This window comes from Haliotis rubra, unplaced genomic scaffold (genome assembly GCF_003918875.1).
Source record: "Haliotis rubra isolate DU_JTF1 unplaced genomic scaffold, ASM391887v1 Scf113, whole genome shotgun sequence".
NCBI classification, from domain to species: Eukaryota; Metazoa; Mollusca; class Gastropoda; order Lepetellida; family Haliotidae; genus Haliotis; species Haliotis rubra.
In genome coordinates this window covers 1801053-1927251 of record NW_025765037.1, presented here as the reverse complement: position 1 = coordinate 1927251, position 126199 = coordinate 1801053, and the positions used below count along the sequence as shown (strand labels likewise).

General features: G+C 39.2%; 3 protein-coding genes across 3 annotated transcripts; 1 reads left to right on the top strand and 2 right to left on the bottom strand.

Moving 5' to 3' along the window:
- The first annotated feature begins 5025 nt into the window (after positions 1–5025).
- LOC124291690 (sporozoite surface protein 2-like) lies at positions 5026–41944 on the top strand. The gene is made up of 11 exons (XM_046728745.1): positions 5026–5035; positions 20621–20829; positions 24879–24914; positions 29859–29888; positions 31518–31553; positions 32518–32550; positions 33229–33261; positions 34646–34681; positions 35005–35043; positions 38689–38751; positions 39970–41944. Exons 1-11 carry the CDS (start codon positions 5026–5028, stop codon positions 40612–40614), a joined length of 1170 nt encoding a protein of 389 aa, XP_046584701.1. The 3' UTR covers positions 40615–41944.
- Positions 41945–54072: 12128 nt separating this feature from the next.
- LOC124291680 lies at positions 54073–67898 on the bottom strand. The gene is made up of 4 exons (XM_046728734.1): positions 67863–67898; positions 63127–63163; positions 56692–56838; positions 54073–54963 (listed from the first exon to the last, which is right to left on the bottom strand). The coding sequence occupies exons 1-4, from the start codon at positions 67896–67898 to the stop codon at positions 54710–54712; spliced, it is 474 nt and encodes a 157-aa protein (XP_046584690.1). The 3' UTR covers positions 54073–54709.
- On the bottom strand, positions 67234–71656 carry LOC124291671. The gene is made up of 3 exons (XM_046728723.1): positions 71623–71656; positions 71014–71151; positions 67234–68218 (listed from the first exon to the last, which is right to left on the bottom strand). Exons 1-3 carry the CDS (start codon positions 71654–71656, stop codon positions 67962–67964), a joined length of 429 nt encoding a protein of 142 aa, XP_046584679.1. The 3' UTR covers positions 67234–67961.
- Positions 71657–126199: the final 54543 nt, after the last annotated feature.

Here is a 126199-nt window from a genome sequence, read left to right as displayed (position 1 = left end):
CTGATCTCAAATGCAGCATTAATGCCAGTGTAGGGAGCTAACAAGATACTGTTCATATTCAACAACATAAATTGCTCAGAGCAATTTGGTGACCTTTCTCCGAAATGTCAAATTCAAGATTGATTCCCTTCCCACGAGCATCGAAGCAATATATGGTACTGGTCCAGTGTTCTGGGTGTGTCTTGGGGGTTAAGTTTTAATGTTTTGGAAAACCGTTTATCGCAAGCATTCATGTTTGTCAAATTCATTCTTTTCTGATAACCAATCATAACGTGTAAGGATTCCCTTCTCTGAGAGTATTATTGACCATCTTTGGTATACCGTGGATATAACATTACTGACAAGGAATGTATCATGTATGAAACATTACTGATTGACAAGGGAAAAACAACGGAGATTTCAGTAAAGACTACAAGTGCATCATACGGATACCCGTGAAGATCCGGGTAAGAATTGATCTTCAGTAACCCATGCTTGTCGTAAAAGGCGACTAACGGAATCGGGTGGTCAGGCTCGCAGACTTGGTTGACACATGTCATCGTATCCCAATTGCGTAGATCGATGCTCATGCTGTTGATCACAAGGATTGTCTGGTACAAACTCGATTATTTACAGACCCCGCCGTATCGCTGGAATATTACCGAGTGCAGCGTTAAAGTACAAACCAACCAAACCAACCAACCATTATACGGATACCCCACCACTGACGTTAATGTATAATTACTACAAATATATCACTACAAACTAGCATTTCATTATGATGCAGTATCACAGTTACATCTCATCTGAATATCACTGGAAAACCTACAGTATGCGTGATAGAATATTCTGTGCCAAAGAAAATGGCATACTTTTATGTAGTTTATGATTTATTACGTCATTCTTAGAATGAATCATGTCAAGGCACATTAATCTTATTTATGAGCTCAAATTAAGACAGAAAGTGGACATTCTTCATGACCCTAGCTTTAATTATGTTATCGTAAAGCACGAAAGACCAAGAATGTTTTAAAACAATAGAGTAATTTCGAACACAATGTAAGGACCTGTTTGAATCCTTTGCATATCTGCCATGGTGTATTCTCGGAACAGGCTGTCCCGCTCCGACATCTCAAGTCACAATAAACAGGACAACGTGCCACTTCCGGCGTACGAAATGTCCCCACATTTACACGAGAGGTCGCTGATAATAAAGAAAATGATTGATCAATTCGCACACAGATCGAAAATAACCATCGATTTTAGATTACACTGCGAATACCCCCCTCCTACCCTTTCAAATCCCCACCACATGAATGACACGACTCCATAAATTGCTTTTCGACACAAGTCCACAATTGTTATGGTGCATGTTACTCATGATGGAAGGCACAAGAGCACACCCAGTCATGTGTATATGGTTGTGATGGTCACACAAACTTCTCATCAACATGTCACCAGGAATGAGATTTTGTTGCTAAAATAGATCGATTTCCATGCTTGATTTTTTTACGCATTATCCACAGTTAATGGACGTCAACAAGCACGGAACATCAAACACTGGCCAGATGTGTCTGGCTGTAGATCGGGTTAACAAGTAGCAATGGGAGGAGGTTGTTTTTGACTGCTGTGCGGTAATGGTCCGTAGATCAAGGTAGGCCTTTTTTATCTGAATATTTCTAATTTCAGTTATTTTTGTTTGAACCACGAAAAAATTAAACATAAGTTTCAAAATGTATTTCCTCAATCAACAGAATTTCCTGTTTAACTATATCCGACTGTATAATTTGTATATGTCTGTAAATCAGAACTGCACAGCGAGAACACCCGAAAAGGTGGGCGTGTAATGCCTCGCCGTAGCCATCGGTCACAAACACTTGCAAAGGCTAGTCAATTGTGCATCTGAAACACAGGGGAACATACGGAATAACCAGGGAATATTGGACTTTTGTTTTTCACCTATGCTTCAAATTTGGAACCAAGTCCTTCACGTGTCTATCAAAACATTTTCAGGGATATCGCCGAGGAGAGACCATGCTTGATTTTCATTGTTAAATGTAGCAATTGTTGGAATATTGCTGGACATAAACGGGGAGTTTACAACTGGGTAGATGAAATCGAAGTCGTCCTTCTTGTCATCCAGTCTTGTAGACAGCTGTTTTGTCACTCGAAAATGATGGATAGATCTGATCATGACATGGGTAACAGCCTATTTGGACTTTATTGAACAATATCAGATTATGTACGTTCCTCAAGCCTATGTTAAACGCCTGTACAAAGTGTAATATTTGTCAATTTGTCAATTACCTAAACTGTTAGCAGTGTACAATCTGAAAAAACATGTAATTTCAATTCCAAATGAAAAGCAATATTGTAAGCAGTTAAATAATGTATAATGTATAAACTTACTGAATTAGAAATACAAAGCTATCTGTCTAACTAAACAAATGTGGTCATTGTGTCGCAATATTTTACACGTACACAAATACACTTTACAATGAAGTACTTTGTTAATAGCACATCTGTTAAATCTTTACTGTCAGTGATACGCATCCCTGTCTCAAACACAATGTGTCATCATGCCAGTACACTCTGTGAGTCCTGTGTTTTTTAAACCAAAGTTCCAATTATGAATGTTCCGGGCTGGTTCTTTGAACATTTAATTTATGTGTTGATCCAGAAAACACAGAAAAACAAATTCCATGACACCCGAGAGATTGAATCTTTGACTGAGATGCTAGGCCGATTGCGACACAAAGGCAGACCTCTGTGAAAGTTATTTGCTCGACATAACAAAACGGTTTTGCTTGTATGTTGGTTAACGACGCACAGACTTATTCCATCGGTCTGTAAATAATTGACTCTGGACCAGACAATCTGGTGATGGACATCTTGAGCATCCAACTACGCAAGTGGGAAATGATGACATGCTTCAAGCAAGTCATCATCAGGGAATCTGACCACCCGATCCCATTAGTCGCCTTTTTCAACAAGCATGGGTTGGTGAAGACCAATAATAACCGGCATGATAACAAAATGATAATAAAATGAACTTAGCATAGGTCGCTCTCATAATGTATAGTGATAAGTATTTCAGCTGTAGATAGTTAATACATTTCATGCTTGGCAGTAAACGCTATTTGCGAAATTCGGCAACTTTTTAATCTGCACAGTTTGTGATATTTAGAGAATAACCACAAGCTTCGGTGAATCAAGGAATCTTTGTATCCAGTGGTTGTGTGCTGTTAATCCCTAGACTTTGGCTTCGAGTATGTTTTTCCATAAAATACTCGTTGATATTTTAAGACAGAACACTAACAAAAGACGTGTGAAATATCGACCCAACAGAGGCACTTAAATGAAGGCAGTATCATTTTCAGATAACGTAATATAAATCAATTTACTGGGAATGAACAATGCATGACGTATTTGTCTCCACCGTGACGGCTGACGACTTCAAATGATCCCATCATTACTGTGAAAATCGCTAAAATGCACATGTGCAGGTATCGCAAAGTAATTACATGTATGCACAATCATTTTACCCTTTTGGATAACATACGTTGTTAAAAGGACTCGAGTCAATTGGTTATTCCTTTGTTCAAAATTGAAAACTGCATGGTCGTTAGCCGTCTCATATTGCGCTCCTTATCGTCTCAAAACCAAGCGTGTTTTTTGTGTCAAATTGTGTATTGCTGTAGTTTCCTAGAGGTGTAACATTTGAAAACAACTATTTATGTATGCTTCATAATGCATTTAAGTCTCTACATATAAGTAACCAATAGTAATCAAACAATCAACCAAAGACGTCATTTCTTTACATTGTGTACACTCATCTTGTAATATTTTCTCGTCACGATATGGTGAGTTAGTGAGTGAGTTTAGTTTTACGCCACACTCAGTAATATTCCATCGGCTCACTGTATGGAAATGACATGAACCAGTAGATATAATTGCAATTTAATTGTCACAGCTGAAATGGTTAATGAGCGATATCAAATTGAGCTATTTTACATATGACTCCTCAGTGGACTATATACTCGACAATGTACAATCCTCAAAACCTATATGTCCCCACCACAATATAGGACGGTTTGATGACGATGGCATACACTAAGAAATTGAACATTTTTCGGAAGCTTTATTACTACGAGCAACGCTGACACTGACGTCAGCATATGTCTGGTCATTGCATAACATTCAATGCGATCAATCATCAATGGCCGTCAGGAACTGTTTCAGTTTTTATGAATAATAATACACAGAACGCATCATTGTAATAAACATCCTTTGAAATTAATTTCTCCCCATACACCTTAACCTATATGGAAATGAAAACCGCAATGTCGTTTGTGAAAAAAATCATTATCTTTGTGCGATTATTGTATCCTGTATCCTGTTGAAATGTGTTGTTAACACAATTTACGTCCTTGCGTGATTATTATGATGAGTGCTTTTTTTGAGTCTTGCATTAAACATCAACATTGCATATTACTGATTGGAATATATAATGTTCAATTAAGCAGTGCTTGTCTGTTTGTGAAATGCAAGAGAATAATAGGCTAAAACCATTTGTTGTAAATACAATTACAACCATTTCTAATGCTTTTCGAGATATTTCATAATTCTACGGAATCAAAATGATCTTATGAATATTTTATCGTGTGTATCAATCCTTCGACGTCAACTTCAAAAATCGACATTCTTCATCCGATTTACCCGGCGTCAACTAATCCCCTACAGCCTCCTTGATATCTGATCCGTTAAGAATCTTTACAGGTATCAATGTCAGATCTATCCATTGTACAGTTCAACCTATCCGTGATGGCAGATATCAACGGTTATTACGGCTTTGCTTCAGAGCTCAACCCCGAGACGCCGTTTGATGCTTAGATTGGTGGAACTGTACGGCTTCTTCATAGTGCAGGATGTTTGGGGTTTTTTTCAGAGAGACGTCTGCGAGCCATGGGGTGACAGACTTGATGCAGTAGGGTGCCAATGGAACCGAAATTTGAACCTTCCAAAAACAAATCTTCTCATAGTCCCATGGCCGGAGGTAAGTTACAATAGTTTATTAAGCATTCGCATGTTGATGTAGAAATGTTCTTAAGCATACAATGCACTGACGTATTTCAACAGTTAAACAAACGCCGAGTTGTAGTAGACAATGGGACAATTTCCTCACAATGAGTTCGGTAACTCATGCAAATTTACGGGCAACTTTTAACATGTTGATTCATTCTGTGTTTCTTTATTAGAAGCTTAATTACATTGTTTTTGCAAACACTTCTGGATTTGAATATATTTCTTTGAACTACATGTAGGGTGTTTTGTATCAGAGGTAGATTCGGTTTTTGTATTTCGTAAGGGAAATTACTTGTCCAAAGTATGGTCAAAAGACTATTCTGCATGTTGTTTTCCAACACATTTCTACATGTGACATATGTAAGTCCGTTCTGTGCTGAAGTACTCCAGTATAAGGATCTATACCGAAACGTCGCATCATAATATAATAAAGAAGTTGTTATCCATAAAGTATCATTGCTTTTTTATTACTCACCAACTTCTTAAATCCCAATCAAACATTAATAAATAAATATCAGGTGTTCTACTAGTATATAAGTCGGTTCTGTGCTGTTTTACCTCAGTCTTGCTTGACAACAGTATAAGGATCTATACCGAAAAGTATCATTACTTTCTTATTACTCACCACCTCTAAAATGCCAGTCAAACAGATTATACCTTTGTGATTCAGTTTTACAAGAACATTGCATGACTGGGAACCCACCAGACGTGTGTCATCTTCACAATTATGGGACGGTTTGATGACGATGGCATAAACTAAGAAATTGGACATTTTTGGAAGCTTTATTACTACGAGTAACGCTGACACTGACGTCACTACATAACATTCAATGCGATCAATCATCACATGACCGTCAGGAATGTTTCAGTTTTTATGATTAGATAATACACAGAACGCATCATTGTAATAAACATCCTTTGAAATTAATAAATAAATAAATTTCAGGTGTTGTACTAGTATATAAGTCCGTTCCATGCTGTAGTACCTCAGTCTTGCTTGACAACAGTATAAGGATCTATACCGAGAATTATTCGAGAATGATATCAGTTACAAAGAATCCCGTTGATACCTTGAGAGTTTGCTCGTTTGATATAATGATCTATTGTGGACCGTTTGTGTACTTATAATTGATTTTGTTCAGACTTCTATTTCATGTCAGAATAGCAATCAGCAGTTGCGAATACTTCCGACAGAACTTGATCAAACATTACAGAAGCTGATTGCCAGGACACCAACATATTCTATTGTGTTATAACATAAATATGTGTGGTCTTGAAAATATGGACATTGTTAGAGTGGTGATGGTGAAATTGGGTTTAACGTCGTGCTTGAGAATATTTCGCTCATATGACGACGTGCATGCGTGTGTATGTGTATGTGCGGCTGCTTGTACTAGCCCAGACTTAAGCTGGTTTTATAGTGCTAGCCCACTGAGATACCATGCCGCAGTGAAGCATGAATACCCCACTCAGACACATTATACTGACTCCGAGCCGACCAGTCCTTGTTGTACCCATTAATGCCGAGCGCCAGGCAGGGACCAACAAGTACCATATTTTGACGTCTTTTGGTATGACGCGGTCGGGGATCGAACCCGCGACCTTCCGCACTCCGGGCGGACGCTCTAACCACTACACCACGGGGGCCGTCACACTGTTAGAGGACAATATATGAGGGTCCATTGTGGCAACTGTAAATTTAGAATTTTACATTTTGAAAACAGATTCGCTACAACATTAACAGATTCGCTACAACTCTATGTGCTCTACTCTAACCGACAAGCTAAGCAATACTGGAACGTTTCAAAGTCAAGTAAAGACCAACCTACAATAAAGTTTTGGTGGTCGGGGTGGGGTGGGGTTGGGGGAGGGTGAATATGTAACACTGATGATAAGAAAGGGAGTATATACAGGAAATTGAATATTTCCATGTAGAGAGGAAATTGTACATTTATAGAAAAGGAAAGACCAAACACCAATCAAAATGGACCACAAATAAAATTCATGTTTTGTAACCCACGTGGTGCCCTTTTGTTGAAAGTGATGACATGAGGTTCTAGCTACTGAAACTAGCCAAAGTGATCATATTAGTACGTCCATTTAAATTTCATTTTCCCTACGGCTGTTGTCATCGTCAGAACATCGAAGTTGAAGAGAATTGTAACATTTTGGAATAGTGACGTTCTTACATGACGTTACCTTCAACTGTGACATTTTACCAACGTCACTATTTCTTGTATCGGAAGTCCATGTAAAACTATGAATGTATACTATCCAAAAAAAGAAACGCATAGGCCAGAAATCTTTTGCGAAAATGTATTTTCAAACATGTATAACTCTTCCACAAATAGACTTTAGTACATGAATATTCGCATCAGTTTAGAAGAAGGAAATATCTATACAACCAAGTGGATATTTTTAGATAACGGAGACGTTGAGCGCGATGGTGACGACGTAGCACGGTCCCGACGTCGGGTCTCTTGGCTCTCTGACCAATCTCTCTCAACCTGTTCCGCACAGTTTGACCGGATATCCTCCGAAGTCCAGGCACCCTGGATGCTGTGCTCTCACCCGTGGAAATACGATCACGCAAATGTAGTACCCGGATGTACCGATCTTGGGTTACAGTTGGGACTCGAGGTGTGCCTGTACGGGGACGGTCATTTGTTATACCTGTTTGGTTGAAATGAGCTGCAAGCCGTGATATCGTGCTCAGACTAACGTTCAGACGCTAGACTGGAAATCTCCAGCGTGCATTCTTTCAATGGCGATGTTCCGTGTCGCATCGTCAAGACGTGGCGTAGTGATTTGACCTTGAAACTCCTTCAAAACGAATGCCGATTTCCGAAAGTAATCTGGATGTTTATAGCCAGACAGTGCATGCTCTCTGCTGCACAATTTCAACTGGATGATTTCTGTTACGTTGTGACGATGCCTTTTTAATCCTTGTAAGAAATCTCAGGAAAATCAACATTTTCAGGTAAAGTCGATTTTTCACTTGTGCAATTGTGTAAAATCATGTTATCAACACTTTTGTTACATATTTTTACGATTGTGTGAACACAATAGGTAATTAATATATTTTTAAAAAACCAAAACGCCTATGCGTTTCTTTTTCTTTTTCTTGATAGTATATTAGGTTGTGTACAAAAGAAAGTCATTTGTCTGACTGAGTGTTTCAAGACAGCACGTGTACAAATATGGACAACGTTTTTAAAATACACGTCTCAGCCCAGTAGAAGATGAATATATCGACCTGTTCAGGCTATGTTGTAGTTGCAATTTCAAGATGATATGGCTTCCAAATTTGATCATTTATGTCAAATCAATGACAATAATAGTTAAGATTCGACTTTTTTTAGTTAACTTAAAATTTCAGTATTTCTTGGGATGCTGTCTGGTGGGTTTGAACCCAAATCCAGGATTAAATGCCTCAGATTGAGACGTTTCGAATCCAATTAGGAGTTCATCTTCAAATTCAGACAATACTGTACACTGACATTGACTATGAAATGTCAAGCATCAGTGACACTTAAATTACTGTCGACTCATTGGACATTGGGAAACTGGCGAGTCCTAATGCTGCCAGTCACAGCATCACGATAAGGACAACTTGACCCTGGAGAGTCCAAGTATCTTGTTGCACGTCATTACAACATACACCTGAGCATCGTATCTCTGTAATGGGAAAAGTATACCCGTCTCAGTTCAACCCAAGATCGTCCGAAAGATTACAGCGTGTCTACTGATGTCGAAATGAAGATTTTGCAGCGACGGGTTCTGCAACGGAAGTGTTAAGGGGTGAGCTATATTATACACGTGGATATCGGACTTGGTGGTGGTTCAATGGAATCTCACAGCAATTGGGTACATCGACCAAACTCGTCAATGTCACCGCCACCGATTACAAACCGACAGAAGGGTTTGTTTCAACACTGCTCGTGTCACTGTTGACAGCCTTCCTAATTCAAACGTCAATATTTTGGCATGGCCTGTCATAGTTCCTGATTTGAATCTGATACAGAAACGGTTGGATGAACTCGACAGACGAGTACGTCAACGTCAGCTTCAACGTCAACATACAACAGGTAATGATCGCTGGTGACACCTGCATCACACCAGGTCCTGATAGGAACATGATGGACGTACGTGTCTTGTGATAGGACAATCAGCATCACCATGTGTCAGTACACAACCCTGTGCACTTAAAAGAACCCACGAATCCGTTGGTATATGACCAGATGGTGGCCACATGAATACGTGCAAACACCTAGTTGCGGGTACAGCAACGTGCAGTAAACTTGGACAAAGTACTGTGATTATGTATCCCAGTCCACTCAGCTGTGAATGGGTACCTCGTAAGGATGCAAAAGCCGCAATAACTCGGTGCGCCTTGTGGCAGCAAGAGTTGTATGATCCCCAGGGAGTTGAGATTGATAATAAGATGTGCCGTTGAGATTGACATCCAATGATCGAGGGGGAAAATACCAGCGCCTTGAGCATGCACTCAATATCCAATGATAATCATAAAAATCTGTCTCGCTTGCATCCCAAGTACACTGTCCAAGTACACTATTGTTCTCGGTGCCCTTGGTTTGGTACCTCCTGATCTCTTGGCGCAGATCAGGAGAGTGCCCGGGTTCTCCACCGGGAGCACAGCCCTTCTGACACTCTGGGTAATGCAGAAGGCTGCAGTGTTGGGGAGCCTTCATATTCTCCGGACAGTTCTTGGTGGGTTCGACTAGGCAGTGTTTCCTGGGAGAAGTCCCATTCGCTGTCATTTGCTGCGTGTAGAGGGGGCGAGGACCCTGAGCTGATGAGCCTGACTGTGCCAGGATCACCCGAACCCTCTCTGCTGCATTTTCATCTTTAATCTGTAAAACATAATAATAATAATAACCATCATGTCTACAGAAGAATGGACTGTCACCATCCTTGTATCAAACAAATTCAAAGCAATACGTCCATTCAATTGAACACAGTACTCTTCTGATAGTTAGTCTTGGCGTTTCATCTCTTTTAAGAGTGTATGATCGTTTTCCAAATTCGTTTGACAGTGTTTCTAGGTGTGTAAGCACTGGGCCCGTACTCGCGTCTTTCGCCGAAGGGTTAAGATTGCAACAGATCCCCATGAAGCAGAGATCGATTACATATTGATCCATGGTCCGGGCATGAATTAATATAGTTTCATGAGTGTATACCTAAGTGAAGTGAGACACCTTATGGATGCAGCAGCCGTTGTGTAACGCCACACTCAGCAATATTCCAGCTAAATGGCGGCGGTCTGAAAATAATCGAGTCTGGGTCAGACATTCCAGTGAGCAACAGCATGTGCATCGATCTGCGCAGTTTCGGATACGATTGCCGTCAATGAAGTCCGACCATCCGATCCCCTTAGTCGCCTCTTATGACAAGCAAGACTAATTTAAACCCCGATCTTCACGGGTGGTAGTAGTAATAGTAGTAGTAGCATCTCAGTTGTAGTAGTAGTAGTAGTAGCAGCAGCAGTAGTAGCAGCAGTAGTAGTAGCAGCAGTAGTAGTAGTAGCAATAGTAGTAGTAGTAGTAGCATCTCAGTAGAAGTAGCAGTAGTAGTAGTAGTAGTGGCAGTAGTAGTAGTAGTAGTAGTAGTAGCAGCAGCAGTAGTAGTAGAACAGTAGTAGTAGTAGTAGAAGCAGTAGTAGTAGCAGCAGTAGTAGTAGCAATAGTAGTAGTAGTAGTAGCATCTCAGTAGCAGTAGCAGTAGCAGTAGCAGTAGTAGTAGTAGTAGTAGCATCTCAGTAGTAGTAGTGGCAGTAGCAGTAGTAGCAGCAGCAGCAGCAGTAGTAGTAGTAGTAGTAGCAGCAGTTGTAGTAGTAGCAGCATCTCAGTAGTAGTAGTAGTAGTAGTAGCATCAGTAGTACAGTAGTAGTAGCAGCAGCAGCAGCAGTAGCAGTAGTAGTAGTAGCAGCAGCAGCAGCAGCAGTAGTAGTAGCAGCAGCAGTAGTAGTAGTAGTAGTAGCAGCAGCAGCAGCAGTAGTAGTAGTAGTAGTAGCAACACCTACTATGTACTGATTTAATCGATGCTCCGGTAATCCGTTTAAAGTTAAATTATGTTTTAGAGGTGAACGAGAACCAACAATTGCAATCACTGTTTGTAGGTGTGAGTAAATTTGATTTTACGCCGCTTCCAAAAATACGCCAGCCATATCATGCCAGAGACGACTTATATGCATGCATATCCATTTTGTGATGGGAAACAAGAAAACCATGAAAAATTACGAGGATTCGCAATCTTAATTTCACTTTATTTAATTTACTTTTTTGTTTAAAGTGAAATTCGGTACGTTTTCACTGCAAACAGACTATAAAGCATCAGTGCGTAAGGTAAAATGTCGCATTGAACAGTATTTAAGATGCATATCATTCAGTGTTCTTGGATTGCCAAGAACCATAATCAGCGGAATCGTTAAACCATTTTACTATCAAACCTCGCTCCAGCTGTGCGTTAGGCTTTCCTACAACTTGTCAATAAGACAATTAATTAAATAAAGCTAGTTCAAAGTTTAAGCAAAGATATTAACATCCAAGGGTTTGTTTCGCCGACATTACAAACAGTGGCCCGACTGAGCCCCGGCTCTTTTGAGTCATCCATAAACCTTTCCTCAATGGCCCGGTCGTGACGGTATTCCCCTAACAACTAGCTATAATTTCCAATAAATAATCGCTTAATCGTTTCACCTAACACTCACTTCCCATCTTCTATGCAAAGGGAAATAATTTGTATAACGCGCTGGGGATTTGTCGATAATTTCATTAATTCTTCTGTGTGGTCTTGTATCTGCGGGGCAACGGGAGATATTGGTGATGTCGAAGATTGGGAATAACGTCCACGTTGGATGGTTCAGGCTAAAACTACAGTTAACGAGGGAGTTAATTGTTAATTGTCACAATCTGTTGCACCGAGAGATGTCAGATCAGTGTCGGGTGAAAGATATCTTGGTACGTAAGAGTGAGGTTTAGTTTTACGCCGCTTTTAGCAATATTCCAGCAATATCATTGCGGGGGATACCAGAAATGGGCTTCACACATTGTCCCTTTATGGGAAATCGAACCCGGATCTTCGGTGTGACGAGCGAACGTTGTAACCACTAGGCTACCCCACCGTTGACATTGTCTATGGTATATAATCACACGTGTTCAGACCATTGTTATCAGATTTCCACTGGCAATCTCCAAACAGTGTTGCCAACGCACTTGTACTTGTGTCAACAACCTCTTAACTGTGTCGGTCTTTGAACTTTTTTCCCAATAACAACGCATACCTGTGTTGAGCGCACCCAACAAACTAGTAACCAGGTAGGCAATTGTTTCAGAAGAGAGGACCATGTGAGACATAGAATTCTTCAACGGGACTGTATTTTCTTATTAGTGAAAGGGCCGGATCAATCGATGGGAAGTCTGGTTTGATGGTTAGGTATGGATTCGGAAACTATGTTGTTGATCGACCTGCCCTAGCAGCCTATCGATTGGTCACTTATGTCATGGAAGCTTATTGATTGGCTGATGGGGATGGCATCTCATTCATCAGCTTTAAAGATGCACTTTGCTGTAAGTCCTTGTTCTGGGTTCACGGTGAGGCGTGCACTGCATTGTTGTAGAGAGAAACATAGTGTCCATGGTATAAATATTAATAAGTTCAGCGTATTGAATAAGATGTATAATTGAAACGGGAAGCAGAGCGGAGAAACTGATTATAAGGAGAAAGAGACAGAGAATAAGGGAAGAGATATAAAGGCCAACAGTGAGACAGTCAGAGTCACTGAGTCTGAGAGACAGAAACACAGAGAGAAAGCAAGAGACACAGAGAGAGGAAGAGAGAGAGAGAATTATCACCAGTTCTTCATAAAACTAATTACGTTATACTTTCTTTTGTCCCTTTTTGATGTAGTAATGGGAAGCGTTTTAACTGAATTGAATGTATTGTCGATGTTATCAATATTAATAATTTTAACGTACTTAAGATGTATGTGTGAGAGAGATAAGGACAGAAAGGGTGTAGTATATGTTTGGGGGAACTCTTCAGTTACAACGAATGCAGCCACGTGTAGCCAATAGCCTATATACATAAGAGAATGCTTGGAGCCCGGAGAGTAATTGTTGAGCTTCCCAACCAACGGATGATAATTCTAGCAGAGGAGACACTGACACAAAATTGACAGTGACACTAACACTGGTATCAGTTCTTATTCTGACAATGTTCCAGCAGCTGAAGTCTATAGTCTCTCAATTTTTCCTTCCATTTTTAGAGGGGCGGTGGGGTAGCCTAGTGGTTAAAGCGTTGGCTCGTCACGCCGAAGACCCTGGTTCGAATCCCCACATGGGTACAATGTGTGAAGCCCATTTTGGTGTCCCCCGCCGTGATGTTGCTGGAATATTGCTCAAAGCGGCGTAAACCCAAACTCAGTCAGTCAGTCCATTTTTAGATACAACCATACATGCTCTAAAAGATGGTCATACGACACCAGCATAGAAGTCAACGCTGCAGCAGAGCTTTAAATATCTTTTGTTGTGGATACATGGGGGCCTTTTCCAAGTGTGACCAATAAGTTACCCAAATGAAGTCTGATGCATTTCCTATTGTGATTTGTACACCAAATATCTTCCCATATTCCCATCTCTTTTTGCAAACCCCCAATATTATCACTGGTTGACAATCGTTCACAGAGTGAGTGGGTAAGTGGGGTTAGTTTAGTTTTACATCGCTTTCAGCAATATTCCAGCAATATCACAGCGGGGGACACCAGAAATGGGGCTGAACATATTGTACACATGTGGGGAATCGAACCTGTGTCATAGGCAGTCATTCACTGAAAAATGCTTACGATAAATCCAAAACGTACAATAAAGATTTCATGTAAATCGTTATGTAAATGTTTTGTTGCTTTTATTCAAACTCACACTCACACACACCTATTAGACAGCAATTCTCACAATTGCTAACATTTGCATTTGCGTGCGCACTAACACTAAACCAAGAATCCAAGAACCGAACTAATTGCTTTGACCCCCGCACTGACACATTCAATTTGACACAAACACGTACACTGAGACGTACAAGGAGACTCCTGCCTGTTCACGGTCACCGTACCCCGAGCCCGTGAATGCACCAAGCCTAATAACCCTGGGTAAATTACCTACGATCTTTATGAGATAAGCAAACTGTGTTAATTTCCGGAGTTTCGTTTCTGTCTTGGCAATATCTTTCATGACGTAATGGAAATGATAATCAATTATTCCGAACTGCGTAAAACGAACGATTTCCTGTTATTATTGTGTACCCACATCAATCACAATATCAGAACAAATGTTTACCAATAATCGATTATGCCCCATGAGCAGCCCATGAAATTATGTCATATCTCAACAGTATAGGTCGCGTAAATCTGACGACTGTGGAAAGGCTTAATAATTATGTGTCATACTAGTCATACCGTATTGTTCAGAGTTTGAAAAATGCGCTAATAAAATATTTTAATTTCGATGCAGGTAGAACCAAATTGAATGCATTTGTGGGCTTGATCAGTAATGAGTCAAGAACTGATGACAAGGTCGGAGCCATAGCAAATTGCATAGGCAATCCTCTGGATAATATTTCGGCATTTTATATTATCATGTGTCATTAGCCCTTGAAGATCTGGGTCAGAAACTGATCCTAAGCAACACATGCTAGTCTCAAGTGGAAGCGAATGTGGATTGGGTGGTCAGACTTGCATGTCATAGTACCCAAGTTCGTTGATCATTACTCATAGTGTCAATCACTAGCATGGGTTGTCTGGTTCAGGTGCCATTATTTAAAGACTTCCATCATGTAGCTGGAATATTTCTGTGTTGATCAAAATATATAACCAATTTTTCACCCTTCACTACATAATCTAACATCTATTTGATGTAGGGGTTACCGTCACAGAAAACGTTACGAAGTTGGAAGCCCTATTGTGTGTACCATCACTCAGGTTGACCGATCCTTTAAAATGTTGAGCGCTCAGAGGGGTAACAAAAGGGACCGTTAGATGAAGTTTCTTTGGTTACATGGGGCCGGGGTTCAAACCTCTGACCAATCCCCGTTCAGAGGCACTGTCCAGTAAAACATGATGGATGAGTGTTCCTTTGTAATATATTCATGTGTATAGAGGTTCCCACTTTTTGTTAGATAAACCGTTTAAGAGTCAAACACCGTTATGTCGATCTGTAATGTTTATCTTAGCATCTGTCTCAATCAATGTTTTACTGATGTATTTACTTTTCAATGAACCTTTGACGCATATCAAATAAATAAAGTCAGAATGCATACCAATTGCACGCAATGGTTTGGTTATATTCAAGAGTACACATAGTTCCTGTAATTACCGAAGCCATGTAACATCAATATTCCTGCATATATCATCGTCAGGTAGCTGGTTGGTACAGAATCAGTAATGTAAATGACCGCATGTTTCGATAGGCTTAGAAGGCATCGTCATGACACGAGAACAAGACTCTCTCACTTAGTCTGTCTCACAGTCCCTGAACCATATTATTTTACCTACAGCCTAGCCCTCCCTGCAGTGCTAAAGCCCTTAATGAAGTAAGTCCAGATTTCCCCAGGTTCAGGATTTCCCCAGGAATCTCCCAACTCACTGGGGCTCCTTTTAAATTTAAATGGATTTATTTGTTACCGTCAAAATTATATATTCAGAGACTAAGTCTATCTCTTTAGTCTATCTCTCACTCTCTCCTCACACAATAATGTATGATATTTGCGTTTTGGATCACAGTCAATACTTAGGATAGGTTTGCAGATAACCAATATGTTTCAAGTATTCATACACAAAATCAAGTACCACGTTCAACCAATAGGATCGCAGCATACATTCCATCAGAAATGGACGTGCTTAAAATGAAGTCTCAGGTACTGTAGCCAAGGCGACTCGACCATTCAATAATAGTATTCCTATCGCGTGGAGATTATTCATTAGGCTACAGTTACTGGGAATTTACGATAACACAACCTGAACGAGTAGGCCATCAACAGAGATTTATCAGCACTGCGTCCATTTTCAACAGTTCACAAAGAACAGACTTGTAATTACAATGTCGTGTAATGGCGATGAGGTGGAACGTCAACAGGTCGATATGCTATACAGGAAGACACACTATGTTGTTTATGTAGACCCGCGGCCGCTTCAGAGTGGAGTGGATAGAGCGTCTGTCCCGAGACCATGTGGTCGATCCCGTGGCCGCGTCATACCAACAGACGCTAATGGGGGTGCCTAGTTCGGTTCGGAGTCATTTACTCTATCTGAGTGGGGTTTCATCTCAGAAGTCCAGGCAGGCACATTCAGTATACTTGGGGCAGAGATTTGAATATTATGATTTCTGTTGCCGTTGTATCTTAAGTGGTATCTTTTTTGATTGTCTACATAGCGACTAAATGTTTGTGTGATTATGACTGAGGGGCCAGATATAAAAACAACAAAGGTGTCCTTATTTGATTATGGCTGAGGGACAAGATATGAATAACCCAAGGTGTAGTAAGTCTTATCATGTTTGACTGACTCGATGGTCAATGTAGCTAATTACGTTAGTACTAATGTTATCACGTTCAAATTGTCAGATGGTGGATAAATCCAATGTGTCGTTAGTGTTATCACGTTTAAATTGTCAGATGGTTAATATAGCCAATGCGACATTAGTGTTATCACGGTTAAAAATATCAGATAGTGGATAAATCCAATGTGTCGTTAGTGTTATCACGTTTAAATTGTCAGATGGTTAATATAGCCAATACGACATTAGTGTTATCACGGTTAAAAATATCAGATGGTGGATAAATCCAATGTGTCGTTAGTGTTATCACGTTTAAATGGTCAGATGGTTAATATAGCCAATACGACATTAGTGTTATCACGGTTAAAAATATCAGATGGTGGATAAATCCAATGTGTCGTTATTGTTATAACGTTTAAACTATCAAGACAAGACAAGACAAGAATATTATTGTATTCAAGGCCTCCGGCCCACATACAGTTTACAGAGTTATGCATTAAGTATTTTCACAAGTCAATTGTAACTAATTTTTCAGCAATTCATCTCTTAACCTACTGAAGTGTTTTATAAAGAATGAATGATTTCTGATATTTTGTTCATTGCAAGAACATAATAGTGATTTAAAAGCTACGTCGGGTTTTTTTGACAGATAATACTCTGGTATATATTTATTTCTAATGACAGCAAATGATTTACAGATGAAAGTGAGGTGAATTTCGTTTTCTACTACTTCTTTGCATAATGGACAGATTCTTTGATTCCTTTCAATGGACATTTTTTCCCTTCAACAGATGGTGGATAAAGCCCATGTATCGGTAGTGTTATCACGTTTAAACTATCAGATGGTGAATATAGCCAATCAGTCCTTAGTGTTATCACGATTAAATTACCACATGGTGAATACCGTCAAGATGTCGTTGGTGTAATCGTGTCTACATGTAATACATGCCCTACCCGTTGTTCTGAATGAGAAAAAACTGCATTATAACCTGCAAAATATCATATTTTTAGAATAGCTAAACCTTGTATTGTTCAGCGCGTCTTTTGAAGATTCGATGCGGGGCCAGAATCTTCATCAATAAAAGGATCTTGCATCAAACTCTTTTGAGTGTAAATAAAAGAGCTATCGTCAACACCGTAAACCCACAATTGTGTCACAGAACACAAGACATATAGATGCGTCTGTTTCCGTTACCAACAGAAGACAAAGGCCCACCGATCGAGAGTTACCGCCTCACTTTACACGTTGCTGAGTGGACGTTCCCAAGATCGGAGCAGCATGACAACCTGTAAATAAATACAACAAAGCAATCGATTGTCGATTTTCTGAATATCTCGCGGCTCACAGGCTTCTCCAACATGCCACTAAATTTATTTTTTTAATAATAAATGGGTTTCAGATCAGTAACTTTACATAGTGATGTGAGGGGTGTCAACATGATGGTGTGATGTACCTCGTGGAACAGGATGACGTTCTTTGGGAGTGTATGTCATTCGTTCTTGCTGACTCAGGGCAATAAATCGCCGGCTCCTCTTTATGGCGTCTACATCCTTCAATTGCATATTTAATAGGTAATGCACAGCATGCACATGCTTTTATCAAATATCACAGAAAGACACGAATCTCTTTCGAATACGAGTTTGAGGGAATGTTCCATCAGTAAAGCAATGGTCACGTCATTTAAGAAACTACATGGTGATTATTCAGAAGTATTTAAAGATTATGACACGTTACATGTCAACGTCAGCGATGCTACCGATGTTATGACGTTTGCATGAGTTTTCACGCCACGTAACTCACACTCACTCTGTTAAAATTGTGTTGATGGTGTGTGCTTCCGGTAGAACAGGACTCGTGCCCTGGCAGATTCTCAGTGATCCGTTGATTTCATTTACATTAATATTTTACACTTTTCGCCCCATGGAATTTGTTTCGGTCGTGATTAGCGATTGATTATGACATTCCGAATTATCTGTAGGGAAATATGGAAATATATACAATTTGTATAACTATACATATACCCGTTCCTTAGGTGAATCACTTTATATCAATATCATTCTTTAGTCCTTACATTTTGAGGGGGTTGGGTAGCCAATTGGGTAATGCGTTCGCTCATCACGCCGAAGACGCGGGTGCGATTCCCTACATAGGTGCATTGTCTGAAGCCAATTTTTGGTGTCCCTCGCCGTGATATTGATGGAATATTGCTAAATGCGGCGTAAAATCAAACTCACTCACTCACATTTATAGGTTATTGGTTCTGCAAGTGTGCAGGAAACACCTCATGAGCATACTGGGTGGAATGAGTGAGTGTAGTTTTACACCGTTGTTCTAGGAATGTCACTGCTGGGAACCTAGAGACACGGGCTTCTCTGTACCTATACTGGAAATCGAACACGGGTTCGACGTGACGAGCAAACACTACCCGTCACCCCTACGAGGTTGGATAATGAGAAATTTGTGTCTATATGTAAACCATCGTGGAGTAATAGTGAGGGAGTGAGTGAGTTTCAATCGGTCTGTGTCTGAGATTAATCTTTCCGACTGTTTTGAATGATTGCCGTACTCTCCATGTTCAATTACTGATGAGGTGTAATCCAATTATTTTCTCGAATACATTCCTACTTCCGTCATATGATCTGACATATTGCTAAGGGTGGCGTTAAGCAACAAAAACATTAATACACTCTATATCAGATCCACCTGCAAATTCATGAATACTCAGGATCAGATAACCAAACAATGAATACCCGTGAAGATCCGGGTTAGAATTGATCTTCAGTAACCCATGCTTGTCGTAAGAGGTGACTAACGGGATCGGGTGGTCAGGCTCATACTGTTGATCACTGGATTGTCTGGATTGTCTGGCCCAGGATTGATTATTTACAGACCGCCGCCATATAGCTGGAATATTTCTGAGTGCGGCGTAAAACAAAAAACAAACCAAATACCAAACCACGAAATATCTCACCTCTTAACACAGGGTACTTGTTTTGTTCCCACGTACAATTACTACAGATACAGTCTGCTTGAATCCCGAGAGGACCATGGTACTTATTATTGTTGAGCAATTTCCATTAATTACTCGTGATAACATCTCCAGATGTTCACACGAGATTAAATTCCCACTTAAGCAGGATGCCATTGTGAAAGTAGTTGCAGGGGAGGCGAAAGAGTGTCGAATGCATAAGTATCAACATCGTCAAATATGAACGATCATATTGATTTCTTGATTGATCATGATCCTTATGACAGATAACCCTACATGTATATTTGATGAATTGCTACCTGAACTGATGCATGGCATTAGGAGTCATGCATAGAATACATATGCTGTAGGAATTAATAATTTATCCCGTTCTGTGTGGTCATTTATCATATCGATTTATCTTGGATGATGTTTCTTACATTAGACAACCCTGAATACAACTATATTTGTTCATACTTTGTGCTCACTGAAATGCACGAAATTACTGCTAGTGAATATTTGTGTTATTCATGTATTTGATAATGACCTTCATAATGGACACTTTATAAGCTGAAGAAAATGTTTCTCGGTCACCGGACAGAAACTTCAAAGCCAGGAGTGAGTGAGTGAGTTAATTTTACGCCGCTTTTAGCAAAATTCCAACAATATTGCGGCTGGGAACACCAAACATGGGCATTACACATTGTACCCATGTGGGGAATCGAACCCGTGTCTTCGGCGTGACGAGCGAACGTCTACTTGGCTACCCGACCGAACCAGAAAGTAAATATTAATGCCAATATAAAAAAAACAATTCTAAAAAAGTCCAACATCTCTCCACAAATTTGCGAAATATGTGCCAGACGTTTTCATTTTCATATAGGCTTAGTAAAGGTCTTTTCAATCAATATTCCAGTGATCTATCCTACAGTCATTATTCATATAATCCACAAAGATTTGCAAACTGCTAACATACCGTTTCTAAAAGAATAATACCAGCATCATTCTCTTCTCCAATAGAAAGCAGCGGTGGTGACAGCAGTCAACACAACGCTATCGACCGTCTGTCTGTGGTGTTCGACAGAATCTACGGCCCGGACTATCGAGCTGCCAGGCGTCTCATCCACAAGCGACTTCGCCAAAAGAACATGGGTTCGCCAGGAAAGAAGCCCCCTGCACAACGAGACGATAGTCTGTATCAACGAATTATGGCGTTTAGAGATAAAGGGGTAAGTCAGGGTTGTTGTCTGGGTCCTTTAGGTTTTATGTATTCCGTTTAAGAAGACATTATGTGTGGGACCTCAGCCTGATGATGATATATGCGCCTTAATGGATTGATGGCTGGGTGAATGTGAAATATAAGTTTGCTGCTCGGGTGTAAAGAGCTGCAACCATCCTGTATATAAGATTAAAATATCTGGTTTGTAAAGAATGCCAATAAGAAATTTCTGTTAGTATTCTTATGAGATGCAATTGCTATAAGTCGCAGTTGAAACAGTAATAAAGATATACGTGTATTTGTATTAACTGATTTCATAGGTTTACATTGTGGTCCTGTCACTTGATCTGTCAATGAATTCAACGATATTACCTCAATGTCGCCTTCTAGAGTCAGTTACAATGCTTGCTAATAAAGAACTTTTATATGTAAAACATATGTCCTGTGTATATAACCATGTACTAAGCGACCAAGTGGATCACTTTGTCTGAAATTAAAAACTTGCTCTACATATTTCCCCATCAGCGTGATATGTATGAACCTTGCATTATCATTCCTAATATTTTAAAGACCTACTTGAATGACCATAACTTTAGGTCTTTGTACACCTTATCGCTTACATCTACTACGAGCATTTACATCTGTATATCAAATTAGACTCGGATTGTGAAACGTAGGTTTCTGATTGAAAAGAGCACATGTCGACAATGTACATCTACAATGTTTATGTCGCTGTCACAGTCAGACATACCTATTATACACATAACAAATGTATATAGATTGCTTATGTTCCCTTTCCAAATCTAGATCTTATTGTTACAAGAAGTGCCAAATGTAGACTGATACACTTACTAAGAAATCTGCTGATGGTGATTGTGAACGACGTATATCAAACTTTCAAAGACTGACTGACTGACTGAGTTTGGTTTCACGCCGCTTTTAGCAATGTTCCAGCAATATCACGGCGGGGGACACCAGAAATGGGCTTCACAGATTGTACCCTAGTCTGTCTCACAGTCCTGAACCACACATTGTACCCTAAATGTGGGGATTCAGGAGGACCCTAGGGTATTCGGCGTGACTCAGAGCTAAACGCTTTAACCACTAGGCGAATGCTTTATCCCACCGCCCCAAACTTTCAAAGAACTAGCTGGGATCAAACACACTTAGAATTGCATACTATACAGATGGACGTCAGTATCTGAAAATACTAATATAGTTAAATATTTTTATCATCGGGTTTCGAAGCTTCATAACCAGACACATTTTAAAAGTAGGCAGAGCAAATACGTATAAAACACCAACGGCTGGAAAAATGATCAATCTCAAACATTTTTCAAAATAGATACCAGTTTGCTTAAAACGCAAAATAGTGATGAAAATTGTCTGAAAGTATCACTGAAAATCAATGATGACACCGGGTGTTCTTTAAAAAGGTAAGCATGTCGTGCATTAAAATATAAATGGATAGCTATAATCTAAACAAAAGATCTCGTTACAGCATTGTTCTCAGTTACTTGCGTTATGAAGGCCCAAAAATCCTATAACAATTTCTGTCACGTTTCATGTTATTGTAATATGACCCGGTTAGATGTTATGGTGTTAACTGTATGCTCGATCCAGATATCAATGTCATGCCAATAATGAAATCATATTTCTATTTAGCCTTGGGACCAGCAGCAACATAGAACTCTATTCAGAAACCTGCATTATAGAATACCTTTACAAATAATCGCTTTTATGTTAACCGAACACTGCTTTGTAACGTTCGACTATAATCACTGTAAATCACTGAGGCGTGTTAGTTCTTGAAACCGAGTATGCAAACAATGATTGAAAACTCTATATGGCTATTTTGTCCATACACGTTTTGCTGGGGGCAGTCGGTCTGTTTCACTGGAAATCCATGAACTATGGACCACCGTGGCTAAAAGGTATCTGTGTTTTTACTTCATAACATATACAGAATACAATGCTATACACAATACCATTGTACATCGATATCTCATTGGTCAACGAATGTCTAATATACCTATACATGAGTTAGTGAATGAACGCTGTTATACACCATACTGTACGTAGGTAGGTCAATACCGAACTTGGTTTCATTTGTACAGTCATAGATGAGATCTCAACCCACTTTCGAACAAAACGTCCTCATCTTACAGTCATACCGTGTCATACCGTGTCATACCGGATCATTGTTATGTGATTGATTCAGGTTCAGTCCCAGTTGCAGATGCCTCAAGAGTATAAGTGCGTTGATTAATATTCCATAGAGGCATATCATTTGCCCCAGGTTAACGAGTACGAGAGTGTGTAACCATTGTACCTTGAATTGTCTAGTTTAATGCAGAACCCCTTTGTTCATAACTGAACTAGTTATATCAATAGGGTAATGCAGTTCATGACAATAGTTTAAATACAGCACACCGTGAGATGGCATATTTCTATAACATTCAACTTTTAATAAGATGGCTTGATATAGTACTATTTATGGATAAAGTTACACGCTTTAAATAATTAGTATAAAACTTGGTCTAGTTAAATTTTGTTTGCTGTTCACACTCAGCAATATTCTAGCTATGCAATGGGGTAAATAATATGTTCCCATCAAACGTTGAGTGAGTGAGTATGGTTTTACGACGCTTTTTAGCAATATTCCAGCAATATCACGGCCGGGGACACCAGGAATGGGCTTCACACATTGTACCCATGTGGGGAATCGAACCCGGGTCTTCGGCGTGACGAGCGAACGCTTTAACCACTAGGCTAACCCACCGCCCCTCAAACGTTGAGAATGAACACAGTGTAATAGTATGAGATGCTTAAAGGAACGTCAGTTCTGATGCTAATGTATGATAACAGAAAACAAACATTAAGCCATATTGCTTTACTCTCGCGAATCGAGATTATCAACACCTTATCGTACATATTCGTGTTGCAGTCTCTATGCACGATGATATGGATTGAGTTCCTTTTCTACAGCACACCTGACACAATGATCCATATTGCCACATGACATGACATGAGCATTTAATTACTACCTTCAGATAGATCACACGAAAGGAAAATCAATTATCGTGCATTTTGCTTCGAAAACAAGTGTTTACCTTAAACTGATTAAACACAAATATAGGTACCGTTGTCTTAGGATCTACATACAGTTCTTCGCACCTATTCCACTCAGGTAATATGTCAATAAGATGATCGTTTCATCCCAAATTTACAATATCAAAATATTTTCCAATAACTATGGCAATATCGACAGTTCCACAGGGCCTTTTATCCAACTATCGACTGGATCCTGCCTCCGCCATCACAGGTTTTCATCGAGCTACCGGAATCTGTCAATATGTTTCTATTTTCCACTGTTAGGACGTAAATACAAGATGCAAGGTAGACAAACGTCTCAAACCATTAAGCTTTTCACGTTCAGAAAGAAACTTGCTATTTGCCATTCTACCTTTGTTTGATGTTTTTCCCATGGACAGATGTTATTCTCCATCTTTGTCTCAAAAATAGATTCATGAATACTATAACAAACAATTTCATGAGTGTTTGGACATGCTCTGTCATGTACTCATCCTTTTATTCTTGTGATGGATACTACGATACCTGTCGATATGGTATATGCACTCATTGCATTATAAGGTATAATAACAACATGGAGATAATGTTGAAATTCATTTAACGAGTTCATATAGCTGAGTGAACATGATCTTCAATCTTTTCTTCAGCTTCTCATAAATTCAAGAACATTTCTAATCAATAATTACCCTGTCAGTCATGTCGATCATCAGCTGATACTTTTCAGAATAAATTGTTATACACCAGGGACCTGTTTCACAAAGTCCCCTTAGGTCCATGTCACATCTGAGTTATGATCATCATAGCGCTGGCATCTCATTGACACCCGACCCATTAAGCCACTTCGAGCATACTGGTTGTGCGGGATTAGTTTCAATCCGGAAAAAAGCACTGGCGTATATTACAATAACTTGCATGAGATAAAACAGCTGTGTCATACATTATAAAATGTTATATTTTCTATTTCAGACTCCCGAAACATCTCCTCAGCCATCAGGGGGCGAGGTAATGTATTTCATTCGATATTCCTGCTCTGAAGTCCCAGTGTTTCGCATTCAATCAAACATATTGATCTCGATACATATTGCATTTCTTTTTGATTGGATTTATTGGAACTGTTGTGATCCTCTGTGTATTCATCTTATGAAATGTCTTGGTTATATTTGTTTCATACAAATCGGAAATTTTACCCTCGACTAATATCTAGGTTCTGGGATGAACATTTTTCACAGAAAAAAACCCGGTAATAAATTAAATTCAAAATCAATACAATACAAAGGAGCCTGGACATGACACATATTCTGGATTTGGGTGGACTGTATTGGGTATATTTATAGGTCTGTATGACAGACTAATTGTACCCCCGATTCATCGGTTTCGAGGATGTTCACTTAAAGATACCTATCACCATAACCTTGTTCATAGACCGTATCAAATATACTTATACGACGTTGAACCGAAAACGATTAATAGTACGAGATCGATTATTAAACCCTATATTTAAATTTGTCTGCTCACAAGGGCACAATGTGGTGTGGGGCAGCCCAGTAGTTCGATCTTCACACCTGTTGCTCACTCACTCACTCTTCACATAATTTTAACTGTTTCTGTGGATTAGGAGTAAACTATGTTTATTCTGTATATGTTATTTGAACATGATTAATTATCACCGTAACACTTTAATTGCTTGCATTTGTTGAGTTGTATTATAATACAACTATGTATCATATCAACATGTTACTCGACTATATCTTATGTCAACAAATTTGATATAATACTTGAATTGGAAGAGTTTACATCATCAAGAATCCTTTGTACAATCCTCAGCTAAAGGCTGAACAAAGGCAGATTTAGTACCATAATCATGTCATTAATATTCCTGAAATTAAACACTGAAGGCAATTTACAGGAGTAATGTGTGAACACATGTTGCACCCAAGAACGACAGAAGAGAAAATAGTTCTATAACGTTAACGTGCCTGGACAAAGTTTTGCATGCACTTGAGACTGATTTGCAATATATAGGAATGTAAGTATCACCTTCAGCTGAGAATTGACGAAATGTTCACATGACACCCTACGTAATATACAACAAAAACCATTCCCATTATCATGAGAAACCACTGCTCAATGCATCATGTCGTCATTCCGTTGAATTCCGCCGCCATATGGCTGGAATATTGCTGAGTGCGGCGTAAAACTAAACTCACTCACTCACTCCGTTGGATTCCGACTGGATCATAAGCATGGGTTCATGAATCCGTATCAATTAGCAATGACCCTGGGTGTTCATAATAAGGTTTCGCGTATCATGATGAGCCAGTGTCATCGTCACGTACACATGCAAATAGATATAGAACGTCCACGTGACAGAAACAGTTTCCATTGAGCTTAAAGACAAACCAGTGAAAATTGGATGACTGGAACTATCTGATGACAACAGTTGACTAGAAGGGACGAGGCAAGGGTAGGCAAGGGTAGGCATGTGAAGACAAAACTAGATGACTGGAACTATCTGATGACAACAGTTGACTAGAAGGGACGGGGCAAGGGTAGGAAAGGGTAGGCATGTGAAAACAAAACTAGATGACTGGAACTATCCGATGACAACAGTTGACTAGAAGGGACGAGGCAAGGGTAGGCGTGTGAAAACAAAACTAGATGACTGGAACTATCTGATGACAACAGTTGACTAGAAGGGACGGGGCAAGGGTAGGCAAGGGTAGGCATGTGAAAACAAAACTAGATGACTGGAACTATCTGATGACAACAGTTGACTAGAAGGGACGAGGCAAGGGTAGGAAAGGGTAGGCATGTGAAAACAAAACTAGATGACTGGAACTATCTGATGACAACAGTTGACTAGAAGGGACGGGGCAAGGGTAGGAAAGGGTAGGCATGTGAAAACAAAACTAGATGACTGGAACTATCTGATGACAACAGTTGACTAGAAGGGACGAGGCAAGGGTAGGCAAGGGTAGGCATGTGAAAACAAAACTAGATGACTGGAACCATCTGATGACAACAGTTGACTAGAAGGGACGAGGCAAGGGTAGGCAAGGGTAGGCATGTGAAAACAAAACTAGATGACTGGAACTATCTGATGACAACAGTTGACTAGAAGGGACGAGGCAAGGGTAGGCAAAAGGGTAGGCATGTGAAAACAAAACTAGATGACTGGAACTATCTGATGACAACAGTTGACTAGAAGGGACGGGGCAAGGGTAGGCAAGGGTAGGCATGTGAAAACAAAACTAGATGACTGGAACTATCTGATGACAACAGTTGACTAGAAGGGACGAGGCAAGGGTAGGCAAGGGTAAGCATGTGAAAACAAAACTAGATGACTGGAACCATCTGATGACAACAGTTGACTAGAAGGGACGAGGCAAGGGTAGGCGTGTGAAAACAAAACTAGATGACTGGAACTATCTGATGACAACAGTTGACTAGAAGGGACGAAGCAAGGGTAGGAAAGGGTAGGCATGTCAAAATAAAACTGGATGACTGGAGATATGTGATGACAACAGCTGGAGGCAAGGGTAGGCAAGTGAATACAAAAGTCGAGAAAAAAACATGATGCATGTACAGTAGTTTCATAGAACACAAATTACTGGAAAAAGACATTTTAACTTAATCTCACTATATTAACATCCATTTATTGACCTGCTTGTTCCGTTGACTGAGTGAATGAGTATGGTTTTCGCCGCTTTTAGCAATATTCCAGAAATATCATTCCGATGGTCACCAGAAATGGGCTTCACACATTATACCCATGTGAGGAATCGAACCCGGGTCTTCAGCGGCTTTAACCACTGGGCTACCGCACCACCCCTAGTTACGTTGAGTGAATGAGTTGGATTGATTGCGACTGATATACATTCATGTTTTCATATAGTAAGTGAGTTATGTATGACGCCGATTTGAACAAATCGTCTGCTTGATGTCAGATGTGAGATGTGAGGAAAGACCGAATTGATGAAGGTCTTAGATGTCTGATCTATTATTGAAACCCAGGAATGGTACCGACAGTAACATAAATAAACGGACGAACCGGGATTCGAGCCTACAACCACAGGTTGTTTCTCGTGCTCAAGGGACGCAACTCTTCACATCGAATTGGTCGATTTGGGTTGCGTGCGTCCGAACTGATCTAGTTTAAATGTTCATTTATATCCCTATCAATTCAGTGTTAAAACAATTATGTGAGTATTTGTCAGAAAAAGAACAATTAGTTTCAGTCGATGGCCTTGACAAAGCACAACCCACACCGTCGCCAACCAACAGTTAGAAGAAGTATAGGAGAGTGAGCCATTGTTTTGATTTCAAAGGGGAATCTGAATATTTGATGAAAGAGTATTCCCATGATTAAAATATACCTATTCACTATGAATAACAACACATGCATGATTTGTTTGAAACAACATTTTATAAGCAGGAGGTCACGTAGATGATTTCAGCTTTTCTATAAAAGGTGACAACAGCGTTTTTGTCAGCATACCTTTGCCATCAGTTGGACGTGTCCAGTACAGTACACATTTCCCTAAGGGTACCCTTACTATCGTTATTGGTTTGTAATTGAATTTCAGCTTTACCAAATTTTGACTGAAAATTATTATAGATTATATTACGAATGGATATTTTTATTTATATAGACGCGACAAAGCCCTTTTATCATCCATAAGAAACCTCTGCTTAAAGCAGTGCTGACTATAGCATGCTTGTCTATAGTTTCAGCAGTAGTACAGCTGTACAGTGTGGTTAGTAAACAATTTAGACAATCAAGTGATTGACACCATGCGATAGGATGACAGAGCATGTTTTATGAATCATTATCATATAGTCACCAATTAAAATAATGTTGATAACAACAGTGATAATAAATGAAAATGAATGAATGAATGAATGAATGAATGAATGAATAAAAGAGTGTTAGCACCAATACAGTAACGAGAACAGTAGTCTTTGGTGTGTGCATGCACTGCATTAAACATTGGCCCACATGTCTTAAAAAAGCGACAAAAGAGAATTCCATACTTTTAAGGAAGGCCATATTTGGTGTGCGACTATTTCATGAGCGTGAGTGTATGAGTTGTCAACAAATAGTGATGATGGTTGACCCGAAAAGGTGAGGGTATGTTGCCCACCCGTTGCAGCCATCACAGATTATATATTCCTGTGAAACACATAGGGTATATTTCACATTATTACTCATCCGTTGAAGATATCACTGTTTCATAAATCTACAAATGCGTGCTGCCGGAACTATTTGCACTCGGTCACATGCCAAATTAACGTGATCAAAACAAAGTCGCGATAATCAACTTTTCTTTGCTCGGTTGGGTGTAACAGCGTTTATGTTAAAAAAATAATATGTTGGTTGAAGTCGTTTGGTCCCTTTTTCATACCCTCTTGTTTATTTTTAAAAAAATCAAATTAAATAGACTAATGTTAACAATCATATATGAAATGTATTCATACGCGTGACCCCTGTTATGACGGAGTAATGCACCTGTTCGGTAAGCTGAATTCTGGGATATTATTTTGCTAATGTTGGGTTCGCTCGTTAGATACCAAACCATTCACTCGTTTCATAAATATGGTATCACACGGGACATCGTTTAGTATTTTCTATTTTCAAAATGGGGAATTGTATCGAACATCATTATTGTCACGGATAAATCATTGTGCAAAGTTTCGGAAAAGAAATTTATAATCATTCGTTCAAATCCAACATTCACCGTCAGAATAAGAACTGGTTTCCGAATATTCATCCAAGGTGGGAAATATATCTTTGGGAGTCATAAATCATCAGGCTTACATTCAGTGAGATAAATAGTGTCTAAAGTGGTATAGAACCTTCCTTGATTCCTAAACACAGTCAGTACGTTGGTTTTGAAGGTCGTGCTTATTTCAAAGTGATGATTTTGTTGGTTTGTTTCATTGCAGACACCCCAAAGGTCACAACAGGCCAGAAGGGTATGTATTCCGTTTCGTTTAGTCTAGGGGCTCATGGAATGACCTGTCGCTTAGGTTGTTGGTTGTTGTTTTGCTGTTTAATGCAAATATTCCAGCTATATGGCGACGGTCTGTAAATAATCAAGTCTGGACCAGATAATCCAAAGATCAACAGCATGAGCATCGGTCTATGCAACTGGGATACGATGACATGTGTCAATCAAGTCAACAGCCTGACCACTCGATCCCGTTACAAGCATGGGTTACTGTAGAACATTTCTAACCCGGATCTTCATGGGTCATGTTGTTGAAGAGTTGCGTAACTTTTGATTGCAGGTTCGAACCTCGGTTACACTAATGCTAGGTTTGTTCACAAAAATGGTAAACGTCCAAAATCCGCATCGCTTGGACTATGTATGGCATGCCGCTCTTTATTACCCACGTGGTCAACGTATGGGTAGTTGCATACTAATCTCGTACGTCACACGAGTGTCGTATCGCGTTGACCTGTGTCGTAACGACTAGACCTGAGATTCTAACGATTTGATTGGATAACCGATGACCTCTCAGGTAGGTCACATTCTGACGTAACTATTTTTTCATTCACAACAAAAACGTGAATCCATTCATTCTACAACTTAAATGCATTGTGGGAATGTAAACATTGCGAAAGTTGCCGTGTCGCTGTTTAATTGTGAGCCGAACTGAGACATTATATCCGTCGAAAAACGTAAACGCAATGTTTCCACCAGTGATGTTAGCCGAATGGAGCAACTGCAAACCAAGAAACGGGGTGCTACGGAGTAGTTTACTGTAGGAGGCTGTATGAGGCGATGACAACTGACATGCATCGTGACGTCGGTTACCAAGGCAGTGACGTCATTACAGTGACGTCATGCAAATATTGTACTGCAGTGCAAAACCCTTCCACAACCTCTTCATGAAACCGGTTTCGGTTTGAAACCAAAATATTAACAAAAATACGCTATTTTGTCAATTTAATGCATGTAAGACGTGGAGTAATAAATAAAATACCACGATTATATACTCGGTCTCTATTACATACGAATTATACGAAACTCGTGACCTTCCTATGTTATCTGACCTCGCTTTCGCTCGGTCAGATACCATAGGAAGGACACTCGTTTCGTATAATTCGTATGTAATGAGACCTCGTGTAGTATTCTCTATATATAACTGGAATAGAACGCTCACTCACTCACTCACTCACTCACTCAATCACTCAATCACTCAATCCATCAACACCCACCCACTCACTCAATCAATCCATCAATCAATCACTTCAACACGGACACAGACATCCACGCACTCACACACACAAACAAAAGCAAACATAAACACGCACAGTAGTATAGGCACGTCGCTATAAAAGTCTCATCTCATCTCGCAGTATTCGTCTTGTAAACATATCCTGAATTGGCTCTTGATCGTTGATAACTTGTCACGGATACACGCGGAAGTACATCTGTTGTGCATGTACATGTATACTTCCACAAAGTAAGTTCATACATATGTGTACATATTTCATTACGGTTGCTCTAACAACTGCAAGGTTGCTAGGGACGCTGTAAACACATGTAGTTAATTATTAATGAACATCATGTAAACTAAATATATTTTCAATTACAGCCATCGAATGCCAGGAGGCCGAGCAACTCCAACAATGTAAGTTTTAACGAATTTATACTTTTTTCTTCTTCCAGCCATTGAAATGAATATGTTCATAAAGTGTTAAAATTCAGTGTGATTGGTAGTGTCGTTAAAATGTTAAAATTATATCTGATGCTGATGAATGATTAATCTTCAGCAACCCATACTTGTCGTAAGAGGCTACTAACGGGATCTGGTGGTCAGGCTCGCTGATTTGGTTGACACATGTCACCGTATCCCAGTTGCGTAGATCGATGTTCATACTGTTGATCACTGGATTGTTTGGTCCAGACTTGAATATTTACAGACCGTCGCCATATAATTAATATTGCTGAATACTGCGTTAAACAACAAACCAAAAACAATGCCACAGTTAAACATGGATACCAAATTGAAACTCATTACATATACTGACTTCGAATCAAACAGTCCCGATGTTTTCCCCGCAACACATAACGCATTTAAGGAGAAGGGGTTTTCTAACAGGTGCCTCAGTCATGGTCGAGGGTTCGAACTGTTATGCAACATTTATACTCATGCTGGCCTTAACGTCTCTTTGATATTCCACAATATGTTGACATACTTATGCAAATACATGTAAATGACTTGGATTTTACGTCGGTTTTCAACATGAAGTCAATTAAGGGCCTGGAGGAAAGGACAAGATAAGATAGGACCCCTTAGCCTTTTGTTGAAAGGGAAACATTATGAAACTTAGCCCTGTTCATACAGATATGATGTGAACTTGTTTTACTTAAATTATTGTTTGTTTGGACCCAAACATGTAACGAAATATGATATAATCTGTAAGTCAGCCTCATCCAATTAATTTGTATAACAATGATAAATGCTAGCTCTCACTCATTTCACCTTGCTTGTTCATTTTCATACCGATCACTTCTACTTGACCAAATACAGCCTTTATCCGTCTTGTTCATATCATAATTGTACGGTTACAGTGACATTTGCTTTGTTGCAGACACCAGAACGACGATCTCCACAAGCCAACAAAGTGAGTGGATATTTTCTGGACTTTCAAGAACCAGTCAAATATATTCTTCACTGACATTTCTAAGTAAACGTAACCTATTTATACATGGTATAATTGGTGGGGCAATATATAACAATAAAGAGTTATTGTTCATAGTATTTAACTTTCGATTTGATGGTTGGAAAAGTTAGTTTCTTCATGTTATTCGGGGTGGGATTCACCATAATCCTAACAATTTTGCGTATACTGTTCCTATGTCAGTAGTGGGTCGGGTGCAACGAGAACAGCCTTATAATTTTCATGAACACCTGGTGTCATCAATGATTTGCAGTGACCCATTCATATAACTGTCATTGCTAATTTGCACCCGTGAAGGTCCGGGTTAGAATTTTGATCTTCAGTAACCCATGCTGGTAGTAAGAGGCGACTAACGGGATCGGGTGGTCAAGCTCGCTGACTTGGTTGATACTTGTCATCGTATCCCAATTGCGCAGATCGATGCTCATGCTGTTGATCACTGGATTGTCTGGTCGAGACTCGATTTTTTACAGACAGCCGCCATATAGCTGGAATATTGCTGAGTGCGGCGTAAAAATAAATTCACTCACTCACTCATTACTAATTTGTCTTTTACACCCAATGGAATCTGTTAGATCATCGAGACGGTTATATATATTGACAACTCGGTTGTTATTTCAGACACCACAAAGAACCCCACCTCAATCTAATAGGGTAAGTATGAATGTACCACTTCTCTCCAATGGTTTCTATAAGCATTACAGCACACAGCATATTTCAGTTAACTGTGTTCCGTGGAATGTAGTGTGCACTAGCCAATAAATGTGTATACGCTTGTAAAGGGTGAAGGGCTCGAAAACGTAACTTGTTCATCCCTTAAACCAAACGGATAGGCTTTTTATTCATTTTATCAGAATAAAATCTACTTGAAATCACATTTTACGAAATTAGGACAAATAACATTTCTCAGAAAATGATCCATGTGTATACGTGTAATATCATTTTGATAGAAGACTATTTGTATATTTTTCATATTTCTTTGGTTTTTGTTTTGTTTTTAGTACTTATTTTATTACAGTAGTTTTAACAGCACGATGCGTATCATGGTGTAGTTGATATTAACCAAAATATTTACAAATACATTGTTTGCATGCCGTCTTACCTGCCTATAACGATATATAACATGTGTTGGTAGTTTTATCATCCATGAATATTTATTGTTTCTGTATAATTTTATCATTTATCGATCTGAGTCAAATTAAAATAACCATGGGCATAAAATTGAACCCAATGCAAGCGGACCCTCTTGTATGTGTTCATACATATTTCGTATGCAAGTCACAGTCATATATTTTTCTGGTAATTATAAGTTAGACTCGGAAAACCGTAAAAACATATTGATTTCATTTTAAATACAATTTAAATGTAAATTCGTTTTGACAGATTCTTCTATAAATAGCAAGGGTTTCATAACTTTTTCTTTATAAGTTCATTTTCAAAATGTTTGTCTTCAATCATGTGTATAAGTGATAATGTATGTAACAATTCTTGTTTTGATATTACAGTGTGATACATGCGTGAACGCCCGCGAGAGCATTTATTATCATATGGAATATGCATTCTTGCCATCATATCCACATTTCACTTCATATCATCACATACACCTATGCCAATCAACGGTTTCACTATCATTTACATCAAGTTCATTTTGTAACACTGTCATGCACCATTCATCCACCTCATGCATATGTCACTATTAAGGACACTATTTACCATATATACATACGTCAGATTCTCATGTCGTCAGAGAGACTGCAAACATACATTTCCCCATGTCTTTGCAAATTTGTATTATGCTTATATGTTTGTTAATGGACCCTTTAAAAAATTATTAATTAAATGATCATACCATTTGAAATATGTCAGTTGTTTATAATCACCTGAATACGACTGTATTTCAAATTCATTTTGGATTGCTGATTAGCCCAGTAGGTAAAGTGTTTGCTCATGTTCGTTATATTCATTGTGTTTGGCTAAGTGATATTGCTGGAATAGTGTTCAATTCCTCAAATTATGTACTGAATACTTGTTGTTCCAGCCTCGTCCTCAATCTAGAAAGGCTAAAAAATACCAGGTATGACATGCAATTTGCTATGGCACCAAGACCTCTGGTACAAAATGTGACTCTCTAATCCTTAAATCCTCTTTAATCATCACTCACAAACGCATATCTGTTCGAGTTTTAACATACTATTTTGAATGCAAAGTGCTGTAAATATGTATATTCTCCTTGTCGACCACCAATGAACTAAATAGTTTACATCTTTTCATCTTATTGCAAGTTAATGAAGTGTACATATTATACAGTTCAATGTAATATTATGGTTACGATTCAGTTGATGTGTTTATGTTCTTCTGGGGACAACGTATTGATTTCTATTGTATATTGAATTACAGCCAAGCAGTGAACCACCTGCTTCTCGTTATAATGATAAGGTATGACATATACCACATACCTATGCATACCTCTCTGTATGCTATAGCACCCTGTGTACAGCTCTATCTCACTGGTATACTGGGCTCCTGTGCTATATCTTCCTCTGATTATGCAAAATGGTAAAAGTTGTTATCGTAAAATTTACGTGAATAATATTAAATAAATTAAAAGCATGTTAATCTTATGTCTTTTACTGAATGAAAATTAATTATTATGAAGAAACGTTTTCGGTCAATTTTTCAGTATTTGATTCTTCTTCAATTTAATAAAATATCTATGTGGACATCCAACCTTTCTAAAGTCAATTTTGGGCAAATACATGTTTGAGTCTTTATCAATATCTGCAAAGCTTTACAGTTACTCTTTTTATCTGCAGAGTTTAATTGATTAAATTGAACGTTTTGTTCTGACTGCACACTTATCTCCCTTTGGCTTTTAAGTGTCAGTATTATGTTGTGTCTTTGATCGTCAACATGCAACCCAGAGTTGAACATGATGTAATCATCAATGATATAGATTGCAAATGTATCTGTTTATTGCTTTCTGTGGATTGCTATACACACTGGTGCTGGGTGATAGTAACAAATACACAGATACTTCAGATCCCTTTTACTGCCATGACAGTATATAGCGTATTTCCCATGGGGATACGACAACAAAATATGATTACAACTCGTTATCAGAGCAAAAGAAGCAGTTCATGCGTAAACATTAGAAACAATGGCGCCAGGTTAACAAGTGTGTTCCGGTCCCTGAGTCCTTCTCCAAAACATATTCCCATGGGAAAACGAAACTGTAATTAACTGTCAGTGTAACTAGAGTCGTTAGGATAGGTTAACCATACCACAGTTGTTTGCGTTTCCACGGTGAAAGTTACAAACGTGAGGACGACTTTATACACGTTGCCGTCATCTATTTGCTCGTCAGTATAATATCATAGTGACATCTTTGAAGTGTTGAGAGGTGTAAGTTACGTTACAGTCAGCATTCTTTCTCCAATCAGACACACACACACACAGAGGGAGAGAGAAAACACACAACAAACACACACACAACAAACATACAAAACACGTACGTGCGCAATAAGTAATATATATTCGATGGAAATAGAATTAAATGTGTGTGTGCATATATATCGACGATATGTGTGTATGTATGTATATATGTGTATATATACACATACATACATACACATACATGCATACATATACATACATACATACATACACATACACATACACACACACATACATACATACATACATACATACACACATACACACACATACATACATACATCATACATACATACATACATACATACATACATACATACATACATACATACATACATACATACATACATACATACATACATACATACATACATACATACATACATACATACATACATACATACATACATACAAAAACGGTACAGAAGTATCCTCAGTTGTTCTTTCGTATGGCGTAATGGTATGTCCCAAAACCGTCCACAGTCATGAAATATGATGTCAAACACACAGAACGAAATTCCACCGAGTGTTTATTTCAAGGCATTCATTATAAACTCAAAAAACACTAATCAGAATTGCAAAAATGCATAATCTACCGTGCGATATTTTGCTCTCGCGGGCGGCTGAACAGGAGTTATCTTCTCTTGTTTGGAACTATCTGGTATCGGGTAGATTGCATATTGTTCACAGAACAAAACCCCGTACGATCGTGGCGGGAGCAAGTCGTCCTTTGAAAGCGTTGACCTGCCGCCATTCGAGGACGATGACGAGGAGACTAAGAACCCAACTCCTAAGCCGACTAAGACTGAACACGCTTACGTTTCAAGACCAGGAAGTTCCCAGAACAGAAATTATCGCAAAAGAGCAGAGCCAGCCAAGGTACGCCAGCGGTCGCAGAGCGTATCATCAATTAGTGGCCAAAAGCATGAATTTACAGGATCATATGTATCTAAACTTGAACCTGGCTATACTAACATCCCTGAAATTGTGTCCACAAACTCACAGCATGGGAATTACGTCTACCTCAGTAGGTCTAAGTCTGACCCTGACCTTTGGCTCAATAAGTCTGACACGGAGTCCGAGGAGTCACGGGGTCACATGGACAAATCCGGTGACCTCCGGAAACGAATAAGGAAGAAACGAAATCGGAGGTCAGCAAACGACCTTGACCTAGCTCAGAAGGTGTTCCTGAGGCGTCGCGTGATGGCATTTGTCGATAAGGTGACTAAAAGATGGCGTCATTGGCGCGTGACAGACGTAGGAAAGCGTTCAGACATCCGTTTGAGATCCTTCTCATTCTCATTTACGTTTTTCAAACCATTTTCTTCTTCAGCTATAAACACTGAAGCGTCGTGTACTTTCCCCTCGGGACAATGAACAATTTGAGCATTCATTTAACTAATTAAGTATGCATCATATATTTTAAACCCACAATTGGTTTTTTGTAGTTCCGTGTCACTGCCCCATGTTAATGCAGACAGCTTGGCAAGGACTGTTGAACGCAAGCAGCACAACAAGTATATCGATTATCCTCACAGCATTTGTCGAGTTCTAATTCAGCGTATCATGACAATTTGCTGTATCTAATCCATCAGCTATACATCTCCGAGTGATCACGTGTCAGACTTGTTGCCATAGAAACATGACATCATCTGCTGTGTGTCTTTCCTGCGTCTGTTTGTGCCGTCAATATCATGGAGGTCTGTTGCTTGGTTTGATGACTAAATTCTTCTTCTCTATACACATTGCTTGATTAATTTACTTCGCACAGATATTTAAGAACAGGTCTTAGACTGCAGATAGGTGTATAGCTATCTCCATTACATGACAATACTTATTTATAATTAGTCAAGGTGTGGCTGTCCATAAATTGTGTTTGTCAGAGCAAATAGGCATTACGAGCAATGGCAGTGTAGATTTTGATCCTACGAATTAGGCCTGTACCATCTGAGTTGTTATGTTGCCCCCAAGGGCTAAGCCGACATGAAGATCAATAAATCTATAAAGTTGTCCTCTTTGTCACCTGAGATTGCAAACACATCAACAATCACATGGGATTGCTCTGTTGCTTTGGTGACCGACAATGGAAGTCTATTGGAATGGTGAATTGGCAAATTGTCATTGACCAACGACATGTGCAGATGATTCCTGTTTCAGTTAATCCCTTTAGTGAAATATCAATAGCATGATGTACATACTTTTCGTTCGTTAATATTAACTACTAATCTACATATCCATATAACCTAAAGTGGGTCCTTATTAGCATGTACATTGTACGATTATACTCACAGTGTATATCTCCGTGTGTCCTGTGTACGTATTCTCCACAGAACCATAATTCTGTGTATAATCACACACTAATAACATCTTTCATCAGCACTTTCAAGGCATTTCCTATTGTTATTGTGGGTTTTTTAAATTTTGAAACGAGTTTCTGAAAATGTTTATAATACCTATATAAGTACGTTTGATAAGACTAATATAACATGTCTTATATGTTTATACTATTTGCGCTTGGTAGACCCACACATATGTTAATGTAACAAATACTAAGTTCTGACTTTGTTTGTCATCCATGAAGAAGATTTATCATGTCTTGAATCGAATAACAGATTCTCTTGGTTTCAGTCTGAGGAACCCACAACAGCTCGAGATGTGTATGTAGAGATGGGAGATGAAGGGCAGGACAGTGTAAGTTACATCACAAACTGGTATAATCGTTTTGTCTGTTCATTTTGTTTGTTGTTATTGTTTGTTTTAAATTGTTTTGATTGTTAGTATTGTTTGTATTTTGGGGTCAATATTTATAATTTATGTCTGCATTCATCCATACATCGATCCGTCCATGCCATACATTCATTCATTAATCATTTATTTTTTTTTATTCTCTTTTTTTTTATGGAGGGCGAGGGGCAAACGCATCATATATTTTTTCGGTTGTACCTCAAACATACCCTGACAACAACAGCCCCAATGGTAATGTTTCTACAGTACGGCATTTCGATACCCTTTAAGTGTTATATCAAAAGAAGGCTCTTGTTCTTATTCTACCTGGTGCCATGGAGAAACAAACAGTAACTCCTGTCAGTATGCCGTGTCTGAATGGCTTATTCATGTTAAATTCCGGCATAGTACCAAGTACCCAGACTACTGTGTACAAGCAGCGACACAAATGCCTGCCATTGGCTAATACGTTCGTAATCTTGAACGTGATTGTACTTTATTTCACATCACTTGGTATTTCTTTACATCCCTATTTCATTAGTATAGTATGGAGGCGGTGGGGTAGCCGCATGGTTAAAACGTCCGCTCGTCACGCTGAAGAACCCGCACATGGGTACAATGTGTGAAGCCCGTTTCTGGCGTCCGCCGCCGTGATATTGCTGGAATAATGCTAAAAGCGGCGTAAAACCATACTCACTCATTCACTCACTCACTTCATCAGTATGCGTTACACGATTTCACTGTATGTGTTAACAGCCGAAGTGGGTGTCTAGGAATCTGCACCCTGTAGTAAATAGTTATTTAACACCATGTTGCAAACATGTGCAACTATAAACTCATAGGTATCAGATAGGGGATTGTGTTAGCAAATATCATAGGAAATATAACCAACTACCCACTATGGAGAGCTTTGTCATTATCATTTTGTAAAATGAAATATAACCTTCGTCGTCGATGTCATGATAACCGTCTCAGCTTGATATGTGGTTAAAGCGTTCACTAGTCATGATCAGGCCGAAGACATGGGTTCGATTCCCCACAATCATGGGTACACTGTGTAAAGCCCATTTCTGGTGTCCGCCGCCGTGATATTGCTGGAATAATGCTAAAAACGGCGTTAAATCATTCCCACTCACTCACTTCATCAGTTTGCTTTACGCGATTTCTCTGTATATATGTTTACAGCCGAAGAGGATGTCTAGGAATCAGTCACGGCAGGATGACCTGCCTCCTGTAAGGGAGGCAACTCCACGCAGAGGAGATCGACCCTTGTCACGTGCAGCCTCAGATCTCAACAAACATACAGTTGTACCCCCCATCACCAAAGAGGATGGCAGCAAAAACAGCAGAAATAACACCCCAGACCAGAGACAGTCTAGTAGACCCCCGAGTAATCAAAACAGGACACCTAGTCGAAATAATACACCTTCATCTGATGATGCTCGAGCAACGATTGTTTCTCCAAGAAATCCGCCCGAACCAAATACACCTTCCAGCAAGGCTGATGACCAACCCATTGAGCGGGCTGGCCCAAGCAATGCACATTCTTCAAGACCAGATCCGAATCAAGATGATAATCCAGTGGACGATCAGGACGATGATGAAGACTCTCCTGTGCCAGTCATTCCTGTGCCTGACATTCCTGCGAGAACACCAAAGGTTAGGAAAGAAGATGGACGTATAGCTGCTTTGGAAAAACTTGCGGACTATAACTTGAAGACTTTAGCTGGGCAGGATGCGGGTGAGGCACCTGAGATTGACGATAAGATCATGAATGAAGTGTTTAGTCCAGAGTTCCAAAAGGATCTTGATAACTTCTTGAAGTCATGATCTTGATACTGATTTTGATGACCAAGGGTTCTTGTTGTGAAAGGTTTCAGAAGGAGCGTCGTCACTTCTTTAGGTCAGGATCATGGTTTGATATCTGGATGCCCAGCACATGGGGCACATGTGGCGCAAATCTGCTTGAACATATTTGGAAGTTTCACTTTGTTGCACACGATATGTCCTCTGTGCCACAACAACATTTACATCGTAGAACGTGTATCAGCGTGTACGTTTTTGAAGCAAGCGTTCCTAAAGCTTACCCTAAGAGCTAGATCATCAACATCTTAATCAACATGGTTTTGTCTAACCCCTCTAGTGATCACTGACGATTTGTACCATCCGGAACAGATACAATATTTAAAATGTATTCCAAAGGTCACCTGTATTTTTATAAAACGAAATGCTTAAGTACATGTTTGTACGTAGTATTGTTTACACGTCGTTTTCAAAAGTATGCACCCTCTACAGATCATTTATAATTGTTGTTTATCAGATATATTGCTGATATACTATATCTACTAACCTATAAGTGTACAATCACAACCTGCATAAAGATGAGCAGCTTGGTTCTTAACAGACAATGTCCATGGTTACGTATTTAACAACATATGATAGCAATATGCCTTAGCCTTACGGGAAAGGACTTCATGACAAGCTTCTCGGAAACTTATTTTCTCAAAAGTGATGAGGACAGTAGGCCTTTTTCAGGTTTGTACTAAAAACAGGAGTGATATGCAACATTGATATATTTGTGATTACACTTTCTCAGTAAAGTACACATTCTAGGATTTTTTAGTGTTGAGTCCCGCAAAGTACTTGAATCTGAAGTTTACTGAGAGCATATATAATACACATACATTTCATTTGAAAACTTGGCACTTGGCATTGTGTATTCAAAGAGTGATGTGATAGGAACACCTTCTAGTTTTTCCCACCAAGAACACCATCACACACAAGTGGATAGCCATTAAACTCGGACCTGTGACACAATGTCAGATTCAAGCATCTTGTTATGGATACCTGAGAAAACTTCATGTGAAATTTGATTTTGGGGGGATGTATGGAGTGATACTTGAAACATATTTCTGTTAATGACATTATCTGCCTCACAATATACTTTATTGCAGAGGAATATTCTTTATAGAACAATATTTAGGTTCGTCATTTTAATTAACGCAAATTTCTGGAGTGTTTTCAGCTGCGAAAATATCTAGTCTCCGTCCGTACACCGTCGACGCACATACCCAAACCACCCCACTCTAGCAAGTGTCGCTATCCATACAAAAGCATGTTTTTTTATCAAGACTAAACTTTATACATAGAGCATTTTGGTTTTGGCGTGACTCTGTTAATATTTTTGTAGTGTTCAATAATTGACTAAAGTCACATTTAGGCACAATAATATGTATGAGAAATATTTCTCAGAATGTATTTTTGCAGTAAGCTCACTTTCACTTAACATTTAGATCACTCCTCCACATCCCCATAATTCGCAAATTGTAAATTTGAAGGATTTTTAAAAATAACTTTTACTAGTGTTTTCTTAGTGTTTAGACTTATTGGCAACAACTTTCCCTTCAAACATGTACCGAGTACCACATGTAACCCTTCCAATGCATTATATATTGCCTCGTTCCTTGTCCCTGACTACGTAAACACTCCGTGTGTGTTCTTTAGACACTGACCTATCCAACACCGTTTGTCCGTGTGTTTACAAGTACACAAAACGTGATCCCATTGTCTGTGATATTGAAATTTATGTATGCATATTTTTGGAAAATAAATTTCAAAAAATATTTTGTTCGCATTTGTCTTGATAAAAGGTTTTAATACGATGGAACTGAAGGGTCTTAAAACAGATCCTTGCCTTCCCACATCTGTCAGACACGTGAGGATCCGGGTTAGAATTGGTCTTAAGTAACCCATGCTTGTCGTAAAAGGCGACTAGCGGGATCGGGTGATCAGGCTCTCTGACTTGGTTGACGCATGTCATCGTATCCCAGTTGCATAGATCGATGCTCATGCTGTTGATCACTGTATTGTCTGGTCCAGGCTCGATTATTTACAGCCGTCAAATAGCTGGAATATTGCAGCATTAAAAAACAAACAAACAACCCACAGTTGTCCCTGAATACTACCAACTGTATTCCTCCGATATAGTCACCGTGAACATCAGGTCAGGTAGTTGCTAATTGGTTGTCATCACCTATAACTTTACTTGCAAGTGAATCCGATCACATGTCGGTGATTATTGAATGGGCGGTGTTTGTGCTGCAATATTCCAGTTCAGTTTTAATGTGTTAATTATATTATTAAGTTGAGAAGTTTATTACAGACGTATGCATATAAGACATTATCGAAGTATGAGAAAGAGAGAGACAGAGGGAGGGAAGGGGGGAGGTTGTACATCTGCAGTTCAGTTTGGAAGACGCTATATTAAAATATTTCAGTTTATTTCCAGTTCAATGGGAGGTAGGTTAGGCCGGCGAATAAAGATTAAGCTCATCACCCCGAAGACCCGGGTTCGATTTCCCACATAGGTACAATGTGTGAAGCCCATTTTCTGGTGTTCTCCCGTCGTGATATTGCTGGAATATTGCTTAAGTGGCGTAAAACCCAACTCACTCACTCACTTCTGATTCAAAACCTTTCAATCAATTAATTCTTCATCTACTGAATATAAACTGAATATATACTGAATATCATGAATTTAAGTACAAGGAAATAACAATATTGGCAAAAAACACGTCCCGGTATATTCCAATATCAACTATTCACATCCAAATGACCACTACACATGGCTGACAATGGAGAAGAATGGTTGTTTTGAATTTAAGTAGTTCGTTTAACTGGCCAAGACATTTAACTTATGTCCAACTCATTTATCTCTAGGGGCGGTGGGGTAGCCAAGTGGCTAAAGCGGTCGCTCGTCACCGAAGACCCGTGTTCGATTCCCCACATGGATACAATGTGTGAAGCCCATTTCTTGGGTCCCTCGCCGTGATATTGCTGGAATATTGCTAAAGGTGGCATAAAACTAAACTCACTCACTCATGTATCTTTAAAAATTAGGTGGTTGTTGTTGTTGTTGTTGTCCCCGTGATCCGCATTACTTCAGTTATATCACGATAGTCTGTACGTAATTGCGTCTAGACACGAGTCTATACTGCAGACAGTGACACACAATCAACCGGAGGCATTCAGAGGTAGGAATAACATAGTTACATTGACACTTGTATAGATAACAACCTTTTTTAACGAGGTTAACGAGGCTACTTCTTGCCCTACCATCAGGTGCATCATGTACCTGATAAACCTTTTTATCCGATGAAGGGCCACTAAGTACCCCTGAAACCTCGTTAAAAGAATAAAAGAAGTTGTTATCCATAAAAGTATCAAGTACTCATGGTCGATATTACATAGTAACAGATTCTTTTATCTGAATCCTGAAAGATTTTGTAATCGATTTGGTTTGTGCAAGCTATTTATGTATTTCCCGACCTAAAGTTGTCTGAACTTTAGTATACAAATGTATTAGATTCACCTTACACGTGACCGATTGCAGACTAGGACTGAATGTATTACAAACTCTTTTAAAATGCTCAAATTATCCTTTACGCTTCTATAATAATATTTGCTGATTGCGCTATGACTTTTAGCTATGTCAACATATACTGCTGCAACCGGTCAAATATATTTCTGACAAGTATATTTTGTATCCGGATTATCTCAAAATTATCCGAAGCAACTGAATTTTAAACTCTTGTTTAAATTAATTGTTTGGTTACTATGATAACCAGTAACCTATATTCCTGACCGTGTACGCTTTGCATCTGGATTATCTCAAAATTATCCGAACAAACTAAATTTTAAACTCTTGACTTGCAGCAATGTCAACATATTTTAATTGTTTTGTTACTATGGTAACCAGTAACATTTATTAATGACGTGTAAGCTTTGTAGCCGGATTATCTCAAAATTATCCGAACAGACAGAATTGTTAACTTGTGACTTGTAGCTATATCAACATAATTATATTAATTGTTTGTTTACTATGGTAACCAGTCATACATATTCCTTACCTGGTTTGTATCTGTATTATCTTAAATTTTTCACGACATTTTTCACGAATTTTTGAACAAATTGTGTTTCCATATGTCTCAAATGTTATTACATGAACAATAGCAAACATTTATCTCAAACGGGCGATTCAGACACTATTCACCCACTTGTCACGTATCGACCATCATCACTTCATTGTCAGGATCCTGATCGGCGACTCAAGACCAGCAGTGGACAGACACAGACAGCGGTGTTTATCTTGGACATGAATGTCACACATTTGTTTAGTCCGATACAAACATGTCTTGGCTGACTTGTTTGAGCAACAATCGATCATTTACCTTGGTAAATTTATTGTGGGATCTTTGAGAAATTTTCCGTGTTCAATCATATAGGGTTTATCATTTTGTTGCTTCATCGCCCAATGAAATATTTCTCGGGTCACATTTGAGTCTGACCGTTCTGTAACAAGTAATGTTTTGCAACGGTCCAATTATGTTGCTTAATACGACCAATGAAATATTTCTCGTCCCACATTTGAGTCTGACCGCTCTTTGACAAATAATGTTTTGCAACGGTTCCATTATGTTGCTTCATACGCCCAAATGACCGTTCTCTGGCAGTGACGTTTTATTTGTAACAAAAGTGTTTGGAAGTAATGTTTTTCCAACGATACAAACACATTGCAACATGTAGGTCTATAGTGACTACGGATCAACATTATCAGTGCCTCCTTCAGACATTCCGTGTTAATAAAAGCGATTTTTGAACATTTCCATAAATTAATCAAAAGACACCTCGGCTAAAGTAGAATTCATAGTGCGCCTCTGACCACGTCAAACCTGTGAGACTTGGAAATGCCCGCTGCGTGTCCACTACAAAACGTTCTGTGAGCGTTGTTTGGGCCCTTCAGTATTGCAATCTTGATGAGAAAATAACTTTTGAGGAAATTTCGCTTGAGACACTTTGTAACCCTCGTTGAAAGAACCTCAATAGTTGTACGATTTAGACACCAAAAGCTGGAGCAGCTGGAATGTTGGTCGACATTATGTCTATTGGAATATCATCTTGTTCCTTTGTCATACAACCTTACGCACACTTAAACGTATCTAAATAGGAAAGTAATATGGGAATTTCACAGAGCTGAACTCATTCTAGATAGTGAGTGAATTTAGTTTTACGCCGCATTCAGCAATATTCCAGCTATATAGCGGCGGTTTGTAAATAATCGAGACTGGACCAGACAATCCAGTGATCAACAACATGAGCATCGATCTACGTAACTGAGATACGATGACATGTATCAACCACGTCAGCGAGTCTGACCCCTCGATCCCGTTAGTCGCCTCTTCTGACAAGCATGGGTTACTGAAGAATCAATTCTAACCCTGATCTTCACGGATCTGTTCTTTCTAGGTTTAGAGATAAATCGGTGGAAAATTGTAACCTATTTAAATTTTGTTGAATGATATCAGATCATCGATATACCCGTATCGTGGATTGTATGTCAATGTTCCCACATGATCTCCCTTGTCCAGACTTGATCTGATACGAGATGGAGCTGGAATATTCCTAATTGCGTACATTCACAAAACAACGAATCATATTAATAATTGTCATTATTTTAAGCATTTTAAAAATGACCACAAAGTAAACAGACAGGAGAAATCCTGTTCAAGATAACGAACATTGATCCTGTTGCATGAAGCCTTTAACTTTTAACAGAAAATCAACAGAATAAAGGTACAACAACAGAATATATCTCTCTCGCTCTCTTTCGCTGGGCAAACAGACAGACAGACAAGCAAATCAGTAAGCAAAACAGAGATTTATAGATATACAAACACATATGCACATCAAGCATATTCAGCTTACTGTAATCTTAAAGTGCTGTTCAGGACAATTGGGATAAGTTCAGATTGTTAGGTTATATCGCAGCCAAAGTTGATGACCCACGTTCCAAAGTAAACAAACACCAACAATAATCTGAGATCTCTAGAGGCAAAATCATCAGTTGTTGTCTGTTAACCACAGACACAATATTGTGGCGCTTACGACATCTAATTAAGCCTGTATTCAATTACATGTTACATAGTAGAATCAGTCCCCTCTATTCGATAAACAATTAAACACATACCAAGCAGTCAATACAGAATGTTCATTCGGCGATCCATCGTGGTCAGGCAACGGAAACCGAAACCGAAAGTGACCACTCCAATCTGAGTGTGTGGGACAATAGCAGGAAATGAGCCCACTCGTATGAGACAACCTTGCATTACACCTCTTCCGTGGCAGACAATGCTGTTAATTGCTGAAACGGGGATCGCTGAGTTCAGAGTTGATTAGTCAACTGACCGATTCACCCCTGCTGGTAGGTAGTTAACTGGTTTATTGGTTTGAAGTCATATTTTATTTATTCATTTATTCGGACGCTCAAAGGTTAGCTTTCGCCATCTGCACTGAAATGTGAGTAGTTCCCGTCACGTGTTTGTACAGGTAGGTAAATATGTATTCGGTAAAATGACAATATCTTTGTAATTTGAAATTTAATGTGTTCTAACATGTATGCATTAATGGGAAACGTTTCAGTAAAGTTATATATTATGTAACTATATGGATTATGTAAGTGAGGAATTTGCCGTAAACGTCTGAAATATGAGTTTCATGTATTTTCAGTTCCGGATGCACCTGATTCACTCGCGTATTTTTGCAGAGAATTATACATCTTTGAACTGTTTGTGAAAATGGAGAGTGAGTTGGACTTTACACTATCTGTCACCTCGACCCCAGTACCTACCTCGGATTATTCTTCCGGCAGTGGCACAATACGAGGTCGAGTAGCAAGAATGATCAAGAAAAGCCTGCGGAGAAATCAAGATCGCAGCGGTCCGAAGGTTTCATTGGCCGACAGAATCAAACATTTCAGGGAGAATAGGGACTTTTCGGAAGAGGTAAATATGCTTATGTACGTTGATTTAATTCTACCTCAAGCATATATATTTTACAATCGAGACCTTTAAACCATTCCTACTGTGCTTTCCATAGATTATGGGTTACGTTCATGGATGGATTAAATAGGTTTCAACATGGATGTCTAAACCGGTTAAGGTATAAAATAATACTCCAAACATCCAGTTGTAAGAAACATGCAGCGTAATTGTACGTGTTATTTTTTACAATATATATGCAGTCAAGTTAGTGACATGGGACTTTGGACAAATCAGTGCAGAGCAGAGTGATTCATTCCTCGATTTGTCGATTATGTGGGTTTGTAAGCATATAATTATCATATAATATGTTATAAATAATGTGTGCCTATTTTTATATAATGTTGGGAAAATAAGAGATTCTGATGTTTTTATGTAAAACCAGGGATAATCTACAACGTTATATAGTCTCCCTGGTAAAACGCATGTAACTTCTTATCATATTTATGTATGTATTTTGGGCGAATGGCCTATTACTGAATAAAATGTCTGTTTGTTTGTCTGTCTGTCTGTAGTTATCCTTTAGCTTTAAATGGGTTTAGTAAACTAATACAAGTCAGAGTCTGTTACGTTATGTCTGTTTGCAGAACTCCAGAGGGGCATCTGTCACCCACGCTCCTTCAGATCTGCAGAGTCTGGTCAGTGAGTACAGGGATGTCTTGAGCCATGAATCAGAACTCAGTGCTGCTGTCCTTAATTCCATATCTGATGCTAAATACACCAACCAGCAGATCAACACGTTCTTCTCAAGGTCAACATCACCTGTATCTCAACGACGTGTTCTTCAGGGCAGTGTCGGATCTGATGGCCTTTTAACGATTTCTCCAGACACAGGTTATGTCTCACGGCGTCGTATCTTCCAAGACAATGATTGGTCCAGAAATCACATTAGAAGTCCAAACATATACTCTCCACAACTAGGACGACGGAGGCGTGGATGTCATTCTGGACGTTATGGCACAGCTGCTGCACAGCACCAAGAAGGTCTTAATGCAAACCCAGATTTCAAAAATTGTGTAACGTCATCACCTGGAAGTAGAAACGCGGCTTTTCTCCCAGCTGTAACAGGTACCGATACTGTCGGTGTCACGCAATCCATCAGCAGGTCAACCAAAGACGATCGTATATTTCCTACCCTTGAAACGAGTAATAGAGTAAACGATGCGCCACAAATCCAGAGCACAGCTGTAGGTTCTTTAAAGCCATTAACCAAATCTCTTGATTCTCTACCCGCCGAATACTCACAAACACACGGCAGCGATGCACATCTATATAAATCCACTATCTCAGGGTCAGGGTATGCGACTTATCCAGAGGTACATTGTCAAACAAGCAGCACTGAAACTTCAGATGATAGACATAGCGTCAACACAGGACCTTCATCATGGAGACAATCTGCATCAACAGTCGAGAGTCAGATAAGCAGGTCTGCAAGAGGTCGCAGGAGACAAGGGAACAGATACATAGAGACAATTCAAAAGGAATTCACGAGGAGGAAATATCAGTCTCCCAGTTTCCTACTGAACCATTTGCTGGACGTTGCAGATGATAGCTATGAAAAGGTGCTGAGTGAATTTGCAAGACCACCAACCAAGTCTGTTGCTACACAAACGCTTCGTTCAGGCAAGGGAGCAGAAACTCACTCGATATCAGAACTACCGAAGCATGACAAAGTTATAAATGAACACAAACAGGGTTCAGAGACAAACATTGTTAAGAACAATGAAGAACAAAATGTTCACTCACATGCATCTGTACCAGAACCCATCCCGATTGTCAGCAGCATCCCTTTGCGAAAACGAAGACAGGTCTCAACTTATTCAAACAGTAAGACTTATAGCTTCATAAACGTTTCATTCAATCGTTCTTTGTCTTTGCCAAATATGACAAAATGTTCTACACAGAACACTGACAACCTTCGTAAGAACTACACGGAGGTGGACATAGAAACGTTACTAAGTGAAACCAATTCGACTATGAGGACACGGAAAGCTATGTTCGATGGTGTCAGCTTTCCTCCTTTTTCACAAACAAATAAGGTATATCACAGGTCAAAAGATCCCTTGCCAATCACAAGGACCAACCTCGGATCCAGGCGAATGTATCTTCGCTCAAACAGCTGTGGGGATATCGTGAAGACTGTTGACAAGGTATGTCCAACACTGTAGGGGGAATTGAAATATATAAAATATACCCTTGTTCATTTGTGTCTTTCAGCACATTTATATATTGTATGCCAACTTGAAGATCTTAATATGTTTCTCGGAACTTTAAGCTTCTTCAACACATGTGAGTATACGATGATTATGATTAGGCTTTTTCTTCTTTAAGAGTATTGTGGCGACGAGGACAATAAATTGGAGTCATACATTGTATCATTATCATAATGATGTTTAACAGTGGGCAATGATTTTTTACAATCAGCAATGTTTCTTTCTAATGATATACAATTACATCAACAATTACATCAGATTAATATTCTCATTGAAGCTGATGGACACACCAGCGCCGCCACGTCTTATCGGTTTGTACAAGGATCTTGGCAGCCTTGAGTGCTTTTCAACGGATGAGGATATTGTCAAAATGACGATAAGAAAACGAAACTATCAGATGTTAGACGTGAAGGTCACCTGGAGATCTAACGTCACGGATGACATTCTGATCCTGTACAGGGACCAAGTCGTTGTCTCGGACAAGTTCAAATACAGCAAGGCCCAACACACGTCCAGACAGCGAAAGGAGTTTATATATCTGGAAGACCTACCCATCCGCAATATACATTCGATCTCGGGATCTGACAAGGACACGAACAGATTCATGAATATACCTGTACAAAATGGTCACAAACAAGCAGCATATCGGATGCCACCTGTATACAAAGGAAACCGGCAATGTGTCCCTAAACGGATGTATAGAGCTTTGTTTGATCAAACACGCCATCATTTTGTGCCATGGAAGTAATACCGAGACTATCGTGTGAGTGAGTCAATACTTTATATTTCAATCCGTTTTGAAAATTGCTTCATTTTTTATCAAAGCATGTCAGCTTGAACTGGAAGAAACTTGGAGTGATGCAGGTGTCGTTATTTACCACTTCAGTGAAGCCCGCCAAACAAAACTAGACGATTCTGGTATAGGATCCCACGTTCATGTGTCGCGTGATTCTGTACGGCAATTGCCGCTCCTTAGATTAAAGTGACACTTGTGACAGCATGTACGGTGTGAACGTCCTGTGTACACAGTTACCTCAGCTAATTATTACAGAACCTTAATTTACGTCGGCATTACACTGCGAACATTGTGAAAGTGTCCATATTATAGAATATCCAGATCGATAAATGACCGGTTGGGAGTAAATATGCACACACTGTCTGTAGTAATCCCCAGGAAGCGTGGAATTTCCTGATTGACAGGCCAAGAATTTTAGAATGTTAACAGAAATTATGGATGACGCGATATGTTTTCTCTTCAAAGTTTCTTTACATGATTTGGCTGTAAATACAGGGTAATGTACCACGTAAGAGGTAAGGAGCAACCTTTCTTTCATATTGCTGTAGTTAAATTATCATGCCATGATGGAGTAATTGTAGTAATTTGAAAGAGTCGAGTGTTCTTAACTTCTTTCTGTAATTATAATTTGAGAACTAAGCGGTTACGTACATGTACTCTTCAGTGATCAACCTAGTGTTCAATACAAACAATCCGTTCTAAATGACGTATTGTATCAACCAAACACCTTCATGGGGCCATGCCTCCAAGATGAAACTCCTTCCGTTACGAACTGAAGGACTCATCGATGATCAACCTAGTGTACAATACAAACAATCCGTTCTAAATGACGTATTAATAAATACGGATTGTATCAACCAAGCACCTTCATGGGGCCATGCCTCCAAGATGAAACTCCTTCCGTTACAAACTGAAGGACTCATCGATGATCAACCTAGTGTACAATACAAACAATCCGTTCTAAATGACGTATTAGAAATACGGATTGTATCAACCAAGCACCTTCATGGGGCCATGCCTCCAAGATGAAACCCCTTTCGTTTCAAACTACGAACTGAAGGAGATATCAGGTTCATACAAAATGCCTAATTAGGTTGTCCATGACAGTTAAGTGTCAATCACGCATGCCCATGGCCTCTTGTTAACCTCAAATACTTTCAAGAAAGCCTTTGTTCTCTGACCCATATGCGTCATCCGGGTTGCCATCACACCTCTATTCTGTGTCCAGTATAACGCTGGATAAATCTATGTGAGCCCCGTAAGGTCGTGATCGTTCAACGCCTGTCAATATTTACCTGTGGGCGTGAACCAACCACCTACAGGTAGATGCGCCCGGTATGTGTGCAGCTCAGGTAGATAGGTTTTAACCAGGATGTTTGTTTTGTTGCTGCTGAAAGTCGTGCTCGGGATGTCATCGGGATAGTGTCACGGTGTCTATTGTGTATTTCCGCCAGGACCATCCTGACGAACGTGTCAAGTGCATGTTTATTTCTGCACGTTTTTTGACAAAAACTTAAATATGTTGTACTGCAACACACTTTTGTTATTTTTGAATGATGGAATAAACACGTTTTCGTCACCCGCTGAAAGGTAAAAGTTAAAGCCAAACCTTCACTTCGTATAAACAACCGATGTATATAACGGATATGTCTTTCCCCTATTTTTACAATAAAAACTTTTTAGATTGCTGTAGTCGTACTTAGAACACCGAAGATATGTAACGTCATTTCGGCCATATCATAATGTGATTGCTCACATTTATTTAGAGCATTCGGATTTTTGTATAAAGATACATATAAGTTTACAATATATCTGAATTGAAGTAACACGAATCAATTTTATAATAGCTACTTAAAAATAATTGCAAGTTCATCACGAAAAAAAATGAACACCGTCGCAGAACGTCTATTATCCTCTTATGAACTGTTACAAAATGGAGTCACACATGCACACTTTGCCAGGGATAATTCTGTTATGAATTACGTGTGTACGTTAATGTACAGTTAATATATTTTCAATTCAAACCACGTCTAAGTCTTTGATCATCAAAACATTACAAATTAATTACCCTTCATATATATGAAATGCAAATATGTTGTCAAATCGTGGAATTTTCTAGACATTCTCATTCTGTGGACCAGTCCCTGAGTAAAGCTGACAAAAAATAGAATGAATGTAAATGTTAAACCTGAGTCCGAATATGTGATGAACTCCTACTTGTGAATATATCCCATTATCACTGCTAGCCCTTCTATATAAAGAGTTTCATTTCAATAATTCACTTAGAAGTATATTTTCAAACCTGTTAGGTTTGCTTAACTACATGTACTTATGACTAGATGCAAGGTGATAGCTACGAGCACATACATTGGATTAGCTACCATTATAGCTTGGTGATAGTTATATATAGGTGCTAGCTACGAGCACATATGTTGGATTAGCTACCATTATAGCTTGGTGATAGTTATATATAGGTGATAGTTATGAGCACATATGTTGAATTAGCTAGTATTATACAAATGTACGTCCATGTGTTTGTATACAGTGAATCATTGACACGGACGTGAAGACTTTCGTATGACTCACTCCCAACAAACGAATTCTGTTTAATGATTTTGAACAGTTTTTCCTTCGGCAATAAAGCAAATGTTCCGTAATGATGTATTTTTGTTTTCCTTAGTTTTGGGGATGATTTTGTTGTTGTTTCATTACTTTTTGATGTTTTGTGTTTTTGTTCTTTATCCTTGTTAACTTTTTTGAGACGTTGATGTGACGAACAACGGGGAGAGTTCTATGGATGTACAAAGTATTGTTAATATGAGCGTCGTTTCGGTGTACCTACTAACACTTACCTGATAACGTTGTTAGTAGCTCGTCGCTCACATTAACAATGAAGACGTTGCATATCCATAGAACCGTTGATTGTCATTTTGTGTTATATTTTGGAAGTTTTATAGTATTTTTCCGGTGATTAATCTTCTATTCATCCTTGCTGTTTTATTGGGGTTTTTTTATTATTTCGTTTGGTAGGGTTGGGTGAGATCGATGTTTTACTGTTCGTATATATGTGCACGATAACATACTCGTATACCTGTGCAAGCAGCACATTTCTAATAAAAGATGTACACAAGAGAAGTATAAATGTGATTTTATTCCCATGTTATCGTACGAAAATATTAACTCAGATTTTTCATAAATCTTTTCAAAATAACATAACAATTAACGTCAAAGTGATTTTGACCGAACACAATAGATCTAAATTCAAGAAATATACATAAAGCGATTTTTATCGGAAATAAATAGTTTTTGTTTAATGAACGAAATAACAAATATATATTTTCTTACAAGGCAAATGTATGAGGTATACATACTTAGCAGTGTTTGGAAGTGTCAGACACTGCCTGGTTTCCAGCGAGGCACTTAATGTCTGATGTAACAGCTGCCCATTTTGTAAACATGGAACTCAATTTAACGCAAGATGTTGCTTTAGGCACAGAACGGTTACATAGAAAGAAGATCGCTGTAACATGTTTCAGCTCCATGATTAACTGTGGAAGCACGTTTTTTACAAAACTTGCTGAAATAACTCTTCTTCAAAACTGATGCTATTTACATTAGGCATATATATGAGCACACAAGCATTGTAATATAAAGACAGGGGTAACATTAAAAATGTGTTATTGTTTGTTAAAAATACAATACATTTGTCTTTTAAGTAAATACTGAAATCTGAAGAGATACCTACCTTTAAAACGGGTATAACAAATTTATAAAGTGTATTCACTCACTGATTTAAGTAATTTTTCAAATCCACTTAAGCGAAAGGTTTTTTTAAAGTTGTCTGTCTGTTTGATCGATAATTTGACGGATTTGCATTGTGAGTGTAATAGTTTCTATTTACTGAATGAAGTTGTTCGATCATTAACATTATTGAAATTTAAAACAAAATATATTAAATATATACCTCATGATGGGGAAATTAGAAATTCTCATGACAACTCCCAGGTAGGGATGTTTACACATTAGGTGATGCCTTCCAACTACAGGTACATCTTGATACAAATCGCAACAAGGGTTTCCAGGAGAACAGTAATAAGCGACACTCGACTTGCGGACCCTCCTCCATCGGAGATTATATCCAGGAAGCTGTCGTCGATACCGGGCCCATCGTTGCAGTAGTGGTCTTCGCAGGTGAAGTAGCAGCGGATACTGAAGTCGTCTTCCTCACAATAATCTTCAGGAACCTCCATGGAACCGCTACATCCACGCGCCATAAACGTGGCCTTGCCGGTGTCTGGAGAGAGAATAATGATATCAGCTATTTCAGATCAAAATGTACCCTTGGAGATCCTGGTTAGAATTGGTCTTCAGCAACCCATGCTTGACGTAAGAGGCAACTAACGGGATCGGGTGGTCAGGCTCTCTGACTTTGTTGACACATGTAATCGTATTTCCAATTGCGTGGATCGATGCTCATACTGATGATCACCGGATTGTCTGGTCCAGACTCGATTAATTACAGACTGCCGTCATTTAGCTAGAATATTGCTGAGTGCGGCGTAAAACAACAAACAACAAACCAGCAACAAGACAATCAAAATGCTATCTGACATGAAAACTGTCCTTAATGCTTAACGACGTCTATGCTATCACTCTGATATCTAGGCCGTTAACTCTTCGTTATAGCTTACAATATGGATTATTTTATGCTTTTGAAACAACCTATAATTTGTAATATATGTACAAGACAAAGTACCAGAGAATAACCGGTTTTAACCTCAAACAAACTCTGCTGGGTGTAAATGGCAAAACAGAAGTACAAATTATTATGAATGGATCACTGAAATGATATGACACTGGGTGTTCTGTCCTGCGAACCTTGTTTTAGAATCAGTCTCTAAGCATTCAGTCACTGTCGAGAAACATTTGTCAGATATTTTGAAATTTGTTTCGTAAAATCAGTATGACACATTCACACATGGAACAATCTATATTGCACATGACTTCTTCTGACAAGTAAACGGATGGCAGGGTAGTCATAAAGCGTACTCCGCCGACCTAAGATTTGACCTTTGAATTGTTGAGATTGTTGCTAACTCATAGATCGGCGTCCGTTTTGTTAAATATGACCGAATGACCGATATCTGTTTTTCTATATTTTGGTCCCTTCAGGTTTAAATGGAAAATCACAATCAACCGAATCAACCTTATTATAAAGACTGGTCTATTTTAATTCACAGTTAATACAGTGAAACCCAGTTGGGCTAAATTTAGCTTATTTACAGTAGCCTTGATTAATGCCATATCTATATATCTGTAATTATCATATGTGGGTGCGTGTGTGTTTCTATGTCTGTGTTTGTGTCTGTGTGTCTGTGACTGTGTCTGTGAGTGTGTCTGTGTGTCTGTGACTGTGTCTGTGAGTGTCTGCGACTGTGTCTGTGAGTATGTCTGTCTGTGTGTCAGTGAGTGTGTCTGTGTGTCTGTGAGTATGCCTGTGTGTCTGCGACTGTGTCTGTGAGTGTTACAATTTCAATTTTCGATGTGATGCGGTCAAGGCCTGTTGCCTGTTGTGTTACATTCATTAGATAATGAACATACTTATTAATTATCGATATGATAACCTTATTCTACATTCTGATTTCTTGTAACTACTCGTGATCAGGAAAATGGACCACACCATGCCATGTATATTCTGAAGCTCTACATCGACTCCATGCAACCATACACTTTCTCCAAACACATTTGATTGGATGTGCATGTTTTTCTCGTCCCATCACCACGATTCAATGATCCCCATTTGTAAGATTGATGGATACACCTTATTCTACATTCTGAGGCTAGTAACTATTCGTGATCAGGAAAATGGACCACACCATGCTACGTATATTCTGAAGCTCTACATCGGCTCCATGCAACCATAATGGAGTATGCATGTGTTGTTCCTTTATCAGACACGGTTTGGTGGCCACCATTGATAAGATAGATGGAGGATATAATGTTTAGATAAAGTTGTACTCACCCTTATCGTATGTACTCTGTGTTGTACATTTACTGTTACACCTTAGTCTCCAGTTTCCATAAGTCCAGTTCTTGGGGTAGGAGACACACTCGTACCCTTGACTCAGGATGTTGCCCACGTAGTTGCAGCTGTAGCACATCTGCCGACACACTGGATATTGAAAACAAAATACGTCATGACATTCATATAAATTAATAGTTCAGTCATATGGAATCATATTACTACATGCACTTAAAACAGTACTTCACACACATATAATTAGAACGTTCATTTCAAGAACAATAATACATCAATTATTCGAACTTAATAACGTCTTTTACACACAAATGTAGTGAACCTTTAGGGAGTATTGTAAGTCATGTACTTAAAAAGATTAACACCGTGCATTTGAAAATGGCGAATATGTCAAACACTTGAAAGTCGTACGCCAGTCAATTAAATAATAATTACGTTATGTAGTCAATGCACCTAAAACAAACGAAACCTTTGTATCTGCTTTACCTTCTAAAACGTCAATATGCTATCTCCATGTACATAAAGGGTCGGGTGATGGGTTGGGGACTTTTAAACTGATACTGGGCAAGGCTCCAAACATTTCCTTTCTAACGATCTACTGTAATCCAAAGGAAATCTGATCTAGGGGTAAATTTGCGTTACCTTCAAGCCAAAACAGTATGTTTCTAAAAGTTATAAAATCACATTTCAACACTGAAATTTAAACTGCTTAATTGAACCGAAATAAGAATGAACCCAACATATACTATAAATATACAATTAACAGTGCAGGGCGTTTGTTTTCTAAGAATGAATTATTCCACTGTGTAAATATGATTTATGTTAAAGACTACGATAACTGAAACACATCTTACACCATACTAGACATACTGAATGTGATCAACACAAAATATAATATCCACAAAGCATGATTTCTGGATTTTATTATTTCATTGTTTTATTGACCCAGGTTTTATCAAGTGATTTATTACTTTGCATACCAAGGACACATATCCTTCTGTTCTGTCATGCTCAAGGCATTTTACTTCCACGTTCTTAATTACAGCATAGAGAAATATGACATTTTATACATAGTTAGGATGTAAGCATAAGGTAATACCAATAGATAAGTGAGATTTGCAGACACACGTTATTGTTCCAGATTAATGTGTTTACACTTGAAACCATACACCAGCATAACTACAAATATATACAGAAGAGACAAAATATGTCTTGTTTGACGTACAAGTTGAAATAAAATTCTAAGTGTTGTAGTGTTGATCTTTGTAATAACACTCACCACAGACAGATGCCAGGGTAGCCAGAACTAATACTGCTGGATGCTTCAATACACTAATTTGTCGCGCCATCTTGATGTCGTGGCACCCACAGACGTTGTAAAGCAACTATATGTTGGTGTTGCAGTTGTTATTCCATTGCATGCAGTGATATTACATCACAGTCATCACAGGAACATTGACTGGTCCAAACAATGGTTATCCACGAAGTATGTCACACACCGACTGTTGAATATTCTTCAAAGACACTGACCAAAAGGTACATCTGTACACAATTTGTATCCAGTTTCTTCTTTGGTACGTGGTCGCTATAGATGGTGTTACAGGCTGTTCAGGTAGGAGCACAGGACTTCCACCTCGACTGCTGATGGTAGACTAGCCCTGGACGTAGCCGCTCCTCATTGTGTACATTCGGGGCAAAGCTTGATCCGTCACATTCTCAATATTTATTTTCTGCAGAGAATGTCCCATGACCCGAATCAGACTCGACTTTAAGTGCTTAGCAAACTCTTGTTACAATTTGTTCATCGCAGCTAGACATGGGCTCCACGCACATTTGCCTACTCGGGAACTCAAATGTCACTGAACAAAGAGGGAAGGTGTGAACGTCTTTGTTTAAAGGATAATAGTTAAAGTTGCAGTTACCAAGTATTTTAAAAGTCCGTTTGTAATGATGGAGACCAAACACTTTAGTAGGTAAGTTGAACTCTGCACATGCCAGGGGCCATTGTAATTGAAGCATATTTTACTAAATTAAATATAATTTAATTTATCATTTCCGTGAAATATGCTCATTACCTTTGTGAAAATACATATTGTAATTCGTAGCATGGGTAACCATTAATGCATACAAGTATGTTGGTATAGACAAATGATATTAGTCAACTTTCGTATGAGTTTTACCAGAATCATCATTCAAATAATCCAACGATTACAGCAAGTCCATAATAGTATTATAATATATATTTCTTTGCTGTCGCGTCTAAGATTTTGATAAATTATTTTCTAACGTGTCTTCAAAGTAAAATATCTTTCAAACGCATAAACATATGTTTGTGTATTAATATTCCCTAATATGGTCAGAGTAACAATATGGGGCAACTCTGTCATGGTGACGTGTTAAAATAACCTTATTCAAAGGGAGGTAATCCAGGGAGGCCAGTATGTAGTTGATGCCGATTAGGGGGATTTTGTCGTTCCTTCCCGTCTCGTTGAAAGAAGAATCGTTGACAAATATCCCAGCTTACTGGCTTTACAACTTCAAATGGTCACGTTCAGTACGAGTCTTCAAAGCAAGAAGCTGCCAATAAACCTTTAAAAAGTGTCACATATGCGCCTATTATTATTTTATCGTACTTTTTAAAGCGTTTTCAATGTATAGAAGTTCAGACGGTGTTGCTTTTATGTGCAGCATACACTGAAAGGTTTTGTGTGGTTAGAAGGATTAGGCAATCTCAGGAAAAAGTTAAATTATTTACAAATCGTGTGTACTTGTGGTGGTGTATGTAGTGTTATTTTGGGTTTATATTTGCAACATAATCCGGAATTGTCACTGCACCTACATCAAGAGTCAGGTGTATAAATATCAGGTAGAACAGAGTGGGTTGACATATAGAGGATCAAGGCAGGTCGTGCTTCAGAATCACCTGGAGCGACGTTGTGAGCTACAACAGAACCAGTCAACCTCAAGTGACGTTTTTCTTTTGCATTTTTGTTAAATAGTTTCGAAACCCAGAAGACAGAGGTGTATCTATGCTCACCAAGTCTACTTGAAAGCTTGCACATGGTGCTGACAAATGTTTTCAGAACGAATCTTGGATTCGTACCTTAGTTTATACAATGAAGGACATTTACATTGTAACCACGCCTCCGGCACAAGAAACGTCGGTGTCTTAGAGTGAGTGAGTGAGTTTAGTTTTACGCTGCACTCAGCAGTATTCCAGCTATATGGTGGCGGTCTGTAAATAATCGAGACTAGACCAGACAATCCAGTGATTAATAGCATCGAGCATCGATCTACGCAATTGGGAAACGATGCGGTGTCTTAGACGACGCCATCCCAACATGCCCTCAACTCCTACACTGACAAAACGTTCTACGCAACATATTTACATTTTATGTTCAATATTATGGAATATACACTGTCATTGCAAATATTGGAATTAACAATAATTGCATAATAAAAAGCAATACAGGCATAAAGGTGATACATGAGTGAAGACATACCTAGATCTTGAAATTTCCTCTCTTCTTTGTCATATTTGGGCGACATTGCTTTCAGGGTTAAACTCTGAACATATTTTGATATCCAGGCATATTGTGTATTTGGTTCAAATATTGAATGTTCCAATTCACATGTGAGAAACACAGTTAAAGATGCTAAATTCTTTGAAAAAGCCACTATTTGTACGAGTGAATAATTCACATTGTTATTAATCTCCCCCGAGGAGGAACGATTGCGTTATGGCAGACGTATCGATTGCTGTAGAGAAAGTAAAGAATCCATCCAGGTATTGTTTAGATATCATTCAATGGGAATACACAAATATATAAAGTAATGTCAAATCAGTGTAAAAGATTTAGCAGTCCAATACAGTCAGAGGTAACCTATAGCCAGTCGAAGTTTAAACCAGAGGAAATACCAGGCCTGTTGGGTTTTTGGCAGGTTTATCAAATCCGATGATTGTTGTATTGCCAGAACAGTCTCTCTTTGAAGCGATGTTGGCTCAAATAACCAATGTACGTGGCCTGTTTGACTTGATTCGATTTCTTTCGTTCATTTCATCGTGCTTTCCATCGTGATTTTCATTATTTTAGTTCACACATTACTTGAATATTTTATGCTGACTTACAAAAGAAAGTAACCCGTTGTGTTTGGCGGAGTACTTTCTTAGAAACAACGTAAATATTTCGAAAAAGTGTCTTGATCGTGATCTGCCACAGCACCAGGCATATCCTATACAGTGTTGTGCGAGGGATCTCATGAAAATCATGATTTTGTTGAATCAAACGTGTATGTTTTGCGTCAACCGTATAAAACACAGTCGATTGAGATTGTTAGTAAAAGACACACTTAAAAGACACACTTCAATCTCGCACATGGTGACTTCGAACAACCATATTGCCAGAACGTTTGGCAGACCATCATTGACCAACTAATGAGCCGCATCAACCAAACTAGACAGACATCTGCGAGTCCCAGACGAAGATTGGCCGTCCTGCAAGATGACCATCAGCCGCGCATTTTGACCATCAGCTGCGCAACCGGATGTTCACAGTGAAGTCATCAGCATGGACACCATTTGGTCACCGCATCCGCAGGTCAACAATGATGCGACGACTGCGTGCTTTTAGCCTATCGACCGTTTCGGGGGATGGCATTAACCCGTCAACGTTGGTGGAATTGTCTACGTTGGAATGTGAGAGGCTATCAACGACGGAATTTGGTACCTATCATTACTCGAGATGAAGTACTGGTATTAATACAAGCGTCCACGATGATTTGTGTGTCAAACCATTATTTTGAAACCTGTGCTTGACTGATCAAAATCGGGTAGTTTCATATTTTACATACTACAGTACAACAGTTATGTTAGACCCCCATGCAGATTTTGAACATATTGCATGAAGTGAATAGAAGGTTCATGCCAAATGAAATATATTTTTGTGAAGGGAACCACAGATTGAGGTTGTAGATGCCTGGTATTGTCACTATTTGATAGTAATTCACAAACACGACCTCATAATAAAATTGCTATCGCAAAATAAACTTCGTTTTAGCAGCTCTTCCTGTTTGTCTTCTTTCTATTTCGTATATTTTTGTTGTCGTTTTTCTTCATCTATTTATATTTGTGGTATTTTGTTTTGTTCTGTTTGTTGTTGTACTGTCTTTTGGGGCTGTTGTTTTGCTTGTTTGTTTGTTGTGGTTGTTGTTTTGTATATGGGTTATGTTTATTTTTTATTTTTTTATTTATTTATTTATTTTTTTTAGAGAGGGAGTGCTTCAATATATTTTACACTGAACAAGGATGTACATTTTTTCTATGAGGATTTTGTTAGCCTTGGTGTGTGTTCAGTACCATCCTAACAGAGGTTCTGTACCATTTCCAAAACACACTAACGAAATAGCCAGCTTTATCACGCAGTATCGTTAGAGTGGAAGCTCGGTTGTTCTATCCCCTATAAGCTGCCGGGATTGATGTTACCCAAGGCCTTTCAGATGGCGGTGAGGGATAAAACAAAGATTGATCGGTTTGGATTCAGTATACTGTGTGGCGGGAAGCTGTGATATCAGCATGGGCTTGCTCTTTCAAACCATACGTACGAACGTATGTACATATATTAATCTATCCATACATGCATGCATCTATGAACATGCATGCATACAACGTGCATACATACATACATACATACATACATACATACATACATACATACATACATACATACATACATACATACATACATACATACATACATACATACGTACGTACGTACGTACATACATACATACATACATACATACATACATACGTACGTACGTACATACGTACATACATACGTACGTAGATACATACATACATACATACGTACATACATACGTACATACATACATACATACGTAGATACATACGTAGATACATACATACATACATACATACATACATACATACATACATACATACATACATACATACATACATACATACATACATACATACATACATACATACATACATACATACATACATACATACATACATACATACATACAACGAATACCATTCTTATTTACGATTACACAATCTACACAATTGTCGTTGACTCTAGTGCCAAAGAAAACTCACTAGAGGCACCCAGTTCAAAAGAGAGACGAAAGTACACATTTCTGTACAGTATTAAATAAACAATTAATAGTTTAATGCTTAAACTACACACTTGTCTCACTTGAGATAAAGCATTAAGACATATCTGTTTCCTTGAATGCGATAAACATGTATTATAAAAATATTTTTAAACATTTTAAATACTTTTTACAAACGCCATTCGTGACTGTGAAGCGGGGGCTTGAATCAGTCTTAGCACGTTTTGTTGTGTCACATCCTGGGATGTCACATCTCATCGCGGAACCACGGCAACAAATCATTAACAATGAAGCATGTGACTCCGGATAGAAAAAACTAACACTTTAAAGCAGATATTCTGGCTAACAACAAAACAGCTCCTTTCCTTCCAATCTTGCCACGTTTTACCAGAAGGTCACGAATGATCCATTAATCCAAGGCTTTTAGTTTGTATTCCCTGGGATAAAGTCCATATAAAACAATGCTGTGAGGAATTAGCTTGAACATCAAACATCCAATGGGCAAACTCAAGCAAGTCGCCAAACATTCGCCCGTTGTCCAAAGATATTTAGAGTATTTTCTTAAGACCGTCTTCCGCGGAGAGAGGAAAGAACTGTATACACAGCAAAAAAGTGACTTTTCACCTGGAGCTATTGCAAATGTTCCAAACCTTCTGACGACGTTTGTAGAACACATGCGCACCGCGTATGAATCGATGCTGCACTCTGTAGTAAATAGTTCTTTTGTGCAATGCTGCACACATGTGCAACTATAAAGTCATAGGTATCAGGTAGGAGTTTGTCTTTGCAAATGTCGTAGGAAATAGAACGAACTACCGACTATGGACATTTATTATCATTTTGTAAAAAGACATATAACCTCCGTCATCGATGTCATCGATGATAACCGTCTCAGCTTGATATGAAGGTGTGTGGTCCTGTGCTTCAGCTAGGGTCACGAATCAGTTGAAGTTAAGCAACGTCCAGCTCGGAGAGTCCTTGCATGGGTGACCGTGTTTAGCAGCTTGACTCCTGAGAGTTTCTAGGACTTGAGTCCTGCCCCACAACGAAGAATGTGATACACGTGGTCTCACCTTAGGCAAGTGAGTTTGTTCAAAATTGCCTCTGTTCACCCAGTAGAAAATGGGTACCCGGTTGGAAAAAGTCATGTGACTATAACCTTCTAGCGCCTAACAGGCAGCTTGGGTTATCCGGGGTAGTAATAATAATCAGATTCTGATAAAGCGCCGCGAGCAATCACTTGGTGTTTGAAGGCTGTGCGCTGTAAAGGATGGCTTATTATTATTATTATGAAAAATGGGGGCGGTGGTGTAGCTTAGTGGTTAAAGCGTTGGCTCGTCAGGCCGAAGACCTGGGTTCGATTCCTCACATGGGTATAATGTGTGAAGCCCATTTCTGGTATCCCCCGCCGTGATATTGCTGGAATATTGCTAAAAGCGGCGTAAGACCATACTCACTCACTGATATGTAAAGTGAATGTATGTATTCAAGACTTACCCTGTATTTGCAGACCTTTGCACATGAAGCAGGTTGACCTTCTGTTCATTTCTGATCAAGATAATTGGTGTTCTCTGACATTTACATAAAGGTTTTCTCGTACGAAGATCAGATTATAAACACCATTAATCACGATCAGGCTGTTTTTTTCAAAAGGTCAAAGAAGTTTCATACTTTGTGTGCACAGGTTCTTGGACTATCTAAGGATGAATAAAAGCGGTTCATTCTCATAAGAAATCTCTTGCTGAAAGAGAATCAATTGTACGATTCATATCATACAATTATATCATGCGAATCAAATTTGTAAATCACTATCAAATACAGATGACACCAGGTGTTCACAAGAGAACATAGATTGGGCAATATCCCTGTCATTTTTACTGAAAAACGTTCGGACGTGATATGACGTTTGCTCGTCACACTGAAGACCCGGTTCGATTCCCCATTGGTACAGTGTGTGAAACCCATTTCTGGTGTCCCCCGCCCTAGTATCTATAATGAGCCACAATGGACACGGAGATACTGGTTGCTCAGGTGAGTGAAGTGCCACTCTGTTCTTCTTTCACTATTTGCATTGCAAATAAATTTACTTATGAACAAATACACTTTGGTCGACCCCTCTGGGCATGTGACTGTACTATTGACTTAATCCGCTTTTATAGTGCTTGCCACGTGGCATACCATCTCGCAGGTTAAGATGGATACCCAATGTGACACAATGCGGTGCTACTGTGCCTTGTGTTATCCCTTGTGTTATCCCTTGAATACCCATTTCTACTTTTTTAAAGCGTTCTTAAAGTGCTCGGGGCAGTAGGTGGCCCAGTGGTGAAATCGTTCGCTTCAAACCTAAACCATTCTCTTCCCACAGAGGTTACTTGTCATATCTTCCTACGAACCTCTGATCTAATACGGCCATATTTCCCGGTTCTCGTAAAATCCCCTAGCGGCAAAAGATCGCAACACGAATTATCTCCCTTCTTTCTATCCAATCAGAACACGTGTTACATCGACTTAGATTCAACTTGACTAACACAAGCAAATGTTGGGCCACAAATATCCCCCCATCTGCCGGGGACTTGTGTTGATGTTACACACAGGACGTTTAATGGCTAGCTTGTCCGTTGTCAACGAGGGCGATGGAGACGCCACTGATCCGCCATAACATGACTGAGTTCTGTCTAGAAGAAACGTTTGCGCATCGCGCAGGGGAAGAAGTTTAGTTTTCTCGAAGCATACGGAAATTACCGATGCCTTGCGAATGATCACTTTTGAAACAACGTCGCTGATTGCACAACTAAATCTGATTGCCTCCAATCACGAGTCTTGAACGCTCACACCATGAAAGGGCCGTATTAGAACAGAGGTTACGTAGGAAGATATGACAGGAGTAACCTCTGTGGGAAGAGAATGAACCTAAACATGAGTCTCATAAACCTATTCAGACAATGACCTACCTTTCAGCCGATCCGAATTTTCTCGTGTGAAAGTGAAAATAGACATCGCAAACAACTATGGTTACACTGAATTCCAATTCCTTGTTTCATAAGAAAATGGTGTTTTATTTTTAAACTTTAATAACATCGTATTTCTATATTTCATGGCGAGGTGTAGGCAGCATGACCTTAAATCAGACGTCACAGATTGCCCCAGTTTGATAAGGTCGTAAAATGATTCAAAAGATATCTGGCTCACTGGTTACACTGTTATGTTTTTATTTGCGCTTATTCAGTGTAGTTCTGTAACGAACAATGTGGTTGATATAATATCAAGTCCGTACCAGACCGCCAAACTTTTCTAGCGGCAGAGCCTCGTTTTGAGATTTCCACGATTTCCAGGTTTCTGTTTGTCAGTGCTCGCTGTACGACAGAGCACGCTGCACGACATGTTTGCAGGGATTATAAGGAGCGTAGTATTGCAATATACAAGTGCTTAGATGTATCAAATAATACTGATTAATATTTATGTATCCAGTTAAATGAATTGGTCTCAAAATTCTGGACTGGTTATTGTACCAAGTTGCGCAATAGGGTGGAACCCAGTCAACAGGAAACGAGACTGTTGTGTAATCAATGTAATGACTTGCCACGGCGTAGGCGCGGGTTCAATTCCCCACAGGGGAACAATGTGTGAAGCCCATTTCTGGTGTCCCACTCCGTGATATTGCTGGAATATTGCTATAAGCGGCGTAAAACCAAACTCACTTAATCACTCTTAAAGTAGTCTGTGGATGCAGGAATGTTGCTCAAATATAGGGCACTTTGAAGTCATCCCAGCTATAATTGGATTTATATATATAGTGCATGCTCAAGGCGCTGGTATTTTGTCTCTCGATCATTGGATGTCAATCTCAACGACACATGTTATTATCAATCTCAGCTCCCTGGGGACCATACTACTCTTACTGCCACAAGTCGCACCGAGTTATTGCGGCTTTCCCATCCTTACGAGGTACCCATCCACAGCTGGGTGGACTGGGACACATAGTCACAGTACTTTGTCCAAGTTTACTGCACGTTGCTGTACCCGCAACTAGGTGTTTGCACGTATTCATGTGTCCACCATCTGGTCATATACCAACGAATTCGTGAGTTGTTTTAAGTGCACAGGGTTGTGTACTGTATACTAGGGGTTGTGACAACACTGAAAGAGTCTGCACACAAAGTTGACTCCAAGGTTTTTACACCCGGTCACAGGTGGGCTCGATCCCGGCAGCTCATGCTCGCTGGATCACTAGCCTGGCACCTTAGCCAGCTCGCCCACCAAGCCCCCAACAGCAGTCAAACAGTCGTATGGAGGGCCACTATGATTCTTCATGCACAGGTCAAAGTATGAAGCACACAATGCGGTATCACCAGACTACTTTATTTCTGGTAAGTCAGTGGTAGAGAAGTGACACAAGAACATCGATATACCCAAAGATTAAGTTCTACTTCCTGGCCAGAATACCTTGGACTGTCCGGGAAAATCAGCAAACCAAAGAAACAGAACTCAAAGAAGGGGAGCACAATTTGGGAGGCATATCTTTTACCTCATGTCTCTCCTCGATATTTCACATTGCTCAATGACGAAGTTGTTGTAACCTCCCCGAAATGTACACAAACATCGAATTACATGACATGTAAACAATTTCCCAAAGGTTGCCAGAAAGTTAATACGCTTATTGTTACTTACATGTGATAGAGCAAAATAATGTGGCTTCCAGACTGTCAAATTAGTAGATCTATTAATATACTTGTTAAGTCAATGTAAAATTATTTTTCTAATCAACAGTACTTGAGTACATGCATTCGAGATTTTTCTGTGTGTTTGCGTTGCAGCATTGTTTTCTGGCCTGAATTCCGGGAATGGCCATTTGATATTCGGGTTGAGGGGTGGGGGGACCCGTGTTTCCCTACAAAGAATCAATCTTGCACTATACATGCTAAATGTTCTTAAGAGATTAGTGTGGATTCCAAATTGTTTCGTTGTCCGTATTTTAGAAGGAAATGGGATGATTAAAGCCCTAACTGAAAACTCACAGTGCCCCTCGCTTGAATATCAAATGGCAGGTCCATTATTTGGATTATCAATACAAAACTTCGTTCATTATCCAAGTACTCTGCAATAGTATTTTGACGTCATGTCACACACGCTAGGAACACAAGTATTGCTAACATCGTCCCCGTGACGCTGTGAGGTTGCGTCGCCTTGTTCCAATGTCCGTAGTTTTCTGTGACCTGTGGCCTCTCGTGTGTGTCAGGGTCAAAGGTCAGTCCCTCGTTGCAGAAGTCGCCAATGCACGTTGTTTTGCACGTCACGAACCATGCGTCATCCGTACAGCCATTGCCCCAGTCAACACTGCACGTTCGAAAGAACGATAAAATTATCTTGTCCTCTGAAACCAAAATACAGTGAATGATAGTAAGGTGACGTCATTATTAAGAGTCAAACTATTCAATTCATATCAGGCAGTCAATGGCAGCTGAAACTAATATTGGTAAAGTTGTCGTCAGGGCAAGTAAAAACAATTCAGGACAAATCACCACTGTCATAGTCATCACATGCTTCCTTGAAGGAGCGACAGGGAGACCAAGGGCGTAAATCTACTCAGGGTAAAAGACCTGGTTCGATTCCCGAAATGGACAAACGAATGAATTACATTTCATGGAGTAGCCTGAGTCCCATATTTTTGGGATACTGCTAAAATGAAGAGCAAAAGCTCGCTAGCTCGGCCATCCTTTGAAATAGTTTCAAATGGGATGAGGTTGACGGAGCCATGAACAAGTGACTCGTGAACGTTAAAGTCATCCATTTTTCGTGACGTTACCAATATTTCTGAGGAGGTCCCAACAAGATGTATGTTTGTTGTATTGCCTCACACATCAACAGTCGAGCTGAAAGACGACAGTACGTAAAGTTGTATACTCCCCAGGGAGTTGAGATTGATAATACGATGGGCCACTCAGATTGACATCCAGTGAACGAGGGAAAAAACAAAGCGCCTTTGAGCAGCTGAGCTGAGCTGGATATCGGCGCTATACAAATGTTAGTATGTATGTATGTATGTATGTATGTATGTATGTATGTATGTATGTATGTATGTATGTATGTATGTATGTATGTATGTATGTATGTATGTATGTATGTATGTATGTATGTATGTATGTATGTATGTATGTATGTATGTACGTACGTACGTACGTACGTACGTACGTACGTACGTATGTATGTATGTATGTACGTAAATCATCGGCTCTCCGCAGACCATCCAGAAACTGACATCATGACATCGATCTACGCCAATGTGAAACAACGGCATGCACCAACCATATCAGAAAGCCTGAGCACCCAATCCCGTTAGTCGCCTCTTACGACAAGCATCCGTCTCTGAAGGCTAATTCTAACCCGGATCTTCTCGGGGCAACAATAGGCGGTTGAACTAACGTCAGTGAATGGGATCGACAAACACACCTGTTCTAACAAACATAAAACTCCCCTGATTACATAACACGACTAACTCACAAGTCGGAGCTCTGAAGGATTTGGTGGATGGAAGTGAACAAACTAAGTGGCTTCATCGTTAAAATACACGGGTTCTTTCATGCAGTGGGGGAATTGACTCTGTTATAGTAACAGTATCAGTGACGGCGAAAAAGTATTGTATTATGCCGCGTTTAACGATATGCCGGCATTGCCACGGTGGAAGAAACCAGAAATGATTTCATGGATTGTAACCCATGTGCAGACAGCTGTTTGTAAAACAATTACTCTCGACCAGACTGACTGACTGACTGAGTTTAGTTTTACGCCGCTTTTAGCAATATTCCAGCAATATCACGGCGGGGGACACCAGAAATGGGCTTCACACATTGTGCCCATGTGGGGAATCGAACACGGGTCTTCGGCGTGACGAGCGAACGCTTTAACCACTAGGCTACCCCACCGCCCTACTCTCGACCAGACAATATTGCGGTTAACATTGGGAAACGATTTCAGCGATGCCCCCCTTACAAGATAGCACACGTTGCTGAAGACCAATTCTATCCCGGGTCTTTGCAGGTGCTTATTTTAATGTCATGCTGGTCATACTTGAAATACTAAACCAACTGACCCACAGTAAACTACGGATATAGCGAACTCAGAGACACCAACTTTAGCTCGTGATAACCGTAGTTTGTTTTAAATATTTCGAACCGCCTCCATGGTGTAGTGGTTAGAGCGTCCGCCCGGAGAGCGGAAGGTCGCGGGTTCGATCCCCGACCGCGTCATACCAAAAGACGTTAAAATATGGTACTTGTTGGTTCCTGCCTGGCGCTCGGCATTAATGGGTAGAACAAGGAGTGGTCGGCTCGGAGTCAGTATAATGTGTCTGAGTGGGGTATTCATGCTTCACTGCGGCATGGTATCTCAGTGGGCTAGCACTATAAAACCAGCTTAAGTCTGGGCTAGTACAAGCAGCCGCACATACACATACACACGCATGCACGTCGTCATATGAGCGAAATATTCTCAAGTACGTCGTTAAACCCAATTTCACCTCACCTCACCTTTAAACATTTCTACTGAAATATAGAACAAAAGGCAGCCACCAAAACGCAATTGACTGTCAACCCAAGTTCGTTGTAAGAGTGTTCGATATAAACGTAGTTTACTTTAATTGTAACCTTATGTAAACGTTCATTTCCTTCTTCCAAACTTCATGTTATTAGGGGCGGTGGGGTAGCCTAGTGGTTAAAGCGTTGGATCGTCACGCCGAAGACCCGGGCTCGAATCCCCACATGGGTACATTGTGTGAAACCCATGTCTGGTGTCCCCCGCCCTGATGTTGCTGGAATATTGCTAAAAGCGGCGTAAAACTAAACTCAGTCAGTCAGTCAGTCATGTTATTAGGTTTTATTCGTTGGTTCGTTATTACCATAGTCAGCAATATTCCAGCTATATCGCGGCGGTCTGTAAATATCGAGTCTGAACCAGACAATCCAGTGATCAACAGCATGAGCATCAATCTATGCAACTGGGATATGATAACATGCATCAACCAAGTCAGCGAGCCTGACCACCCGATCCCGTTAGTCGCCTCTTACTACAAGCATGGGTTAGTGAAGGCGAATTCTAACCCGGGTTTATGTGAAGTGTTAAATATAATAGCATGCAATAAACGTTAATATTTCCAAAACAAAATAAACATACGTTTACTGAAGACCTCTTGCGTAACACAAAAGTTTCCACATTTTATTTGCTGGTTGATGGGAAGTTCCTCCGGACTGGTCAAGCAGTCCATTGGCCCCGGGGTGTTATGGTCGTAGGAACAGGTATAGCACTTGAAACCTGAAAGATACATGGCAAACATACTGACTGTCGACCACCAGAGATCACAGCAACATGTGATAATGGAATACGGGTAAAAAGATGAGTGAATGAGTTGGCAGTAACAGAGCTTTCCAGTTTAAACATGGCGTCAGATCCACGTTATGTAAGAAACAGAAATTCATCACTTTGGAGTGATTGAGTGAGTTTAGTTTTACGCCGCTTTTAGCAATATTACAGCAGCATCACGGCGGGGGACACCAGAAATATGTTTCACAAATTGTACCCATGTGGGCAATTGAACCCTAGTCTTAGGCGTGACGTGCAAACGCTTTAACCACTTGGCTACCCCACCGATCATTTTGGAGATACTCAAGCACGGGTATGTATAAAACTAGAACCATGATCGGGGCGCATCTGGATTCGAACCCACAATCGATGGTTTTCTGGCGTGTAGAACAGCGAAATGGCGCGCCTGCAGGACTGGCTGACCTGTGTCCTCGTAAAGTACAGCAAGGTCAGGCATCTCTATGACTGCTCAATGTACGTATATGTACATTGTATACATCATCTTCCTGTTTGAAGGAACACAATGCCGCAAACTGGGCTTTCAAAGATTTTTGATATTTGTATTACATTTCATAGATTCGTAATTTTACATTTTGCTTTCTGCCCAGCAATTTTGTGTTTTGTGCATAGGTTTTCGATAAATGTGTGGTCACTTACATATTTCGAGTAGTGATATACAGCAGTTATGTGTAGCTTGCTTTTTACCCAATATGCATTCAAAGCTTACGAAATCTCGATTTATACCAATACTTTGTCTATTTGACAAATGCTCATTATGTGTTTATAACGTTTGAAGAATGATATATTTGAAAAACCACACAATCGTTATCAATGTAACATAAATTTAATCAATTAATACATTTATATCAGAATTAATTTCATGGGTGGGGATTTTAAACTAAACTGTCGCACAAAAGAAACAGATATATCACATAGAATCTCAACCGACTGCGTTGGCGTATAGCATGCACGTACCCTTTAACAAAATCAGCACTGTAAAGAATATCGGGTGTGTTTAGGCAATACATCCACTGCTTGTGTGACTTGTAAGTCAGAATCAAAGCACTTTCAAATATTGAAGTTGTTTTTGTTTTCGTTTTGTTTTGTTTTTGTTTTGCTATTGGGGTTTGTTCTTGTTTTTGGTTTTGTTTGTTTTTTTACTTGTTTGTTTTGGGGGTATTTTCGGTTTTGAGTTGTTTTTTCTTTTTTTGTTATTGTTGTGGGGGAAGGGGAGGGTTAATAATAAAAGCAAGTGAGTATGTCAGCTTATATGAGGAGTAAAGACCAGATCCATGCAGGTCCTGGAACCGTATCTTTCAACACAGGAACATTTATAGCAAACAGCCAGTATTCGTGTGCAGGAGGCCCAGCCCAACAAGACGTTCCCCTTTAAGCCCACGGCTACCGTTTGATAACGGGACATTGTGAGACAACATTCCTATCCAGATCACTCACCATGATAACGACAAACAAACAGACGAGTGGATGGGATTGTCCTGTTTGTCACACTAAGTGGGTTGTAAACTGACAAACTTTCTCGCCATGCTACACTGACTGACTGACTGAATTTGGTTTAACGCCGCTTTTAGCAATATTCCAGCAACATCAGGGCGGGGGACACCAGAAATGAGCTTCACACATTGTACCCATGTGGGGATTCGAACCCGGGTCTTTTTGGCGTGACGAGCCAACGCTTTAACCACTAGGCTACCCCACCGCCCCCTGGCCACGCTACAAATGTCTACCATCACGTATGTATTGTGAGTGAACAAGGTTTCAGCAAGAATCGAACAACAGTTATCTTACCTTGAGAAAACAATAATATTGTCAGTTTATCCCGCATACATGTAAGCCAATATTGCAGCGAAAACAAATTCATTACGGCTAAGATTGTTATTACACGTTTTCAGTTGTTTTATACCAAATGTTTGACCTATTTTATGGAATTATATTCACTTTTCAGTGTTATGACACCCTAAATGGGAACTCCTTATTGAGAAGTAAACACTCGAGCTCAGTTCACGTGTTGGCCGCATTGCCTAAGCTTGACATAAATAAATACTACTGTCGCCTATAGTTTGTCAATTCCCAAACTCATATAGGAAGGTGGGGACACGAGCAAAACATTAAAAACATTTCAATTTCGTTTTAACATTGCATTCTTCGAGCTTTAATTCGAGATGCTGACCATCATGCATATTTGCCCAGTGTATTCAAAACACTTATTTCGGAATTTACAAAAATTGCCATAACAGATTGCTATATCAATATCTAAGTTTCTGACATGGTAGAGTCTAAACAGAACATGACATGTTGTTGCTGTTGTTTGTCACACACTAGGCTACAAATTGTTGTTTATTTGTGTGTGTATGTCAACGGAAAAGCTCGTTTACATCACATAAAATCAAAAATTCAAGAATTCAAGCAAACGTTTACGAATTGGAAAAAAGCAAAAGCGACGAAATCATATAAGGGGACATATCGCTAAATGCAGTATCGATTGTAAGATTCCGACTATGTAATTAAAATGTATTTATGAATTGCGATTAAAAAAGAGGATAGTAGGTGATCGCAAACTGTAAGCATGTCCTACTCCATCGATGTCGGTCGATACTAACACATGCAAAGGCAAGGCAATTATTCACCTAATATGAATACAGGAACGTACTGTACAAGTGAAAATGGTAATTGAATGTATGAAACATACATGATGATGCTATGCCAGTGATGTAGGAGGAATAATGGATCATGTTATGAAGCTCTAAATGATTATACCCGTAATGATCCGGGTTAAAATTGGTCTTCAGTAATCCATGATTGTCGTAAAAGGCGACTAACAGGATCGCATGGCCAGGCCCTCTGACTCGGTTGACACATCTCATCGTATCCCAATTTCGTAGATTGATGCTCATGCTGTCGATCACTGGATTGTCTGGTTCAGACTCGATTAATTATAGACGGCCGCCATATAGCTGGATTATTGTTGACTAAATGAGGAACGGTGGGGTGGCCTAGTGGTTATATAGCGTTCGTTCTCCAGGGTTCGATTCTCTTCATGTGTGAAGCTCATTTCTGGTGTCCCTGTCGTAATATTGCTGAAATATCGCTACAAGTGACGTAAAACCCAACTCAGTCCCGGAGTAAAATTACCAACTTTAGCAGTTATCCAGCATAGAGCGTTGTTGTTTTTCCTTTAATAGGATTTAAGTTTATAATGAGAAAAAGAATAGCTTCTAGATTCGACAGCGATCATATTGTTTTCCACCGACGTGTTATAATTAATTGAAAACAATCAAAAATTGAAGCAGCACACAAGCGTCCTCTCATAAATACTTGATGGAAACGATTTCGAAGAAACGTTTACCATATGGAGATTCATTTTCATCTGTAAAGCATTATTTCATGAAGTTCTGTCTACACGTACATTGTAGATATGAACCAACGATAAATAGCCGATGTCCAAGGATGAGATTTTTAATTATTACAACACTATAACTCATATACATGTATACAGTAACCAAACTACGTATATTCAAGCTGTTATTACTGCCACTAATGATTAAGAAATAGTATTTATAAAAGATTACAGGATTTAATTTTGAATACTTCTTTGAATAGATATTTATTACGTTGTAATATTCTCAGATCCTGTATATCTGTAATAGTAATAGTAACGATCGTACATGCAATGTGCGAAGTAGTTTCCAGATTTTGCTAGCAAGTCGGGCTAGATACGCCTGAAAGTTCCTAGCCCATAAAATAATTCACTAACCCGAAATTTAAATGCAGAAACTATTATAAGCAAAAGATAACAAAAAGATCAAATACCATCAAAAACAAGAGGAAAACACATGTCTGAATTTCCGAAATATTTGTTCATGCTTAGGTAACTTGAATAAGTCACCATTAAGCTGCTATTTTCTTTTTTAATATCATAACGGTCATAATCTTACATGATTGAAAAGTGTATCATAACTTAACATTAGGAGAGAGTGATATATTTACAAAATGACCCCACTGCAGCTTTAAAAGTGATATATTTGTAGAAATATATATATTTGTTATTTGTATATTTAAATCTTGATATAGTAATAGTGGTTTATGCTGGTTGAGTAGGCGAGTGCAGTATGACCGTACAAGTTGTCTCCCTTTAATTCCATGGGTTACCATTGATAAAGGGACAAAGTGAAGTAAGAGCCTTATCAATATCACTTAAAATAAATGTCCATTAATTATAAACAAAGAGAGTAGACGCGTGTAAGTGTGAAACGGTGGTGATGCCATATTTGTTAATCGAAATTACTTTTAACAGTATAAGGGCGTATGCGACAAGAAAAAAATAACTATTTTAGGTTACGAGACGAACCATAACAAATTGCTCACTCGGTATAACGTACCCCATATCCCCATGGTGCTGTGCCACTTTTCAGATATGTGTTAAATACTCTTGATTATTTAAGTCACTGACAAATAGTCCTGAATCAGAAAACCCAGCGATTGACAACCATCAGTATCGCTCTACGTCATTGGGATAAGATGTCATCAATAAATCTCCAGGGGATTATCTCGACTATAGTGGAGAGTTATCGTAACGTATACCCTGGAGATTATCGAGGATGACTTTATTGATGACATCTTATCCCAATGACGTAGAGCGATACTGATGGTTGTCAATCGCTGGGTTTTCTGATTCAGGACCACCGGCTCCTGTAACTAAGTCACTTCTTACGACACTCTTTGTGTTCTGCAACCCGAAACTTAGAATTCATGAATGTGTGTTAAACATTAAACACCAAAAGTAGCTAGTCAGTTTTGTACAGCCCATGCCACATGTGTGTTGGGAACACATCTCTTTGTGAGAAAGTTTTTATCACAGAATATCAAAATTATTTCATGATTACAAATAAAGGATAAATGTTATTAAACAGAGTTCAGGTTGTACGTACATGAAAGCATTTTGTGTGTGTTGGCGGATCCAGGTTGGGTGTGTGGGGTGGGTGGGTGGGGTTGTTTCGGACCCCCTACTTCTACTGCTGCTATAACTAGTACTAGTACCACTATTATTACTACATACCACGTTAGCAATGTGTTCATCTTATAAGTTAAGTCATAAATAATTTTACCATATGCCACCGAACTTATTCATTGTCGTTTTGAAGTATCATTTCTACGCAGTAAAAAATGTCATTTGGAGAAATAGAATTTGTAATAATATTTTAATATAATATCATGTACCGAATGTATAAATAATACTTTAACGATATACATAAATCGGGTTTATCTTACGCTACGAAAACAATCTTAGCAATCGATTTGAACTACCTCTTTAACGTAGTAAAAATATCATTTAAAGACAAAAAGTTATCAGTGTCAAAAACAACCAATATTTAACATATTCATGAATATAAAAATATACATTTAAAATAAGCATATCATAATGATATTAAGCCACCGTTTAAAATTACTTACCAAGTCCAACTCCAATACAAAAGCATAAAATATAGAATCGTAGCATTATGCCTTCTTCTCCTCACGACTAAATACGTCCTACTGGTACAGACATAGCAGTGTATCTATTCATATAGGTATTTAAAACCTTCATCATCATCGGACGCTGGTGGGTTGTCGCGTGGAATGTTTGCCTTGAGAGTCGATGTGTTTCCAATGTTTGTGTCTCTCTCCTGGAGACACTACTATTCCCCCACGCCCAGCCAAACCAGGAGAACAAGATTCATTGAATCGACATTGTGGAAATATTTCTAAATGTTGTTTACATGTACATACAGGTGATCAGTTTATGTTGCGATGTCAAATTCAACAAGACTAATGAGGGTACAATTAAATTATTCTTTATTTTGCATGTAGCATGCTATTTGATATCTGTAAGGTAGGTCAAGAAGTATTTTGGGACGCATTGTAAACAATTCTTAATCCCGACAAACCTGTATGTTGTAATATTCTGTATTATTGCTCCTATGGCTTAAGTTTTGCATTTATTTACTTTCCTAATGTTTGTAGCTGTGACCTAATTTTAATGTTTTGACAGTTAATGTTGAGAATGTATTTTTTCAAATGTTATGTTACATAGAATCACGCACTGGTGTATCAACCCGAAGATATACACCGTCCAGCGATACAGTCGATTCCTGGTGCACACTGACTCACTCCCTGACATTCGACTCACCCTCATAGGCACTCACTCAGTCACTCACTCACCCTCATAGCCACTCACTCTACCTCATAGCCACTCACTCACCCTCATAGCCACTCACTCAACCTCATGGCCACTCACTCACTCACCCTCATAGCCACCCACCCACCCTCATAACCACTCCTTCACTCTCATTGCTCCTCACTCACTCACTCTCTCACTCTCAGAGATACTCACACACCCACTCACCCTCATAGCCAGACACTCACTCACATTCGACTCACCCTCATAGCCACTTACTCACTCACTCACTCACCCTCATAGTCAGACACTCACTCACCCTCAAAGCCATTAACTCACTCATTCACCCTCAGAGCCACTCACCCACCCACATTCAACTCACCCTCATAGCCACTCACGCACTCACCCGCATAGCCACTCACTCACATTCGACTCGCCCTCATAGCCACTCACTCACTCACTCAACCTAGTGGTTAAAGCGTTCGCTCATCACGCCGAAGACCCGGGTTCAATTTGCCACATGGGTACAATGTGTTAAGCCTATTTCCCCGATTTGCTGGAATATTGCTAAAAGCGGCGTAAAACTAAACTCACCCACTCTCTCTAATACGCTCATACATAGTACCCAACTGATCAACACAAAGAGTGATATACACTGACCCACTGAGTCACGTTGACTTACTGATACACTCAATGGTATGTCTATAGTATCTAATAGTCTGACTCCCACGCCAATACACACTGGCCCACTCAGCGATACACAGTGATACACACACGGATACAAGTACAAATACACAAATTGATAAAAATACCGTCTCACACAAACACACACTGACTCGCAGATACTATTAGTTACACGGTGTTTTGAAAGGGTGTACGGGACTGTAAGACCCTTGTAAAAGCTGTCTTCGCCTCAGGAAATACAGAATGTACAAGGGTCTTAAAGTCCCGTACACCCTTTCAAAACACCGTGTGACGAAATTAATACCCTGGAGGTTTAGCTATACACACTTTCACACAGACACACATTGATACATACTGACTCATACAGACACACACTGATACATACTGACTCACACAGACACATACTGACTCACACAGACACACACTGATACATACTAACTCACAGATACACACTGTCACACAGACATACACTGACTCACACAGATACCAACTGATACACACTGACTCACAGAAACACACTGATACACACTGATTCACAGATACACATTGACACACACAAACAAACTGACGCACACAGACACAGGCATATACTCACTTACATATATAAAAAAATGCCAATTGATATACAGGAAGTATCCATAACAGATTGAAAGCTAGTACAACGGTAAAACCTATTTAGCAAAAGCAGAGAGCAAACCAGCCCTCTAAGACCATCAGAAGAAGATCTACAGCCATCAAAGTCGAAATCCTATTTCAAATAATCAGGACTTCACCGAAGGAAAACTCTTGAAAGCCATCGAAATCGAGATCAAGGGTACCTTATATAGTATGACCAGAAATTATTATGTAATTTTAGGAATATGTTTAATTGGAATTCTAGTATAAACAACCTTGACCAGCTATCAAGTGCTTGGTTTCATTCAAGAGAGACAACTCCGTTAATCCTTTTTCATTAGTTTGCGAAGAGTTATCCCCCTTTGTTTACTTCCTAGCAGACGACATTTTCAGTGATCCTCAGTATGGATAATTTAGAGAAGAGGAAGTTCATTTTAGAGTATTATAACAAGGACATCAGATCAGCTAAAGTGATTTCAATAGAACAGGCATCCCTTTGTCCACTGTTTATCGTGTTTTGAAAAATATTGCAAATGGATATGGCATTGAGCACCAGGAAGGCGCAGTTAGGCCCAGAAAATTGACTGTCAGTGACAGGAGGCGGCTTGGTATTCTTGTTTCTAAAAACGAACGAAGGAGTTTAGAAAACTTAAGGCTGGATATGATTGATAGAGGAACTGTGGCTGTCTGTAAGGAGACAATTAGAACTGAGCTGCATGCAATGGGTTGGCAGAAAAGTCGAGGAATTCCATCACCGATCATGAAACCTGAACAAAAGGAGCGAAGGTTGAACTGGTGCTTACAGCATAAAACTTTTAACTGGGACAATGTGATTTTCTCAGATGAAAGTTCTGTGTGGCTGTTTCCTAATACACTGAAATTCTGGACAAAACAAACTGAAAACCTTTGTATCAGCGCCCAAAGTACAGTCCGAAATTTAACGTGTGGGATGGCATATCTGTGTTAGGGGCAACGCCCCTCTGTGTATTTGAAGGGAAAAGGAACAGTGAGCGGTACACAGATATTGTCGAGGGATATTTACTTCCATCTGCTCACGTGTTCTATGGAAATGTTTGGATTTTCCAGCAGGACAACGACCCAAAACATCGTTCAAAGCATTCACAGGCCTGGTTTCGGACCCAAAATATGACATAGATTGGCCAAGCTATAGCCCTGACCTAAATCCAAAAGAAAATGTTTGGGGACTTATGAAGGAAAGTGTCAATAAGAAATATCTGACAAGTATTGCTGAAATAAAAGAAGAGGTGGTCCGATATTGGGACAGCATGGACCACGACTTCCTAACTTCTTTGATCAGTAGTATGCCCCGCCGCATTGAAGCCTGCATTGCTGTTCACCTGTCTTTGAATCTGGAGTTATGTTCTGCCAATATTCACATTTAATACGTGAGTAATGAGTGAAATAATATAAAAAAATTACAATCTTTAAATTCTCAATAATTTCTGGTTGTACTGTACCATCAGCTTACAAAGAATTAATTAATTGATAGACTGTATCAACTGTTTTACTAGAATCGAATCAGTTTTGAATCCTTCCAGTGTATTGACTTCATGACTCTTATCACATGGTCGTATTACATTTGGCTTGTAGGAATCTAAGAAACGTTGCTCTATGCAGTAAACAAGCAGCTGTTATCTATAAAGCTGTACTCTTTGTTATTGACTCACTTACTTGAAGAATGCCCATTAAACAATAAAATTCCACAACGCGATTAGGTGCCTGACTCTGAGGGTGTGGGTTCGACTCTCGGTTGGGACTGAACCCAACAAAAGTACTAGATTGACGGTATTTTACTGAGAAAGTGTAATCCCAAGTATAACATGTGTCACATTTGGCCACTTTCTAAATGCATGCATTGTGTGTTCACAGCTTTCGGAACTGGGAGCCGTGCCAGTTTACATTCATCAGATCGATACACACAAAGTCTGTAATCTAGACTACCTGTTGTCCGACTTCTATTTTTGTTGAAGGCTCGGTGGCTGAGTGGGTTAGACGGCTGGCGATTAGGTGCCTGACTCTGAGGGCGTGAGTTCGAATCCCGGATGGGACTCAACCCAACCTAGAATCTGTACTTCACTGAGAAAGCTAAATCCCAAATATAACATGTGTTCCGTCCATTGTGTGGAGTTGAGCAAGATATAATATTAATTATCATCATACGCATCAATACATTATATGTATCATTATCATATATGACACGTTCAAGACAAACATCAGGTCAAAATACAACACTACAAATCAATAGTAGACTGTGCTATATACAATAGCTGAAGAATTTAATAGTCGATGACTTTGCGTTTATGTATACACAAAGAACTTAGTTAAGCACCCCCTGATATATCTCACGATTGAATGAGCCCCGATCTTAACGTTTTGGATCATATCTGGGACATGATTGGTCGTCGTGTACAACAAAGAGATCCTCCTGTACAGAGACTGACCCAATTGGAAGCTTAGGAATGGCGTAGATTGCCCCTACAGAGGATCATGAGGCTGACAGGGGATGTTAGGAGGAGAGTGCTGGGTGTCATACAGTCACATGGAGGTTACACTCGGTATTGACCTTGAATCGTGCAAGGCACGCAAAAGTGTGAAGTGAGGTGAAATTGGGTTTAACGTCGTGCATATGACGACGTGTATGCGTGTGTATGTGTATGTGCGGCCGCTTGTACTAGCCCAGACTTAAGCTGGTTTTATAGTGCTAGCCCAATGAGATACCATACCGCATCGAAGCAGGAATACCCCACTCAGACACTTTATACTGACTCCGAGCCGACCAGTCCTTGTTGTACCCATTAATGCCGAGCGCTAGGCAGGGACCAACAAGTACCATATTTTAACGTCTTTTGGTATGACGCGGTCGGTGATCGAACCCGCGACCTTCCGCTCTCCGGGCGGACGCTCTAACCACTACACCACGGAGGCCGTCCGCAAAAGGGCATTTTGAATGTTCACATTCACCAATAAATACAACAGCCACTTACTTGTACAGACATGGTTTTGTATAAAAATCAGTGGTTTTTGTTTTTAAATGAGCAATTACCATCATAAAATCAACATGGATTTCAAACATTTTGTCGTTTTCTATGAGTCAAAGGATCATACGGGTCAGAAAAAAAATGCAAGGGCAAAAATACAGGGGCTGCTTAATTAAGTTCTTTGTGTATACACTGTGTATATGTTGGACATATACATACACGGGTTAAACATATAAAGTGACTCTTGCAAGAATAGTCTGCAAAGAAACACAGACAGATATCATCAGCTTAAATGAAAAAAAAGTATTTTAGCTGTTTTCACACTCCAAGATTTCATTTGGCAGCAGGTCAAATGACGCCACAGTGGCCCAAGGTAGACAACTCTGCCTAGTAACGTCGAGGAGACTGCGGGCCCACTTGAATAAGATTGGGGTTTGGTCTGCCTGGTTCGACGTCTCTTGCAATGTTTCTAACGTTGGGAGAAGCGGGATGGATAGTTCTCATTCTCTTTCTATGAAACACACATCGACGAACGAGTATTGTTCGATATCCTGAAACACAATTCAACATGAGACGTATTGGCATAGTTTGCAGATATTTTACGGCAGCTACACTTTCTGAGCCACTAGTGTACTATAACTTTAGAACCAGGTGATCATGTTGGTTTGTTGTTTAACGCTGCACTCAGCAATATTCCAGCTATATGGCGGCGGTCTGTAAATAATCGAGGCTGCACCAGACAAGCCACTGATTAACAGCATGAGCATCAATCTACGCAACTGGGATACGATGACATGTGTCAACCAAGTCAGCGAGCCTGATCACCCAATCCCGTTAGTCGCAAGAATGTGTCGCTGAAGACCAATTCTAACCCAGATCATGGCGTGTCAGGTGATCATGTGCATCTTTTCTCCAAAATACATACTGACTGTATTACAGTATAACGTCTGTTTGCAGTTGTTTGGGCATCCTTTCGTATGACATACCCGGAAATCGAACCCCGGTCTCATTTGTCGAGAGTGAATGAGTTTTACGCCGCTTTTAGCAATATTCCAGCAATATCACGGCGGTGAACACCAGAAATGGGCTTCACACACTGCATCGATCCACGCAATTGGGAACCAATGACATGTTTCAATTAAGTCAGCGAGCCCGACCACCCAATCCCGACAAAGATTAACTACCATCACACATCAAAATAACGAAACCAATACGTGCCTTTCCTGAACTTCCTATTGGTGAAGCTGTATATTATTGGGTTTAAGCAGCTATTGCACAGCAATAACCAAACACAGACAACATACGTCCTTCGCCCTTCTTGTCCCTGAAATCAAATAATCAGAGTAAGTCAGTGAGTTTAGTTGAACGCCTCTTTTAGCAGTATTCCAGCAATATCACGATTGGGGACACCAAAAAAGGGCTTCACATATTGTATCCATTCTGGGAATCGAACCCGTGCCTTCGGCGTGACGAGCAACCACAAGGCTACTTCACCGCCCCCAATAATAACACCCTGATGTTCAATCGTACACAGAGGCAAATGTTATATCACATGGAATTTTTTCATTGGCGAATGAGTTTTTGGATTTGAAATAGAGAAAGGCAGGTAAAATGGTGGAAGACAAGAAATCAATCAGTTGTGGTTCGAATCCCACTTATGCGAGGAGCGTGACATATTAGATAAAATGGGCAACAATGTTCACTTTAAAAGGCCAGACCACCAGGCGCTTATCATATCAAATTAACTTGACTCAATGTAATCTGAAGATTGATTGTGGATTGTTGCCATATACCGTAAATAATCGACTATTGACCAGACAATCATGTGATCAACAGCATGAGCATCGATTAACGCAACTTGGATACGATGACCTTTGTCAACCAAGTCAGCGAGCCTGACCACCCTGTCATGACAAGCATGTGTTGCTGAAGCACAATTCTAACCCGGATCTCCTCAGGTCGAAATCTGAAGAAATGCAACTTGAGAGGCAAACCGCATCTATTCGTTCTAGAACAAGTTCGACATGCCATGCCTTAGGGAAAATTACAGTCTGTATTTCAGTCGGGGACCTCGTAGAAGGACGTTGATACACCATTTGGCACTAACGAAATCAAGTTATAGACATGTATTGACGACCTAGCGAACCAGACACTTCCTGCACGGGTTCCAGCCAGCAGCCCTTAAAATCCGTACCGGGGCAAGGTGTATCTGTTCCACATCTACGCATCTACGATGTCCGTGCATGACGCCCGACTGCCAGTTCTGTCGCGTCGACGTATCCAGTGGAACAGACATTTTCGATGGGTAGCTCTTGAGTGGAAAGGAGTTTATTTTCACCGATGAGTCACGTTTCCTTCTTCACCAAGCTGAAGGTAAAACACGTGTCTGGAGGTGTGCAGGCGAACGTTGCATGAGATCCTGGGTTCTGGAACGGGATCGTTTTGGAGGTGGGGGTGTTATGATCTGGGTTGCATAACAACTGCAACAAGGACGTCAGTGTTTGCAATTGAGGGGAACCTAAATTCTGTGACCGAGACGAGACTTTGCAAAAGCCAACTTGACCGTGTTTTTCAGTAGAAGGTCCATGAAGTGACGTTTCAACACAATCACGCCAGACGCTCGAGTTGTACAGCAGCATCTTATCAATAAGGTCCATTTCTAATTACCCTGGGCCGAATGATCCCTTGATCCATTGAACACGACTGGGCTCAGATGGAAAGACGTCATCCAAATCCTCCAACAACTCTGCCGGAACTCCGCCAAATCATTCCTCGGACATGGAATGATCTTCTTTAAGACGTTCGTGGACATTAAGGGGGGCACAATAAGGCAAAGGTGCCATGCTTGCATGATTGTTCAAGGTTGACACACCGTTCTGTCTCTCATTCGCATATGCCTCTTGCGCTGTTCTTATGGACTGTTGGTTGTTACCATACCTTGAAACATTTGTCTTTCCATGTAATAACATTTCTTTCGCGGCAGTACCGGTGAAGATCCGGGTTAGAATTCAGCAACCCATGATTGTCGTAGTAGGCGACTAACGGGATCGGGTGGTCAGGATCGCTGACCTGGTTGACACATGTCATCGTATCCCAGTTGCGTAGATCAATGTTCATGCTGTTGATCACTCGATTGTCTTGTGCAGCCTCGATTATTTACAGACCCCCGCCATATAGCTGGAATATTGTTGAATGCGGCGTTAGGCAACAACCAAACCAAAATCTTTTGCGGCAGCAAAGCGAAAGTTTAACACTGATTCTCATTATTGGTTGTGTCAGTAACTTTTGCTTTTGAGTATATGTTGGCAAAACTACAATACATATGACATTGTGTTCACAGGTTTCTGAACAGGACCTACGAATTGCGTCGCCCTAATCTTCAGGGTCTCTCGTTTACCCTTGTGTATGGAGGCATGTAAAATCACCTGGGGATCGACGAAGAGCAGAAAGGTCATGGGCGCCCAGCAGACAAAGAAAACCATCCACACCACGAATACGTTCCTCGCCAGCTTCATTTCAATACGGCGAGATGTTCTTGAACCATCAATGACACCAAGACCTCGGACACGTGACCTGTGCTTGAGGAAATGGATGAGAACCTGTGGAAAAATCAAAAAGTGTTTTAACTATGTTAGACAGTGTCATAATGAGGTAAATCTAGAAATTAGCATGACATTGCTCCCTTATCAGGAAAACCAATGTTTCAACTGGAACTGAAAATGAATATTTTCTCTTTAAGTTCTAATGCAAAATCATTTGTCCAGTATTTCATGAACAAATTGTTATGGATATAAAAATTCCAAGAAACATTCAAATTTATATCTTTGCTTGACGCATATTTTGTCTGCAGAGCATCTAATAATATCTTCTATCTGGGCCAGCATTCTTGCTACACATGTTTCTTAAAAAATGTCTATCAAAGTCAAATTCAAAGAAATGATTTTGTGTTTTTTTAAGTATAAGTATTGGGTAATATAAGAGGATGAAGTGAGGGTATTCGGGTAGACCATCTACTAATGGCGTCCTTGAGTGAGATTGATGCTCTGTGAACGGCCAACAAATAGACCATTTTCCGCTAGTAACGTGACTAATGACGCGATCACATGACCAGGTCAAGCTTTCGTACAAAATGGCGTCTGTCAAGCATCGTTGTAGATACTCATCACGTTTGTTGTAACATTTATTCGCAGTTTATCGAATTTAGTGAATAAAATACTTGTTCTAAATAGTTCTTGTATATAATTTATCCCTTAAGTGTATATAATATTTCTCTGAGGCTGCATAATTCGGCTGAGCAATTAGAATGTAGATCTGGTAGTCGGCACGTCTCCGATGACAGGTCCATGTCATAATATGCAGTTTATATAAGTTATGATTAATTACCATGGAGAAATTGAAAGTCCCAGAACTTAAAGATTATTTGAAAAAGTACGGAATAACAACTACAGGTCACAGAAAAGACGTTCTCATAGCTTTAGCCAATGCAGTTGTCAAACTTGAATTGGAGCCTGATCCCGATTTTCAACATGACTGTCGACCAGAAACGTTTATGAAGCAGTGTCTCACGGACTTACACTGTGGTTTTGATGATCCATTTGCTCTTACTTATACATCTGACTTCAGCCTCATCCCAGACTTTGGCTTGTATGATATCTTCAACTACCTGTTATTTCACAGATCTGATTATGACAGGAGGAAATTGAAGGCTTTCAAGTCTTTTGAGGACTATCGTTTGTTTTATGATGGTCATGTGTTAGACCTCCAATATTGTGACATTAGTGATGCCAGTAACCTTTGTGCATTCAAGTCAAAGGTGAAACCAACACAGAAGGATTCTTCCTATCGAAAAATCAACAGCAGTGATCAAACTTGCATTTTGTGAATGTCCTGGCGGGTAAGTTTTAATGCATGTTCAGTACAATTATCCACCACTGAATATATTCTCAATACATATATTTGAAATTTTTATTTAATGCAACCTTTATTCAAAAGAAAATTGTAATTGATTTTATATCACGTTTATAAAATGTTAATATATTGGCATTTAAACACGTCAGTGTTAATATAATATATCATTCAATTTCTTTGTCATTTTGTGTTCATATTTCAGTGCTGATGGGGCTTGTCGACACATAGCAGCAAGCCTGTATGCGCTTGAGGATTTTGAAAAGCCAAAAAATGTGCATTTGTAATGCACCCTTTCCATGTACAAGAATCATGCTCAAAGCGCTGACATGGTACAATTATATACTGAAATGTATAAGTGAAGGAAATATAGTTAGTTTTAATGAGAAGAAAACAGGTGGGTCATCTGCCAACGTTTGAATGGGGTAAAGTCAACTGCTGATTTCATGGCCGAGGTTGGGAGTTCCACAGTAGAGGGAAGAACAAGCAAAGGATTTCCTTCCAAATGTTTCAATTTTATAACGAGGTGCAAGTTCTTATTTGAGAGCTAGCTGTCTTTAATTAATTTCAGTCAAATAAAATCAAAAGAATTTTTTTTCAGTTATGGTAAGGAGAAACAGGAAGTGGGAGAGGTGGAGTTCGACCCCAGACACCCTGAAGACAGACAGAGTTTGTCACAGGAGGCAGCAAAACAGTTTAGTGATGAATTGACAGAGGTGAATATTATTAAATGAGATCTAGTAAACTGAAAGCAATGATGGTTGAATTAAACTTAAGAAGTGCCTCCTTTTCACTTGTAACACCAAGCAAATTTATATCATAAAATTTTCCCCCAATTTGTAGGTTGCCTCTGTCGCAGTTGCTCTTCAGTTGTTCTCAGACAAGACCAACCTCCCTGACAAGGGGAGCATGGGGTGGACAGAAGAATCAGACAGCTGTCCATAGTCAGCAGGGCACAAGAACTGGCAATGAGTAATTCTGATCCAGCTGATGTCATGAGGAAACTTATGACATAGATTACATAGAGGCGAAAACCTGTGGACAAAGCTCAAATGAAAACTGGCATCACATTAGAAAGGGTATCATAACAGCTTCACTCTTCAAGCGGATTAACGCTAGTACCAGTACTCTGAGATCAGATCCTACTGCTAATCCCAGTAACGCTGTAGACTGTGTACTAGGCAGAAATGCTGCTGACCTTGATACTCAGCCTGCTGTAGTGTGGGGTAGGAAGAAGGAGAATGCCGCAAGGAAGGCTTACATTGCCATAGAGAAGAAACAACACATGAATCTCAGTGTGTCTGTACCTGGGTTGCGACTTTCTCAAGCTATGCCTCACATTGCTGGATCTGCAGATGGTATTGTCTCATGTAAATGCCATGGACGTAAGCTTATGGAAATAAAGTGTCCCTACAGTTTTAGAGATAAGTCCCCCAAGGAGGCTGCTTGTGCAACTGTGGGGTGTGAAAATAAAGATGGTGTCTGGACAGTTACTGAGCGCTGTGACTACTATCCCCAGATCCAAGGTCTGATGGGGATATATGGTCTAAGAGTGTGTGATCTTGTACTTTATACAAGATCTGGAATTTTGATGATACCTGTTCAGTTCAATGTGGACTTTTTCCATAGGATGCTTCAAAACTTGAATTATTTCTACATGAATTATGTTATTCCAGAATTATTTAAGCATGTGTGAATTCATTGATCACCTTTCTGCTTAGTTCAATCACACTTGCATCTTACTCATCAGTGCATCATGACATTCTATGTTAGTGTTATTGATTAATAAATTATTAGACATGTTGGTTAGAGACATGTTAAGGAGAAGCAGTTATTTCAAATGAAATACAATTACAAAATCTATTAAGGCTTCGTTATCTTTTTATTTTTTAAAACTTTACTCAAACTTCATTGAGATCAGTTCACACTAAGAACACTAGGTCATGTTCAACAATACATGGAAGTTGTGGTGGCTCAGAGGGTTAGGCAGCTGACCGTGTGTGCTGGCGATGAGGTGCCTGAGTCTTTGACGGTGTGGGTTCAAATCCCAGATGGGACTCAACCCAAACAAAAGTACTAGAACCTGTACTTTACTAAGAGAGTGTAATCCCAAATATATGTTAAATACATGGGAGACAACTCTGTCAAAAAAGATCAAAACATTTCAATATGTTCATGACAACAGAATCATGAAAGTCATTGGTCATGAATATGGCAATATTCTAATAACAACAGTTACTTTACAAGTGGTTTGTCAAAATTGCATAACTGAGCACAAACTTGTACACTTTGATTAATAAGCTTCTTGGATTTCAGTGGAAAAATACCTTGTAAAAATTGAAAGTTCTTGAGGCGACCAATTGCCCGTTCAACATGTATTCGAGCATGGGCTATTCTCCTGGTTTTCTTAACAGTTGCTTTGCTTAACTGCTTACCATGCGCAAAAGGTGGTATGTTTAATGTACATCCTCTTAATGCTAAGAGATCCCTAATCAAAAAACCCCTGTCAGCCATCATGTCATCACCATAGTTTAAGTTATCAAGGAAACCTGATTCTTTAACAATGCGTCTATCTGACACTGAACCAGACCACAGTGGAGAGATGTAAGTAAATGCACCTGTTGGGGAAATAGCAACCAGACATTTGAAGGTATTGTGATGTTTGTACTGTGACCAGGTCACTCTCTGACTAGATGGCAATGAGGGTTTCTGTACAAAAAATTCTGTACAATCTATAATGGCAATAGTCTTTTTAAAATATCTAAATGCCTTTGGGAGGTGAGCTTGAACCTGCAGTCTGATTGGCCACTTAACAACAGAACTGAGCTCCCTTGATATAAACTCAATGTATGTCCGGAAGTAACGGCTAACTGTCGATGATGATATGCAAAACAGATCACTCAAATGGTCGACATCAAGGCCACGTCTCAGGCGCACAAGCGTTAGGAGGAAAACTGTGAAGGTGGACAGTCCCCTGGGGTGATGGTCATCTTTGTTTTGGCATTCTCCTGAAAAGTAAACATGGTCAAGTGGATCTGTTCATTAATCACTATATTTCACAATGACTGGTACTAGGAAGTCAATGATAATTTGCAAGTGACCATTTAGTAAACAGTTGCACTTTACAGCACTGCCCGTGAAAGGGTTAACAAATGACATATTGATCAGTGACCAAGTTACATACAGTGTATATGTGTCAAGAGATAGTATATAGGTGGTTATTAATAAAAGCAATATTAAAGCAATTAAATATACATACTGTTGTTTCTTCCCCTTTCCAGGTGTTAACCTCTCAACTTTGGACTGTAGGAATCTGTGCAGGAACAACAGAAGCTGGATGGATGTAATACATGAAATAATTATTGATATTGGTCAAATAATTATTTTAAAACACACATTAAGGTCTATATCATGCAAAATATATTATCAATAAAGAAAACATAAAATGAATGTCTTTATTATAGATTTGAAACAGAACATTTTTACCTGTGTAGAATTTGCATGATTTGTCACTTCTGAGAACATCACCCATGAATAGTTTGCTCTGTAGAAGTTTAGGTTGTTTGAGCTGATCATCACTGTACCCAGCCAGATCATCATGCAAGATGTCAGTCTGAGTAGCTGCATCAGAATTGGAAACCTGTTTTCTTGCATCTGCAAAATAAAATATTTTTGTGAAAAACAAAACTGTGCGGATGATAACTTGTCCAAAAATATTCAGTAAACAACTCTTATAATTTTATAATTGCAAACTTTTTCAGACAATAAAGAGTGCTAAAAACCCAACCGGATTTCATTAACTAAACATTCCATGTAAAAGCTTGTCTGTAATATAATCAATGGATATACCTTCATTATCAACATTTGTATCTTGCTCTTCAGAACCCTCAGTTATTTCATTTTCCTTATCAATGTCCACATTGAGTATCTGCAAAAAAACCTATTAATTAATATTTTATGAACATCATAAATTATTATAAAGAGAGTTTTTTAAAAATTATTCAAAATTTTGTTATTTATTTGTTCATTTATCTATTTGCTTATGTATTTTTTTTTTCATTTTATTTCATTTCGTTCCCAAACTGTACCTGGAGTTGTGAACGACTTTTTCTTTAGGTGGTGGTCTTGACTTCTTCATGTTGAAGATTCTAAGTTCCACACCTCTAGCGGTAGCTGGTATAGGGTCAGGATGTTCGCCTGTAGGACCATGTCCATCAACAAAGTGTTTGGAACATACATATGTATCTTGGGTGATCTTGTGACGGCCAAAATCATCACCGCGGGAACATGCTCTGATCCAGCGGTCACACATCTCGGGCTTTGATGTGGGCTTTGGAAATGTAATAAAAAAAACATCTGCCATATGTGGTTTATGGTAGAAACGTGAGTCACTATCACAAGTGCCATAAGCGCATCGTTTTACCTCCATATTGATGATATTGCACTTAGAACTTGGCGAGGCTCACTCAAGGGCACGGTTGACAGCCGCCATTTTGTCCCAAAGCTTTACCTGTACCTCGTGATCGGCAGCTAGATCACATGACTTGCGGAAATTCCACTATTAAAATACCTTTCTTCTGTAGCAATAGAGAAACCACATGGTAAAATATTGCACATCCCACATCATAATGTAGAAATGCAAGATATACCACGACTCCTTTGATAGGGATATTTGCATCTTACCATGATACACAACATTGGTCCTCACAATATGACAATATCTGAATGTTTATCTTACATCACACATAAATGCTGTTTTCTGGCTGGCTGAGCGCTTTTCTATTGTTTTCAATGTACCTCGCTTACAAGCGAGTAATATTATATATCGTACCTGCTGGGAATGCCGAACTGTGGGAATTCATTTGGGGCTTCGTATTTTTGATTCTTTATCTCGAATGATTGAGTCACGTATGATTTACAGAAATTACCGATGTTTTGTGAATGTAAATCGATGGATGGGAGATAACTCTAAAAAAATCTTGTCTGGTAGATTCTATGTCATCTGAAAATCTCACTCTGGTAATCTTTATTATGATCCGACACCCTGGATTCAACAGTTCAAAATTAACATTGAGGTGTTCAGTAAGATAAATACGTTGTTAAATAAATACCTTCATAGAGGGTACATCAATCCATGTCCCCCTTCGTGGCCAGAAAACAGTTCATAATGTTACAGTTCCAATGATTAGTGAAAACATATCCCTGGGAAATACCTGTTCCAAATAAATAATTCATGCAGGGAAAAATACTCTTACCAGAATATACGTCCAAGGTAGTACAATCCCCACCGACGCCAAAAAGAGAGAATATGATGGCGCCGCCATGCGGTCGAAGATGCAGTTGTCCCTGATGTTGTCATAAGCGTAACGGCCCCAACCAAACACCGGAAGTGCAGCTGCAGTGACTGATATCAGCCACACGGCCAGGAACATCACCCCGGTATTTCTCCTCGTGTATATCGCTTGTGCGTATTTCATCAACCACGTTTCAATAAATCTGTGTCAAACATGAAAATAATTAATCTTAATTTTGATATCGAGTTTCACAAATAGCGTAACATTAGTTTTTTTCTGAGAAAAAATAGCCTAAAGGAATGAACATTCGTTTTAACGATGACTCTTAGTTTCATAAAAGTTTTAACAGATTTACAGATTGTATTGTTGACTCAAAAGTAACACTATTAGAATGGCATCCTCATTCGGTCCCAAGACTTCCGATCACCAAAATGCAAAATGTGTTTTGGTGTTACTCCAGTCTGGTTCCCGGGAACAAAATGTGTTCTGGTGTTACTCGAGCCTGGTTCCCGGGAACAAAATGTGTTTTGGTGTTACTCCAGCCTGGTTTCCGGGAACAAAATGTGTTCAGGTGTTGCTCCAGCCTGGTTTCCGGGAACAAAATGTGTTCAGGTGTTACTCCAGCCTGGTTCCCGGAAACAAAATGTGTTCAGGTGTTGCTCAAGCCTGGTTTCCGGGAACAAAATGTGTTCAGGTGTTACTCCAGCCTGGTTTCCGGGAAGAAAATGTGTTCAGGTGTTACTCCAGTCTGGTTCCCGGGAAGAAAATGTGTTCAGGTGTTGCTCCAGCCTGGTTCCCAGGAACAAAATGTGTTCAGGTGATACTCCAGTCTGGTTTCCGGGAACAAAATGTGTTCAGGTGTTGCTTCAGCCTGGTTCCCAGGAACAAAATGTGTTCAGGTGATACTCCAGTCTGGTTTCCGGGAACAAAATGTGTTCAGGTGTTGCTTCAGCCTGGTTACTGGGAACAAAATGTGTTCAGGTGTTACTCCATCCTGGTTTCCGGGAACAAAATGCGTTCAGGTGTTACTCCAGTCTGGTTTCCGGGAACAACATGTGTTCAGGTGTTACTCCAGCCTTGTTCCCGGGAAGAAAATGTGTTCAGGTGTTACTCCAGTCTGGTTCCCGGGAACAAAATGTGTTCAAGTGTTGCTTCAGCCTGTTTCCCAGGAACAAAATGTGTTCAGGTGTTACTCCAGTCTGATTCCCAGGAAGAAAATACGTTCAAGTGTTACTCCAGCCTGGTTTCCGGGAACAAAATGTGTTCAGGTGTTGCTCCAGCCTGGTTCCCGGGAATAAAATGTGTTCAAGTGTTGCTTCAGCCTGGTTCCCAGGAACAAAATGTGTTCAGGTGATACTCCAGTCTGGTTTCCGGGAACAAAATGTGTTCAGGTGTTACTCCAGCCTGGTTCCCGGGAACAAAATGTGTTCAGGTGTTACTCCAGTCTGGTTCCCGGGAACAAAATGCGTTCAAGTGTTACTCCAGCCTGGTTTCCGGGAACAAAATGTGTTCAGGTGTTACTCCAGCCTGGTTCCCGGGAACAAAATGTGTTCAGGTGTTACTCCAGTCTGGTTCCCGGGAACAAAATATGTTCAAGTGTTACTCCAGCCTGGTTTCCGGGAACAAAATGTGTTCAGGTGTTGCTCCAGCCTGGTTCCCGGGAATAAAATGTGTTCAAGTGTTGCTTCAGCCTGGTTCCCAGGAACAAAATGTGTTCAGGTGATACTCCAGTCTGGTTCCCGGGAACAAAATGCGTTCAAGTGTTACTCCAGCCTGGTTTCCGGGAACAACATGTGTTCAGGTGTTACTCCAGCCTTGTTCCCGGGAAGAAAATGTGTTCAGGTGTTACTCCAGTCTGGTTCCCAGGAACAAAATGTGTTCAGGTGTTACTCCAGTCTGGTTCCCGGGAAGAAAATGTGTTCAAGTGTTGCTTCAGCCTGATTCCCAGGAACAAAATGTGTTCAGGTGTTACTCCAGTCTGATTCCCGGGAAGAAAATACGTTCAAGTGTTACTCCAGCCTGGTTTCCGGGAACAAAATGTGTTCAGGTGTTGCTCCAGCCTGGTTCCCGGGAATAAAATGTGTCCAAGTGTTGCTTCAGCCTGGTTCCCAGGAACAAAATGTGTTCAGGTGATACTCCAGTCTGGTTTCCGGGAACAAAATGTGTTCAGGTGTTACTCCAGCCTGGTTCCCGGGAACAAAATGTGTTCAGGTGTTACTCCAGTCTGGTTCCCGGGAACAAAATGCGTTCAAGTGTTACTCCAGCCTGGTTTCCGGGAACAAAATGTGTTCAGGTGTTGCTCCAGCCTGGTTCCCGGGAATAAAATGTGTTCAAGTGTTGCTTCAGCCTGGTTCCCAGGAACAAAATGTGTTCAGGTGATACTCCAGTCTGGTTTCCGGGAACAAAATGTGTTCAGGTGTTGCTCCAGCCTGGTTACTGGGAACAAAATGACATTGTGTTCAGGTGTTACTCCATCCTGGTTTCCGGGAATAAAATGTGTTCAGGTGTTACTCCAGTCTGGTTTCCGGGAACAAAATGTGTTCAGGTGTTGCTCCAGCCTTGTTCCCGGGAAGAAAATGTGTTCAGGTAATGCTTCAGTCTGGTTCCCGGGAAGAAAATGCGTTCAAGTGTTACTCCAGCCTGGTTTCCGGGAACGAAATGTGTTCAGTATTGTTCCAGCCTGGTTCACGGGAATAAGAGAGAGTGTCTACTGTTTTGCGCCGCTTGCCTCGACTGGGGACGCACATCAATTAGGTAGCCATGGTTACAGATGATCTATTGTGGCGGAATCCAGTTATAGCCTAGATGACTTGGATTTTCCGTCGGTTTTCAACATGAATTCAATTAAGGACCTGGAGGATAGGACAAGATAAGATAGGACCCCTTAGCCTTTTGTTGAAAGGAAAACATTATGAAACGGATCTTACGGATATTATTTCAACTTGGCTTACTTAAATTATTGTGTGTTTGGGCCCCAAACATAATCTTTAAGTCAGTCTCATCCAATTCATTTGTATAACAATGATAAATGCTAGCTCTCAGTAATTTTACCTTGCTTGTTCATTTTCATACCGATCATTTCTACCTGACCAAATACAGCCTTTATCCGTATTGCTCACATCTTAATTGGGAGGGTCAGAGGGGTAGCCTAGAGGTTAAAACGTTAGCTCGTCACGGTGACGACACGGGTTTGATTCCCCACATGGGCACAATGTGTGAAGACCATTTCTGGTATTTCCCATATTGCTGGAATATGGCATAAAACCATACTCACACACTCTTCATAGGGTCACCAAGCTTTAGGAAGAAAAGGATGATTTGGATAATTATCATGATGTTTAAGTCTGAAAATGATACTGCTTAATAGGAACAATTCATATAATCATAATTTGAAAGCATTAAATAAAGCATGATTAATAGGCCTTTAGGAATAACGGGATATTAGTTAAAACAGAGCCTTTCGGAAAATGGCCAAATGCAATGTTATATTTGGGATGACACTGTCTCAGTAAAGTAAAATTCTTGTACGTTTGGGGGATTGTTTCCCATCGGGATTCGAACCCACACCCTCAGAGTCAGGCACCTAATCAACAGCACACAAAATCAAGGGCCTAACCCACTCAGCCGCCATGGTTTCCACTAAAATGGAAGTCAGACAACTGGTTGCCCACAGTCAACTGGCATTACACCCTGGGTAACTATGAATACTGTAAGATGTAATCCAAAACATATAACATCAATTGCGTACTAGTTGTTCCTGAACAATGATAGCGTATCCTGCTACACGGTTGGCAGGATATTTGCTTCTTTGTTTGTTAGGTGTTTAACGCCTCACTCAGCAATATTCCAGCTATATGGCGGGGGTCTGTAAATAATAGATTCTGGACCAAACAATCCAGTGATAAACAACATGAGCATCAGTCTACGCAATTGGAAACCGATGACATGTGTCAACCAAGTCAGCGAACCTGACCACCCGATTCCGTTAGTCGCCTTTTACGACAAGCATGAGGTGCTGAAGATCAATTCTAACCCGGATCTTCACTGGTGACGCGAAAGAAATGTTATTACTTGGAAAGACAAATGTTTCAAGGTATGGTAACGACCAACAGTCCATAAGAGCAGTCCATTAGGACAAGCATGGGTTCCTGAAGACCAATTCTAACCCGGATCTTCACTGGTAACCGTAGATACCAGTTGTCACTACAAAATAGCATATCCCGCCTCACATCGTTGGCAGGATAAACAGATGTTGCTTTTGAAAATATATTTACCTGTTAAATGCGATGGCGGCAAGGAAGAACAAGGACGCATAGAGACACATAAAGTTAATGAAACCTTGTATTGTACACATGATGTCACCGAGCAACCACATGCGTCTAGCGCGTGCTGAGATTACCATCGGTATGACGAAGCTACAGATCAGTAAATCTGCAATCCTGAAAAAAAAAGTGTAAAATTCCCAACCGACAATAAACTTCTATAATTGCAAACAGTCAGCCTTACAGGATACAAAGTATTAGATGGCGTACATTATAGAAAATGCTAGCAAGAGATACTATGGAAGACAGGGGTGTAGGTATGTACACAGATTTTGTGTAAATATATGTAATCATCTCAGGTTGTTGTATATTTCTCGTATTATATTCAGTTGTTAGAAAAGTAGTTTCACAATGAATTGTGGTATTCTTGAATAGTGTTCTTGTACAGTAAAATGTGGTTGGTTTAAAACATGTTTGTCTTCGTGTCTTCTATTGTTCTAAGGGACGGTGGGGTAGCCTAGTGGTTAAAGCGTTCGCTCGTCAAGCCGAAAGCCCGGGTTCGATTCCCCACATGGGTACAATGTGTGAAGTCCATATCGGGTGTCCCCCACCGTGATATTGCTGGAATATTGCTAAAAGTGGCATAAAACTAAACTCAATCACTCACGTGTTCTTTATGTCTCGATTTAACAATCAAAGCGAAGTCTGCCGAGCGCATCGATATTCGATGATACAAGCGGGATTACATTCCAGCACATTAGGTGACACTGACGTACTCAGATTCTCAAGGCAACCGTCTGATGTGGTAGCACTGCGACTATCAGCATGCCTATTAACAATCAAAATGTCTGCTAAAACACTTGTCTCTGTTCCAAATGTTTGCTGTCTTCAAAAGTAGTGAATGAGTTTGGTTGTACGCCGCTTTTAGCAGTATTTCAGCAGTGACAGAAATAGGGTTCACACATTGTAGACATGTGGGAATTCGAACTCGGGTCTTCCACGTGACGAGGGGACACTTTAATCAACGACTGAACAGTCAAGTATCATTACGAACACCAATGGCTGAACGGTAAAGTATCATTAAAAACAACAATGACTGAACAGTCAAGTACCATTACTAACAACAATGACTGAACAGTCAAGTATCATTACGAAAACCAGTGACTGAACAGTGAAGTATCATTAAGAACAACAATGACTGAACATTCAAGTACCATTACGAACAACAATGACTGAACAGTCAAGTATCATTACGAAAACCAGTGACTGAACAGTGAAGTATCATTAAGAACAACAGTGACTGAACAGTCAAGTATCATTACGAACAACAATGACTGAACATTCAAGTACCATTACGAACACCAATGACTGAACAGTGAAGTTATTATTACCAACACCAATGACTGAACAGTCAAGTATCATTACGAACACCAATGACTAAACAGTCAAGTACATTACCAACACCAATGACTGAACAGTCAAGGATCATTAAGAACAGCAATGACTGAACAGTCAAGTATCATTACCAACACCAACGACTGAACAGTAAAGTATCATTACCAACACCAATGGCTAAACAGTAAAGTATCATTACGAACAACAATGACTGAACAGTCAAGTATCATTACGAAAACCAGTGACTGAACAGTGAAGTATCATTAAGAACAACAATTACTGAACATTCAAGTATCATTACGAACACCAATGACTGAACAGCTAAGTATCATTACGAACCAGAAGGACTGAACAACCAAGTATCATTACGAACCAGAATGACCAAACAGTAAAGTATCATTAAGAACAACAATGACTGAACAGTCAAGTATCATTAAGAACAACAATGACTGAACAGTCAAGTACCATCACGAACACCAATGACTGAACAGTGAAGTATCATTACGAACACCAATGACTAAACATTCAAGTACCGTTACCAACACCAATCACTGAACAGTCAAGGATCATTAAGAACAGCAATGACTGAACAGTCAAGTACCATTACTAAACACGAATGACTGAACAGTAAAGTATCATTACGAACCAGAATGACCGAACAGTGAAGTATCTGTACGATACAGATGACTGAACAGTGAAGTATCTGTACGAACCAGAATGACTGAGGAGTCAAGTACCATTACGAACCAGAATGACTGAACAGCCAAGTATCATTACGAACCAGAATGACCGAACAGTGAAGTATCATTAAGAACAACAATGACTGAACAGTCAAGTATCATTACGAACAACAATGACTGAACAGTCAAGTACCATTACGAACACCAATGACTGAACAGTGAAGTATCATTAAGAACAACAATGACTGAACAGTCAAGTACCATTACGAACACCAATGACTGAACAGTGAAGTATCATTAAGAACAACAATGACTGAACAGTCAAGTATCATTACGAACAACAATGACTGAACAGTGAAGTATCTGTACGAGCCAGAATGACTGAACATTCAAGTATCACTACGAACCAGTGACTGTCAGTGGAGTAACAAGAAGACCCATTGTGATACCAACAGTGAAGTATCAGTAGGAACGGAAATTACAGACAATTAGCGCCAGTACTAACCAAAACACTGACAGTCGAGTGCAGTGTGAACTCTGAACGTTTAGCAGAAGAGTATCATTACGAGTTAGACTGATTTCCATCTTCAGCGAGTGGCAGTTGTGTGTCTAACAGTTCAGTGCTAGTAGTGAGTGTGCAATTAAGATGTTACGCCACTTTTACCAATATTCAAGCAATATCACGGCGATGGACACCCATGTGCGGAATCGAACCCGGGTCTTCGGCGTGTCTAGCAAACGCGTATCGGTATCGGAGTGACTGATATCACCAATGTTGCTTGGTATATGTTTCAAACATATAAACATGTGTGGGGAAGTAGAAATAATTACTTGTTAGTACTTACATGAGACATGAATTCTTAAAACCACTTAATGCTTGAGAACATACGTACAACGCAACGAGTATACACAATTGAAGTCAAATACAGACAGACAGACAGACAGACTGAAAGATATCATTCTGCAATTCAGGCAATGGCCCCAACATACATGCATTTGGAAAGGTTATAGTTATATACATGCTGAATAATAGCTGGAAAGTATGCTTGTCTATGTTATAAGGATGATTTATTATCGCTCCAGCAAACTAGATAACGCTGAAGAACTCAGATTCTCAAGGCAACCGTCAGATGTGGTTGAATATCGTATGTTATCAGCATACCTAATCACAATGGTTGTGATTTGTCTGCAAGTTTCAAGTTGTGCACCTATACCAGGTTACTGCTTTACACTGATAAGGAAGAATTCACTTATCAATAGGTTTCAACATTAAGGTTTCGTATACATTACCTAACAGGAAACAAATTTTAAAATAAGGGTTGTGTGTGGTTGTGATTTGTCTGCAAGTTTTAAGTTGTTGCACCTATACCAGGTTTTTACATTACACTGATAAGGAAGAATTCACTTATCAATAGGTTTCAACATTAATGGGAATAACATTTCGTTGGATTTCATTTAAGACCGATGAATCGCTCACTAGTTTAACACAAAATCTAATACTTGCAACAAAACCAAATTTTGCACAGTCACATGAAATCGACAGACCAACTCTGATGATTTGTCTCATAATTTTGGACACCCGAGTAAAAATGTTTTTTAACAAACGATCATTATTTTGTTGTCACTCTTCGCTATTTTTTACAAGAGGGGGACACTTGCTGGTAGAACAGCCAGGTAATCAACAAGCGTCTGTAGCAAATTTCATTTTCACATGTGGAACTCGCACATTAGGTTGTAAAAAATTGCGACGGGTCCCTCGCCGTGATATTGCTGGAATATTGCTAAAAGCAGCGTAAAACCATACTCACTCACTCACTCACTCTCATAGCTTCCACCTGAATATTTCTGACAATTTGACACTTCCGTATAAACAGTCTATTTGAGATCTACACCAGTCAGCACAAATTTCAATTAAACATATATACGTGTACATAAAACAGAGACTGATTATCTACTGGTACACAGATGGAAATAGGTGAGTCTTAAGCTGTGATTTAAAGGTGTCTTGAGTGGCTGTATTTCTAAGGTTTTTGGGAAGTGAATTCCAGACTAACAATATTTTCATCTCCTAGGCGTTTCTTCATTTTCAAGACTTTATTATGTCCATATCACACCTTGTTGATGTGTTCTTCCAGTGATTGACATAAATTTACGCAATTGGATTACAATATCATGCATTAACTGAGTCATCGAGAATGACCTGGCTGTTGTAACGATACGATGGTGCTATCATTCAATATAGTGATATTACGTATGGGGTTTTAGAACATCCAGAAGTTTACCAGATAAAAAAACAAGTTTACAAATACATAAATGTGGAATCATGAGAGAGAGACACAGAGAGAGAGAGAGAGAAAGGGAGATACATACCCAAGATTGAAAATAAAAGCATTCAAACTCGTCTTGAGATCCCTGCATGATACAATGGTAGATAAGACGAGGATGTTGCCTACAATGCCGAAAAGGCTCACGGCTCCTAGAGATCCTAACTCAAGCACGACCTCCATAACAGATCTGGTGTCCTCAACCACCGAAACGCCATCGGTAAATGTTGATGCGTTCTCCATCATAAAAAACACAACTAGCTATATTAAAAATGAATTGCTATGTGTTCGCTTTGGAAGTCTTGATATAACCATGTTTCACTGTAACCTTGGTTACCGTCACTGTCATACCTGATGTGTACACACCAATCGCCTAAGGTTGGCGCTGGATATTAGATCTCCAAGCGAGGTTCTGTAGCCATTAAACTGAACAATGATTTCTGCCTGTATGTAGTATTATTTACCTTTAAAGATAAGTTTAAGTTTTAATTTCCTGTATGATGAAAATAAACAGTTACCAATTGTAAAATATTATTATTCAGCATGGCTAAACACAAAGAGGAATAACCGTTTTGAATTAATTGTATTCAAGGCATATTTCATCTCAACTGCAACCTCCAGTACAAACTGCATTATTAAATACGTTGAACTACAACGTTACAAAACAACAAGCTATTACAAACACATCTCTCTACCCCTTCCCCTCCCCCTCTCCCTCTCCCGAATTGCACAGATCGATGCTCGTGCTGTTGATCACTGGATTGTCTGGTCCAGACTCGATTATTTACAGACCGCCGCTATATAGTTGGCGACGAGTGCGACGTAAAACTAAACTCACTCACTCACTCTGTGTGTGTGTATGTGTGTGGGTGTGTGTATACGGGAGAGGGGGACAGACAGAGAGGGAGAGAGAGACACAGAGAGAGATACACACGGAAAGAGGGCGAGACAGAGAGGAAGAGTTAGACACAGAGATAGAGACAGAGACAGACAGAGGGTGAGAGAGAGACAGAGAGAGATATAGTCTGTCTCACAGTCCCTAAAGCACACTACTTGCCTACTCCCCAGCCCTCCCTGCAATGCTAAAGCCCTAAATGAAGCAAGTCTAGATTTCCCCAGGTTCCTGAATCTCCCAACTCACTGGGGCTCCTTTTCAATTTAATTATCAGAATTATATATATTCTGGGACTAAGCGTTAGTCTAAGAGAGACAGAGAGAGGGAGAGAGTGACAGAGAAGGAGAGACATGGAGAGGAGAGAGAGGCAGTGCAAGAAAGAGAGCAACTAAGACTGCTTGTACCTTACAGTTATCATTAATTTGTGGTGCTGGGGTAAATGGATGCGTAAGTCAGACACATTATACTGCTCTTTGCCCCTAATGACGTCAGATAAGGTAACAGGTAACAGCAAACATCTTTGAACGTATCTTGACCCCGTCTCCTTTTCCACTTCGAGACGGGGGGACATCCTGTTTTGTCGTAGAAACGTCGTGTAAATTTCAAAATTCTATCATTTGTGACCAAAATGAGTATTTCCATGCACGCTTTTTGTACTGCTTGTAGTTAAGATGTATGTTATTATCTGTTTATATCTGTTATTATCTGTTCCTAAATAATATGCTACCAAAATGGATGTATACTGTTCCTAAGAAAATCATTAACGTGATCAAATAAATAAGCTATTGCGGTGGTGTGCATGTATTCAATTATACCGTGTTGCCACTGTAATAACTGAAAACTGGAATCACACACGCACATAATTATATAAAACATGTCGCAGTTTCTTGATGACTTTGCCTATGAGAAGCACCAAACTGGTAGTTTCATAATAGGTTTAAACTCATACTGTACTGATTTCGCGACTGAGGTTATCTGACTGACTGACTGACTGACTGAGTTTGGTTTTACGCCGCTTTTAGCAATATTCAAGCAACATCACGGCGGGGGACACCAGAAATGGGCTTCACACATTGTACCCATGTGGGGATTCGAACCCGGGTCTTCGGCGTGACGAGCCAACGCTTTAACCACTAGGCTACCCCACCGCCCCACTGAGGTTATCAGATAACTTCCATGTGTATTGTAGGTAACGTTGACCCGCATGGCATTATGATGATCATTATTGTGATGAATATGCTTTTTCGCCGTTATTTATATTTATAAATTATATTTCATTACGTATTGTAGGTCCAGTTGACCCGCATGACATGATGATGAATATGATTATGGTCGTGCGCCGCTGTAAATATATTTCTAAATCTATTTTATTTTATTTATATTTACATCTAAAAGGTTTATAAATGACGTTATGATGATGACGATGATTATGTTTGTGCGCCGGTGTTTACATTTATAAATTTATTTCATTTTATCTACATTTATATCTAATGTTAATAAATGGCATTATGATGATGATGATGATTTGGCCACATTGTAGCTGTACAGATGTATGTGTTTTGTTCACATAAGCTTCAGAACAATAGTCTCATTTTAAATGCCTAGGGGGTTGTAATTTCTTTTTTTATATTTTCATATTTAGCATATTGTCTCTGGAAAGTATTATTCCGTTCTTCTTTCAAACGCGGTTCGGTAGCTCAGTGGTTACAGCGTTCGCTCGTCACGTCGAAGACCTGAGTTTTATTCACAACAGTGTATAGAAGCCATATGCATTAAAGCTTACTTTTTTCAGAAGACCCCACTCTGAGTACGCATGCGAAGTCTGGGATGATTGTGGAAAAGAACTAAGTTTACAATTGGAAAGTGCTCCAGATGAAAAATCACCTTTCAAATTTTTCTCGTGAATCGAACTTGAAGAGAACGGTTTAACACGAGAATGTATCTATTAAACACTACATGACTAATATTTCCAAGAGTTATGTCCCCTTGTCCCTGTGGCCGTTTTATTGGGCTGATATAGTCCCCCACCCCTCTCTCTCTCTCTCTCTCTCTCTCTCTCTCTCTCTCTCTCTCTCTCTCTCTCTCTCTCTCTCTCTCTCTCTCTCTCTCTCTCTCTCTCTCTCTCTCTCTCTCTCTCTCTCTCTCTCTCTCTCTCTCTCTCTCTCTCTCTCTCCTCCCCCTAATACAGCAAGGCACAGGAAAGCATCGCTTCATAATTACACAATGCCATTTTAGTAAGTGGTCAAATGTAACATATGTTATATTTGGGATTACACTTTCTCAGTAAAGTACAGATTCTAGTACCTTTTGGGTTGAGTCCATCCGGGATTCGTACCCGCACCCTCAGAGTCAGACACCTTATCGCCAGCACACAAAGTCAGGACTCGAGTACTCGAGTCGAGACTCGACTCGGACCCGAGTACTCGAAATTCATACCTTTCAAACAAACGATAGCGTAACCGGCATGACGTGTTCCGATCACACAAATGAACACTTACTTCATTCCAACTTCATATCGTCGTGGACCGCCTTCGTGGTGTAGTGGTTAGAGCGTCCGCCCAGAGAGCGGAAGGTCGCGGGTTCTATTCCCGACCGCGTCAGACCAAAAGACGTTAAAATATGGTACTTGTTGGTCCCTGCCTGGCGCTCGGCATTAATGGGTACAACAAGGACTGGTCGGCTCGGAGTCAGTATAATGTGTCTGACTGGGGTATTCATGCTTCACTGCAGCTTGTTATGTCAGTGGGCTTGCACTATGAAACCAGCTTAAGTCTTGGCTAGTACAAGCAGACGCACATACACATACACACGCATGCACGTCGTCATATGAGCGAAATATTCTCAAGTACGACGTTAAACCCAATTTCACCTCACCTACTTCGACTTAAATATAGAACAAAAGGCAGTCACCAAAAAGCAATTGACTGTCAACCCAAGTTCGTTGTAAGAGTGTTCGATATAAACGTAGTTTACTTTAATTGTAACCTTATGTAAACGTTCATTTCCTTCTTCCAAACTTCATGTTATTAGGGGCGGTGGGGTAGCCTAGTGGTTAAAGCGTTGGCTCGTCACGCCGAAGACCCGGGTTCGAATCCCCACATGGGTACATTGTGTGAAGCCCATTTCTGGTGTCCCCCGCCCTGATGTTGCTGGAATATTGCTAAAAGCGGCGTAAAACTAAACTCATTCAGTCAGTCAGTCAGTCAGTCATGTTATTAGGTTTTATTCGTTGGTTCGTTATTACCATACTCAGCAATATTCCAGCTATGCACGTCGTCATATGAGCGAAATATTCTCAAGCACGACGTAAAACCCAATTTCACCTCATATCGTCGTGTGATTAACATTTCCTATTGGTCAGAATCCGTATTTGGATGTTTACTTGCCAAATGTGTTTTTTTCATCGTACTGCTTGTACTGCCTGCATAACACAGTGATATACCGCACAGACGGCATTTGGTTATTTTTCTCTTTTCACTATCCAGATCAAGACACGCCCATACATTTGATTTTTGTATCGTTCTCCATGTCTGTTAAGATAGTTACCTAATCATTTTAAGAAGTGAAATCTCAAACGATGTATAATATTTACTCTCATCTGCAGACTTGGAACAACTAATACCATACAGCCACACCGTGTGAGGAGTAAACTATTTAATCTAGGCGTTAATAAAAACACTATCAGATGGGTTAAAGAATTCAGGGTACATAGAACTCAGTATGTCAGTGTCAATGGCTCTCAATCTTCTTTCCTCTCAACCTCTACTGGAGCTCCACAGGACTGTTCTTTCATCCGCACTCTTCGTTTTGTATACCGATGACTGTTACTTGTCATTTAATGACTTGTTTACTGTGAAATTCGCAGATGACGCCACTGTTACTGGCCTAATTTCTGATTCTGAACCTTATTATCGTCAAGGCATTGACAAAACCGTAATGACAGTTTTTATCAAACCTTTATTCAAAGTGTGTTGACCTACAATTTTCTATGTTGGGATGGGGCCTGTCTGATGGCAACAAAAACAAACTTTTCAAAATTGTTAATACTGCCGACAAAATTTCGAGTATATTCCCTTTATCTATGAGCGCCAGATTGTCAAAGAGGCAACTAAAATTAGATTTGATAGTTAACATATTTTATCTCACCATTTTGAAGTACTTCTTTCTGGACGCTGCTGTCGATTCCCTTCCCTCAAAACAAACAGAGCTCGACAGTCTTTCATACCATCAAGTATTCGTGAATGCAACAAATATTTTGAATTATCACCATGTGATAACAACTAGAATTATTCAGCCTCTTTACCTATGTGGTTAATTGAATTATATCATGTCAGTTTTATTGAGTAAATAGCTTTCGTTTTGTGCATGTAATTATTGTGTCTATTTTTGTGAAATGTGTACATATTCATTTTGAGACAGTTTGGATGTATAAGAATTTTCTCCGGGATAATAAAGTTATATCTTATCTTAATATTAGACGTTAACGGCCGCTCATGCTTAGCATATGGCAGACAGACAGTCTGTCAACGTAACCCAATAATTCGAGTTATCTCCCCTTTTCGAGTCCTCGAGTCCTAGAAAATGGACTCGAGTCCAGCTAAACCCGATTCGTCCTCGAGTACTCGAGTACTCGAGTACCCGTGGAAGCCCTAGTCTAGTGCAATCCCAAATATTACATATGCTACATCGCTTCATAGTTTATACAGTACATGAATCATAATTCAACATCTTCATGATAATACAACATACATCAACAGCATTCGCGAAACCATTCCCTATCCTTTTACATGCGTAATCACAATTTCACATTTGGATTGTGCTTAGCGTTCACATTAACGTTAGAGCAACCCAATTATGATGCATGTGAGATCAATGTCATTTAATGTCCTTAACTGTTGTCAATAAGAGACAATGTCATCATGTGACGTCGGTTACCATGGTATCATAATCCAAAGATGTACTAGTAATTAATCCATCTGACATCAAGCTATCAAGCAGGTGTTTAACTTTCTATTCACTTTCTGTTTCGGTTAGCAAATTGAAGACGTAGACAGAATGATGCTGTGAGACAAACAGAACCTCCCAATCCTCGGATTCTGTTTATGGGTTGTGTTTTGAACCGAAAATTCTTTGACATCTTGAACAAAACTGGAAAACATGTGACGTTTAAAACTAAATACAGCAAATGAGTGAGAAAGTGTGCAATTACACCGCTTCTAGAATATTCCAGCAGTATCACGGACACCAGAAATGGGTTTCACACATTGTACCCATGTGGGGAATGGAACCCGGGTCTTCGGCGTGACGAGCGAACGCTTTAACCACTAGGCTACCCCACCGCCCCTACAGCAAATGAGCTATGAGTACTCTGACAATGAATATAAGAACACGCCCTTGCATAAAGCGCCAAATGGGCTCTAATAATATTATTTGCATTTATTTATACCCTATTCATATTTTTTTTAATGGTTGTGGATCCACAGATTTCGAAAAAAAACCAATGCATAAAAAGTTATCGTTCGTTAAGTACAGTGGGAAAAGCATGATTAAAATACACTCTGATCAGACTTCATATTTATATATTATTTACAATCTATTGATTTTCGTCTCTCCTGACAGATAAGCCCCACATGTCATGTACGTCAATCCATCGGGCTTGACATAAACCATCGTTTTTAGCCAACAGCCGGTTACATTTAGCATTCTTTCAAAGCGGTAGGGTTAGGAGAGTGGTTACAGTGTTCGCTGGTCGCGCTGCAGCACTGAATTCGCGACACTTACTTTCAAAGTTAAACCTTTAAGTGCTGTCACGGCGTCACGATTTTTTGCCAACCTTCAGGATAGATTTTGCCAAATGGCATTTTTTTTCCATGGTCAAATATGCATCAGCACAGTACGCTTTCAAATACGTGAGTGAGTGAGTGAGTTTAGTTTTACGCTTTTAACAATATCCCAGCAAAATCGCTGCTGGGGAAACCAGAAATGCGCTTCATACATTGTACCCGTGGTGAGAATCAAAGCCGGGTCTTCAGCGTGACGAGCGAACGCTTTAACCATCAGGCTACCCCACCGCCCCCGTTTCAGATATAACTGTTACCTAGATAGATACATGCTTGAGGACACTTAATTAAATTAGCATCACTGTCTGCCATTGAAAATACATTTTACACATGTACATTACACATGATGATGCTTTGATTCTACAGTATGTTCGGACAAACCTTTTAAAGTGCGTTGGATCGTGAAACGCTCCTTTAACACAGCTTTTGTATGAGTTTGCGAAAATTATCATTATACAATTATCAGTTACCAAATTATCATCTGGGTTCAAGTTGTTCGAGACCTTAAAGTGAGTGAGTTCAGTGTTACGCCGCACTCAGCAATATTCCAGCTATATGGTGGCGGTCTGTAAATAATTGAGTCTGGACCAGACAATCCAGGTATCAAAAGCATGAACATCGATCTGCGCAATTGACGTGTCAAGCCAGTCAGCGAGCTTGACCACCCTATTCCGTTAGTCGCCTCTTACGACAAGCATGGGTTACTGAAGACCAATTGTAACCCGGATCTTCACGGGTCAGACTTTGAAGTAAAGCACCGTGGTGAACATACGCGAACATATTCTTTTTGTAGTAAGTACCTACATACTTTTATGCATCCCTTCTGGTGATACATGCACATTCCTTCTGATACTGGAATGTACATGCTTGTGCTTCTTGTAGTAAGTGCGTACGTTCATGCATACAACACTGGCAGTACGTATGTAGCTGTATGTGTTCAATGTGGTTGTACTATATGCATACGTGCGAACATGCGTGAACGTATTCGTTTGCTGGTAGTTATTACCCCTGGTAGTTTTACGTTCATACGTGTACGTATTCATTCTGGCAGTAGTACGTAGGTACGGGTATGCAGTCCTTCTAGTAGTAGTGCAAACACACGTGTACATATACATATATATGTTACTGATATTTTTCACTGGGGGTGTAAGAAAATCTACTCAGGTAGATAGGTAAATGCTAAATCTTTTAAGAAATTGTTTCCTGTTTTCATACCTGTTTCGAATATGTATATTAATATGTATATAGGCCTGTGGCCTTCATACGTAATAAAGATTTTGATGATGATGATGACGTGTACGTATTCATTCTGGCAGTAGTACGTAGGTACGGGTATGCAGTCCTTCTAGAAGTAGCGCAAACACACGTGTACGTATTCATTCTTTTAGTAGTACGTAGATACGGGTATGCAATCCTTCTAGTAGTAGTGCAAACATACGTGAACGTATTCATTCTGGTAGTGGTACTTAGTGACGGGTATGCAATCCTTCTAGTTGTAGTGCAAACACACCTGTACGTGTTCATTCTTTTAGTAGTACGTAGATACGTACTTCTACGTATTGTGTACACGTAGTTACGTACTACTACCAGAATCAATACACACACATATGCACGACCAGGATGAATATCTGCAAGTATTTACGAACAACTGTCAGAATGATATATGTACACGTACGTATGTACTACCACCAGAATGAATACGTTCACGTATGTTTGCACTACTACTAGAAGGATTAGAATTGATCTTCAGCTACCAATGCTTGCCGTAATAGGCGGCTGGCGTGATTGGGTGTTAGAGCTCTCTAACTAAGTAGATCGATGCTCAAGGTGTCAAGTCGCCTTCATGTCGCCGCCGGAATATTGCTTTGTGCCGTGTGAACCGACAAACAAACGTAGTTACTTTCATAAAATCATTTTTTAAATTAATATATACCCATGGAAACGTATACAAGAACACATGAAAGTACAAGTGTTCCGTTATTTTTTCCAGGTTTCTTCACAAGGTATGCATTGCACTGTGAGTGAAATTCTGGAAATAAATTAGCGCTTGTGCTTTCATGTGTTCCCTTATTCGTTTCTATGGGTATATGGGCGGTGGGGTAGCCTAGTGGTTAAAGCATTGGCTCGTCACGCCGAAGACCCGGGTTCGAATCCCCACATGGGTACAATGTGTGAAGCCCATTTCTGGTGTCCCCCGCCGTGATGTTGCTGGAATATTGCTAAAAGCGGCGTAAAACCAAACTCAGTCAGTTCTTTGGGTATATAGTAAGATGGTTAAATATGCTTTGCCAGCACATCCGATATTTGTCGGGAGAAGTAGGTCGACTGGAAACTGTATGATGATACCAGATGCTGAGTATGGACACGGATGACCGACGTGGACACGCAACTCCATGCTCCATACCCTTACTGATTACTGCACAGTGAGGTAGTCACACAATCGAAAAACGATTTTTATTAATACATCCTCCTTAATGGGGCTAATTCATTGCATACGCCATTGTCTTGTATATAGGTGCATCTTGCTATTTCACACTGTGAGCATTTACTTTATTTTTAGCTGAATACGTCTTTCTGAATTGTATGTTAGTTGGACACTTCCAATGTCACGACTAATATTGAATTTCACGCATATCAAAACTAAGCATCTTGTCTCGTAAATGAAGGTCAGGGTTAATTTCTAAGCTGAATTTCTAAGAAAACAAAATTGAATCTGCAAAATATCCCAAGTATTGTTTTCCTATTCCACATTCAAGAAATCAGGTTACTGATATTTTGGGATTGTTTTCAGTTAATAGAAAAAAAATAATTTTATAAACAGCAGTTGCCGTAAAGTTAACCTTCGTGAGAAAAGACTTAAATAGCATGACGGGGTTTTTTCTGCATGTAAATATCACATGAAGTCTTTAAGTATTTAACAAATACCGTAAGAGGATTGTGATGGTCGTTGGGCATACTCTGCAGAAAAACAGATGAAGGAATTCTCCAAATGATATTGCAAAAAAGACAAAAGACTCCCTGTCGATTAACCACTTTGTGTATATGGATTTGTCTGTTGATTTTCCTAAATAATGCCATTCACAATGAAATCTTATGAGCTGAGTTATTGTTCATCTTTTAATACCACAACATGTAAGTCATTTCTGTACTTGTAATTCTATCGTGATTTTCTATGAATTCATTATTATGTGTCGGTTCATGGTTGTGTCGACAAACATCTTTAAATGTACAGTATATCTTACCTTCTTCTCTTCTCTTTAGTACTTCTCAATGTAAATTACATTGCGGTGTCAACTCAGAAAAAGTATCTATATCCTAAAGTAAATACCATAAAAAATAATCTACTTAAACCATACTTTCATATAACTCATTGAATAATTTAACCAATATGAATGTAAACATTAGTGGTCATTTAGACATATTTGTCATTAACATTTTGAGGCATGTGTCTTTCTGAGTGAGTGAGTATAGTTTAACGCCGCTTTTAGCAATATTCCTGCAACATCACGGCGGGGAACTCCAGAAATGGGTTTCACACATTGTACCATGTGGGTAATCGAACCCGGGTCTTCGGCGTGACGAGCCAACGCTTTAACCAGTAGGCTACCCCACCGCCCCCTTGTCTTTCTTTAAAAAGTCAGTGCAAAGGAATAACCAGATTTAACTGTCCTCAGAAACAAATTCCGACTGGTGTATGGATGCTGGTGCAGCATTCGTTCAATGTGGCCGTCTGTACTTGTGCAGCCACTGTAAGAAATCTGTGCTTTGAAAAATCATTTTGCGTCTTCATGGCTACATAGTCACTTTGAACAATGGAAGGGTTTAGCCCTGTGTCCTGCGGGATTTCTAATGATTATAAGAATGTTTTTGTTAGTTTAAAACACTTGGAATCGCTTAGTTAGGGGTGCCCAATAATACAAAAAGAATAGTATGATATTAATACAGACGCATTAGAGGGGTTTAGGGGGGCATTTTGTTTGGAGGTAAAGTTATTTTATACTGGAACCATTGTCAACATAAATGAATACACGTACACAGTGATGATTCTCATAATTTCCACAGATTATCAAAGATAAAACAATACATCCTGAAAATTGTATGTTAACTGTGAAAACACTGAGTATTAATTATTGCATCTCGTCTTGATGTTTACTACTGCTATTAATGTTTTATTCATTGTTTACATAGCATATATATTATATAACATACATTGCAGAAGAAAGACTGGGGAACTGCATCATTCAAGTCACTGAACGTGAGGGTTAAGGAAATTTCTATATATCACAGGGTTAATTTTAGAGAAAATAAAACCACTTTTGTATCCAGCTCTCATTTGTATCATAATGTACTGTCTCTGTGTATAAATAAATCTATCCTAAGAAAGAAATTATTTACATACACAAGATAGTATCTGAGATTTGAATACATGTGCAAAATTATGCTGATTAGTCAATAAAGGTCTGAGTGTATCTCTCTTCTGAATTATATTCATGGAAACGAATAAGGGAACATCTGAAAGTGCAAGTATCATTTATTACTTTCCAGAATTTCACCCACAGTGCAATACAAAGCTTGTGAAGAAACCTGGAAAAGAATAAAGAAACACTTGTACGTTCAGGTGTTCCCTTATTTGTTTCCATGAATATGTCTTGCAAACAATTTTAGTATAAGTTTTATTATGTGTCAATCCCATTCAGTCAGTGAGGTATGAGTGTCTGAATACCCAAAGCCATTTAGAAAGTGGTCATATGGTAACCTATGTTACATTTGAAGACTTCTGAATGTCACCGTGTATCCATCGCATTCGTGCTAGGCCAAGTTACAGTTGTCGGAGGGTTGAAACAAAGTACGTGATCTAGACTGCCATTTGCCACATCTCGATTTGAGGAAGCTGCGATGACTCAGTGGGTTAGATCGCTGACTCTGTGTAGTGTCAATTTAGTGCCTCAATCTGAGAGTGTGGGCTCGAATCCTTGATCTCACTATACGCAAACAAGTACCAGAATATCGACTTCACTTAGAAAGTGTAATCCAGATATAACCCATGTTACAGGTATAAGTGACATTCTATACTCATGCCAATAATGGTTGTCACCCCCGCCCCACCCCAACCCCAAACACACCTCACAACCCCACCCCACACCCCTTCTCCAATTGAAAAAATTAAGGGGTGACAACCATTATTGGCATGAGTATATTATATCGAGTTTCAGTAACATTCCCTTGAATTTAATCAACAAAACCTTGCAATGAATATGTGCTTCTTAATTCAGTCACGATTGTGTGCCCAATCAAATTACAATGGGTACAGTCACATTAGATTACAAAAGGTGAAGTAGTGTTGGGAATTACATCATAGTAGCACTTAAAAACAGCGATGACAGCAAGCGTTTTCGAAGAGGTTAAGCTGAAAGACATTCAAAATTAACGAAATATATGCCATATCGTTTTTTCACTATTCCCAAGAACCAAAAAACGAATCCTTCAATTCAGAAATAGAACAGAATAGATTACATTACACAAAGATACTCGAACGCCTGTTTGGAAACAGAAACCCGAGGAGTCCTAAACGGGCAATGAAGATATCCGCTGTGTATAAGAAATCGATAAGGAAAAAAACCATGCCCAAAATAATCTGGTTGCATTGTTGCAATGTCCATCATGCAGAACAAGTTTTAGCTTTGTTTAGAAAGTTTTAATGTTAAGGTCAAATTATTCAAACAACTGCTTGTTGAAGAACATCTCTGTGAAGTATCACGCATGTGTTCTGATGTTCTGTTTTATTTCAAACACGTGGTGCTATTTGCAGGCTTATTAATTCAGACTGAAGTGTCAAGGGAAAGATTACGCGAAAGTCAACATTTTTGATCTGACAGAAGATTTAAATAAACTTGTTCGCCTTCTCGACCGATAGCGTGGATTATGTCAGATCTGTTGTAATGAACACGTGAAGATCTGGAAGGCCGCAGATATTGACTTCAATTGAAAAAAAAATGGAATAAAAAATAGAATTCAGAATCACATAACAGAATTTGTCTGAGGCTTCTGAAAGAATGGTTTAGGAATGAACACTTAAATCCTAAAGGTAATTCGTTTACCTAATTTAATCATTGGGCAACAGTTAGTACAGCTATCATATTGTTGATTTTGTTGTTGTTTTTTGTTTGCTGTTTATCGTCTCACAAAATATAAATATATATAAAGGTGGTCCGTAAATAATTGAGTCTGGACCAGACAACCAAGTACCAAACCTAATGAGTATCGATCTACGTGATTTGGTATACGATAACATGCACGACCTCATAAGTAGCCGGGCGGTAGGGTAGTCTAGTGGTTAAAGCGTTCGCTCGTCAAGCCGAAGACCCGGGTTCAATTCCCCACATGGGTACAATGTGTGAAGCCCATTTCTGGTGTCCCCCGCCGTGATATTGCTGGAATATTGCTAACAGCGGCGTAAAATCAAACTCACCTACTCATAAGTAGCCATATACAAGCATGTGTTGCTGAAGATCAGGTCCAACTGTGTCACAAAGTATTAATAAGGAGTTAGAGCAGATATTTTGTTAATAAACATGAATACTGTTTCATTTTTTAAACTGAGATATTCATTGAAGGTATTTTTGTGTTGCACCGAGATCGAAAATACTTTGATCGTTGCAGCAATCATAACTGTATTGATTTTGAACATCAGAAGTTTATCCCTCTGGTGGAACCTACGTTCAGATAGAACAAATCGCAGAGCGAGCTATTAGCTGATCAGGAAGCGAAACGACGCAGACCTCATCAACGATTTCTAACAATTCAACAACCGTTGTAAGTGTTCCTTTGCAGTATGTTAAATAACAAAAAAAAGACAAAAAGGCTACTCCAAATTCGACGCATATGTGACAGAACTAATTAATAATTCCTTCATTTAACTTGTATCACATTATCCCGTGGTTATTTTTCAGGTGCACGTTGACCTGATTTTGCTTGTCTTTGTGACGATTGCAGCTGGATCGGGTAGGATACACTTTCGTTTCGTGAACACATGGTATTATCGCTATCTGAAAGAGATTCGTAAATATAATATGCTCTTGATATAATCAGGAACGTACAGATTTAGTTTGACAGGTTTTGGGTAACATCTATTTAGTATTAATATCATTTTGTGTGAGTCATTTCAAAAGGACAGCAAATAAAACCTAAGATCTTAAATTCGTTCACTTCATATATTAGCCCGTCAAGATTCCATATTAAAATAGATCGCCCTCAATTGTGCTTGTAAATTTGACTCAATGGATCGTGTGATTAGGTCGGATGTCCTGATTGATGCACAACGATGCTTAGGGCGGTGTCCAATTAAGCAGTATTGCGAGTACCATAATTATGTGAGGTTGCAATGCTACCAATATCATGATGGAAACGTCTATATTTCTTTTTCTGATTTATTGTATCATTACTACCCTCACCGTCAAAAGGAACTGTCACGTAACCGCAAGATGTTTAATTTAATAATTAACATCAAACAGTACAAACACCTCTGAGAAAAACAAACAGGAAGTAAATGTTTTTTTAGGCCTGTAAAAAGTTCCTTATGTCAATATCATAGAACCTCGTTATACCGCAAACATGGGGTAAAATGATTTTATTTAATCTTCATGTTAGAAATTCAATGAAAATTCAGCTGATTATTCCGCCAGATTCATCAGATAAATGCTCTTGATCTTTAACATTTGAATTATCAACATAAATGGGTGCTATAACGGACACGATCCAAGTAGGCCATGCCTACACCTCTATGTTGTTCAAAAAAACATTTACCTGCAATTATGTAAGCAATGTCTTTAATTAACCTGTTTTTTCCCCGATCGAAACAGTTCTCGGTTTGTTGTTGTTTTGTTCTATTTACCACTGTTTCAAGATGAGACATACAAACTGTAGTCCAGCGGACTTCTTTCACACCTAAACACCGCGTGGCAGTGTGTATATCTTCTCCCTCTTGTCCAATATTGGTTTATGATATTTATGTTTATTTGTCGCTTAGGTGTTATTACGAAGGGAAGAAGGAAATGCATCTTCTGCTTGTCGTCGTCCAAGAATCCTATTCATGTTGTTTGGATTAACATATGACACATTTGAACGTCCGATACAGGTGTTAGGTGCATATGTATGCAACCTCTGCCGAGTACATGTCGATGTCATGTATTTGAAAAATATTACGTGTGTTGCATATGTGTAAAAATGTGTTGCACATATGTGAGTGAGTGAGTTAATATTGAACGTCACAGCGGCATTTTGTCAGCCATATCGTGACGAGAACATATTTGACGTTGACATGGAATAGGTGTATATTATAAAACCTGTCGTCAAAGGACAGTACAACAACTAGACCATCACAGTTAGAATTAAAACTAGCATTTTGGACAGTACAATATATAAATAGGCTATAGATCGCCAACAGCTGAAGGTAGATCACCATACTAGGGTCCATGGAGACTTACAGTACGTTCGCTACCGTCATACATATCAGAATATCATAGGTGCTATATACATGCCTTACTTATAAAATGAAGAAATGTTTCACACATGAAATTTCATGTATCACACATACGACCTCGTATATGTAAATACCACACGTGCCATACATATGTAAACACGACATATGTCACACATATGTGACATTTCATCTTTCACATTTTACAGTTTATGCCATCCACATATAAATTTCACATGAGTAGAACGTTTTAGTATAAATATCTCCTGTCCTATCGCACTTTGAAACAGTCTCGACAGTTTTACATTAAACATACGTCTTTCTCCAATTTGAAACTAAACAGTTCTCATAACTCAAACAAAAAACACTTCCATAATCATGGGAAATCACGGCCAAAAAAACGTCGTATCACTGAATCATCATAAGCATGTCTTTATGAATAACTACTGAATATTGATGACATATGCTGTAATTAATTTACATATGTGTATATATGTATGAGAAGAATGTTGCTCACACACGTCAATATGTTTAACATGTTGAGAAATAGTTTCGTACACATCATCTGAATTATAATAAAATTGCAAAAATATGGAGCCTTTAGTATAATAATTTATTATACAACATTCCTGTATTTCACTTTTGTAGCATTATTATAGTTTAATACCCGTTATTTCATGATACAGGAACAGTACATCAAAAAACCATTCCCCGAGTTAAGCTTCACGTTACCAACAGAATGCGCATTCAAAGCAAAAGAAAATTATTTTTAAACAATATATCTTCTAACGATCTTAAGACATGTGTTTCAACGATGTTTTTTGTACAAAAATAACTATTGTTTTTATTTTATTTTTCTATTCTTTCTGTTGTGTCGTGTATTAATACATCTGCATGAATATTTGATGCGGTCAGTGAATATAGACATCATAACCTATGTCCGATGAATTTGTATTTTAGACCATAGAATATGTTTTAGTCCAAACCTTCATGTTAGAGATTATGAGTATGTTAGTCACCTTCCTATGTAATTTCTGAAAGAGTGTCTGGACTAGTGGGAAGTGGTCTCTTTCTCAGTTACATTTTCACGCTATACTGAAATCCTGGGTCGATAGAAGCCCATATCAGAAGGAAATAAATAAAGCTAAGAATGCGAACAAGTAACGCTTCAAGAACATGTATTGGTTACTCAACCGAGGTATATTATGTTTTTATTAGATATCGCAGTAACATATACATCTAAGAAGAGGCAGGGAACACCCATGGAACTTTATTGGAAACAATAAGGAAGCTATCCGTAAATTCTGTCTGGTCTTGATGGACCCTAAAACACTTGAAGTGCAGGTAGTGAAACAGGTGGTCAAAGAAAGATTCTGTTGTCCTGTGTCCTAGATATACAGGAGAAAATTTAATTTGACACTTTTTGCGTTGAAATTAAACTGACGTTTTCTGTTTATGTGGTGTCGATACACACAAGTGACCTGGATGTCGCCAATTCCGTGGAAGTCATCATATTTACCATTGATGTTGTGTTGTGGTCACAACAACCAGGCAGATAAATACAGGAAATCAGCGTCAGGAAAAGTGTCCGTGTTGTTCCAAGCTACCAACCTTACAGCCACATAATGTAGGAAAGATAATCAATCGAATACCACGAATGGTTTTATCCGCGTAAATTTCAAACATCGATGTTTCAAACCTGCCACTGTGGGTGATATGTTTGCCTTAATCAAATATGCCTACTTGATAATTGCTTCCTTGTACTTTTCCACAAGAAATAATCAAGAATTGTTACACTCCAGCTGTTTTCTCTGATAAAACATTTTTATATTTTTTTATTTAGCAACTTATTGTTGGATAAGCCATCAGTTGAAGTATGTGGAAGGGTGAGTGAGTGAGTTAAAGTTTAAAATCACTTTGGCAATATTTCAGCCATATCGTGACTAAAACAAGTTATAGATTAACAATAAGTAAAGATAGATTATAAAATCCTGTCAACGAAGGACAGTAAAACAACTAGAACATCACAAATATAAATGTAAAACTAGTAATTAAATCTAAAACATTTTAACTTTAGATGACAACACAATATAAAAATAGGCTATAGATCTCCAACAACTGAGGGTAGATCACCATACTAGGGACAGTATGTGGAAGAAGTATGTAGAAGCTTGTTCATGAAACGTTTTGGAATTTCACGAGCTGAACTGCACTTTAGCGAGATTTCTTGTGGAAATTCCTTTTTCCATAAAACGTCCACATCCACAAAGTGTTGTTTGATCTTTTGTTTCTTGCTGTGCTATGAATGCATTCAATAAGGACGAGCCATAATGTCTGTTGCATGTTTCTGAAACGGCAATTCCAACCTCCTAACCTTAATATTTAACATCGAATCAGAGTCACGTAAAAACGCAGACAGTTAAGCCTTAAAATTGTTAAATTATCCCCAAATTGGACAGTTGACAAAAGTACTAAAGATTTTCCAATATCTATGCAGTAAACACACATATTTCACATTTCGCTACGCCCAAACTGTGTTTTCGTTCGTGCTGGGTTACGCCTATGTTTCTCGTGGCCTCAGAGAAGAGTCTTAATTGATCGTATCATATCCTGGCACGTCGATTCACACATTGCGCAATCTTTGGAGGCACCACGGCACTGGCGGTACTTCCGGGTGACGTTATTTTGGGTCAGTAAAGGCATTAAAGTTCAGTCTGAAAGGCAATGGTAGCTTTCAGAGAAATACAACAGCTCTATACATAGGCTAAATTTTGGATCGAGCTTTGCAGCTTCTTCTTTTCAATTTTTATTTCTCGTGTTGTATCATGCTATATGTTTGGTGGTGGTCTGTGGTTACACAAACCATTTCCTTTCTTTTCGATTTATCAATGGTGCACTGCAGGGGAGGTTTTTAAATGCTCAGATCATAGATGCCTTGAATAACAATTCGATTGGTATTGTGGCGCATTACTAAGACGAGTGTAGACATGTTACTAAGTGTAAATTTGAATTGTGTTGCACCAAATAGGTTTGCATGGGGAAACATTTCAACTAGGTCAGAATACAACAGCGGAAGAACATCTGTGGTGGAAGTTGGCGACCATATGAACTTTAAAGATTCCATAATGTATAGGATTTTTTAACATCTCCTGTTCGGGCTTTAAGTCATTCTTCTTTCAAGTCACGAAAATATAGTACCTATTTCAATACAAATGAGTAAATACAAATATATATCTTAAATACCTAAAGAATGTATTAATTTTCTTTTTGGAACTCAGATTCGTTGCATATGCTTCTACAAAGAAATGGGAGGTCATGTGATCATACACAGGGTATAAAGCATGGAACTAGTTTTACGTGTATGTTCATCAGTTCAGTGGTAAAAGCTGTTCGGGAAATGGTGATTTATAATCTGTATGTTATTCCCGTCAACAAGTGTCAGTGTATACAAGCTGTTTATCCATTAGGTTTGGTAATACATGTATGTATACGGATGGTCATTATGGCATAACTGGATACGTGTATGACAAGGTTAACCATAATGTATTGATAGTCGCGACATGTCTGAAATACTGTCGATGTGACTTTAAATTGTAACTCACTCACTTACTTTATGTCAGTGTTTCCTTATCCAAATCATGTGATCTAATCAAGATGAAATTCCATTATAGATGTAGAATGACGGGTTATAGATTTACTAAAACGAATGTCTTTACCACTTTTAACATTTGTGTTTTTTTATTCGATAATAATTACTTACATACATGTATAATTTAATCCAAAGGTATTGCTCTAAATAAAATCGTCCCCTTTATTGAATCATTGTAGCGATGTCGCTGTATGACATTGAGGCGTCCACATCAGTAAACGTTTGATAAATGATCACTGAACAAACGATGCGGGATTTGCACTGTACAAGATAAGAAAGAAAAAAATATTCAGAGTCTAGTTCAGAGTGCAGTGTCAACACCACGGGGATTTGACATAGATCCCATATCTGCACTTAGTAGCATCTATCAAGCTTCTAGTGACTACATATTACTCTGCTTAGTCGTTATTGTCTGCTACCTTTCCATTCACACCTCGTGCCTGTCGCTATGCGCTGCTCTAGCGGTTCAATACTCTGTGACGTAAGACAGCTCCTTGCTGTACCCCAGTGAATGGGGCACGCCATCGTGGGCTGCATGGGAATGCTTTGATGCCTTGAGATTGATAGAAAAAAACTACGAGTATGTCAGGATTTAAAAGCTCATGGGAATTTCAGGGAGGAAATTGAATAAAAAGAATCATCCGCAGTTTGAAGTTTTCTTATCTTAACCCAGTCCAAGAGACTCCGTATAGAGTCATGTATGGATAATATGTATTATGAAACAATAGATGTTTATCGAATGCATTTTGCTGCATATCTAGGTTGACTGTATCCGCAATATCTATCTGACGCGTTTCATCACAAACAATATTGTTTATTATGAGCTGCAGTTGATCACGTGTCTTTGAACATATGTGAAACTTCTCCAGTGGGGCATATGCATGTACATGTAGTGAGTCGATCTTGTTTTGACATATGTCCACAACATTCATAAATGCACTGCTAAAAAAAATTAGAAACGCCATATGCATAATTCAATATATGCATTTAAAAATCGAAGCAGATTATATGTATTCATGCATTGAGAAAGGTGTATCAAAACCATATAAGATATATATAATATTCAACCTAAAGATCTGATTATTTGAGTTAAAGCTATAAAATCGTGTTCCTTGCGGTAAATGCTGAGAAGGAAATGTCCACCCAGTAACCCTTTTCTTGTATCAAACTAATCAGGTCACTTTGCAAAAGAACGTTCAATTACCTCCACACATTTGCCCAGGCCTGTTTGATCAATAGCTGTTGTAAGTTAAAATGTGTGCATGTATGAACATGTAAAAATTGAATAAGAATATAATATCAAAATAAAATAATAATAAACATTCTAATATACCACATTAAACGCTTCGGTTAATAAGCTCTTTCCATATTTAATCAAGGTTTACCTCTTGTTTCAAATATTCTATTTTCAAGCCAAAGCTTAACTCTGTATCGTGTGGTTTAAGGTGGTCAGTGTTGAGGCTTAAAGAAGCAAGGTCTCTGTCAAGCAGGCATGTAGAACAAACGAATCCTATTGTTGGCACCATATTAGGAATACAAGTCACAGATTACTCATTGTATATACATGCAAATACATCCTTGTTGCCAATTGTCATATCTAAACACTGTTCGATTGTTACATTATTAACATAAAGAAATTTTGATATTGTACATTAAAGACTTATTGGATAAGGAATTTGAAATATGAACATCGTAGATAAAAATATCAGGAATCCGCCAGTAAAATTCATTCAGCTGAAAAGATGCACGATCTCCTGTTTGGGGTCTTTATAAAAAAAAGCAATACAAAGTGGGAATTTTGATATCATAAGCTTTGGCTTTTGTTCTAACGAATAAGATGAACTGAGGCATAGTTTGAAGATTGTTCAGAGTTTTGTAGTTTATGTTTCAGATGAAACAAGTATTTTACTTTTTTATAATTTTGTTTAAACAAGTATTTTACTTTTTTAAAGTCTTGCTTTCTATGGGAATACCTCCCATGGGATATCATATACATATGTGTGGGTGGTAGTCGTAAGTAGACAGAGAAGGACTTAAATGAGTTGTAAGTTTCTTTTATCAAACGTAACATGTTCTCTTTAATGTATGTGCAATCTAAGGAACTTGAATCTCTGTTCTCTAGTTCTTCCAGGCTCTCTACATAAGCCTGTACATGACACCAACCCAAAAAGCAGGAATATTATGCGGTAAAGGTATTTCTCAAAATATGTAAGATAATTGCCAGGATATTTCTTCTTCACTAACAAAGTTCTAAAAGTCTTGAAGTTCTGCCTGTATGAGTGGTCTTTCCATAGATTGAAGTTATTCAAAGCAACTAGAAAATAACAGTAATGTGCTGTCACATTATTGTTTCAAATAGCATGTTAACATTACACTAACAAAAGTGGTTAAGAAACAGAAAAACACTTTCCTAACTGTTTGGAAATATTTTTATCTAACTCAACAAATATTCTCAAGTTAAACATTCACTAACAAGACAACAGCAAAAATCTTACACTGACGTTGCTTGTAAATAGTCCCCGCGGTGATCATCGCTTCTGACCAATGGTCGCATACAATATTTCTTTCCAAGGCCACTGGAATCCCTAAACAATATAGCAATGTGGCCCTTCTTGTCACGCAAACACAACATTGATTATATGGTTATGACGGATGTGTCTAGAATACACACTATTAATAACTCATCTAAATACTTCTTATGATCTTCCAATGGAAAAAGCGTCAATTCTAATATCGAAAAGAATGTTTTTTCTTCGGCTGCCTTCGACATATCTTTCCCGTCAAGGCCGTACGAACAGTCATAGTTTTCGATTTTACGTTGATGACGCCAATCGTCTTATGATACTGTCTTTATGTATATCATTAACTAAACAGTCATACAAAAGTGTGCAATGTCTGTCAAACAGATATTCGTTCACTTTGAAGCATGAAGCGCTGTGGAGGTTTTACACGCTTTTGACGTGATATGGTTCTTAGAGTTTAATAATCAATGTCCACATGCCAAGGTGGTTGAACTTGCTGAAGATACAAACATATGGACATCTGGTCATGTGGAGTAGTTGTTGCATGATCGACATTATTTTGTTATTTTCACTACAATCAAATGAAACAAATTTCTCATTTTTAGACTGGCCAAACATCGGACATCAGAAAACTAGAAACACATTGATTTGAACAGCGGGGGATAGTTCCGTGGATATACAGATTCTATATTACAATACAACACTGTTACCGTTAGCATCTACACCGAAACATCGCATATATTGTAATAAAGAAGCTGTATATCCACGGAACTATCATCCCCTTGTTCATCACACCAACTTCTAAATACCACTCAAAGAAGTCACTTTGATTTGATAATGATTTTAGCAATATGAATACTAATGCTTACAGAAAAAGGATGGCAAATATGCGGACCTCGCTTTTCAAATGCCACATCTGCATCCCAAGTACCAAAGTGTTCCGACGCTCCAGTGTTTTTAGATTTGGTGCCTTCCAATCTGTTGACTGACAGTGAGAGCATACTCAGATTAGCTGACAAGAAAACAGCCTTTCTGACACTCTGGGTATTGAAGAAGGCTGCAGTGTTGGGAAGTCTTCACATTCTCTGAAATGCTCTTGCCTCCATAGAGAAGTCGTATTCGCTGTCTGGGCAGCAAGAAGCGTGATAAGAAATGATGATGAATCTCAGCATGACTGTACCAGCATCACCCGAACCCTTTTGTTGCATTTTTAAATGTTTTTGGTTACCTCGGTGCTAACTACTCCTGGCGGCATTGTAAGCATCCCAAACATGACTCGACATGTTGCGGCTGAAGTCCTCCGTACATTGTACATCTATGATTGTATGGGAAAGATCCCGAAAGCAACTCCGTTGCCAACAATTTGGTAATGTTTGATCATGTTTTTGACGTTACTTACGAGGACACGAGTTGCTTTCCTTTGGTAATCCACAAATCTATGATTATGAGTTCGAATCCCGGTTTGCGCCATTATGTTTGGCAGCACCCCCGTGCTCGTGGGGCGTTGTAAATGTCTGAGTGAGTGAGTGAGTTAATATTTAACGTCACATCGGCAATATCCCAGCCATATCGTGACGAGAACAATTTAATTTATATCAATATTAAAAAACAATTGAGAACATAAAAACCTGTCATCGAAGGACAGTAAAACTACTAGAATATCACAGCTTTTATTTGAAACTAGAAATATATCACTATGGACAACAATACAATAGAAAACCGGGCTATAGATCACCAGCAACTGAAGACTGATCACCATTCTAGGGACCATCCGGATTTAAAGTACTTTGGCTACCTGCATTGACCCTAGCTGGATTTACACCATCCCTTCAGCCACTGGTGATTGTAGTGAAATTTAGCCATTATTTAAAACAACAATTATTCTACGATTAAAATTGTGTAGGTCGAAGTAAATGTCTGAGACCTGACTCACTTCTAGCTTGTCTCCTCTATCAAGATGCCATGTCATGATAAATCTGGAAAACTGTTCAAAGCAGCATTAAACCCATCTAATTCACTCTATTATTTTCAATACTCGAACAGTGAAATGCAACACATCTGTGAGAAACTTTAAAAACATATATCGTTGCATTAGAAATACACTAATAATATGCATACGCGTTATGTTACACACAAGTTGACAGCTGCTATTGATAATGATATTGCAATGTTTAGTCCAGCTTGAAACAGGTTCATTTATAGATCCCCTTAAAGTACAAGGTCATGAGGACGATCAGGAGGGAATTATGTCAAAACAATTCAGAGGAGATATTCACGAGGTTTACAGAGCAAACACAGAGTTATTTCTAAATCATCTAGGTAACTAGTAATTGTTTGCACGGTCAATATTCTTATTGATAATTATCCTGATGATTCCATGTATAACATGTACGTGTATATTGCCCATGGCTGCTAGAAATGTTCCTTTCTATCGATATGCTCAAAGCACCTGTACACTTAAAAGAACAAACAATGATTTGAACTCGTCATAACTTGTCATTATAAAATTGCAATGGTGTCACAAAAAGCTCATATGTTTGATCGTGGTTACAACTTTCAAGGCCTCGGTAAAAAGAATTTATGGGGGACTGTTATCGTTTCAAATTTAACGCATACGTGAAACGATATGCTTGTCATAGATACTGTCAATATTAAGCGTCAACGCCAGAAAATAACGCCAGTCTCGATTATCCCACGATTGATTCTATTAGACGTAAAAGATATAACAAAACAAAGTATATGGCTGGATCTCTGACACTTTTAAAGGAGAAAGGGATACGTATGAATACATTTTTATACATGACCAAGTAATATTTGTATAAATCTAATAATAAGCCAGTATATCCGCCAATAGTACCGTCGACTAGATCATATGATGAATGCACCGTCTTCCTCTTATATGCACAGGTTCTATAGGGAGATAGCTATTATCTACAGCTACACAGCTATGTTCTGTACATTATAAGCATCGACATGATATCTGCACTAAAATAGAATAAGTACGCATACGAAATAGTATTTGATCGACAAATATATGAATTTACGATATACATCAATGGATTGCTACATGTAATTTCCGCGCCAACACACAGTTTGTAAATAAATGTTTTACATTTCAAAATGAAATATCACATGCTCGGGGCATATATAAGAACCAAGACATCATTTGCTCAATAAAGGTGTAAGAACGAACAGGCAGCACTATTTGCACATAGTACATATTCTGAATAATGACAAACAGTGTTCGTGATAAACTGTTATATATTATTACCAACCTTGAATGCTAGACTGGATCGTACGTTAACGTTGATCCAATGTACTAATTAAAAGTAAACAAACTGGCTCTTTACTGTAGTTGTGACATTTACATTAAACCATATTTTTATATTCTGGTAGTAAGGTTTGTTTCCAGAGAAGGAGGTAACGGTTGTCAAATCATTTCCAGAATTCTCTTTCTCTGCTCAGCTTAAAGACGCATCTTTCATTCTGTTTAAATTGCTATTATTATGTGATGAGTAACTAAGAATCTATTTGTTGTATTTTTCACCGACATGGCTTAAATTGTCGAAGAAACGCTACAAAATAAAGCTAAACCTTAGACCATAACTTGATCCGATGACAAACTGCCTCACCGTATTATGCCATCATAACGTTGCTTTGTTTTCCATTTTCAAACGACGACCCTCCTAGAATCGATGTTACGTCTCAGTAAGATAACCATTGTGTTGTGCAATAAAGCAATTCATAATATGTGAAATATCATTTTTGTAATACTGAAACTGTAAACCTCTAAGATCTTGACCCTTAGAGCATTCACTCTGTCATTCTGTCCTGCCTGAACCTGAGCATGCTAAGAAGCAGGCTTAACACATGCTGTGGGCATTTTACAGCAGTGGCCTGCATTTCACCTGAAGAAGTGACGAGGGGGAAAAGTCAGACAAACCTAATTGTATTACAGAAAGCAAAGGGGCTCCTTATTTGTTAAAATGTCGTAGCTGATCCCTGGAAGATCGAAGAAAGTAAACAATGTTGACGGGGCGCGCCCTCAGCCTCCAAACGTCTCCAGCGACGGTGTTGGTTCAACACGCCATTGTTTTTTCTGTTTAAGCGGAGCCCGGCAAATAGCGGATGTATCTTTGTGTAGTTTGGTGGAGACAATGGACAACAACACGGGCAACTGAGACAATAACGAGGCTTGGACATGCTCAGTGCGCATCAGTCCTGTGACGTTTAAGAGGGAAGACCCTTGGTGACTCTTTCAAATACATGAACTGCCAGAAGCGGAGAC

What these genes read in the sequence shown, in the direction of transcription:
- LOC124291690 (XM_046728745.1), top strand. An exon ending in GGTCACAACAGGCCAGAAGG is followed by an intron (nt 29,889 to 31,517) that starts GTATGTATTCCG and finishes TTTCAATTACAG; the next exon opens with CCATCGAATGCCAGGAGGCC. An exon ending in GGCCGAGCAACTCCAACAAT is followed by an intron (nt 31,554 to 32,517) that starts GTAAGTTTTAAC and finishes GCTTTGTTGCAG; the next exon opens with ACACCAGAACGACGATCTCC.
- LOC124291680 (XM_046728734.1), bottom strand. Translation starts at nt 67,898, where the DNA reads ATGGACCTGCCATTTGATATTCAAGCGAGGGGCACT. An exon ending in ATATTCAAGCGAGGGGCACT is followed by an intron (nt 63,164 to 67,862) that starts GTGAGTTTTCAG and finishes TTAAAGTGTTAG; the next exon opens with TTTTTTCTATCCGGAGTCAC. An exon ending in CACATGCTTCATTGTTAATG is followed by an intron (nt 56,839 to 63,126) that starts ATTTGTTGCCGT and finishes AATATCCAGTGT; the next exon opens with GTCGGCAGATGTGCTACAGC.
- LOC124291671 (XM_046728723.1), bottom strand. Translation starts at nt 71,656, where the DNA reads ATGCCTGACCTTGCTGTACTTTACGAGGACACAG. An exon ending in TGTACTTTACGAGGACACAG is followed by an intron (nt 71,152 to 71,622) that starts GTCAGCCAGTCC and finishes TGTATCTTTCAG; the next exon opens with GTTTCAAGTGCTATACCTGT. An exon ending in GCAAGAGGTCTTCAGTAAAC is followed by an intron (nt 68,219 to 71,013) that starts GTATGTTTATTT and finishes TTTTGGTTTCAG; the next exon opens with AGGACAAGATAATTTTATCG.